We start from the raw sequence: 144,179 nt of genomic DNA on the forward strand, positions 1-144,179 counted from the left end.
AAATTACTACAGTCAGTGGTAAAATGCTACAGTCAGTGGTAAAATGCTACAGTCAGTAGTAAAATGCTAGTCAGTGGTAAAATGCTACAGTCAGTGGTAAAATGCTACAGTCAGTGGTAAAATGCTACAGTCAGTAGTAAAATGCTACAGTCAGTGGTAAAATGTTACAGTCAGTAGTAAAATACTACAGTCAGTGGTAAAATGCTACAGTCAGTGGTAAAATGCTACTGTCAGTAGTAAAATGCTACAGTCAGTAGTAAATTACTACAGTCAGTGGTAAAATGCTACAGTCAGTGGTAAAATGCTACAGTCAGTAGTAAAATGCTACAGTCAGTGGTAAAATGCTACAGTCAGTGGTAAAATGCTACAGTCAGTAATAAAATGCTACAGTCAGTAATAAAATGCTACAGTCAGTGGTAAAATGCTACAGTCAGTGGTAAAATGCTACAGTCAGTGGTAAAATGCTACAGTCAGTGGTAAAATGCTACAGTCAGTAATAAAATGCTACAGTCAGTAATAAAATGCTACAGTCAGTGGTAAAATGCTACAGTCAGTGGTAAAATGCTACAGTCAGTGGTAAAATGCTACAGTCAGTAGTAAGATGCCACAGTCAGTGGTAAAATGCTACAGTCAGTGGTAAAATGCTACAGTCAGTAGTAAAATGCTACAGTCAGTAGTAAAATGCTACAGTCAGTGGTAAAATGCTACAGTCAGTGGTAAAATGCTACAGTCAGTGGTAAAATGCTACAGTCAGTAGAAAAATGCCACAGTCAGTGGTAAAATGCTACAGTCAGTAATAAAATGCTACAGTCAGTAGTAAAATGCTACAGTCAGTAGTAAAATGCTACAGTCAGTGGTAAAATGCTACAGTCAGTAGTAAAATGCTACAGTCAGTGGTAAAATGCTACAGTCAGTAGTAAAATGCTACAGTCAGTGGTAAAATGCTACAGTCAGTAGTAAAATGCTACAGTCAGTAGTAAAATGCTACAGTCAGTGGTAAAATGCTACAGTCAGTGGGAAAATGCTACAGTCAGTGGTAAAATGCTACAGTCAGTAGAAAAATGCCACAGTCAGTGGTAAAATGCTACAGTCAGTGGTAAAATGCTACAGTCAGTAGTAAAATGCCACAGTCAGTGGTAAAATACCACAGTCAGTGGTAAAATGCTACAGTCAGTAATAAAATGCTACAGTCAGTGGTAAAATACTACAGTCAGTAGTAAAATGCTACAGTCAGTGGTAAAATGCTACAGTCAGTGGTAAAATGCTACAGTCAGTGGTAAAATGCTACAGTCAGTAATAAAATGCTTACCCTCTTCCACATAATTTGGTGTCATAACCAGTAATAATTACTCAACGATCCTAAACACAAAAAACAAAGGATACTAGTGATCATGTTCCAAGAACCATCCTTGCTCCTCAAAAGTGGCTGTGTTCCAAGAACCCTTCATGCTACTCAAAAGTGGTTGTGTTCCAAGAACCATCCATGCTCCTCAAAAGTGGCTATGTTTCAAGAACCAGACAACAGCACTGGACGGGTGTCAGCCTTTATATGTGAGGACTGTGGGGTCACAAAGTCAGGCAGAACCCAGCATTGTGAGTGCCAGCCTTCCAATCTGAACTGTGTTATTACTTCCTTTGTTATACGTATTTTGAAGAGCCAAACGGCACTCCCACTCTGCTTTCAGCTGCTTTTTGATGTCTGTCAGACAGACATGTCCTCTGTTTCCATACATTCTGCTTGATAGCCATCCAGCTCCAGCTGAAAGGGCAGTTTCAAATAGCAGAGAGAGGGAGAGAGAGAGTTGGTCATTTCACTTTTGTTTATCCATTTCACTTGCACTGGCAATGTAAACATATGTTTCCCATAACAATAAATCCGCTGGAATGTAATTGAACTGAGAGATGGGGGGGGCACACAGAGAGACAGACAGAGGTCTGTGTGAGAGAGAGTGTTCTGTGTTTTCATCCATCATCGGTTACATGTCAACTGTCGTGGCCTGTTGGAAAAAGTCAGAAAGAGACCTTAAGAAAGTCATCCAGTTGACAAATCCCCACGAGTTTTCTCCAGAAAACTCCACAACAACGTGTTATAATGCAATACCGGTGAGAATTTAGTAAAGCTTGTTTCCCGTTCGACGTGATAATTATGCAGTATGCCACAACAATGTTGAAAATGAGATGTCAATCTTCTTGCGCTAGAGGACAGTGTACTCTTGATGAATACTATGTTTTTTGACTATCAATGCATGTATGGAACCAGAGTACTGTATGGAGATAACCAAGTCAAATAGAATGTATTGAAATTGTGACTGATGAACAGCACTGCACAGTTTGCACCTATTCGATGGGCAGTGCTGTGGTTTGGTGTTGGCAGTACACTACAGAATGGTGTTTCCAAAATTGTGACTTAGTTCCAACCAATTCCTGCTGGGTCAAGGCTTAGCCTGTCTGGGCTGGGGTATACTTATAGTTTGGTTCATCTGTGTGGATACAGGGTATTTCAAAGGGCTTTAGATGTCTCAGAAAGCTTGAACTACTCCTGTAGAATACGAAGCATGGCATCCTGAAATACTCCATACAGTACTATAGCTAGAAAAAGAAGTGAGGGTATATGCATTATTGATGATAATAAACATTTCCCTCACACTCAAACAATGGAGCGACCTTCCTTTCAGATGATTAATAATGTGTCGATATTCGAGGGAAGAGGTGGATCTTTATCGCACAGAAAGAAAGTATGTATTGCACACCATGCTTCTATGCAGTTGTTGCACTTGAGAGAGAATTCCAAAGTAAACTAATCATCAAAAGGTGAAAACGCTGCTGCATTCCCTTGTTGATAAGGTTTGGGGTAGATTCATTTACTGGAAAATATAGGTCCAGAAGGTTTACTGAGTGACTATTGGTGATGATCATTGAGTAATAATCAAGTCATGTGCCAATAACACTCATACCCTTAAGCATGTGTGCATTTGTTCTGTATTGTATTGTAGAGCTTATATTCAGGCCCGATACAGCGCCTTCAGAAAGTATTCTTGCCCGCCCGTCCAGCATCACTACACTGGATGGTTCTGACTTACAATATGTGGACAACTACAAATACCTAGGTGTCTGGTTAGACTGTAAACTCTCATTCCAGACTCACATCAAACATCTCCAATCCAAAGTTAAATCTAGAATTGGCTTCCTATTTCACAACAAAGCATCCTTCACTCATGCTGCCAAACATACCCTCGTAAAACTGACCATCCTACCGATCCTCGACTTTGGCGATGTCATTTACAAAATAGCCTCCAATACCCTACTCAATAAATTAGATGCAGTCTATCACAGTGCCATCTGTTTTGTTACCAAAGCCCCATATACTACCCACCACTGCGACCTGTACGCGTGGCTGGGCCTCGTTTCAGACTCGTCGCCAAACCAACTGGCTCCAGGTCATCTACAAGACCCTGCTAGGTAAAGTTATCTCAGCTCAGTTATCTCCCTTATCTCAGCTCGCTGGTCACCATAGCAGCACCCACCAGTAGCACGCGCTCCAGCAGGTATATCTCTCTGGTCACCCCCAAAACCAATTCTTCCTTTGACCGCCTCTCCTTCCAGTTCTCTGCTGCCAATGACTGGAACAAACTACAATAAAAACTCTGAAACTGGAAACACTTATCTCCCTCACTAGCTTTAAGCACCAGCTGTCAGAGCAGCTCACAGATTACTGCACCTGTACATAGCCCATCTATAATTTAGCCCAAACAACTACCCCTTCCCCTACTGTATTTATTTATTTATTTTGCTCCTTTGCACCCCATTATTTTTATTTCTATTTTGCACTTTATTCGACTGCAAATCTACCATTCCAGTGTTTTACATGTTATATTGTCTTTACTTCGCCACCATGGCCTTTTTTTTCTCATCTCATATGCTCACATCGTATATAGAGTTATATTTATATTGTATTATTGACTGTATGTTTGTTTTACTCCATGTGTAACTGTGTGTTGTTGTATGTGTCGAACTGCTTTGCTTTATCTTGGCCAGGTCGCAATTATAAATGAGAACTTGTTCTCAACTTGCCTACCTGGTTAAATAAAGGTGAAATAAAATAAAATAAATAAATTCACACCCTGTCACGACTCCCACCGAAGGTGGCTCCTCTTCCTGTTCAGGCGGCGCTCAGCGTTCATCGTCACCGGTCTACTAGCTGCCACCGATCCCTTTTCCCTTTTCTGTTGGTTTCGTCTTATTGGTTTACACCTGTTTCTTGTTTAGGTTTTTAATTGGGCTATTTAATACGACCATCCTCCATCGGATTGGGTCGGCGATGGACCAGATGATGGAAGAGAATGGACCGATGGGAGAGGAGTGGTCTCCCCACCTCGCCTCCTGCTCGTCCGACGATTCAACCCACTCCTCCGGCGGCGTCCGGCTCCAGTGTTCTTCGTCTTGCGTCCTCGTCTTGCACCCCTGAGGGAGTACGATGGAGCAGCAGCTGGGTGCCATGGTTTTTTGCTCCAGCTTGAGTTGTACCTGGCTACCGTGAGGCCGACTCCCTCAGGCGAAGAGAGTGTGAGCGTCCTCGTCTCCTGCCTGACGGGCCGAGCCCTGGAGTGTGCCAATGCTGTTTGGAATGGCCCAGACTCGGCTAGGGACCACTATCCAGACTTCAAATGCCGTTTCTGGGCCGTGTTCGACCACCGTCCGGAGGGCTGAGCGGCGGGTGAACGGCTATTCCACCTTAGGCAGGAGACGAGGAGCGCGCAGGACTTCGCGCTGGAGTTCTGGACCTTGGCCGCTGAGGCCGGGTGGAATGACAGGGCCCTGATGGACCACTACCGGTGCAGCCTCCGGGAGGACGTCTGCAGGGAGCTAGCTTGTCGGGATGCCACTCTCTCCCTTGACGAACTCATAAACATGTCGATCCGGCTGGACAATCTGTTAGTTGTCCGCGGGCATTCAGGAGGCTCCTCCTGCACCAGCTGTGGTTGGAGAGGACACACTTCCGACCGGTGCTGGAGAGGAGCCTGTCTGGGAGTCGATAGGGCAGGCAGAACACTTCTCGGCCACCCCAGGTGAGTCAGCATCAAACTCACCCAGAGCTCCCTGTTTGTACAAAAAAAAGGTTTTCTCCCTCCCTCTCCAGCATAAGGCGCTAGTCGATTCAGGTACAGCTGGGAACTTTATTGATCGCGGACTCGGCCATAAGCTGGGGATTCCGCTGGTGCCGATAGGTCCCCCCCTTCCCCGTGCACTTCATAGATAGCCGACCATTAGGGTCAGGGCTGGTCAGGGAGGCCACGGTTTCACTGGACATGGTAACGCAGGTGGATCATAGGGAGCGGATTAGTCTCTTCCTTATCGATTCACCTGCATTTCCAGTAGTCCTGGGGATTCCCTGGCTAGCCAGTCACAATCCCAGGATTACATGGAAACCGGTGTCTCTCCAGGGGTGGTCAGAGGAGTGTTCGGTTAGGTGTATGGGAGTTTCCATCAGTGCCACGTCGGTGGAGAGTCCAGAACAGGTTTCCACTGTGCGCATTCCCTCTGTGTATGCCGATTTGGCTATCGCTTTCTGTAAGAAGAAGGCGACCAAATTACCACCTCATCGACAGGGGGATTGTGCGATAAACATCCAGGTAAATGCTGCACTTCCCAGGAGTCATGTGTCCCCATTATCACAGGAGGAGACATTGGCTATGGAGACATATGTCACAGAATCTCTGGGACAGGGGTACATTCGGCCCTCCACATCAGAGTTTCTTTTTTGTGAAACGAAATGAGGGAGGTCTGCATATCGAGGTCTCAATTCCATCACAGTGGGGTTTAGTTACCCACTACCTCTCATCGCTATGGCGGTGGAATAATTTCACAGAGCGCGTTTTTTCACGAAACTGGACCTCAGGAGCGCTTATAATCTGGTGCGTATTCGGGATGGAGACAAGTGGAAAACCGCGTTTAGTACCACATCTGGCCATTATGAGTACCTCGTCATGCCGTATGGGTTAAAGAATGCTCCAGCCGTCTTTCAATCCTTTGTAGACGAGATTCTCAGGGACCTGCACGGGCAGGGTGTTGTGCTGTATATTGATGATATCCTGATCTATTCCGCCACACGCGCCTCTGGTGCGCAAGGTGCTTGGGCGACTGCTGGAGCATGACCTATACGTTAAGGCTGAGAAATGTGTGTTCTCCAAACGAGCTGTCTCCTTCCCAGGTTATCGTATTTCCACCTCGGAGGTGGTGATGGAATGTGACCGCGTTAAGGCCATGCGGAATTGGCCGACTCCAACCACAGTAAAGGAGGTGCAGCGGTTTTTAGGGTTTGCCAATTACTACCGGAGGTTTATCCGGGGTTTTGACCAGGTGGCGGCTCCCATTACCTCACTGCTGAAGGGGTGGCCGGAGTGTTTTACTGTGGTCGGCAGAGGCGGACAGAGCTTTCAATCGGTTGAAGGCGCTGTTCACTGAAGCTCCCGTGTTGAGACATCAGGACCCCTCTGTAGCGTTCATAGTGGAGGTGGACGCGTCCGAGGCTGGGGTTGGAGCCGTGCTATCACAGCGCTCGGGCACTCCACCTAAGCGCCGCCCTGCGCTTTCTTTTCGAAGAAGCTCGGTCCGGCGGAGCAAAGCTATGATGTGGGGGCCCGGGATTTGTTACCTGTGGTAAAGGCCCTGAATGTGTGGAGACACTGGCTTGAGTGGGCCAAGCACCCTTTCCTCATCTGGACTGACCACCGTAATCTGGAGTATATCCGGGCAGCGAGGAGACTGAATCCTCGTCAGGCAAGGTAGGCCATGTTTTTCACCAGATTTAGGTTTACAATCTCGTATAGACCAGAATCCCTAAACACAAAGGCCAACGCGCTGTCTTGTCTTTATAACACAGAGGATCGGCCCATCGATCCTACTCCCATCCTTCCAGCTTCTAGGTTGGTGGCACCGGTGGTATGGGAGGTGGACACGGACATTGAGCGGGCGTTACGGTTGGAACCTGCGCCTCCACAGTGTCCTACAGGTCTTAAGTACGTGTCGCTTGGTGTTCGTGATCAATTGATTCGGTGGGCTCACACGCTACCCTCTTCGGGTCATCCTGGTGTGGCGAGGACAGCACTGGTGCCCCACCTTAGTTAGGGACGTGAGGTTCTATGTCTCTTTTTGTTCGGTGTGTGCTCAGAGTAAGGCCCCTAGGCACCTGCCTAGAGGGAAGTTACAGCCCCTCCCCGTTCCACAACGGCCGTGGTCTCATCTGTCAGTGGACTTTCTTACCGATCTTCCCCCATCTCAGGGGAACACCACGATCCTGGCCGTTGTGGATCTGTTTTCTAAGTCCTGCCATCTCCTCCCATTGCCCGGTCTCCCTACGGCCCTACAGACTGCGGAGACCCTATTTACCCACGTCTTCCAGCACTATGGGGTGACTGAGGACATCGTCTCTGATCGGGGTCCCCAGTTCACGTCCCGAGTGTGGAGGACATTTATGGTGCATCTGGGGGTCTCGGTCAGCCTGACCTCTGGTTATCAGCCCCGAGAGTAATGGGCAGGTGGAGAGAGTGAACCAGGAGGTGGGTAGGTTTCTGCGGTCGTATTGCCAGGACCGGCCAGGAGAATGGGCGAGGTACGTCCTATGGGCGGAGGTGGTCCAGAACTCACTCCGCCACTTCTCCACGAACATGTCACCATTTCAAAGCGTGTTGGGCTACCAGCCAGTCCTGGCACCGTGGCATCAGAGTCAGACCGAGGCTCCTGCGTTGGAGGAGTGGGTGCAGTGCTCTAAGGAGACCTGGAGGGCCGTCCAGGAATCCCTCAAGCAAGCTGGTGGACGGCAGAAGAGGAGCGCTGACTGCCACCGCAGTGAGGCCCCCGCGTTCGCACCGGGGGACAGGGTCTGGCTCTCGACCCAAATCCTGCCCCTCCGCCTACCCTGCCGGAAGCTGGGGCCGCAGTGTGTGGGGCCCTTTAATGTCCTGAGGAGGATAAACGAGGTGTGTTATAGATTACCGCCCCCCATTATAGATTTCCGCCCCCTCTGGACATCGAGGGGTCCCCGGCGTACACAGTATGTGCTGTTCTGGACTCTAGACACCGGGTGAGGGGCCTGCAGTACCTCGTGGACTGGGAGTGATACGGTCCGGAGGAGAGGTGCTGGGTACCGGTGGGGGACATCTTGGATCTGTCACTGTTGAGGGATTTTCATTGCCTCCATCCGGAATGCCCTGCGCCTCGCCCTCCGGGTCGCCCTCGAGGTCGGTGTCGGCGCACTGCGGGAGCCACGCTCCTCTTCCTCTTCGGGCGGCGCTCGGCGGTCGTCGTCACTGGTCTACTAGCTGCCACTGATCCCTTTTCCCTTTTCTGTTGTTTTTTTCTTATTGGTTACACCTGTTTCTTGTTTAGGTTTTTAGTTGGGCTATTTAAGCTGGCAAGGCCCGCCTGCTCTTTGTGTGGGCTTATTTTACCTCTGTGTATGTTTGTGGTAGTGCGTTTCCCTTTGTTTTTAGCACATATTTATGTCAAACCACCACAAAGACACAGACGATATGCAGCCATTTTGTCGAACAAAAGATGCAATCACAAACGCAGGATTAAAAGAAAAATCATTCACTAACCTTTTGAAAATCTTCATCAGATGACAATAATATGCCATGTTACACAGTACATTTATGTTTTTTTCAATAATATGCAATTTATATCCATAAATCTCCGTTTACATTGACGCCATGTTCAAAAAATGCTCAAAAATGTCCGGAGAAATTATAGAAAGCTCCGCCAGGTAACAGAAATACACATCATAAACTTTGACTAAATATACATCTTCTACATATAGTTAGAAAGATACACTGCTTCTTAATGCAACCGCTGTGTCACATTTATTTTTAACGTTACGGAATTAGTTCACTATGCAATAATCTGAGACGGCACAGATTTCTTTTCAGTTTACTATGGGCACGCAATTCATCCAGAGGGGGCAGTATTATCCCTAACCCTAACTGGTTTAAGGACAATGGTGACATCATTGAGGACGTTTAAGGTTGCAGTGACACATTCATAACCTGAGTGGAAACCAGATTGCATACCCGAGAGAATACTATAGACATCAAGAAAGCCAGTCAGTTGATTATTGACAAGTTTTCCAACACTTTTTATAAACAGGGCAAGATATAAATAGGCCTATAACAGTTAGGATCAGCTTGATCTCCCCTTTAAATAAAGGACAAACTGTGGCTGCCTGCCAAGCAATGGGAACCTCCCCAGAAAGGAGAGACAGGCTAAAAAAGTTGTAGATAGGCTTGACGATGATAGGGGCAGCATCCTTCAAGAAGAAAGGTCTCTGCTGTTTGTTTTGTCTTTTGTCTTTCCCTTTCCCTTTCTCCCATCAGGTCAAATTAATTAAATGCTGAACTCCACGCTTCGGGAGGAGTTTCATCCAAGGGGCTATTATTATCAACAATGGTGATTCCTCCCTTCCTTCCTTCCTTCTTCCTCTTACATTTGCAAGTTGGATACTATTTGTCTAACTGTCTACTGTTTGTGTCCCTGTGTGGACTGTATTTGTGTGGACTGTGTTCCTGTGTGGACTTTGTTCCTATGTGGACTGTGTTCCTATGTGGACTGTTTTCCTGTGTGGACTGTTTTCCTGTGTGGACTGTGTTCCTGTGTGGACTGTGTTCCTGTGTGGACTGTGTTCCTATGTGGACTGTGTTCCTGTGTGGACTATTCCTGTGTGGATTGTGTTCCTGTATGGGCTGTGTTCCTATGCGGACTAACTGTCTACTGTTTGTGTCCCTGTGTGGACTGTGTTTGTGTGGACTGTGTTCCTATGTGGACTGTGTTCCTATGTGAACTGTCTTCCTGTGTGGACTGTGTTCCTGTGTGGACTGTGTTCCCTTGTGAACTGTGTTCCTGTGTGGACTGTGTTCCTGTGGGGATTGTGCTCCTGTGTGGACGGTGTCCCTGTGTGGATTGTGTGTCTATTGTGTGAGCTGTGGTAAGATGTTCCTCTTGTAGGACAATACTGTACATGTCAATCTAATCTAAAATCAAATGAACATTGTAATTTAGTCAACTGGTATTCATAAACGCCAAAATATTTATAATTCAACCAAATGAAAAATCCAAATAAAGACCGTCTCGATAATGTAACTAAATAACCTGACATTTATAAGGGCTATCCATGAGATTCATTCATTCCCTGACTTCTGACACAGAGATGCTACCTCATCTTGCTTGTTTTGTGTTGTCGGCATCTTAACAGATTCAGGTCAGGTAAGTGGGTAATCATTCAAATGCTGCTTGCTTTAAAATAAAACTATATAGCAATATAAAGAGTGAATACAGTATTGATTTGAGTACAAAGGCACAGTTTGGTTTCACAGTATGGTTATACAGTATGGTTGCATATTATGGTTTCACAGTATGGTTGAACAGTATGGTTGAACAGTAAGGTTTCACAGTATGGTTTCACAGTATGGTTTCACAGTATAAAGACAAGGATGAAAGTGAAATACGTAGCCCTCATTCACTCACAGTCAGCCTTCCACACTTCAGGCTAGCACTGCCAGTAAACTGTATACTGAACAAAGATATAAACGCAACATGCAACAATTTCAACGATTTTACTGAGTTACAGTTCATATAAGGAAATCAGTCAACTGAAGTATCAGGAGAAAAGTTTGCTATTTTCTCACCAAATAGGCTATTTAAATAGGCTAAATAAAACGGCATTGTAGAGAAGTGTAAATGAAAACAATTTGTGTGTTTTATCACCTGCTGTAAAAACCAGGCACCAGCTTTGTACCTGGTGCAATTTTTTGCTAAATCTGCCATTATGTTTTCATCTGCCAGCAAACAGCTTTCAAGGGTGCGACAAACATAAACCAATTCTTCATATGCTGCAAAGCACGACTGGGCACAATAGTGCTTGTTAATAAGAAACTTTTATTTATTTCTTCAGGGTAGGCCTACTCAAAAATGTTCCCCTTCGGTGGTAAATATTTATTTTTGGAAACTATTTTCATAATTTTACCTGCAGACACAAACTATGGTCTCTCTCTCTCTCTCTCTCTCTCTCTCTCTCTCTCTCTCTCTCTCTCTCTCTCTCTCTCTCTATGTATCCATTTCTCTCTGTCTGTCACGACTTCCGCCGAAGTTGGCTCCCCTGCGGTCGTCGTCACCGTCCTACGAGCCGCTACCGATCCCTTTTTCGTTTGTCTGTTGGTTTTGTCTTATTAGTTTCACCTGTGTGTATTTTGGTTTAATTAGCTTCCCTATATGTAGTAGTTTGACCCGCCCTAGTTTTGTGCGGGATTGTCTTTTGTTACGTGTGTACATATTAGGTTGTGGTGTATTTTGTTTTCTATACTGGACACCCTATGTTTTTGGTTTGTCTGGTATAGTGCCCTGCGCCCTGTATTTTATTGGTGTGGTGTGCAATAGTAAAGCACTTTACTCCGTTACTCTCTCTCTGCGTCTGATTCCTGCACACACACCTAGTCCCGTGTGACACTGTCTTTCTTTCTCTCTGTATTTCTTTCTCACTCTCCCTCTATAAAGTGGGGCAAAAAAGTATTTAGTCAGCCACCAATTGTGCAAGTTCTCCCACTTAAAAATATGAGAGGCCTGTAATTTTCATCATAGGTACACTTCAACTATGACAGACAAAATGAGAATGTGTGTGAATACTTATTATTTTTAAATAAATTCATTAAAAATCATACAATGTGATTTTCAGGATTTTATTCCCCTAATTTTGTCTGACATGGTTTAAGTGTACCTATGATTAAAATTACAGGCCTCATCTTTTTAAGTGGGAGAACATGCACAATTGGTGGCTGACTAAATACTTTTTTTGCACCACTGTATATATGTAGCCATCTCTCTGTCTTTCTTTCTCTATGTATCTCTCTGTCTTTCTGCCTCTCACTCTCTCTGTCTTTCTATCTATGTATCTCTTTCTCTCTCTCTATGTATCCATCTCTTTCTGTCTTTCTTTCTCTGTCTCTTTCTATGTATATCTATATCTCCATCTTTCTTTCTCTCTGTCTTAATCTCGCTGCATTTATCGCTGTGTTTCTCTCTCCCTCGCTCTCTCTATCACTCTTTCTGTATGTATCTCTCTCTCGCTCTCCCCGTTTCCCTTTCCCTCTGTTGATGACAAACGGTTCGCACGCGCTCTAGAGCGGCAGTGGAGATTTCCGCGCGCCAGTTGATGAAATAGATTCTCTGGAGCAGTTTCGAATCGGTTTCTCTACTGTTGGCACCATACAGCCGCTAACCATCTTTACAAACTTAACTACTAAGTAGTCGAGCCCATCTTGGTAACTGCAGTTCTTAGACTACAGCTTTTACGCGTTGGAAGCTTGGAAGAAAACTTAAACTTCTGTTTTCTCTTTTTTTTAAATGCCGTTACAGTTAAATATGCAAGCTTATGTCGCTTGGATTCTCATGTATGGAGTGACAGGTATGTTTAACCTAATGATATGTTGCACATCAGTTTGTTAACTCTGAAATTGACCAATATTTATTTATGCTAATGTATGGTTTAAGCCTGTATATTATCTGTTTTCCCCTCCAATTCTGGCATTGTTTGCATTTATTTTTGATACTGGTCTTCTGGAAGTTTGCTTAGCCTGAACGTCTTAGACGTTTATATTGCAATAGATGCAGCCTATACTGTAGCTTTGCTATCGAAAATACTGTGGGACACATGACAGACGAAATTACGTTTATGTGCTCTATAATGGCACGAAATGAAAATATTTTCGTTATGGTATCTAATTGCCTTCGCCGTTGTAGCCTGGTCTAATAGACTAAGCGGAACATAGACACGTATTAGTATGATATGATACGTTTTGTATGGTTACATAAGACAGAAGGTTACTTTTAGGTTGGATGAGTAGGCATACAACATTAACACCTAACAATCCAAAGGTTGCGTGTTCAAATCTCATCACGGACAACTTTAGCATTTTAGCTGATTAGCAACTTTGAAACTACCTAACCATAACCTTAACCCTTTAACCGTACTCCTAACCTTAACCCTAAACTTAATCCCTAACCCTTAGCCTAGCTAACGTTAGTGTTAACCACCTAGCAAACATTAGCCACAACAAATTGGAATTTGTAACATCATATAAGTTTTGCTAATTCGAAACTTATTAAACAAATGTCAAATTCATAACATATTGTACATATTGCAATTTATAACATATACGAATTGTAATTTGTAAGATATCACATGAAATGGAAGATGGACATGGACGCAAATTAATACATACGATACCATACAAAACATAATATATCAGACTAATTGGAATGTCCTGGATTTACATGCTTAATGTTATGTCTACCCCTGAGTCCCAACCTGGTTTCAGAGCATTTCGTATTAGTCTGTACGTAAATCCGAACACTCCATTTCCCCCTCAACTATTTCCTCAACTCTTACCCTATGAGGTCCGGAGCCTACTGGTTTTCTCTTCTACCTGATAATTAATTGCACCCACCTGGTGTCTCAGGTCTAAATCACTTCCTGTTTAGAGTGCATCAATGAAAAATGCAGTGAAACTGGCTTTGAGGTCGAGAGTTGACTTTGACGGCTCTACACTATACATTGCTTGATTTGTCAAATAACCTGAAATTAGGCAAACTAATAGAATTTAGCAACCAGGAAATTGAGTAGCGATTTCTGCACATTGCAGCTTTATTGGCTGCTAATGTTTCACATTGAGACATTACATTGCTGTAGTGCTGTTTATGCAGTTTGGAGAGACTCATTTGGGGTTGAGGAATATTATTCTCAGTCATATAAATAATGTATTTTCCCACCATTTGTTTACAAGAGAGCATTGAGGTCATGGGACCTTTTTACATAACTGTTCACCTTATTTCAATGATGTGGAATGAACGCCAGTAGAGAATGATATAGAAACCATCTCCTTTATGATGCTCATACCATAGAGATACATATTGTGGCTCATACACTAAATATAACATGTCAGGATCTTGCCCTGGGCTTTTCTGAAATTAGCATTGCAAAGAATTTGGCCATGGGAGTCATATTCTAAAATTCCATTCCCACCACTTGCAGATATCAAACAAATTTTGATTAGTAAAATCAATGATTCAAATATTGTATTAGTATTGCATATATTGTATGACACATCTGAGAACATTTGCTTTATTCAGTATTTCCATGACAATTGTAGCTTGTTTAAAAGTGATGATCAAGATCATTGAGTAACTGTTGAGCCTGCATGCATCAATTTCAATCAGTGAAATTAGTAATCCAGCTATAAGTGCTTGTCAGTCACCACATACCCTAGGCCAGGGGTCTTCAACTAGATTCAGCCACGGGCCCATTTTTTCTTGAGTGGATGGTCAGGGGCCGGAACATAATTATAAGTAATTTGTACTCTGCAAATTGACGCAAGAAACCCAAACAGATATTGTATTTGTCAAAACATAATAATTTCAAACTTTGATGACATGGGTACACAAACACATACACTGAGTGTACGAAACTTTAGGAACACCTGCTCTTTCCATGACATTGTATTATGTCCTGTATTGATGTCACTTGATAAATCCACTCCCCTTCATCGAGGGGGAGACAGGTTAAAGAAGGATTTTTAAGCCTTGAGACAATTGAAACACAGATTGTGTTTGTGCCATTCAGAGGGTGAATGGGCAAGACAAAAGATTGAAGTGCATTTGAATGCGGTATGGTAGTAGGTGCCAGGCACAACGGATTTAGTGTGTCAAGAAGTGCACCGCTGCTGTGTTATTTACGCTCAACAGTTTCTCGTGTGTATCAAGAATAGTCTACCACCCAAAGGGCATCCAGCCAACTTGACACTGTGGGAAGCACTGAAGTCATCATGGGCCAGCATCCCTGTGGAATGCTTCGACACCTTGTAGAGTCCATGCCCCGATAAATTTAGGCTTTTCGGAGGGCAAAAGGGAGTGAAACTCAATATTAGGAAGGTGTTCCTAATGTTTTGTACACCTAGTATATTTCTCTATTTACGAGTGGAAATACTTGGCAATACATTTCCTGAATTAAAATCACTTTCAGATGAATTCCTAGTAATTTTACAGTCTTTCATGTCTAGAATCGAATTCCTCAGAAGACGTTGGGTTTCACGATCCCTGCCCTAGGCTACTTACAGTCTCCCAAGTCATAGACTGTTTTCTCTGCTACCACACAGCAAGCGGTACCGGAGCGCCATGTCTCGGACCAAAAGGCTCCTTAACAGCTTCTACCCCCAAGCCATAAGAATGCTGCTACAACTCGCTGTTTATTATCTATGCATAGTCACTTCGCCCCTACCTACATGTACAAATTACCTCAACTAACCTGTACCTTCACACATTGACTCTGTACTGGTACCCCCTGTATATAGCCTCGTTATTGAAGGTAACCTGGAACCGGTTTAAAAATGAATGGAATTAGTTTTGTGCCAACAAAAAAAAGGGTTAAATATGTGTAAAAAATATATATTTCATGGGATATCCTTTATCTCCTAGATATAGGACAAACACTTCAAAACCTGATTTCTTCTTATTTATTTTTTACTGTCTGTAGCAGTAAAGGCCAAACTCATTATTTTGTGAGTTAATTTTGTATATATTTTTTATACCTACAGGGGCCCTAAAATTGTAAATAAATAGCTAAATTATCCATAGTACGGCCATCTTCAAACAATTCTGACAGGCAGGCTCTGATAGGCTAGACCACCCTGTAATGCACAGCACAACAGGTGTCACAAATTGATGAAATCAGATGAGCTCCAATGAATGAAAATGATATGCAAATATTTGGGGTGAAAAAAGGTAGACCTCCTACAGTATCCTGACTGACAAGTCAGCCATGTTAGTGACAGGTTGCTCTGTGGCTTGGTGCTGGAAAGTGTCCACATTGACAGATGGACTGAGAGACTGTCTAACATCAGTTGACCAAAAATAACTTTGCCACAGGGTTATTTGGGACACTGCAATAGCACTTTCTTCCTCAAATTGGATCTTTAATGTGCATGGATTTTGTACACAGATCAAGAGATATTCTTAGTATTGACTCAGATTAATTTGGCATGAAAAAGTAATTGAGCACACAGGCTACATTAAAGGTATATGTATTTCAAAGTGTCCCATGCAGACTAACGTAAAGTTCTACTTCATTCCCAAAACAAAATGTCCCATGCAGACAAGTGTAAAGTTCTACTTCATTCCCAAAACAAAGTGTTCCATGGAGACTAACGTAAAGTTCTACTTCATTCCCAAAACAAAATGTCCCATGCAGACTAGTGTAAAGTGCTTCTTCATTCCCAAAACAAAGTGTCCCATGCAGACTAACGTAAAGTGCTTCTTCTTTCCCAAAACAAAATGTCCCATGCAGACTAGTGTAAAGTTCTACTTCATTCCCAAAACAGTGTCCCATGCAGACTAACGTAAAGTGCTACTTCGGGGCGGCAGGGTAGCCTAGTGGTTAGAGTGTTGGACTAGTAACTGAGAGGTTGCAAGTTCAAATTCCAGAGCTGACCAGGTACATCATTTGTCGTTCTGCCCCTGAACAGGCAGTTAACCCACTGTTCCTAGGCCGTCATTGAAAATTAGAATTTGTTCTTAACTGACTTGCCTAGTAAAATAAATAAAAAATAAAAATTCCCTAAACAAAGTGTGTCAAATGTTCTTTTGCTTCAAACGTCAGATTTGATTTGGGGTTGTTCTGGAACTGCAATGCAACAGATGGAATGGGACGTTGACTCATCTCAGCATCGAACTACTTTAAATATTGGAAAATGTGGACTATGACTTCACAGGCGGATATTTGATGTCAATTTCCGTTGCTTAAAATGGAAACATTATGCACTGTAAAAATAACAATAAAAAACACCTGCAAATGTTGTTTCAACTATTTATTATTAAGTACAGTAACTGGTTCCATAGCGTTTTTTTGTTTACTCAACTTTTCGTTCCAAGTGTTTCTTGAACAAAAGAAAAATATAGCTCCAACTTAAGACAGCTGTGACAAAAATTCTGTCAATATAAAATGTGTTTGCTCAACTGCATCACCTGCCATGGTGGGAACAGATGTTAGACATAAACAGCTTTGCAAGTCTCTTTGAATGAGCTTCCTTGTTGCATCATGCATTGCTGTATCCAGAATGATGTTCCTCTAGAGACATGGATTCAAGAATTGTTAAGGAAACATACTCTTATTAGGATGGATGAGCAATGACTTCTGAAAGATAATTGATGTATCTCTTCTGAAATGATACGAGACACCAAGAGGACTGCAGTTCTCCTCAGTATGTTGGTGGCTGCAGATTACAGCCGGTAGATTGGTTTTCCTACCTGTGATTTTATTTTAGTGTATAAGCTCTGATGGATGATTGGAACCATCCTTCTCCTCTAACACCCTCCAGCATGATAACATCAAGACAACTGGGAATGGCACCATATATTTGGTTGTTATCTGGTCAGTAAACAATGATGACCATGTGTCAAGCATGCCTCACTTAATTACAACCAATTCCCGCTGAGAATATTCATTGGTTACGCTCTCTGTGTGACAAACAGGGGGAAAACCAGGTAAAATGCCCATTATGTTGTTGTAAGTGCCTCTTTTGTAAAGCAGTTAGGTGTTGGTTGGTTGTACAGCAGAAGGAGCAATAGAATCTAGGATGATCCCGCCAACTTGAATTTAAGATGGCTTTGACATAAGGAGCAACACTTCTCCTGGTCCATTGGTGGAATATGGATCAACATGGAAAAGAGTGGAAATTGAGGTTCAAGCCTGCATTGACAAATGCTTCAGTAAGCAGTCAGACCTGTGCTATTCAGAAACAAATAACGGACTACATACACAATGATGTGTGGGTATATTTCAGAAACATACACTGCATTTGGAAAGTATTCAGACCCCTTCTTTTGTTTCACACTTTATGTTACAGCCTCATTCTAAAATGTATTACTTTTTTATCAATCTACACACAATACCCCATAATGACAACACGGAAAACATTTTTTTAAATGTTTGCAAATGAAAAATAGAAATACCTTATTTACATTATTAGTCAGACCCTTTGCTATGAGACTCGAAGTTGAGCACAGGTGCATCATGTTACCATTGATTGTCCGTGAGATGATTCTACAACATGATTGGAGTCCACCTGTGGTAAATTCAGTTGATTGGACATGATTTGGAAAGGCACACATGGTCACTCTAACAGAGCTCCAGAGTTCCTCTGTGGAGAAAGGAGAACCTTCCAGAAGGACAACCATCTCTGCACCACTCCACCAATTAGGACTTTATGGTAGAGTGGCCAGACGGAAGCCACGCCTCAGTAAAAGGCACATGACAGCCCACTTGGAGTTTGCCACAAGATTCTCTGGTCCGATGAAACCAAGATTGAACTCTTTGGCCAGAAAGCCAAGCGTCACGTCTGGAGGAAATCTAGCACCATCCCCATGGTGAAACGTGGTGGTGGTGGGATGTTTTTCATCGGTAGGGACTGTGAGACTAGTCGGGATCGATAGAAAGATGAACAGATCAAAGTGCAGAGAGATCATTGATGAAAACCTGCTCCAGAGCGATCAGGATCTCAGAATGGGGCGACAGGTCACCTTCCAACAGGGCAACAACACTAAGCACTCAGCCAAGTCAACGCAGGAGTGGCTTTGGGACAATTCTCTGAATGTCCTTGAGTGGGCCAGCCAAGGCCCGGACTTGAACCCAATCGAACATCTCTGGAGAGTCCTGAAATTAGCTGTGGAGTGATGCTCCCCATCCAAACTGACAGAGCTTGAGAGGATCTGCAGAGAAGAATGGGAGAAACTGCCCAAATTCTGGTGTGCCAAGCTTGTAACGTCATACCGAAGAAGACCCAAGGCTGTAATTGCTGCCAAAGGTGCTTCAATGAAGTACTGAGTAAAGGGTCTGAATACTTTTGTAAATGTGATATTTCAACAACAACAAAAATTATACATTTGCAAATATAAAATAAAAACAGTTTGGTTCGTTATTATGGGGTATTGTGCGTAGATGGAGGGGGGACGGACGATTTAATCTATTTTAGAATATGGCTGTAACGTAACAAAATGTGGAAAAAGTCTGAATACTTTCCTGGTGCACTGTATGATGTGTGGGTATATTTCAAAAACATGTAACTGACTAAAGTATATTATGTTGGTATATTTTAGAAACATATAACTGACTAGATACAGTATGATTTGTGGGTATATATCAGGAGCAAAAAGGCAGTGGGGGGTCTTTGCATGTAAAAGTGCACCCGTTTAGTTTGATTATCATGGAAGCAGATAAAGGATGGTGGATATGTTCCCCTGTTGCATTATGCAACTAGCCTATACTCCAGAGAGCACATGAAAACTCTGAACTAAGAATAAATCATCTCTATGAACTGAACACCATGGGAGCCCTGTTAATATTTCGTATTTCATACATTTTCAGAATTGACTGCTAAATGAAACATTGATAGGAAAATGCTCAAGTGTTTTCAACAAACCCATCCAGAGCCTACTGACTGATGAGCTAGCTCCCCTTGGGTGGACGATACTGAAAGATGTTTACTTTCATCATTTTTAGAGGGCTCTTATAATATTATGTTTCCACTCAGGAAATACACCAACTTTAAAATTAGCAACCGCCCTTTAATTTTCCGTGGTGTTATAATGTGTTCCCATTCCCCACTTATAATATGTGTTCCCATTCCCCACTTATAATATGTGTTCCCATTCTCCACTTATAATATGTGTTCCCATTCTCCACTTATAATATGTGTTCCCATTCTCCACTTATAATATGTGTTCCCATTCTCCACTTATAATATGTGTTCCCATTCTCCACTTATAATATGTGTTCCCATTCTCCACTTATAATATGTGTTCCTATTCCCCACTTACACCAACTTTAAAATTAGCAACCGCCCTTTAATTTTCCGTGGTGTTATAATGTGTTCCCATTCCACACTTATGATATGTGTTCCCATTCTCCACTTATAATATGTGTTTCCCATTCCCCACTTATAATATGTGTTTCCCATTCCCCACTTATAATATGTGTTTCCCATTCCCCACTTGTAATATGTGTTCCCATTCCCCACTTGTAATATGTGTTCCCATTCCCCACTTGTAATATGTGTTCCCATTCCCCACTTATAATATGTGTTCCCATTCCCCACTTATAATATGTGTTCCAATTCTCCACTTATAATGTGTTTCCCATTCCCCACTTATAATGTGTTTCCCATTCCCCACTTATAATATGTGTTCCCATTCCCCACTTATAATTTGTTCACATTCCCCACTTATAATATGTTTCCCCATTCCCCACTTATAATATGTTTCCCCATTCCCCAATCAATGAGAAACACCGACTTTGAAATTGAAACATGGCTCTTGAATTTTCAGCAGGAACTTCGTTCAATGTCTCGGAGGAGAAGACAAACTGCCCCCTAGGATATTTTCCTTGTGGCAACCTGAGCATGTGCCTGCCCCAGCTCATGCACTGCAATGGTATCGATGACTGTGGAAATGAAGCGGACGAGGAGAACTGTGGTGAGTCGTCAGTTTATTAATTTATGTGTCAAACTCCAGTCCTGGAGGGCCGAGTGTCTGGGGATTTTACAACTCCTTTGTGGTTGATTGATCAATTAAGGTCACTGATTAGTTGGGAACTCCCATAACCTGTTTGTATAGGTCTTAACAAGACTCCGATAGAAATGAAATAATAAAAACCAGCAGACACACGGCCCTCCAGGACCAGGAGACACACGGCCCTCCAGGACCAGCAGACACACGGCCCTCCAGGACCAGCAGACACACGGCCCTCCAGGACCAGCAGACACACGGCCCTCCAGGACCAGCAGACACACGGCCCTCCTGGACCAGCAGACACACACCCCTCCTGGACCAGCAGACACACACCCCTCCTGGACCAGCAGACACACACCCCTCCTGGACCAGCAGACACACACCCCTCCTGGACCAGCAGACACACGGCCCTCCACGAATTGAGTTTGACACCCCTGATTTATTGACTCATTTATTATAAGTAATTGTATTCTGACTGCTCACTTTGATCCTTGCTCTCCAGACTTTGATATTTGGATATTTGATCATGAAGTGTGGCGGTGCATCAGATGTAAATTTTTCCATCAAGGAAAGTTCAGGATTATTACATTAAAAAATATATATATATATATATTTCACCTTTATTTAACCGGGTAGGCTAGTTGAGAACTGCAACCTGGCCAAGATGAAGCAAAGCAGTTCAACACATACAAAAACCCAGAGTTGCACATGGAATAAACAAACATACAGTCAATAATACAGTAGGAAAAAAAGTGTATATATACAGTGTGTGCAAATGAGGTAAGATAACTGTCACACCCTGACCTTAGTTATCTTTGTTTTCTTTATTATTTTGGTTAGATCAGGGTGTGATGAGGGTGGTATGTGTGTTTTTCTAGTTTTTTTTTGTACATCTGGGATTTTGGTTTGTCTAGGTATATATAGGTCTATGGTGGCCTGAATTGGTTCCCAATCAGAGGCTTCTGTTTGTCATTCTCTCTGATTGGGGATCCTATTTAGGTTGCCATTTTACATGTTGGTTTTGTGGGTTATATTATATGTTTAGTTGCCTGTTCTGCACTAGCCATATTCGGTTCGGTTTGTTGTTTCGTTTAGTTCTGTTCAGTGTTCTCTCTTATATTAAAGAGTTATGTTCACTTACCAAGCTCACCTTGGTCTCCTCTTTATGATGACTGTGACAATAAGGGGGAAGTAAGGCAGTAAAATAGGCCATAGTGGCGAGGTAATTGCGATACAGAAATTAAACACTGGAGTGATAGATGTGCAGAAGATGAATGTCCAAGTAGAGATTCTGGGGTGCAAAGGGGCAAAATAAATGAATACAGTATGGGGATGAGGTAGTTGGATGGGGTATTTACAGATGGGCTATGTACAGGTGCAATGATCTGTGAGCTGCTCTGACAGCTGGTGCTTGAAGTTAGTGAGGGAGATAAGAGTCTCCAGCTTCAGCGATTTTTGCAGTTCGTTCCAGTCATTGGCAGTAGAGAACTGGAAGGAAAGGCGGCCACATGCCTTTCGGGGGTGACCAGTGAAAAATACCTGCTGGAACGCATGCTGCTATGGTGACCAGTGAACAGAGATAATGCGGGGCTTTACCTAGCAAAGACTTGTAGATGACCTGGAGCCAGTGGGTTTGGCGACGAGTATGAAGCGAGGGCCAGCCAACGAGAGCATACAGGTTGCAGTGGTGGGTAGTATATGGGGATTTGGTGACAAAACGGATGGCACTGTGATAGACTGCATCCAATTTGTTGATCTTGCGGCAGTCATAAAACATATCACATCAAAAATGTAAAATAAATAGCAAAGGATATTTACAAACAAATAGGCAGGGTAAGTGCAGTTTCATAATGCAAGTGCTAAGTGCAATTTGTCCAACATTTTGTTGATTAAAAGTACTTGGCAGTATTGTTTTTCATCATAGGTAGTCTGTACCTGTGGCCAGAAGGAAGATGCTGGAATTCAGGGTGGAGTGGATGGGAAGAGTCAACCGCTATTTTATTCGACTTATGGAGGGCTCTGCCCAGGTAGAGAGATAGATGACAGTTCTTGCTGTTGCTGCCCCATGATTTTTCTGAAAGTCCTGACCAACTTGCCCAACCTATTTTTCTGTGCAACCTTGAAATTCCCAAACCAGCAGGTCAAGCAGTAGGACAGAATGCTCTCAATGAAAGATTTATAAAATAGAACCATGATGGTTAGATCAGCATTAAAAAAGTGCAGTTTCCATAGGAAATACATTCTCTGTTGGCCTATCTTCACCTCTAGTGTCGAGCAATCCCGTATCCGGGAGCGTAATCATAGCCTCAAGCTCATTAGCATAACACAACGTTAACCTGTTGCGACGAGCAATCCCGTATCCGGGAGCGTAATTATAGCCTCAAGCTCATTACCATAACGCAACGTTAAACCTCTTGATACTCCCCATCCCGGATCCGGGATCGTGAATAAAGCCTCAGGCTCATTAGCATAACGCAACGTTAACGATTTCTGAAAATCGCAAATAAAATGAAAATAATGTGCCTGCTCTCAAGCTTAGCCTTTTCTTAACAACACTGTCATCTCAGATTTTCAAAATATGCTTTTGAACCATAGCAATTCACTAATTTGTGTAAGAGTATGCTAAGCTAGCTTAGCATTTTGAGTAGCATTTAGCACGCAACATTTTCACAAAAACCAGATAACCAAATAAATAAAATCATTTACCTTTGAAGAGCTTCGGATGTTTTCAATGAGGAGACTCTCAGTTACATAGCAAATGTTCAGTTTTTCCTGAAAGAGTCTTTGTGTAGGAGAAATCGCTCCGTTTTGTACATCACATTTGGCTACCGAAACGAACCGAAAATTCAATCACCAACAACGTCAAACTTTTTCTGAATTAACTCCATAATATCGACCGAAACATGGCAAACGTTGTTTGGAATCAATCCTCAAGGTGTTTTTTTACATATCTCTTCATTGATATATCGTTCGTGGAAGCTTGCTTTCTTCCATGGAAAAATACTTGCAGCTGAGGTTTGCGCACCAATTTCGGCGCAGGACACCGGGCGGACACCTGGTAAATGTGGTCTCTTATGGTCAATCTTCCAATGATATGCCTACAAATACGTCACAATGCTGCAGACACCTTGGGGAAACGACAGAAAGGGCAGGCTCATTCCTCTCGCATTCACAGCCATATAAGGAGACAATGGAAAACAGAGCCTCAAAAATCCTGCTGATTTCCTGGATGCCGTTTCATCTTGGTTTTGCCTGTAGCTCACGTTCTAGGGCACGCACAGAGAATATCTTTGCAGTTCTGGAAACGTCAGAGTGTTTTCTTTCCAAAGCTATCAATTATATGCATAGTCGAGCATCTTTTTGTGACAAAATATCTTGTTTAAAACGGGAACGTTTTTCATCCAAAAATGAAATAGCGCCCCCAGAGTTTCAAGAGGTTAACTATTCATGAAAATCGCAATTTAAATGAAATAAATATATTGGCTCACAAGCTTAGCCTTTTGTTAACAACACTGTCATCTCAGATTTTCAAAAAATGCTTTTCAACCATAGCTACACAAGCATTTGTGTAAGAGTATTGATAGCTAGCATAGCATTAAGCCTAGCATTCAGCAGGCAACATTTTCACAAAAACAAGAAAAGCATTCAAATAAAATCATTTACCTTTGAAGAACTTCGGATGTTTTCAATGAGGAGACTCAGTTAGATAGCAAATGTTCAGTTTTTCCAAAAATATTATTTGTGTAGGAGCAATTGCTCTGTTTTGTTCATCACATTTGGCTAAGAAAAACCCCCGAAAATTCAGTCATTACAACGCAAACTTTTTACAAAATTAACTCCATAATATCGACAGAAACATGGCAAACGTTGTTTAGAATCAATCCTCAAGGTGTTTTTCACATATCTTTCAATGATAAATCATTCGGGGCAGTTGACTTTCTCTTCTGAACCAAATGGAAACGTGCATGCACCTGGAGATTACGCAATAGTTTCGACGGAGGACACCGAGCGGACACCTGGTAAATATAGTCTCTTATGGTCAATTTTCCAATGATATGCCTACAAATACGTCACAATGCTGCAAACACCTTGGGGAAACGACAGAAAGTGCAGGCTCATTCCTTGCGCATTCACAGCCATATAAGGAGACATTGGAACACAGCGCCTCCAAAATCTGGCTCACTTCCTGTATGAAATTTCATCTTGGTTTTGCCTGTAGCATTAGTTCAGGGGCACTCACAGACAATATCTTTGCAGTTTTGGAACGGTCAGAGTGTTTTCTTTCCAAAGTTGTCAATTATATGCATAGTCGAGCATCTTTTCGTGACAAAATATCTTGTTTAAAACGGGAATGTTTTTTTATCCAAAAATTAAAAGAGCGCCCCCTATATCGAAGAAGTTAAAAATAGCGGACAGCTTGTTGTCAATGACTAGCCCATGGTATTTGTTGTCATGACGTTGCCCTCTTTGGGTACAGCGAGCACCCCTCCCTCTGCACCAACCCTTTTCTATGCACCATCCCCCTACCCCCCTTGTCTCCTACACCCAGACTGCTGTGGTCAGAGAGAGGTCGTAAATTCCTGGACGAGATTATCTCCTCATGTCCACAGTATAGAGAGCGAGTAAAGTTTCATAGAGAGTACAAAGGAATTTCTTCCACCTCACAGAACTGGAGAACTGAACAACATTTATGTTCTAGAGAAGGTGGTGATAAAAGATCGGTGAAGAATCCAGCTACGAACTGGTCCGTTTGGTACAATTTTGTGAAACTCATGGGAGACAATACGGCCACATTACCATAACGCTGTTTATATAATAGCCTCAGATATGAGGCTTACATCTAATTGTTGTACAAGATTAATGATTGAGGATGATATTGTTTGTGTTATTGTGAAATGTGATTTTGGGCTGTTTAATGAAGGACACTCCAATTCCCTTTAACTAAATCAGAGGACCGCCCATGAGCACAGTTGTGGTCGGGCATCCTGGGACAGGCTCTTTTCTACTCTTTTGAATAAAACCCCCACCCGGGTTTTCACCAGACCATGTTTCTCTCAATTACGAGAGGACAAAGGTTGCAGACCAGCTTACCTCGATAGCGAGAGGGCCAAGGTTTGAGACGATTGCTGAATCTTTTAACCATCTCACGTGGTTAAACTCTTAGACTATCGATACCGACAGAATAAGAACAAGTCTTTGATATTAATTACTAGTCTGCAGCTAGGAATTCTGTATCATTGAACGCGAAGACCGACAACCGCCGAAACATGTATTCTGTAATGACATGAATGAATGTCACTCTGAACTATCCATTCTAACCATGAGAGAGAAGGCTCTCCAACAGAAGCAAACTTTTCAACAGAGATCCCGACGACACACTGAGCGTAAATATATACAGTATATTGATTGCAATTGTTCCCGAATGAGTGAGCATTCATGTGCAAAGGATTAGCATTTCAATTGTTATAATTATCATCTTTGTAGTGTCTCATCGCAGTTGACCCCCACTTCCCTTTTTGTACACCAAGCCGCGATGCCGGTTTAGCCCACTAAAGCATATCCGCTATCATTTCCTTGTAACTATCTACTGTTTGTTTATGCATTTCTGTGAATTACTTAGTTAGTAAATAAAGGATTTAAGACAATTGATGTATGGATGACTCATAGTGAAGACTGGTTTCGTGCAGATACCCAACAATTTACGACGTTTGGAATGAGACTAACATGAGGTAAAATAAAGAATAAGTCATTAATCAGAAGGCTAATTGATCAGATATTAAAATATCTGAATAGTTATATCAGGAAAATTATAACTTTCTATTCTGAATATTTTCCTTGGTGCCCCGACTTCCTAGTTAATTACAGTTACATGACTAGTCAGTTTGATCGCGTAATAATAATTAGAGTTATTTGACAAATAAGTCTTCAGTTTAATGATGCCAAAGACACGACTATTTCAATGGGCTCACCTTTTATCAGTGATGGTGTGTGCATAGTAATGTTCCTTCGAAAGTCAATCACCTTGTCCTTAGTTTTTGATGTATTTAATATTAGATGGGATGACTCACATCAGACAGTAAAATCCTTTAGGGCTGGTCCATGCTCCGTCTCATCCCCTTCGGGAAGAATGACCAAAGCAGTATCGTCAGCATATTTGATCAGGTGGCGCCCTGGGAACCGGCTCCGGCAGTAGTATACAGTATGTATAGTACTGGTGAAAGAACACTTCCCTGTGGGGTTCCAACTGAAGTAGTGCGCATCTCAGAGAGTGTGTTGCCAACTTGTACCTGCTAAGAGATATTAGTTAAAAAGTTGGTGATCCATGTGATAAGCATAGCATCAAGTCCGAAGTCTCCTCTGTCTGTCCAAGAGGACAAACGATTGTGTTACATGCAGAGGAGAAAACTGTGAACATGATACACACATGGATTTTACTGCCCTCCAAATGCATGTACACCAGATGTAAGAGCGAGAGGATGGCAAGAAGCCAGTAGTTGTGCCTGCAAGACATAATTAAGTGTCACAATCAATCGGAAGCAAAGTAGAAACGTGTCAGCAAATGTTACTAGGTAGGGAAATATGAATAGCCTAACTATAAATTTGGCCATTGTTTAGAATGACTTGTATCCTGGCTCTATGTCAGTATATGGTAAGTAATATACTGAAGTCAGTGATTCCCCAAGATACATTTTTTTGCAGCGGTGGTAAGGGGAGGGGTCCGAGGGGAATGCCCCACCAGGATAAATGTTTTGTAGGACTGTGAGACAGTCAGTTCTTTAAAAAAAAGTATTATATGTTCGAGCAATAGGCAGAATAAATCATTGAACAAATAACATTAATATCGTCAGTGTAGAGAAGGTCAGTTCTGTTGACTTTTAAAACCACGCCCTTTTCTCTGGATAAATAACCGTAGGAAACCGGTAAATTATAATTAATTATTCATATGGTGTCAGCGCCGTGTGTATAGGTGGCAGGGAAGTCAGGCGCAGGGGAGTCAAAATTGAGTGTAAATGGAGTCTATTAACTTTATGCGACGAGCAATCCCGTATCCGGGATCCTATTTATAGCCTCAAGCTCATTAGCATAACGCAACGTTAACTATTCATGAAAATCGCAAATGAAATGAAATAAATATATTTGCTCTCAAGCTTAGACTTTTGTTAACAACACTGTCATCTCAGATTTTCAAAATATGCTATTGAACTAAAGCTAAACAAGCATTTGTGTAAGAGTATTGATAGCTAGCATAGCTATAAGCCTAGAATTCAGCCGGCAACATTTTCACAAAAAAAAGAAAAGCATTCAAATAAAATAATTTACCTTTGAAGAACTTCATATGTTTTCAATGAGGAGACTCTCAGTTAGATAGCAAATGTTCAGTTTTTCAAAGAAGATTATTTGTGTAGGACAAATCGCTCCGTTTTGTTCATCACGTTTGGGTAAAAAAAAGAAGAAAATTAAGTCATTACAACGCGAACTTTTCCCAAATTAACTCCATAATATCAACAGAAACATGGCAAACGTTGTTTAGAATCAATCCTCAAGGTGTTTTTCACATATATATCGATGATTAATCATTCGTGGCAGTTGGCTTTCTCCTCTGAAGCAAATGCAAACACGCATGGAGCTGGAGATTACGCAATAATTTCGGAGGAGGACACCGGGCAGACACCTGGTTAATGTAGTCTCTTACGGTCAATCTTCCAATGATATGCCTACAAATAAGTCACAATGCTGCAGACACCTTGGGGAAACGACAGAAAGTGCAGGCTCATTCCTTGTGCAATCACAGCCATATAAGGAGACATTGGAACACAGCGCATTCAAAATCTGGACCATTTCCTGTATGAAATTTCATCTTGGTTTCGTCTGTAGCATTAGTTCTGGGGCACTCACAGATAATATCTTTGCAGTTTTGGAAACGTCAGAGTGTTTTCTTTCCAAAGCTGTCAATTACATGCATAGTCGAGCTTCTTTTCGTGACAAAATATCTTGTTTAAAACGGGAACGTTTTTTATCCAAAAATTAAAAGAGCGCCCACTATCTCTAAAAAGTTTATAAATGTCCACGGAACATGCTCTATAACACTAAAAGTGCAGACATGAACAAACATGGGTACAAGGACCCGTCGCGCACCAACACAACAAATACACAACACTGACAATAAAACAATCTCTGTCAAAGATATGAGGGGAAACAGAGGGTTAAATACACAACAGGTAATGAATGGGAATGAAACCAGGAGTGCAGGAAGAAAACACAAAACCAATGGAAAATGAAAAATGGATCAATGATGGCTAGAAGACCGGTGACGTCGAACGCCGAGCACCGCCCGAACAAGGAGAGGCAACGACTTCGGCAGAAGTCGTGACATATGGACAGCATGGCGTGAAATGGAACAGTTAAATTACTGTTAAATTAAATTACTATGGCTTCTGCATGATGAATCAAAGCTCAGGGTGGGGACAGAGCCTATCTCAGTATGGAGCGCAGTTCACAATTTTTAATTTTGTTAAAAAAATGTACCTTTATTTAACTAGGCAAGTCAGTTAAGAACAAATTCTTATTTTCAATGATGGCCTAGGAACAGTGGGTTAACTGCCTGTTCAGGGGCAGAACGACAGATTTGTACCTTGTCAGCTCGGGGGTTTGAACTTGCAACCTTCCGGTTACTTGTGACAGGTAGGCCTATATTTGCTGCAGCATAGCTTAAGCTACAGTAATATAAAGACCGAATGTGTGTCTAATTTACCCATCTCCATCTGGCTTTCGGAGGTCACCTTGTTTTTTCATTGTAAGTATATATATACTTTTTATTGCAGCTGCAGAGTTTTGAAACAGCCTATCACTCGAATATCGTTGCTTTAAATCAGTGCACATGCGAGCATTCTATCGCAGTCTTTCTCTCTCCATCAAAATAGATAATCCTGTTCTAGATTGATATATAGATGTCCTAGCCTACCTCTTTCAGGTAAGACATTCAATGTAATATTAGACTTACACTGCTGTTCAGAAGTTTGGGGTCACTTAGAAATGTCCTTGTTTTTGAAGAAACAAAAAGTACATTAAAATAACATCAAATTGATCAGAGATACAGTGTAGATATTGTTAATGTTGTAAATGACTTGTCACTGGAAATGGCAGATTTTTAATGGAATGTCTGCATAGGTGTAACGGCTGTTTGAAGAAGAGGACCAAGGTGCAGCGTGGTACATGTTGATGATTTTTTATAAAACTGAACACTAGAACAAATAATAACAAAGCGGAACAAACTAAACAGTTCTGTCTGGTGCAGACACACAAAACAGAAAATAACTAACCACAAAACACAGGTGGGAAAAGGCTACCTAAGTATGGTTCTCAATCAGAGACAACGGTAGACAGCTGCCTCTGAGAACCACACCCGGCCAAACACACAGAAATAGAAAGCACAGAATCCCCACCCTAACTCACGCCCTGACCAAACCAAAATAGAGACATAAAAAGGATCTCTAAGATCAGTGCGTGACAATAGGCATACAGAGGCCCATTATCAGCAACCATCACTCCTATGTTCCAATGCCACATTGTGTTAGCTAATCCAAGTTTATAATTTTGAAAGGCTAATTGATCACTAGAAAACCCATTCGCAATTATGTTAGCACAGCTGAAAACTGTTGTTCTGATTAAAGAAGCAATAAAACGGACCTTCGTTAGACTAGTTGAGTATCTGGAGCATCAGCGTTTGTGGGTTCAATTACAGGTTCAAAATGATCAGTTTCATTTCAGTACTTCAGAAACTCATCAGTCTATTCTTGTTCTGAGCAAGAAGACAAGTATATTAGTGTCTAGTTTGAGAAACAGACGCCTCACAAGTCCTCAACTGGCAGAGCTTCATTAAATAGTACCCGCAAAACACTAGTCGCAACGTCAACAGTGAAGAGGCGCCTCCGGGATGCTGGCCTTCTAGGCACAGTTGCAAAGAAAAAGCCATATCTCAGACTGGCCAATAAAAAAAAATATTAAGATGGGCAAAAGAACACAGACAATGGACAAAGGAGTGGCCACCACACTCAACCCTATTGAGCTGTTGTGGGAGCAGCTTGACCGTCAAGCCAATCCTACTTGTGGGAGGTGCTTCAGGAAGCATGGGGTGAAATCTCTTCAGATTACCTCAAGTTGACAACTAGAATGCCAAAGTTCTGCAAGGCTGTAATTGCTGCAAATGGAGGATTCTTTGACGAAGGCAAAGTTTGAAGGACACAATTATTTCAATTAAAAATCATTATTTATTACCTTGTCAACATCTTGACTATATTTCCTATTCATTTTGCAACTCATTTCATGGAAAACAACATTTCTAAGTGACTCCAAACTTTTGAACAGTAGGGTATATTTAGCTAATTAATGATGGGTTGTGCATAATAAGCTTCTAACTTGTAGCCTATATCTCTTGCGCAATACCCACGCACCTGTGCTCCGCTGGCCTCTCCTTAAAAAACGCATGGAGACCCATGCAGGAAAAGCTAGACTAGAATATCTTGCTGGACATCAATTTTGTAATGTTTCTTATACCAATAAACTATTCGAAGAGGGACTCAAGCTCTTTTTTGCTGAATGTTAAATAGAGCAGTCAAGAGCAGTCAATAGAACGGGTAGTTTGAAAGTTGAGTGAACAAGTGATGGCTATAGCAGTTATTTATTCAGACCATTAACCATTCAATCTTTATGAATAGAAGTGTCACGGCCGTCGTTCAAGGAAGACCAAGGTGCAGTGTGGTGTCACGACTCCCACCGAAGTTGGCTCCCTTGCCTGTCCGGGCGGCGCTCGGCGCTCGTCGTCGCCGGTCTACTAACTGCCACCGATCCCCTTTTCTTTTTCTGTTTGTTTGGTCTTATTGTTGCACCTGTCTCTTATTTTGGTTGTTGATTCAGTCTATTTAAGCCTGTTAGGCCCGCCTGTTTTTGTGCGGACTTGTTTTTCTGTTAGTCAGGTTGTGCGTGTTGTGTTCCTGTCCGTTTGTGCCCTGTGTTGGGTTGGACAATTTTGTGTCGTATTTTGCCTGTTGTTTTGGGCGTTCGCTTTGAAAACCTAATAAAGTCGGTTCCCCCAGTATCCTCTGCTCTCTGCATTTGACTCCGCACACACCACTCCAGGCGTTGTGTCACGTGGTGAGCATACATTTTCTTTTATTTGTAAAAATGTCGCCAACAAAACAAGAAATAACAAAAACACCCGTGAAGCTTACAAAGGCTACAGTGACCCTAAAAAAGACAACTTCCCACAATGACAGAGGGGAAAAAGGATGCCTAAGTATGATTCCCAATCAGAGACAACGATAGACAGCTGTCCCTGATTGAGAACCATACCCGGCCAAAACATAGAAATACAAAAACATAGAAAACAAAACATAGAATGCCCACCCAAATCACACCCTGACCAAACCAAATAGAGACATAAAAAGTATCTCTACGGTCAGGGCATGACAGTACTCCCCCCCCTCCCCCCAAAGGTGCGGACTCCGGCCGCAAAACCTGAACCTATAGGGGAGGGTCCGGGTGGGCATCTATCCGCGGTGGCGGCTCTGGTGCGGGACGTAGACCAAGCTCCACCTCTGGCTCACCCCACTTTGGTGGTGCCTCTGGTGCGGGGACCCTCGTTGCCGACCCCGTACTGGGGACCTTCATTGCAGGCCCTGGACTGGGGACCCTCGTCACCGACCCCGTACTGGGGACCTTCGTTGCGGGCCCAGGACTAGGGACCCTTGTTGTTGGCCCTGGACTGGAGACTGTCGCTGGAGGCTCCGGACTGGAGGCCGTCGTTAGAGGCTTCGTGCCATGGATCATCACTGGAGGCTTCGTTCCATGGATCATCACTGGAGGCTTCTTGCCATGGATCATGCCTGGAGTGAGTAGACGTATGAGGAGACATAATGGAGGCTTGGTTCTGGGCTCAGGCACAGGACTCACCCGGCTGGGGAGACATACTGGAGGTTTGGTTCGTGGCGGAGGCACCGGGCTGGGCCGTGGGCCGTACACTGGGCCGTGGAGGCGCACTGGAGGTTTCGAGCATAGAGCCTGCACAACCTGTCCTGGCTGGATGGTAATCTTCGCCCTGCAAATGCGGGGCGCTGGCACAGGATGCACTGGGCTGTGCAGACACACCAGAGACACAGTGCGCAGAGCCGGCGCAGGATATCCTGGGCCGAAGAGACGCACTGGAGACCAGGCGCGCTGAGCTGGCACCATCCTTCCTGGCTGGATGCTGACCCTTGCCCGGCAGATGCGGGGAGCTGGGATGTAGCACACCGGGCTGTGAACGCGCACTGGAGACACCGTGCTCTCCACCGCATAACACGGTGCCTGACCAGTACCACGCTTCTCCCCATGGTAAACACGAGGAGTTGGCTCAGGTCTCCCACCTGCCTCAGCCAATCTCCTCGTGTGCCTCCCCCTCCCCCATTTTTTGGGGGGGGCTGCCTCTCGGGCTTCCGTGCTAGCCGTGTTCCCTCGTAACGCTGGGCCCCTTTACTTGCTGCCTCCGCCTTCCTCGATGCTTCCATCGAGGAAGGTGATGTCGGCAGTCACTAGATGGTCATCGCTGGCGACATCTGCCCCCCTTCATGCGAGCTTCTACACTTGGTGTCGATCATCAGGTGGTCAAGCTGGTTCTTGTCTCTTCCATTAGGAGAGAACGAATTTTAGCTTGTGGATATTCTTGTGGGGAAACAGGCTGCCACCTATCACCAGGTTATTTGTGATGCAGAATGTTAACAGTATCTCACTGTTGTCAAACCTCTCTTCACAGACGTGCTTCCCCATTGTCCTCTCGTAGTTGGTGTTCTTGGTACCAACCTCTGCATTCAGGTCTACAATGACGAGGAGCAGGTCTTGATCAGGCGTCTTCTCTACTCCAGATTAGAGGGTGTTATAGAACAGTTATTTTTATTCATCTTTGGCATTGTTTGTGGGAGCATAACATTGGATTATTGTTAATTTGGTATGTTGTCCATTGAGTCTGGCTTTTGTCATTCTGCTGCTGATTGGTTTCCATTCCATCGGAGTTTTCTGTACACCATTCTGTAGGATGATGGTGACACCTTCACTATTTTGTCTATCCTCCTGGCTATTCCACCTGGCTTCACTCACCTCATTTAACATTTAAGGATCTATAGGATCATCACCTCCAGGATCTATAGCTTGTATCTCCTCATTTTGCTGGTAACCTGTACCAGCTTTCTGGACTCAAACATTGTTTGAACATTCCATAAGCCAACGCACAGTTTTTCTTTTGTGTTCAGTGCTCCCATCTTAACGTTACCAGTTCCCCCATAGGCTTTTACTGATGGCGGTCAGCCAAGTCTGGGACTCTGGAAGATCTTCACATCCAGTTGTAGAATTGTCACTTTTTGCTGTTTCTGTAGCACAAGGGTTTTATGGGATGGCGTTGCTAGCCCCATGCCCAGCCGTCCACAATTTCTGATTTCGGGAGATTTTGGAGTTGATTTTTTTAGTCCTTTACGATAGCATTTTGTCTTCCTGATGATGGATTACAGTCTCATACCACGTGAGATCAGACAGGCTTTGGGTCATGTACAAGCTGCCCCTGTGCATCAAGCTCAATCAACTCCTGCTGCTGTGTAGTGAAAGCTATAACTGAAAGCCAACATACAATGTTTTTTGTTTTTGCTGTTCATACCAACAGCGTGAAACCGGAGGTAAGGCTCATAGTCTTTGTTTATCTTTGTAATGAGTGATTTTCAAGGCGGGAACACCTATGAGTAACAGTATAACTTTAGACCGTCCCCTCGCCCATACCCGGGCGCGAACCAGGGACCCTCTGCACATATCAACAACAGTCAACCACGAAGCATCGTTACCCATCGCTCCACAAAAGCCGCAGCCCTCGCAGAGCAAGGGGAACCACTACTTCAAGGTCTTAAAGCAAGTGACGTCACCGATTGAAACGCTATTTAGTGCGCACCGCTAACTAAGCTAGCCGTTTCACATCCGTTCACATCCGTTTACATGGCATAAAACAGAGGGACAGACATAGTAATGTAATAGTGTAAGGTAGTGTGTACACTATGACATTATTAATGGGACACCAGTTCAGTTACTGAAAAAAATAGTATTGTAAGAAGACCTGAATTATTTGAGTAATAACTCTATAACAGGGTTTCCTGAACCCAGCCCCCCCGTTATTGTTAGTGTTGTTGGGAAACCCTGCCCTAGAAGACTACAAGTAGTAATGGACTTCTCTGAAGGTATTAATTCTTTGAAAATCAATTAGAGTTAATTACCAGAATAATAAGACAAACACAGTTTCTTCATACAATCAACATTTAATAACACTAATCAAAATATTTACAAACATAATGAGAGTTAGGAAATAGAATGAACGGCAAGAAGTGAAGACATGGAGATCCTGTTGTCTGTTGTGGCTTCTTGGTTGTTCAAGCTGCACAGAAGAGAACAAAGGAAGAAGATGGCTGTGTGTCCTTCCTGGTTGAGTTGAGGTTCCTTCTTCAAGTTGCTCCTTTGGTCCTGAGTTGGTGTCCTTATGCTTGTTGTTTTTCTCTGTTGTCTCTTTGCTTGAGTTGCAGAAGCTGTAATCTCATTCTTTCATTGAATGTTAGCTTATTAAGTGCACTGTTCAGGCTACAATAGCTCTTCTTCTGAGATTAAGTCTTCTTCTTAGCCTGTTTCGTGTGTGGGCATAGGGCTGTTGTGGTGACGGTGTTACTGCCAGACCTGCAGTCATGGTAATCTCCTCTTATGCACTCTGGACATGCACTGGTAGTACCCAACCACTCTGTTGGCACTCTAATATCAATGCAAAATGCAATCAAAAATCACTTCAAACGTTTATCATCAAAACAGTATCATGCTTTTAAAACTCACCTCACTGTGATCATTCAAGTTCAACAACAGGTTGAGACTGAGTAGATGTTTTTTCAAACACAACGAAATGGACAGCGCTTTCTATGGTGATGATTAATTCAAAATGCCCATACACAGATTAGAGCTTCAGCAGACAAATAGGCCTGCCTATATATATAAGTCCAAGCCCCCCCAAAAATTCGGAATTAAAATCATTATTGTTTCGTTATACAATATATAGCTGAATAGTCTACCGCATATAAAAAATACATGTAAAAAATAAACAGATTTAAGATATCTTTGGTACATAAATTGGACTAGCCTATACTGCAAAATTAAAAAGTAATCCCTCGTTGAGTGTGGACTGTATTGTTATGCATGCAGGATGGACTGGTTTCTTTATGCTACACTCCAAACTTTCAAAGCATGAGTCTGGGAGAGAACATACAGCCCTAGGCGATGCTGTTTGTTCCTTGATTGTGCAGGGTGGCTTACAGTTAGCCTACAATTACTAATAGGGCATTTTTTATATATTTTCATAATTAATAGGCTGACACATTACCTTTAGCTACAGAATATCCGTGCTTTTCCATCTCTTTCTCTCCTTCATTCCTTTCTCGAGAGCGCAGACAGAGGGGCTGTCAACAGTCTACTGAAATATGTTTAATTGTGAAAGCATGTTACTATCGATGTTCCCGAACAGATTTCACTTGGTTTCCCAAATGAAGCACTGGGTAGCTGCAGGAACAGGGTTGGAGGGCCCATGGCATACAGCATTTGGTGGAATATCACGTCACACAGCGAGAGGCTGCATACTTCTCAAACAGTGGTTGATGCCTGGAGTGAATTACAGTGGGGCCAAAAAGTATTTAGTCAGCCACCAATTGTGCAAGTTCTCCCACTTAAAAAGATGAGAGGCCTGTCATTTTCATCATAGGTACACTTCAACTATGACAGACGAAATGAGAAGAAAAAAATCAAGAAAATCACATTGTAGGATTTTTAATTAATTTATTTACAAATTATGGTGGAAAATAAGTATTTGGTCAATAACAAAAGTTTATCTCAATACTTTGTTATATACCCTTTGTTGGCAATGACAGAGGTCAAACGTTTTCTGTAAGTCTTCACAAGGTTTTCACACACTGTTGCTGGTATTTTGTCCCATTCCTCCATGCATATCTCCTCTAGAGCAGTGATGTTTTGGGGCTGTTGCTAGGCAACACGGACTTTTAACTCCCTCTAAAGATTTTCTATGGTGTTGAGATCTGGAGACTGGCTAGGCCACACCAGGACCTTGAAATGTGGTGTGTTTGGGATCATTGTCATGCTGAAAGACCCAGCCACGTTTCATCTTCAATGCCCTTGCTGATGGAAGGAGGTTTTCACTCAAAATCTCACGATACATGGTCCCATTCGTTCTTTCCTTTACACGGATCAGTCGTCCTGGTCCCTTTGCAGAAAAACAGCCCCAAAGCATGATGTTTCCACCCCGATGCTTCACAGTAGGTATGGTGTTCTTTGGATGCAACTCAGCATTCTTTGTCTTCCAAACACGACGAGTTGAGTTTTTACCAAAAAGTTCTATTTTGGTTTCATCTGACCATATGACATTCTCCCAATCTTCTTCTGGATCATCCAAATGCTCTCTAGCAAACTTCAGACGGGCCTGGACATGTACTGGCTTAAGCAGGGGGACACGACTGGCACTGCGGAATTTGAGTCCCTGACAGCATAATGTGTTACTGATGGTAGGCATGATGGTAGATCTCACCCCGTGGGGTCAAAATGATCACAAGAACGGTGAGCAAAGATCCCACAACCACACGGGGTCACCTAGTGAATGACCTGCACCAGGCTGTCTTCCATTTCCTAATAATTGCTGACTAAATACTTTTTTGCCCAACTGTAAGAGATCTAGGTCCCCCCGTGTGGTTCTGGGATTTTTGCTCACCGTTCTTGTGATCATTCTGACCCCAAGGGGTGAGATCTTGCGTGGAGACCCAGGTCGAGGTAGATTATTAGTGGTCTTGTACGTCTTCCATTTCCTAATAATTGCACCCACAGTTGATTTCTTCAAACCAAGCTGCTTACCTATTGCAGATTCAGTCTTCCCAGCCTGGTGCAGGTCTACAATTTTGTTTCTGGTGTCCTTTGACAGCTCTTTGGTCTTTGCCATAGTGGAGTTTGGAGTGTGACTGTTTGCGGTTGTGGACAGGTGTCTTTTATACTGATAACAAGTTCAAACAGGTGCCATTAATACAGGTAACGAGTGGAGTACAGAGGACCTCTAAAAGAAGAATTTACAGGTCTGTGAGAGCCAGAAATCTTGCTTGTTTGTAGGTGACCAAATTCTTATTTTCCACCATAATTTTCAAATAAATCATTAAAAATCCTGCAATTTGATTTTCTTCTCATTTTGTCCGTCATAGTTGAAGTGTAGGTATGATGGAAATTACAGGCCTCTCTCATCTTTTTAAGTGGGAGAACTTGCACAATTGGTGGCTGACTAAATACTTTTTTGCCCCACTGTAAGTATTTTTGTAAGCCCAGCAGAATTTTGATGGTTGCCTGGTATGTTTCAGTAGGTGTCAATTGGTCTTTATTGTTTCTGGCTGTGCTTTTGCTTTCTCAGCTTGGTTGATAAGGGTGCTGTTGGTGACATGGGACTCCTTATCTGGAGCTGGACCAAGAGTTTGGGGCTGGGAGGGTGACTGAGGTGTCAAACAACGCCCCCTGTTCCCTTATCTCTAAGTGTGTTTCCATCCTGATGTGTTTGACCTCGTTCAACTTTTCTAGCTGATTAGATAGAGCCTTGGGACAGCTTTGATTTGAAGGTTAACAATAGAGCTTTATTTTTCCTCCATTTCTGAACACATGACTTCGTACAGTGCTGATTTGTAATTTTGTAATTGGCAAGTTTTTAGCATTGCTGCTTGGTCAGTTAAATTAGTGGAATCTAATTCCACAGGTTTAGTCTTATGGTTGTGGTCTTAAGTTAATGTTGTGGTCTTTAGTTAAGGTTGCCGTGCTTTGCACTTTTCATAAACAGCAGCCCGCTTTGTGGTAATGATTACCCAGTATTTTCTGGTAATGATTGCCCAGTATTTTCTGGTAATGATTGCCCAGTATTTTATGGTAATGATTGCCCAGTATTTTATGGTAATGATTGCCCAGTATTTTATGGTAATGATTGCCCAGTATTTTATGGTAATGATTGCCCAGTATTTTATGGTAATGATTGCCCAGTATTTTCCGGTAATGATTGCCCAGTATTTTCCAGTAATGATTGCCCAGTATTTTCCGGTAATGATTACCCAGTATTTTATGGTAATGATTGCCCAGTATTTTATGGTAATGATTGCCCAGTAATTTATGGTAATGATTGCCCAGTATTTTCCGGTAATGATTGCCCAGTATTTTCTGGTAATGATTGCCCAGTATTTAATGGTAATGATTGCCCAGTATTTTATGGTAATGATTGCCCAGTATTTTCTGGTAATGATTGCCCAGTATTTTCTGGTGATGATTACCCAGTATTTTCTGGCATGTTAAGAAATGCTTGGAATAATTCCATCCTCTAATTTCATTGTCCCCTCATATAGAGCATGTTGGTCACAGCTCTGTATGGAAAATATTGTTGAAGTAGCTTTTTGAGTCCTGGCAAGGCAGATTAATATGATCCAAATGCTGGAACTAAGTATGCCCATTTTCAGAGTCACAAAACAATCTAGATGAATTTACTAATGAGTTACTAATGCTATTGAGTTGAAGAAAGCCATGCCTAAGTCCCCATGTCAGCAAGTGTCTTAAAAACCCTGCAGACTTATATGTGACATTAAGATAATGTTCAAAGTTGCGAGCGACAAATTTAGCATGTGTGTGTGTGATGGACTTTTCAGTGATTGCGTGTCAAGGTAAAAACTATACTACCGTGCAAAAGTTTGGGGTCACTTAGAAATGTCCTTCTGTTTAAAGAAAAGCAAATGTTTTGGCATTAAAATAACATCAAATTGATCAGAAATACAGTGTAGACATTTGTTAATGTTGTATCCATTTTTAATGGAATATCTAAATAGGCGTACAGAGGCCCATTAGCAAGCATCACTCCTGTGTTCCAATGGCACGTTGTGTTAGCTAATCCAAATGTAGCATTTTAAATGGCTAATTGATCATTAGAAAACCTGTTTGAATTTGTTACCACAGCTGAAAACTGTTGTTATAATTAAAGCAATAAAACAGTCCTTCTTTAGACTAGTTGAGTATCTGGAGCATCAGCATTTGTCGGTTCGATTACAGGCTCAAAATGGCCAGAAACAAAGAACTTTCTTCTGAAACTCTTCTTGTTTTGAAAAATGAAGGCTATTCAATGCAAATGTGTTAACACTGAAGGCCCAGAGTGAATTTAGTGTTTAGAATGTATTATGAATGTGTTGTGATTGACAGCTACACAGCTTCGTAGTGTGTAATACGGAGATCAATAGCAGGTGATCTGGTGAACATCCATGGGCCGTGCTGAGAGGAATCATGCAGAAATGCATCATGCTGCCTCCTTTTGACTTTGTAATTAAACTTTCAAGCTAATGCTCAAAATCCACAGGCCCTGGCCCAGTCCAGCAGAGAAAATGTGATTGTTAACTGTGTGTCCAATACCAATGTTAACACTGAATTGACAGCCACATTTTAAATGATTAAGGGGTATTCTGTTTTTCAAAATGGGTTTGCATACACAATGTTATAGTGAACAAAAGCTGTGACATACTGTAATTATATCTTTACATGTAAAAACAAACAAAAACAAGTATGTACTCGTTTACTGTTTCTCCATGGCTCTTGTTATTCAAGGACACCCAATTGTGTATTTATCTTTTTTTGTTATTCAAGGACACCCAATTGTCAGAGATATGTGTATAGGTGGCAGGGAAGTCAGGCGCAGGAGAGTCAAACGGAGTGTAACATGGAGTCTTTTAATAATGTCCTAGTAACATGCTCCATAACACTAAATAGAAAAATGAATATAAACAAATATGGGTACGAAGACCCATCGCGCACCTATACAAAAAACACTACACTGACAATAAACAATCTCTGACAAAGACATGAGGGGAAACAGAGGGTTAAATACAGGTAATGAATGGGATTGAAAACAGGTGTGTGGGAAGACAAGACAAAACCAATGGAAAATGAAAAATGGATCATTGATGGCTAGAAGACCGGTGACGTCGAACGCCGAGCACCGCCCGAACAAGGAGAGGCAACGACTTCGGTAGAAGTCGTGACACTAATAAAATTCATACATGCAAGAAAACAGTCCAACTGAATTTATTTCAGAATTTCAATTGCATCATAGAATTTTAAAAAATATATTAACATTCAAATCACTTTTAATATTGCAATAAACAGCATTTGTATTTTAATATCCTCTCTCCAGACATTCAGAAATTACCCTGGTGCTGGATAAATGTGCTAGCAAGTTAGTTTTGAAAGAAACTGCAACAAATCATAAAGATTCATGAAACATTTATGTTAAATGTTATGAACGCAATCCCAATATTAATTTATATGCATGGCTACCAATTTTATATTTGTGGTATTTGAATTGTCAGCGAACTGGAGTGCTCTGTCATGGTTTAGCAAATACCTTCTACTGAGATGTACTATTTTTAGCAGATTAAGTTTTGGTGTCTGCTGTCAGATCATTAGGACTTATGGTATTTATTTTTTGTTGTTTGTGTATTGAATGCTTCTGTCTCTTGGCCAGGTCTCCTTTGAAAAAAAATATTCATATCACAATCAGACCAAGATTCAGACCAAGATAAGAAAGAGAAAAATAAAGAGGGTTTTGGTTAGAGGGGATCTATCTGTGTGGAATGTACAATGTCTTAGTTGGCGAGTCACGCAGTAAATCAAGAGTTTGACAGGTGACAAGAATACAATCGTACATTCTAGAGAAATATCTTTTGATGGCACAAAAAGATATATGGAGTCTAAAAACTACCCTTTCCCTCACCTGGAAAAGATCACAAATAAAATACTTTTGATCAGAAATGTCCGAAAGTACATAATTAGTTGAAAGTTACTCAACCATTTTGAAGTGAAAATGAGTATAACATGGAAGCCAAAACGACTGCATGCGTGCGCCATCGTGTGCCATCGTGTGCCATCGTGTGCCATCGTGTGCCAACGTGTGCCATCATGCATAAAAGTATTTTGTCCCCCCACACCAAATGAGATCACGACACGCAGGTTAAAATATCAAAACGAACTCTGAACCAATTAAATTAATTTGGGGACAGGTCAAAAAGCATTAAACATTTATGGCAATTTAGCTAGCTAGCTTGCACTTGCTAGTACTGCGCCAACAGTACTGTGCAGCCGTCTTCATCAACCTGGCCAAGGCTTTTGACTCTGTCAATCACCGTATTGTTATCGGCAGACTCAATAGTCTTGGTTTCTCAAATGACTGACTCGCCTGGTTCACCAACTACTTCGCAGACAGAGTTCAGTGTGTCAAATCGAAGGGCCTGTTGTCCGGACCTCTGGCAGTCTCTATGGGGGTACCACAGGGTTCAATTCTCAGACCGACTCTTTTCTCTGTATATATCAATGATGTCGCTCTTGCTGCGGGTGATTCCCTGATCCACCTCTACGCAGACGACACCCTTCTGTATACATCTGGCACTTCTTTGGACACTGTGTTTTCTAACCTCCAAACGAGCTTCAATACCATACAACACTCCTTCCGTGGCCTCCAACTGCTCTTAAACACTAGTAAAACCAAATGCATGCTTTTCAACCGTTCGATGCCCGCACCCGCCTGCCCGACAAGCATCACTACCCCGAATGGTTCTGACCTAGAATGTGTGGCCAACTACAAATACCTGGGTGTCTGGCTAATCCAAAATCAAATCTAGAACACGTTTTCTATTTTGCAACAAAGCCTCCTTCACTCACGCCACCAAACTTATCCTAGTAAAACTAACCTACCGTATCCTACCGATCCTCAACTTCGGCGATGTCATCTACAAAATAGCTTCTGAGATTCTACTCAGCAAACTGGATTTAGTCTATCACAGTGCCCTCCGTTTTGTTACCAAAGCCCCTAATACCACCCGCCACTGCGACCTGTATGCTCTAGTCGGCTGGCCCTTGATGCATATTCGTCGCCAGACCCATTGGCTCCAGGTCATCTATAAGTCAATGCTAGGTCAAGCTCCGCCTTATCTCAGCTCACTGGCCATGATAACAACACCCACCCGTAGCATGTGCTCCAGCAGGTATATCTCACTGGTCATCCCCAAAGCCAACACCGCCTTTGGCCGCCTTTCCTTCCAGTTCTCTGCTGCCAGTGTCTGGAACGAATTGCAAAAATCTGTGAAGCTGGAGACTTATATTTCCCTCACTAACTTCAAACATCTGCTATCTGAGCAGCTAACCAATTGCTGCAGCTGTACATAGTCCATCTGTAAATAGCCCCCCCCAATCCACCTACCTCATCCCCATATTGTTTTTATTTACTTTTCTGCTCTTTTGCACACCAGTATCTCTACTTGCACATCATCATCTGCTCATTTATCACTCCAGTGTTAATCTGCTAAATTGTAATTATTTCGCTACTATGGCCTATTTATTGCCTACCTCCTCACACCATTTGCACACACTGTATATAGACTTTCTTTTTTCTATTGTGTTATTTACTGTACGCATGTTTATTCCATGTGTAACTCTGTGTTGTTGTTTGTGTCGCACTGCTTTGCTTTATCTTGGCCAGGTCGCAGTTGTAAATGAGAACCTGTTCTAGCCTACCTTGTTAAATAAAGGTGAAATAAAAAAAATTAAAAAATATGCATGCTCAGATGCTTGCTCTCTATCAGGACAGAAAAACCATTGCTCACATGGAGAACTAAAAAAAAGGACAATGAAAAATGATGGTTATGAAATAAACCAAAAGTGTGAACTCTGCAAACAACATTTCCACTCCGAGAATGAGAAGTCTAAATTGCTGTAATTAAAACATGCATTAACAGAAATGAATGTAACCAAATGACAGTGATTAACGATGCATTTACTACTGGTGACATATGTAATGGGGAATTGATCAAAGAAAAAAAGCAAAGGGGAAAACAATTCACACAATGAAACCATGAATGCCCAAGAATTGACAGGAGACAGCTGAGCCATTCTGGAGAGAGACTCGCCTATATCTTTGCCACACCTACCCTTCTTCTTGTCTCAACATTTTTAATTATACTAAAGACACATTATCTTCACACATATTTGAGATGCTTTTCACTGATAGCCACAACTCAATAATCAGCTAGGCCTATTGCCACAAGTGCAGCCCAAATTGCAGGCTTCCCAAATTGGCATCGGCCTAATTTTGAAACAATCCACAGCTATTTTTTTTTAAATAAGCTAATATCCTCGATTCCTCTGTCTTGCTTTCTGGGAAGTATTTTGAATTATTTTATTTATTTCTGTATAGACAGGAGTAACTATTTAATTTTTACAAATATATTTCCATTTACATCGGTATTGGACTCAACGCTATACCATTTCTCTCCTGTACTATTGGTTTTCATATCAACTTTCGTTCGTTTTCAGAAGCCAAAGGCACAATCCTAATCATATTAGAAACCCTTCCTAGTTGTTGCATGTTTACATTTCCCCCCTTTATAAGTTTCTAACAGAGATTTTCATCTCTGTCAGATATGGATCCGCTCATATCAGGTGCGCTGTTTAGAATGGATTTTCCCCGTGAATTGCACTTTGATAAATTACGTTGTATTGGCTGCTTCAATACAGGAGTTGCATGTTCTGTTTAATATGCATTGATTAACATAATCTAAATTGGATTTCTGTCATTCTGAGCACCGTGGGTTTACGCCCTAATGGGTTAATCACCCTGGGTCTGGAAAATTTCTCAAATGGCCGGTAAATTAAAATCTTCCTGGTCATGTTGTCCGGCACCACATTTTCAGATTGGAAACCCTGACACACACATGAATGCACATGCACACAAACACATTTGTTTGTTAGATTGATTATGACAGGGATTTATACATACCACATTGAAATGTCCTGGCGTTCAGATGGCACAGTTGTTTGCAGCAGTCTTGTTCATTGTGCACCAATCTGAAAAGAGCAGGCTGAAACAGGGATAGACTACCTGGACTTATAAGAACCAATAAGAAATACTTTCTAATGCAAAACATCTTAAAATATGCCATATTGAACACAACCCACGGTTGTGAGGGTTTGAATCCCAGAAGGGCCACAGAGCATCGCAGCAGTTTTGTTGTTAATTATATTTCCCTTAATTAACATGCCAGACATCCATTCCAACCTTGTCCTCAGTGGAAAATTGCTAAGCTCCACGATCCCTGCTCATCTGTGTGAACGTGCCTTAGGCATGCTGCAAGGAGGCATGAGGGCTGCAGATGTGGCCAGGGCAATATATTGCAATGTCCGTACTGTGAGACACCTAAGACAGCGCTACAGGGAGACAAACCCACTGTCGCTGGACCAGACAGGACTGGCAAAAAGTGCTATTCACTAACAACTCACGGTTTTGTCTCACCAGGGGGGATGGTCGGATTCGCGTTTATCGTCAAAGGAATGAGCGTTACACCGAGGCCTGTACTCTGAAGCGGGATCGATTTGGAGGTGGAGGGTCTACCATGGTCTGGGGTGGTGTGTCAGAGCATCATCGGACTGAGCTTGTTGTCATTGCAGGCAATCTCAACACTGTGCTTTACAGGGAAGACATCCTCCACCCTCATGTGGTACACTTCCTGCAGGTTCATCCTGACATGACCCTCCAGCATGACAATGCCACGAGCCATACTGCTCGTTCTGTGCGTGATTTCCTGCAAGACAGGGATGTCAGTGTTCTGCCATGGCCAGCGAAGAGCCCGGATCTCAATCCCATTGAGCACGACTGGGACCTGTTGGATCGGAGGGTGAGGGCTAGGGCCATTCCATAAATGTCTGGGAACTTGCAGGTGCCTTGGTGGAAGAGTGGGGTAACACCTCACAGCAAGAACTGGCAAATCTGGTGCAGTCCATAAGGAGGAGATGCACTGCAGTACTTAATGCAGCTGGTGGCCACAGCAAATACTGACTGATACTTTTGATTTTGACCCCCCCTTTGTTCAGGGACACATTATTCCATTTCTGTTAGTCAAATGTCTGTTCAGTTTATGTCTCAGTTGTTGAATCTTGCAATGTTCATACAAATATTTGCACATTAAGATTTAAGATGTTAAGATTGCTGAAAATAAAACGCAGTTGACAGTGAGAGGACGTTTCTTTTTTTGATGAGTTTATATTGCCTCAGGAAGATTTGATGAATCATAACAACCTTAACTAAACACCTGTGGGGGGATCACATGAAGATTGTTGGCATGTGTGAAACAGTAAAGCCATCTGAACTTTGTCTGCCAAATCGTCTTAATCAACGTCTCAGAAGAATCACTTTGGCTGCGATTACACATGCAGCCCAAGTATTATCTTATGCCAAATGATTGACAAAGAGCTGAATTATCAAAACACAAATTAGTGAAACAAATATCAGAATTGCCCTGCCAATTGGGCTGCCTGTGTAAACATCTTGGAGGTAAGAATAAGGGCTTTGATTGAAAGGCACTGTCCAATGAATGAGGGTTTACAGAGTCCAGGACATAACACACAGTTGTGAGATGTCATGAATCAGTACAATGACTAAACCGGGTTTAGGATCTTGACAACTCTTCATCGACTTTGGCAAAGAGTTCAAGAGGTTTTACTTTTTTAACTTCAAACAGCAGGTGACACAGCTGGAGACTGATCTGTTAGTCTTTAATAAAGAATCTGAAAAGATAAAGGCCAGCTATCCCTTGGGGCTGGTGATGCAATAATTAGAGAAATAGGGGAATGTGCAAAAGTTCACAAGCTGAGCCATCCCCACTTATAATACAGTGCATCCGGAAAGTATTCAGACCCCTTGACTTTTTCCACCCCCTTTTACCAAATCGGGCTATCTTCTGTATACCACCCCTACCTTGTCACACACAACTGATTGGCTCAAACACTTTAACTTCTCTGGGGTAGGGGGCAGCATTCAGAACTTTGGATGAAAAGCATGCCCAAATTAAACAGCTGCTACTCGGGCCCAGAAGATACGATATGTGTATAGTAAATCTGGTAGATTTGGATAGAAAACACTCTAAAGTTTCCAAAACTGTTAAAATAGTGTCTGTGAGTAAAACAGAACTGATTTGGCAGGCGAAAACCTGAGAAGAATCCATTCAGGAGTTTTTTTGTTTTGTTTATTTTGTAGTTTTCTATTCAATGCCATTACAGTATCCATTGACTTAGGACTCCATTTGCAGTTCCTATGCCTTCCACTAGATGTCAACAGTCTTTAGAAATTGTTTCAGGCTTGTATTCTTATGAATGAGGGAGTAAGACCAGTCTGAATGAATGGAACCTGACGTGTCACAGAGCTTTTTCATGCGCAATCCCGAGAGAGTGCATTTCTTGTTTACCTTTTATATTAACAACGTTATTGTCTGGTTGAAATATTATAGATCATTTGGGCTAAAAACAACCTGAGGATTGAATATAAACATCGTTTGACATGTTTCTTTCCATTTGGATTTTTTGTCTGCCTGTGGATTACTGAAGAAAACGCGCAAACAAAACTGAGGTTTTTGGATATAAAGAGACTTTATCGAACAAAAGGAACATTTATTGAGTAAATTAATGTCTTCTGAGTGCAACCATATGAAGATCATCAAAGGTAAGGGATTAATTCTATCTCTATTTCTGAGTTTTGTAACGCCTCTGCTTGGCTGGTTACTGTTTGTAATAATTTGTCTACTGGGCTATGTTCTCAAATAATCGTAAGGTATGCTTTCGCCGTAAAGCATTTTTTAAATCTGACACCGTGGTTGGATTCAGAAGAAGTTAATCTTTAAACCTATGTAAAATATGTTTTGTTTTCTGAATTTTTATAATGACTATTTCTGTATTTGAATTTGGCACTCTGCAATCTCACTGGATGTTGGTCAGATGGGATGCTAGCGTCCCACATACCCTAGAGAGGTTTAAGAAGGAAAGAAATTCCCCAAATTCACTTATAACAAGGCTCACCTGTTAATTTAAATGCATTCCAGGTGACGACCTCATGAAGCTGGTTGAGAGAAGAGTGTGGAAAGCTGTCATCAAGGCTTTTTTGAAGAATCTAAAATATATTTTGATTTGTTTAACACTTTTTTGGTTACTACTTGATTCCATGTGTGTTTTTTCATAGTTTTGATCTCTTCACTATTATTCTACAATGTAGAAAATAGTAAAAATAAAGAAAAACCAGTAGATGTGTACAAACTTTTGAATGGTACTGTATATAGAGAAAAATGCATTCTTATTGTGCAATATTTCAAAATTAAATCGCTGGAAAACAAGTATCATGTTGTTAGCTGAAGAGTAAGGTCTCAGCTTCCTGGGGGTATGACATGTATTTCTCAATATTCAGTGATTGCAGTTAGCAATGTTGCTAATATGTTTTGAGTTTCCATTTACTCAGGTGGTGAATTAGCCCAAAATGAAAAGTACCTGGTTCAGTTTCTATTCAGGCTGTCCCTGTCGGAATACAATACTGTAGTTCTGACTTGAGTACACCTTTTCTGACATACGCCTACAATTAAAGTGTGTGAGAAAGTATAGACCAGATGCTCGATATCAATATCAAAACATTACACTGAACAAAATTATAAATGCAACACGTAAAGTGTTGGTCCCATGTTTCATGAACTTAAGTAAAATATCCCAGAAATGTTGTTCTCACAAAAACGTATTTTTCTAAAATGTTGTGAACAAATTTGTTTACATCCCTGTTAGTGAGCATTTATCCTTTGCCAAGATTAAACAGTGTGATAATTACACAGGTGCACCTTGTGCTTGGGACAATAAAAGGCCACTCTAAAACCTTGCGCTGGGGACAATAAAAGGCCGCTCTAAAATGCCACAGATGTCTCAAGTTTTAAGGGATTGTGCAATTGGCATGCTGACTGCAGGAATGTCCACCAGAGCTGTTGCGAGATAATTAGATGTTAATTTCTCTACCATACGCCGCCTCCAACATCATTTTTGAGAATTTGGCAGTACGTCCAACCGGCCTCACAACTGCAGACCACATGTATGGCGTCGTGTGGACAAGTAGTTTGCTGAAGTCAACGTTGTGAACAGAGTACCCCATGGTGGTGGTGAGTTTATGGTATGGGAAGGCATAAGCTACAGACAACGAACACAATTGCATTTTATCGATGGCAATTTGAATGCACAGAGATACCTGACAAGATCCTGAGGCCCATTGTCGTGCCATTCATCCGCCACCATCACGTCATGTTTCAGCATGATAATGCACAGCCCCATGTCGCAAGGATCTGTACACAATTCCTGGTAGTTGAAAATATCCCAGCTCTTCCATGGCCTGCATACTCCCCAGACATTGAGCATGTTTGGGATGCTCTGGATCGACGTGTACGACAGCGTGTTCCAGTTCCCACCAATATCCACCAACTTTGCAGGCCACATTCCACAGGCCACAATCGACAGAATATGTGTCCAGCTAAATGAGGCAACTGGTCATCACACCAGATACTGACTGGTTTTCTGATCCATGGCCCTGCTTTTTTAAAGGTAACTGTAACCAACAGATGCATATCTGTATTCCCAGTCATGCGAAGTCCTTAGATTAGGGCCTAATGAATTTATTTAAATTGATTGATGTCCTTATTTGAACTGTAACTAAGTAAAATCTTTTAAATTGTTGCATGTATCATTTATATCTTTGGAGTAGGAGGAGTAGGAAAGGTGGATTTGAGACCGAATGGGAATTGTATGGTGACAATGATCTAGGTGTGTGTTTGCAAGAATGATTGTGCTTTGAGTTTCATCAAAATAAGTATATTTTTTATCTGCACACAAGTGTGTTTACCTGCAACACCATTTTGAACACTTAGGTCTTACTCCATTGTATGGGTAAACAAACTTGTTATTTTCTCGAGAATAGAAGTGCCATCATGTTTGCTTGTTTGTACGACAAACTACTATCTAGATCAGCTGTAACTGCACCATTCCCACCTGCTCTCAAATCCACCTCGCTAACTCCCCTCTTCATGTTCTAAGCCCCCTCACTCCCCACTATCTTCAATTGGATATAGAGAAGTAACGTTGTTACATCTCTACAGAATCCCAATGGGTTGTGGAAGCGGCGGCTCAATTGTTTATAACACCTGGAGATGCAGCATATACTGAACAAAAATATAAATGCAACAATTTCAAAGATTTTACTGAGTTACAGTTTATATAAGCAAATCAGTCCATTTATATAAATAAATTAGGCCCTAATCTACGGATTTCACATGACTGGTAGTACAGATATGCATCTGATATCACAGATACCTGGTAGGGGCGTGGATCAGAAAACCAATCAGTATCTGGTGTGACCACCATTTGCCTCATGCAGCTTGAAACATCGCACAAAGTTGATCAGGCTGTTGATTGTGGCCTGTGGAATGTTGTCCCACTCCTCTTCAATGGCAGGTGGGAGCTGGAACATGCTGTCCTACACGTCGATCCGGAGCATCCCAAACATGCTCAATTGGTGACATGTCTGAGTATGCAGGCCGTGGAAGAACTGGGAAATTTTCAGCTTCCAGGAATTCTGTACAGATCCTTTTAAAAATGGGGCTGTGCATTAAAGATGCTGAAACATGAGGTGATTGTGGCGGATGAAGGGCCACGACAATGGGCCTTAGGATCTCATCACGATATCTCTGTGCATTGAAATTGCCATCGATATGATGCAATTGTGTTCATTGTCCATAGCTTATGCCTGCCCATACCGTAACCCCACCACCAACGTGGAGCACTCTGTTCACAATGTTGGCATCAGCAAACCACTCGCCCACACGACGCCATACACACTGTCTGCAATCTTCCCGTTACAGTTGAAACTGGGATTCATTCATGAAGAGCACACTTCTCCAGCATGCCAGCGGCTATCAAAGGTGAACATTTGACCACTGAAGTCAATTACAACAGAGAACTGCAGTGAAGTCAAGAACCTGGTGTGGAAAACGAGCACGCAGATGAGTTTCCCTGAGACGGTTTCTGACAGTTTGTGCAGAAATTCTTTGGTTGTCCAGACCATCCTGCAGGTGAACAAGCCGGATATGGAGGTCCTGGGCTAGCGTGGTTACACATTGTCTGCGGTTGTGAGGCCATTTTGACGTTCTTCCAAATTCTCTAAAATGACGTTGGAGGTGGCTTATGGTAGAGAAATTAACATTTGATTCTCCGGCAACAGCTTTGGTGCACATTCCTGCAATCAGCATGCCTATCAAAACTTCAGACATCTGTGGTATTGTGTTGTGTGACAAAACTGCACACTTTAAAGTAACCTTTCATTGCTGTTTAATCAGATTATTGATATGTCACACCTGTCAGGTGGATGGATTATCTTGGCAAATGAGAAATGCTCACTAACAGGGCAGTAAACAAATTTGTGCACATTTTAGAGAAATAAGCTTTTTGTGCATATGGAACATTTCTGGAATTTTTAATTCAGCACATGAAACATGGAACCAACACTTTACATGTTGCGTTTATATTTTTGTTCAGTGTATATAATAAGTAAACTCAACAAACCATGTTTGTTTCAGAAGCTGACCACCTGGGCTGATCCAGCTTCTATTGTCACTCTACCACACTTATAACCATCTGGTGAGAGTGGGTTTGACCAAGTGGATGTTGCTCTGAGCCCTGCTTAAGACAAGCCTTAAGCCCTCCAGTGAGTGAAGGAAGGGATGGGAGGGGGAGAAGGAGGGTATACTGCTCTTTGGCAACTGTCTTACTTCCACCAAGACAATGAAGCTTTGTTTTTAATTTATTTTAAAATGTTTACGAGAGAGGATGAGCTATAACGTAGATGGCATTGACCTTGTCAATGTATATTTCACTCTCAATCAATCCACTGTGCTTCCTGCTGTGGCTTCCTGTAAGTGGTGAATGGAAAGGCAGGGGAGCCATCCATCTATATCTACCTCAACATACTCCTGCATAATTGTAAAGCCGAATCACACTTTTCCCTCGAACTTCATCTTCTTTCTTTAAAGTTGTTTTCATCCCCCCTTTCTTCTGTGCGGCAAACACTCATCTTAGCCACCTATGGTTCAGAGAGTCACTCAAGGAGGTGGAGTGCATATAATCATGATGATGTCAAATAGTGGTGTACATAGGCTGCAACTACTATATAATTATGATTCATGTCTCGTGGGTGTGTGCTTCGTTCTTTGCAGTTACCATACAAACAAATAGTTTTTTCTCTTTATGCATGGTGGTATTGTTTGATAGATTGGGAAACGTCTCGTCTGTGCAGAGGACCATGAGGCTTAGTAGGTGGCCATGTGTGCCACACAGATAGATGGTTTTGGTCCAAACTGTTTTGGGAAAATCGGATGAGTCATCCCCATTGTGAGGTTGGTTGTGTGTGTGTGCATGAGCGTAAGTGTTCACGAAAGTGTGTTTTGTGAGTGTGTATGATAAAGTGTGCACATGCATGTGTTTGTGTGCATGCGTGCTGTGTTTGTTTGTTTGCAAGAGACTGACACCTTGAGGGTAACAGCATTGTTTGAGCTTTTACTGACCTCAAAACAGTTAATCATGTTGGGCTTTGGCCACCACCATATCTCTTAGACTCCAGGCAACACACAGAGATGATACAGCTGTCTCACTGCACACTTAATAAAACACCATCACACCGTCGCTGTTTGTGCAGAGAGTAGACCATTGATGCAATATAAAGTTGATTAGGATAACGGCACAATTATTCCAGCGCTCTCCCTTTGACAACTGATAATGATAAACTCAACTTAATTGAATAAAGATCCAATAAACATAATCAGATTATTCTCCAACAAACATTATTTAGCATACCACGTCCGTTGGTACTTGTCCCAATGACTAGTACATCTGGTGCAGTCCATTGAGATATGAATTTCCATGACCATCTGTTTCTAATGGCTCGGTCTGAAGTCAAGCATTAATGACTACAGACAGCTATGCAATGTGAAAAAGTAGAAAACATACTACTCCCATCATCGACGGATTCATAACTAGTGGGTAACAACTACGAATATCTACTTAATAATAGATCATTTGGTCACAAATTCGTGAAGAATTGGAAAGTCTTCAAAAGGATTGGACATTGAGGTTTTTGTAGTGGATTTTTATTATGCAAATGCCTTTGCCTGGCGCCATAAAGGACAATGTCAGGGGAATAAAATGTGTTTGATTATCTTTACTATTGTCAGACTTACAGCTGGTAAAAATTCACACTGTCTTTAGACACTGTTAATTACTAACCCTGCATCTGTCATCATTCTGCCATCAGAATGTACATTTTTTATGACACTCTTCTGTAAACATTAAGATTAGAGAAACATTTTTCATCATACTCTCTTGTCATCAGTAATATTGAAGAAACATTTTATCATACTCTCTTGTCAACATTAATATTGAAGAAACATTTTTCATGATACTCTCCTGTCATCAGTAATATTGAAGAAACATTTTTTATCATACTCTCCCGTCAACATTAATATTGAAGAAACATTTTTCAAAGCAAAAACGGTTTGGAAGTGTCTTTCTGCTGTGGCCCAGATGAGCCCAACTACTGTTTTGACAAGATGAAAGACGGCCCCAAACCAAATCATTTAGGGTCGGGTTGGGTGCCTCGGTGTCTGTCTGCAGCTAATGTATTGTGTGTGTGTGTGTGTGTGTGTGTGTGTGTGTGTGTGTGTGTGTGTGTGTGTGTGTGTGTGTGTGTGTGTGTGTGTGTGTGTGTGTGTGTGTGTGTGTGTGTGTGTGTGTGTGTGTGTGTGTGTGTGTGTGTGTGTGTGTGTGTGTGTGTGTGTGTGCATTCAAGTTGTGAGTCATATTCATATTTCACCCAAAACAGAATGCAGATGAAACTTTGAAATTACAAAGAGAAATGACTCTTCAACTCTTCTGGGGACCTTGTTATGCCCTCATATATACACTACATGACCAAAAGTATGAGGACACCTGCTTGTCCAACATCTTATTCCGTAATCATGAGCAACAATATAGAGTTGGTCCCCTGTCACGAGAATTATATTCTCAACGTTCATAAACCCAATTCAATTAACTACTCAGTCTGAAACCCAGAATTTGTAAGAAACTGGTTGAAATGAATCAGACGGAGGCCCAGCTACGATAGTGAGTTTATTTACGAGAGCGCACTGCTCTGTTGTACAAGACAATTCATTTTATACTGACTTCTCACGCACACCCATTCACACTAACATACGCACACACATTCACACTAACATACGCACACACATTTCCTGCTACCCAGCCGACAAAGATTAGGGGATTCTGTGAGACTTACTCCCCCTCCTCCCTCAAGATAGGGAGACTCTTGGAAGTACTCTCAGTGGCCCCAGCCAAGGTCGGCACTGAATCTTGCTCAGACAACGTTCTGGTCTGTTTTTAAGATACTATTATAGACATATTGTACAGACTATGGTGTACATAATTCTAATCCATTTCATACGATTATATGGCTTCAGGGTGGAATATTCTAGTCATTCATATAAATTCCATCAACATCCCCCCTTTGCTCCTATAACAGCCTCCACTCTTCTGGGAAGGCTTTCCACTAGATGTTAGAACATTGCTGAAGGTAATGCTTCCATTCAGCCACAGGAGCATTAGTGAGGTTGGGAACTGATGTATGGCAATTGGGCCTGTCTCGCAGTCGGCGTTCCAATTCATCCCAAAGGTGTTCGATGGGGTTGAGGTCAGGGTTCTGTGCAGGCCAGTCAAGTTCTTCCACACCAATATCAACAAACCATTTCTGTATGGACCTCACTTTGTGCATGTGGCATTTTCATGCTGAAACAGGAAAGGGCGTTTCCAAACTATTGCCATAAAGTTGGAAGCACAATTGTCCAGAATGTCATTATATGCTGTAGAGTTAAGATTTCCCTTCACTGGAACTAAGGGGCCTAGCCCGAACCATGAAAACTGCCCCTGACCATTATTCCTCCTCCACCAAACTTTACAGTTGACACTATGCATTCATGCAAGTAGCGTTCTCCTGGCTTCCGTCAAATCCAGATTAGTCCGTCGGACTGGCAGATGGTGAAGCGTGATTCATCGCTCTAGACTCTAGAGAATGCATTTCCACTGCTACGGAGTCTAGTAGCGGCGAGCTTCACACAACTCCAGCTGACGCTTGGCAATCTTAGGTTTGTGTGCGACTGCTCGGCTATGGAAACCCATTTCATGAAGCGCCCAATGAACAGTTCTTGTTCTGACGTTGCTTCCAGAGGCAGTTTGGAACTCAGTAGTGAGTGTTGCAACTGTATGCTTCAGCACTCGACCGTCCCGTTCTGTGAGCTTGTGTCGCCTATCACTTTGCAGCTGACCTGTTGTTGCTCCTAGACGTTTCCACTTCACAATAACAGCACTTACACTTGACCGGGACAGGAATCTGACTAACTAACTTGTCATCCTATGCCAGTGCCATGTTGAAAGTCACCGAGCTCTTCAGTAAGACTATTCTACTGCCAATGTTTGTCTATGGAGATTGCATGGCGGTGTGCTCAATTTTATACACCTATCAGCAACAGGTGTGGTTGAAATAACGAAACTCCACTAATTTGAACAGGTGTCCACATACTTTTGTATATATGTATTTTCTTATTTTACCTTTATTTAACTAGGCAAGAAACTTAAGAACAAATTCTTATTTTCAATGACGGTCTAGGAACAGTGAGTTAACTGCCTTGTTCATTGGCAGAACGGCATATTTTTACCTTGTCAGCTCGGGAATTCGATCTTGCAACCTTTCAGTTTCTAGTCAAGCGCTCTAACCACTAGGCTACCTTCTGCATTTTTATCTTGCATTTTTTGTTTGTGGATACAAGCTTTTTCATCATGAATTTATAAGGAGACTGTTATCTAAAGCAATGGAATCTAATTAAGCAAGGAAAAGGGAAGAATATGCAAGGACTTTTGTTTTTGTTCTCTTTTATGTTCAAAGATCACAACAACAGAGTATCATAACAACAGATTATCAACAGCGACCATTCATTTTCAGCAATTAAGTTTTGTCCAATACAGTAATAAAAAGAAAAAATGGGGTACCCAATAAAAGTGAAGTGTGAGTTCACTCAATTATCTCGGTTCAGTTCATTCCACAATGTACCAATCAAATGTTCCTCTATAGAGATGAGGCAACAATGATGATCGTAGAATCTGTAGATGATGAGCCTCTGTAAATGGCCAAGTAGTTTGCAGAAGACGGTATGTGGCGCTGGTGCTGTCGAATCAAAAGGGGGTTACAAAATGCACATGTAGTGATAGCAAATGCTAAATGCTAAACATTCTAAAAATCTAAAATGATCATCACTCTCAAAGTCATATATGCGTATGTCAATATTGGTTTTAGATCGTAAATATAATGTACACCTTTGTTATTCATCAAGACAGGCATATAATTTAGCTAGCATAAAGCTAACTCACCTGGATTCTCTGTTCATAAGCGTCAAAGGAAAATATCCAATTACCCTCTGGTTCAGCTCACTCTGATTATCTAAGCATTTGATTTTGCTGTATTAGTAAATATATACTTTACAACTTTGTTTCCAGTAAGTTATCAACATTCAATATTTCTAGGTTTCTTTCTGCTCCAAAGTTCTCAGTTCGTGGACGCTCTCTCCAAAGGCAAGAGGGAAAAGATAGAGATCAGCAAGAATGCAAAATACGTTCAGACACCAGGGGTCGCTAAAGAAGTTCTGGATTGTCTTGTTTCGTGAAAACATTAGGGAATGTCTAAAATAACATGGGCTGCAGAAGGATACAGCATCAGTTTCTGAGATCAGTGTCTACAAACTGTCTGTGTGGGAACAACCTCAGAGATGTTAACCTTTGTTCATTGAATTACGTTTGCTATTAAAATTAGTTATAAGGAGAACGGTGGTGATTTAATATTCCACCTTAAACACCCTCAAGACTTTAATTTCTCAATGAGTTTTCATTTTAGGGTGAACTTGCAAATACGAGACTTTTTTGTGTCTCAAGGCTAGATTGTTCAGATAAAATGTGAATTTAGATGTTTTTATTTCACTACCATTAAGTAGAGACTACAATTGTCCTGTCTCACACCCATACTTTTGACATTCTACTATGTACAGTATTACACTTACAAAGGTTTTTAAAATGAGAAAATATTTAATTGCATCTGTTTAAAAAAATATTCAAATAAATGGAATCTATATACATATTAGATGTGTATAACCTCTTGAAACTCTGGGGGCGCTATTTCATTTTTGGATGAAAAACGTTCCCGTTTTAAACAAGTTATTTTGTCACAAAAAGATGCTCGACTATGCATATATATATTGATAGCTTTGGAAAGAAAACACTCTGACGTTTCCAGAACTGCAAAGATATTCTCTGTGCGTGCCCTAGAACGTGAGCTACAGGCAAAACCAAGATGAAACGGCATCCAGGAAATCAGCAGGATTTTTGAGGCTCCGTTTTCCATTGTCTCCTTATATGGCTGTGAATGCGAGAGGAATGAGCCTGCCCTTTCTGTCGTTTCCCCAAGGTGTCTGCAGCATTGTGACGTATTTGTAGGCATATCATTGGAAGATTGACCATAAGAGACCACATTTACCAGGTGTCCGCCCGGTGTCCTGCGCCGAAATTGGTGCGCAAACCTCAGCTGCAAGTATTTTTCCATGGAATTCAGAGAAGAAAGCAGGCTTCCACGAACGATATATCAATGAAGAGATATGTGAAAAAACACCTTGAGGATTGATTCCAAACAACGTTTGCCATGTTTCGGTCCATATTAATTCGGAAAAAGTTTGACGTTGGTGACTGAATTTTCGGTTCGTTTCGGTAGCCAAATGTGATGTACAAAACGGAGCGATTTCTCCTACACAAAGATTCTTTCAGGAAAAACTGAACATTTGCTATGTAACTGAGAGTCTCCTCATTGAGTCTCACATCCGAAGCTCTTCAAAGGTAAATGATTTTATTTATTTGGTTATCTGGTTTTTGTGAAAATGTTGCGTGCTAAATGCTACTCAAAATGCTAAGCTAGCTTTGCATACTCTTACACAAATTAGTGAATTGCTATGGTTCAAAAGCATATTTTGAAAATCTGAGATGACAGTGTTGTTAAGAAAAGGCTAAGCTTGAGAGCAGGCGCATTATTTTCATTTTATTTGCGATTTTCAGAAATTGTTAATGTTGCGTTATGCTAATGAGCCTGAGGCTTTATTCACGATCCCGGATCCGGGATGGGGAGTATTTAAGCCACTTGTTCATTTTTTAAAATACAAAATACAGTCGTGTCTAAGTTTTGGGTCATTACCACAACGACAAGCGGATTACATGATAATAACGTTTTTTCAAAAGTTTGTGTTCTTGGTTACCATGGATGTAAATAGTGATTTGGAGCACATGGATGTCATGGAGGAGATTCACATTTTTATGCTGGGAAAGGATAGAAAAATAAAGGTAAATACGACTTGAAGATAATATTTTATTGTACGTCATTACCAATTAGGCTATAATTTCATTAAATGATGTAAGATTTTAGAAATTATGTTTTAATTATGCGTATTTAGGATAAATTGTATGCTAGCTCTTCAACTGGAGCATGCTAGAATCCCTGCTATTTATGACCAAATACTGTAAAAATGTAATTCCCAAATGTATTAGTTCATACATTAAACATGTATAACTGTGAGAAATATTTATTTTTCATCAGTTGTTTTATATGAAATGTAATTTCCAACAGACTGTCATTACCACAATGCTCAGTTATTTCCATCAAGGTACATATTTTTAAGGAAAGTCTGTATTAAATTACAATTGTTATTGATGATTTTTCCCATATGTGAACCTTATATGCATGTTATTAAGATACATTATTTTAGGAATTAAAATATTAACATTTTGATTTGGTAAATACATGTTTCTGAGTATCATCAAGGCATATATAGACATTTAGACTTGACAATGATGAATACATATAATTAAAACTTCCAAATAGTAAAAACAAATCATGTGAAGTTATATAAAATACCTTAGTCACGATTTATGTAATTCCCTTTTCATCTAAAATCACACATTTTATGATGTGGTGGTAATGTTATTTCTGCTTAGGCATTTGGGAAAATTGATAAAAAAAATTGGTATATTCTTAATTAAGTAGGTCTCTGCCACTATTAGATCTTGTTTCCAGACAGAGTGTAGAAAATATTCAGATAGATAAAAAGCATTTTCAAGAGGTTTCATTTTCAAAACATTTAACATCCAAAAGTGCCCGTGTTTGCAAAATCAACCCTTAATTAATTTTTAGCCCTTTACAGTGCATTGATTTGCTGTTATTATGCCATGGGCCAGGAAGTCACTGATATGACTATATTGAATTAAAAGTTTGGAATGAATACGACTGAGTTTATTAACTCTTTAGATGAGGAAAAACATAACATTCTGACGACAGTCACTCATAACTTGGAAGTTATTGAACGTATAGCAGCCAAGCCAACAAACACTGGATCTTATTAAAAGCCTTAAAATAAGTTTAGCTCAACAGAACAGGGAAATAGTTTCTCACGTCGCAAATAATTTACATATGGCTTAAAAAAATGCATTTTCTGATTGATTTCGACTGTTGTTGAACAGTACACTTTCACCTGACACATGATGAGATTCAGCCTCCATGTCATTATGATATTTTAAAGGTCGACTATTGGGATTCCGTAGTGCAAACTCTACTGGGTAGCTACCATTTTAATCATGCGAAGAGCTCAGCAGTTCAGCCATGCGACGTGATATGGGTTGAGGAAGGTATTTCAGTCAGAAACTACATGGAGGGTTCTATTGGTCTAATTAATATGAGTAGGATGTAAGAGTTGTATTATCAAAGTATGTCACATCCATTTGGGCATGAAACTGGTGCGTGAAGCCAGGATACAGAGGAGGTTGTTACTCACTAAAAGACCATACTGATCCCCATAGCAAATAGCCGAAGAAAGCCCATAGCTTTAAGGCCCTAACTTGAATGTTATCACTGAAGCAGAAAATCAATGCTGAACTTTTGAAATCTGTGACACTTGTGATTGATGATGCTGCATTAGGTTGGAAGGCAGCTAAAACAGCACATCCATTTGCACTGGTAATGAGGAAGCTGTTAGAAATGACACACTTTCGTTGTAAACATAATTACTTCTTTCTGTGTCTAATTTTTTTAAACAGATCTATTGAGATGGATTGACCTAAAAGCTTGTAGTATTTATATCGGCAAACCCAAACTTCATTCCAGATTGATCTACCGAAATAGGCAATCTATTTATCTTCTCATGGTTCAACGAATGAGCCCTGGAAAGCCTGGCCCCAGATCTGTTAGTGTTCCTGCCAACTTCATTGCTGTCATTGTCAAGCCAAACATGGCAGCTCCATAAGGAGTTGGCAAGAGAGTAGAAACAGATTGACATCAAGGCTAAGCCCCAGACTTATTGAGGGAGAATCTACAGTGTCAAAACTTGAAGCCTACTGGCTGGGTTATGGATATCAAGTTGATGCCAGGCTGAAAGTAGTTTATTCCTGCTGTCTTGTAGAAGGCATTAATTGACACCTTGGCCTGCACGTCTAAATTATTAATAAAGGTATGGTACAACATTGATGTTTGCTGTAGGGTTTCACTTTGTATTATTTCTGATCAGTATAATAATGTGTTGATATTTTGTTTCCTAGGAGATAACAACGGATGGCCCCATCTTTTTGACAAGTATTTTGGGATGCCCATCATCGACATCGGGACGAAGTCTGATAAATGCTGTAAGTAAATGAAAGTTATCTTTTACTGCATTGGGATAAATCAGGTTCACACAGAGTGTTTCTTGGTAGTCTTTAACAAAATCAACATTGTTATAAAAGTATACACAAATAGAAGGCCAGAGTTAGGGACCAGAACAAGTAGACATAGAAGTTGAAGATATACTAGCAGAACACATTAGAAGACTGTTCATTTAAAAAAAGACACCTGTACCATGTCAGATAAAGATATTTAGAGTTTGCATCCCAATATTACACTTAATATACAGTATCAGTCAAAAGTTTGGACACACCTACTCATTCAAGGGTTTTTCTTTATTTTTACTATTTTCTACATTGTAGAATAATAGTGAAGACACCACAACTATGAAATAACACAGAATCATGTAGTAACCAAAAAAGTGTTAAAAAAATCAAAATATTGTATATTTTAGAGGCTTCAAAGTAGCCACCCTTCGACAGCTTTGCACACTCTTGGCATTCTCTCAACCAGCTTCACCAGGAATGCTTTTCCAACAGTCGTAAAGGAGTTCCCGCATATGCTGACCATGTGTTGGCTGCTTTTCCTTCACTCTGCGATCCAAATCCCAAACCATCTCAACTGGGTTGAGGTCATCTGATGCAGAACTCTCCTTCTTGGTCAAATAGCCCTTAAACAGCCTGGAGGTGTGTTGGGTCATTCTCCTGTTGAAAAACAAATGATAGTCCCACAAGCGCAAGCCAGATGAGATGGCGTATCGCTGCAGAATGCTGTGGTAGACATGCTGGTTAAGGGTGCCTTGAATTCTAAATAAATCACTAACAGTGTCGCCAGCAAAGCACCCCCACACCATCACACCTCCTCCTCCATGCTTCACGGTGGAAACCACACAATGCAGAGATCATCCGTTCACCTATTCTGCGTCTCACAAAGACACAGCGATTGGGACCAAATATCTGAAATTTGGACTCATCAGACCAAAGGACAGATTTCCACCGGTCTAATGTCCATTGCTCGTGTTTCTTAGCCCAAGCAAGTCTCTTCTTATTGGTGTCCATTAGTATTGGTTTCTTTTGCAGCAATTCAACAACGAAGGACTGATTCACAGTCTCCTCTGAACAGTTGATGTTATGATGTGTCTGTTACTTGAACTCTGTGAAGCATTTATTTGGGATGCAATTTCTGAGGCTGGTAATTCTAACTCTGTGGCAGAGGTAACTCTGGGTCTTCCTTTCCTGTGACGGTCGTCATGAGACCAGTTTCATCATAGCGCTTGATGGTTTTTGCAACTGCACTTAAAGAAACGTTCAAAGTTCTTGAAATTTTCCGCATTGACTGACATTCATGTCTTAAAGTAATGATGGACTGTCATTTCTCTTTGCTTATTTGAGCTGTTCTTGCCATAATATGGACTAGGTATTTTACCAAATAGGGCTATCATCTGTACACAACCCCTATCTTGTCAGAACACAACTGATTGGTTCAAACGCATTACAAAGGAATGAAATTACACAAATTAACTTTTAAACAAGGCATACATGTTAATTTAAATGCATTCCAGGTGACTACCTCATGAAGCTGGTTGAGAGAATGCCAAGGGTATGCAAAGCTGTCATCAAGGCAAAGGGTGGCTACTTTGAAGAATATTAAATATATTTTGAGTTATTTAACACTTTTTTGGTTACTACATGCTTCCATCTGTGTTATTTAATACTTTTGATGTCTTCTTCACTATTATTCTACAATGAAGAAAATAGTAAAAATAAAGAAAAACCCTTGATTGAGTAGGTGTGTCCAAACTTATGACTTGTACTGTGCATCACTGTCACATGTGCTCCCTCTTCCGGCCTCTAGATCACCAGACTGCTGATTATTGCGTACACCTGTCACCATCGTCACGTACACCTGTCACCATCATCACGTGCATCAGCGCCTCATGACAGTCATCCGGACTCCATCTCCTCCTTGATTACCTGCCCTATTTATGTCATTCCCTTTGGTTCCTTCCCCAGACGTTATTGTTTTTGTTTCTGTTTCATGTCTGTGTGCTGTTCGTGTGTCTTGTTTTGTGTTATGTTCCATTTATTTATTAGATATTCACTCCCTGTACTTGCTTCCCGACTCTCAGCGCACTCCTTACAGAATAATGCCTCACCAAAGAGAAGCATCAGGGAGTGTTTGTTTTGTTTTTGTGTTGAGGGTGATGTCGGGTCCGGGTGTCAGTACTGGAGCTACTAGGTCGGCCTCAGCCGGTTCGTCAGACTCTCACGCTTCAGCTGGCTTGACAGGTTCCCAAGCCTTAGCGGGTTCGACGGGTTCCCCTGCCTCAGCTGGCGCGACAGATTTCCATACCTCAGCAGGATTGATAGGCTCCCATGCCTCAGCTGGCTCGATAGGCTCCCATGCCTCAGCTGGCTCGACAGGTTCCCATGCCTCAGCTGGCTCGACAGATTCCCATGCCTCTGCTGGCTCGACAGGTTCCCATGCCTCTGCTGGCTCGACAGGTTCCCATGCCTCAGCTGGCTCGACAGGTTCCCATGCCTCAGCTGGCTCGACAGGTTCCCATGCCTCAGCTGGCTCGACAGGTTCCCATGCCTCAGCCGACGCACCTGGGGAGTTTTCAACCGGTTCGTTAGGCTCTCACGGCTCAACCGGTTTGCCAGGTTTCTGTCCCTCAGCGGAGGTGACCGGTCCACTCCTGATCCCCGGGATCGTCCCTTTTGTTGGCATCCTGCAGCTGGAGCTTCTTCCCGGGGAGGTGGTACTGTCACGTATGCTCTCTACGGCGCTCTAGGCCGCCATGCTCTCATGCCTCAGCCGAATCGACAGGTTTCCGCTCTTCAGCAGAGGTGACCGGTCCACTCCTGATCCCCAAGATCGTAATTTTGGTTGGCGTCCTGCGGCTGGAGCCGCGCATCAAGGAGTGGGTACTGTCACGTGTGCTCCCTCTCCGGCCTCTAGGTCAACAGGCTGCTGATTATTGTGCACACCTGTCACCATCATCACACGCATCAGTGCCTCATGACACTCACCTGGACTCCATCACATCCTTGATTACCTGCCCTATTACTGTCACTCCCTTTGGTTCCTTCCCCAGGCGTTATTGTTTCAGTTTCATGTGTGCTGTTCGTGTTTCTTGTTTTGTATTATGTTCCATTTATGTATTAATTATTCGCTCCCTGTACTTGCTTCCCAACTCGCAGTGCAGCGCACTCGTTACAATCACAGAAGACTGAAATATAACAAAACCGTTTGACATAGAAACACCAGATTTTTGTTCATTTTTTTTAAATTAATAATTGTGAAAATATTAATCACATTCCACCCATGAGGCCACTATGTCATTTGACTGCAGGAAAGGGCTAGTCAGTGTACTCTGCCTTGCCTTGTTCCAATATCCATTATGCTTATGACAGGTAAGTTGGGTAAAATGTATTCAAGAACCAATGAGCAAGTATATTAGTGCAGAATGACAACCTACCTACTGGATCAGTAGCTTTGAATAAAACAAATATCCATCCATATTTTTTGTGGCAGTTTTAGAACTTCACAATTCAGCAGTCTAGAGGAACATTTCTTGAAGACTTCCTGAGAGGAATACTACCAAGCAAATTGTTAAGGCTTTCTTCCGATGAAGGAGAGGATGACCAAAATGCAGCGTGGTTATCTTCATACGTCTTTAATAAAGATAATGACGATACAATACAAAACAATAAACGTAACGTGAAAAAACCGAAACAGCCCTATCTGGTACAAACATACACAGAGACAGGAACAATCACCCACGAAACACTCAAAGAATATATGGCTGCCTAAGTATGGTTCCCAATCAGAGACAACAATAAACACCTGCCTCTGATTGAGAACCACTCCAGGCAACCATAGACTTTTCTAGACAACCTCACTAACCACAATCCTATAACCTACAAAAAAACCTAGACAAAACACACCACATAAATAACCCATGTCACACCCTGGCCTGACCAAAATAATAAAGAAAACACAAAATACTAAGACCAGGGCGTGACACAAATACACATAGACAGTGCATTCGGAAAGTATTCAGACCCCTTCCCTTATTTCACATTTTGTTATGTTACAGCCGTATTCTAAAATGGATTAAATACATTTTTGCCTCATCAGTCTACACACAATACCCCATAATGACAAAGCAAAAACAGCTTTTTTTAAATGTTTGAACATCTATAAAAAAATAAATGCCTTAAAAGTATTCAGACCCTTTGCTATTCGAATCAAAATTGAGCTCAGGTGCATCCTGTTTCCATTGATCATCCTTGAGATGTTTCTACAACTTGATTGGTGTCCACCTGTGGTAAATTCAATTGATTGGACATTATTTTTTTGATTGGATATTATTTCTTACACTGTTACACAGTCTTAAGTCTTATTACATACAGCCGGGAGGAACAATTGGATATAAGAGCAACGTCAACTTACCAACATTACGACCAGGAATACGACTTTCCCGAAGCGGATCCTCTGTTTGGATCACCACCTAGGACAATGGATGGGTTCCAGTAGGCGACCCAAAATAACGGCGCCGTAGAAGGGGAAGACGGAGCGGTCTTCTGGTCAGGCTCCGTAGACGGGCACATCGCTCACTGCTCCCGAGTATACTACTCGCCAATGTCCAGTCTCTTGACAGCAAGGTAGACGAAATTCGAGCAAGGGTTGCCTTCCAGAGAGACATCAGAGATTGTAACATTCTCTGTTTCACGGAAACTCACTCGGGATACGTTAGAGTGAGTACAGCCACCCGGGTTTCTTCACACATTGCGGCGACAGAAACAAACATCTCTCTGGTAAGAAGAAGGGCAGGGGTGTATGTATGCCTTATGGTTAACGAGTCGTGGTGTGATCATAACAACATACAGGAACTCAAGTCCTTTTGTTCACCTGACCTAGAATTCCTTACAATCAAATGCTGCCCGGATTATCTACCAAGGGAATTTCGATTATAATCACAGCCGCATATATTCCCCCCAAGCAGACACATTGATGGCCCTGAAATAACTTCATTGGACTCTATGTAAACTGGAAATCACATATCCTGAGGCTGCATTTTTTTGTAGCTTTATCAGCATGTCTAATGCGTGACCCGGACTGGCAAAATTCTGGATCATTGCTACTCTAACTTCCGCGATGCATACAGTGAGGGAAAAAAGGTATTTGAACTACTGCTGATTTTGTACATTTGACCACTGACAAAGAAATGATCAGTCTATAATTTTAATGGTAGGTTTATTTGAACATTGAGAGACAGAATGACAACAAAGAAATCCTGAGAAACGCATGTTAAAAATGTTATAAATTGATTTGCATTTTAATGAGGGAATTAAGTATTTCCCTCACTGTACAAAGCACCCTTCACCCTCCTTTCAGAAAAGCTGACCACGACTCCATTTTGTTGCTCCCAGCCTATAGACAGAAACAAAATCGGGAAACGCCCGTGCCCAGGTCGTTCAATGCTGGTCTGACCAATCTGATTCCACATTTCAAGATTGCTTCGATCCCGTGGTCTGGGATATGTTCCGGATAGCATTGGATAACATCATTGATATATACGCTGATTCGGTGAGCAAATTTATTAGCAAATGCATCGGTGATGTTGTACCCACAGTGACTATTAAAACCTTCCCCAACCAGAAACCATGGATGGCTAGAAGCATTCACGCAAAACTGAAACTGCAAACCACTGCTTTTAATCATGGCAAGGCGACCGGAAACATGACCAAATATAAACAGTGTAGCTATTCCCTCCGCAAGGCAATCAAACAAGCCAAGCGTCAGTTTAGAGACCAAGTAGAGTCACAAGTCAATGGCACAGACACGAGATGTGGCAGGGTCTACAGTCAATCACGGATAACAAAAAGAAAACCAGCTCAGTCGTGGACACCGATGTCTTGCTCCCAGACAAACTAAACAACTTCGTTGCTCGCTTTGAGGACAATGACACGGCCCACTATCAAAACCTGTGGGCTCTCCTTTACCACAGCCAACGTGAGTAAAACATTTAAATGTGTTAACCCTCCCAAGGCTGCCGGCCCAGACGGCATCGCTCGACACGTCCTCAGACCATGCGCAGGCCAGCTGGCTGGTGTGGTTACGGACATATTCAATCAATCCCTATCCCAGTCTGCTGTTCCCACATGCTGCAAGAGGGCCACCATTGTTCCTGTTCCCAAGAAAAGTGACTGAGCTAAATGACTATTGCCCCTTAGCACTCACTTCCGTCATCATGACGTGGTTTGAGAGACTAGTCGAGGATCATGTCACCTCCACCCTACCTGACACCCTAGGCCCACTCCAATTTGCTTACCGTCCCAAAAGGTCCATAGACGACGCAATCACAATCAAACTGCCCTAACCAATCTGGACAAGAGGAATGCCTATGTAAGAATGTTGTTCATCGATTACAGCTCAGCATTTAACACCATAGTACCCTCCAAACCCGTCATTAAGAGACCCTGGGTCTCGACCCCGCCCTGTGCAACTGGGTCCTGGACAGAATGCTGTTCATCGATTACAACTCAGCATTTAACACCATAGTACCCTCCAAACCCGTCATTAAGAGACCCTGGGTCTCGACCCCGCCCTGTGCAACTGGGTCCTGGACTTTCTGACGGGCCGCCCCCAGTTGGTGAAGGTAGGAAACAACATCTCCACACCGCTGATCCTCAACATTGGGGCCCCACAAGGGTGCGTTCTCAGCCCTCTCCTGTACTCCCTGTTCACCCAACTCAATCATCAAGTTTGCAGACAACACTACAGTGGTAGGTTTGATTACCAACAATGACGAGACGGCCTACAGGGAGGAGGTGAGGCCCTCGGTGTGTGGTGTCAGGAAAATAAATTCACACTCAACGTCAACAAAACAAAGAGATGATCATGGACATCAGGAAGCAGCAGAGTGAGCACCCCCTTATCCACATCTACGGGACAGTAGTGGAGAGGGTGGAAAGCTTTAAGTTCCTCGGCGTACACATCACGGACAAGCTGAAATGGTCCACCCACACAGACAGCGTGGTGAAGAAGGCGCAACAGCACCTCTTCAACCTCAGGAGGCTGAAGAAAGTTGTCTTGTCACCAAAAACACTCAAACTTTTACAGATGCACAATCGAGAGCATCCTGTCAAGCTGTATCACCGCCTGGTACGGCAACTGCTCTGCCCACAACCGTAAGGCTCTCTAGAGGGTAGTGAGGTCTGCACAACGCATCACCGGGGGCAAACTACCTGCCCTCCAGGACACTTACACCACCCGATGTCACAGGAAGGCCAAAAAGATCATCAAATGACAGCAACCACCCGAGCCACTGCCTGTTGACCCCGCTATCATTCAGGGATAGGGTACCAAACATTTCTGCAGAATTGAAGGTCCCCATGGGCCTCCCGGGTGGCGCAGTGGTTAAGGGCGCTGTACTGCAGCGCCAGCTGTGCCACCAGAGACTCTGGGGTCGTAACTGGCCGCGATCAGAAGGTCCGTGGGGCGACGCACAATTGGCCTAGCGTCGTCCGGGTTAGAGAGGGCTTAGCCGGTAGGGATATCCTTGTCTCATCACCGGGCGCAGTTTGCGCTAACCAAGGTTGCCAGGTGCACGGTGTTTCCTCCGACACATTGGTGCGGCTGTCTTCCGGGTTGGATGCGCGCTGTGTTAAGAAGCAGTGCGGAGGAGGCATGACTTTCAACGTTCGTCTCTCCCAAGCCCGTACGGGAGTTGTAGCGATGAGACAAGATAGTAGCTACTAAACAATTGGATACCACGAAATTGAGGAGAAAAAGGGGTCAAATTCAACAACTAGAGAAAAAAAAGAAAATAATTGAAGGTCCCCAAGAACACAGTGGCCTCCATCACTCTAAAATGGAAGTTTGGAACTACCAAGAGTCTTCCTAGAGCTTGCCGGGCCTTGGTCAGGGAGGTGACCAAGAACCCTATGGACAGAACTCCAGAGTTCCTCTGTGGAGATAGGGGAAATTCCAGAGGAACAACAATCTCTGCAGCACTCCACCAATCAGGCCTTTATGGTAGAGTGGCCAGACGGTAGCCACTCCCGCTTGGAGTTTGCCAAAAGGCACCTAAAGGACTCTCAGATCCTGAGAAACAAGATTCTCTGGTCTGATGAAACCAAGATTGAACTCTTTGGCCTGAACGCCAAGTGTCATGTCTGGCGGAAACCTGGCACCATCCCTATGGGGAAGCATGGTGGTGGCAGCATCATACTGTGGGGATGTTTTTCACGGACAGGGACTGGGATACTAGTCAGGATCGAGGGAAAGATGAACAGAGCAAAGTACAGAGAGATCATTGACCTGCTCCAGAGCGCTCAGGATGGGGTGAGGATTCACCTTCCAACAGGACAATGACCCTAATGCACACAGCCAAGACAAAGCAAAAGTGACTTCGGGACACGTCTCTGAATGTCCTTGAATGGCCCAGCCAGAGCCTGGACTTAAACCAGATCTAACATCTCTGGAGAGATTTGAAAATAGCTGCGCATCGACACTCACCATCTAACCTGACGGAGCTTGAGAGGATCTGCAGAGAAGAATGGGAGTAACTCCCCAAATACATGTGTGCCAACATTGTAGCAGCATACCCAAGAAGACTCAAGGCTGAAATCACTGCCAAAGGTATTTCAATAAAGTAATGAGTAAATGGTCTGAATACTTACAGAATACTTGCAAACTGAATACTTACAGTTGAAGTCAGAAGTTTACATACACCTTAGCCAAATACATTTAAACTCAAAATTCCTGACATTTAATCGTAGTAAAGATCACAACTTTATTTTAAGAATGTGAAATGTCAGAATAATAGTAGAGAGAATGATTTATTTCAGCTTGTATTTCTTTCATTACATTCCCAGTGGGTCAGAAGTTTACATACACTCAAGTAGTATTTGGTAGCATTGCCTTTAAATTGTTTAACTTGGGTCAAACGTTCCGGGTAGCCTTCCACAAGCTTCCCACAATAAGTTGGGTGACTTTTGGCCCATTCCTCCTGACAGAGCTGGTGTAACTAAGTCAGGTTTGTAGGCCCCCTTGCTGATACCTGCCTACAGACAAAAGCTAAAAAACGAAGCTCCCACGCTGAGGTCTGTCCAACGCTGGTCCGACCAAGCTGACTCCACACTCCAAGACTGCTTCCATCACGTGGACTGGGACATGTTTCGTATTACGTCAGATAACAACATTGACGAATACGCTGATTCGGTGTGCGAGTTCATTAGAATGTGCGTTGAAGATGTCGTTCCCATAGCAACGATTAAAACATTCCCTAACCAGAAACCTTGGATTGATGGCAGCATTCGCGTGAAACTGAAAGCGCGAACCACTGCTTTCAATCAGGGCAAGGTGTCTGGTAACATGACTGAATACAAACAATGCAGCTATTCCCTCCGTAAGGCTATCAAACAAGCTAAGCGTCAGTACAGAGACAAAGTAGAATCCCAATTCAACGGCTCAGACACAAGAGGCATGTGGCAGGGTCTACAGTCAATCACGGACTACAGGAAGAAATCCAGCCCAGTCACGGACCAGGATGTCTTGCTCCCAGGCAGACTAAATAACTTTTTGCCCGCTTTGAGGACAATACAGTGCCACTGACACTGCCTGCAACGGAAAAATGCGGTCTCTCCTTCACTGCAGCCGAGGTGAGTAAAACATTTAAACGTGTTAACCCTCGCAAGGCTGCAGGCCCAGACGGCATCCCCAGCCGCGCCCTCAGAGCATGCGCAGACCAGCTGACTGGTGTGTTTACGGACATATTCAATCAATCCCTATACCAGTCTGCTGTTCCCACATGCTTCAAGAGGGCCACCATTGTTCCTGTTCCCAAGAAAGCTAAGGTAACTGAGCTAAACGACTACCGCCCGTAGCACTCACTTCCGTCATCATGAAGTGCTTTGAGAGACTAGTCAAGGACCATATCACCTCCACCCTACCTGACACCCTAGACCCACTCCAATTTGCTTACCGCTCAAATAGGTCCACAGACGATGCAATCTCAACCACACTGCACACTGCCCTAACCCATCTGGACAAGAGGAATACCTATGTGAGAATGCTGTTCATCGACTACAGCTCGGCATTCAACACCATAGTACCCTCCAAGCTCGTCATCAAGCTCGAGACCCTGGGTCTCGACCCCGCCCTGTGCAACTGGGTACTGGACTTCCTGACGGGCCGCCCCCAGGTGGTGAGGGTAGGTAACAACATCTCCTCCCCGCTGATCCTCAACACTGGGGCCCCACAAGGGTGCGTTCTGAGCTCTCTCCTGTACTCCCTGTTCACCCATGACTGCGTGGCCACGCACGCCTCCAACTCAATCATCAAGTTTGCGGACGACACCACAGTGGTAGGCTTGATTACCAACAACGACGAGACGGCCTACAGGTAGGAGGTGAGGGCCCTCGGAGTGTGGTGTCAGGAAAATAACCTCACACTCAACGTCAACAAAACTAAGGAGATGATTGTGGACTTCAGGAAACAGCAGAGGGAACACCCCCCTATCCACATCGATGGAACAGTAGTGGAGAGAGTAGCAAGTTTTAAGTTCCTCGGCATACACATCACAGACAAACTGAATTGGTCCACTCACACAGATAGCATCGTGAAGAAGGCGCAGCAGCGCCTCTTCAACCTCAGGAGGCTGAAAAAATTTGGCTTGTCACCAAAAGCACTCACAAACTTCTACAGATGCACAATCGAGAGCATCCTGGCGGGCTGTATCACCGCCTGGTATGACAACTGCTCCGCCCTCAACCGTAAGGCTCTCCAGAGGGTAGTGAGGTCTGCACAACGCATCACCGGGGGCAAACTACCTGCCCTCCAGGACACCTACACCACCCGATGTTACAGGAAGGCCATAAAGATCATCAAGGACATCAACCACCCGAGCCACTGCCTGTTCACCCCGCTATCATCCAGAAGGCGAGGTCAGTACAGGTGCATCAAAGCTGGGACCGAGAGACTGAAAAACAGCTTCTATCTCAAGGCCATCAGACTGTTAAACAGCCACCACTAACATTGAGTGGCTGCTGCCAACACACTGACACTGACTCAACTCCAGCCACTTTAATAATGGGAATTAATGGGAAATTATGTAAATATATCACTAGCCACTTTAAACAATGCTACCTTATATAATGTTACTTACCCTACATTATTCATCTCATATGCATACGTATATACTGTACTCTATATCATCGACTGCATCCTTATGTAATACATGTATCACTAGCCACTTTAACTATGCCACTTTGTTTACATACTCATCTCATATGTATATACTGTACTCGATACCATCTACTGTATCTTGCCTATGCTGCTCTGTACCATCACTCATTCATATATACTTATGTACATATTCTTTATCCCCTTACACTGTGTATAAGACAGTAGTTTAGGAATTGTTAGTTAGATTACTTGTTGGTTATTACTGCATTGTCGGAACTAGAAGCACAAGCATTTCGCTACACTCGCATTAACATCTGCTAACCATGTGTATGTGACAAATAAAATTTGATTTGATTGATTGATTTGATTCGCACACGCTTTTTCAGTTCTGCCCACACATTTTCTTTACGATTGAAGTCAGGGCTTTGTTATGGCCACTCCAATACCTTGACTTCATTGTCCTTAAGCCAATTTGCCACAGATTTAGAAGTATGCTTGAGGTCATTGTCCATTTGGAAGACCCATTTGTGACCAAGCTTTAACTTCCTGACTGATGTCTTGAGATATTGCTTCAATATATCCACATAATTTTCCATTCTCATGATGCCATCTATTTTGTGAAGTGCACCAGTCTCTCCTGCAGCATAGCACCCCCACAACATGATGCTACCACCCCCGTGTTTCACGTTTGGGATGGTGTTCTTCGGCTTGCAAGTTTCCTCCAAACATAACGATGGCCATTATGGTCAAACAGTTATATTTTTGTTTCATCAGACCAGAGGACATTTCTCCAAAAAGTATGATCTTTGTCCCCATGTGCAGTTGCAAAACGTAGTCTGGCTTTTTTATAGCGGTTTGGAGCAGTGGCTTCTTCCTTGCTCAGCGCCTTTCAGGTTATGTCGATATAGGACTCGTTTTACTGTGGATATCGATACTTTTGTACCTGCTTTTTTTGCTGTGTTTCTGGGATTGATTTGCACTTTTCCCACCAAAGTACGTTCATCTCTAGGAGACAGAACGTGTCTCCTTCCTGAGCGGTATGACGACTGCGTGGTCCCATGGTGTTTATACTTGCTTACTATTGTTTGTACAGATGAACGTGGTACCTTCAGGCGTTTGGAAATTGCTCCCAAGGATGAACCAGACTTGTAGAGGTCTACAATAGTTTTTCTGAAGTCTTGGCTGATTTCTTTGATTTTCCCAGGATGTCAAACAAAGAGGCCCTGAGTTTGAAGGTAGGACTTGATATACATCTACAGCTACACCTGCATTTGACTCAAATGATGTGAATTAGCCTATCAGAAGCTTCTAAAGCCATGACATCATTTTCTGGAATTTACCAAGCTGTTTAAAGGCACAGTCAACTTAGTGTATGTATACTTCTGACCCACTGAAATCGTGATACAGTGAATTATAATTGAAATAATCTGTCTGTAAACAATTGTTGGAAAAATTACTTCTGTCATGCACAAAGTAGACGTTCTAACCGACTTTCCAAAACTATAGTTTGTTAACAAGAAATTTGGAGAGCGGTTGAAAAATCAGTTTTAATGACTCCAACCTAAGTGTATGTAAACTTCCGACTTCAACTGTATGTAAATTAGATATTTCAGTTTTGTATTTTCTGAAACCGCTGTACCGTGGGTCTATTTTCTGCTGATACACAGTGAATTGAATATTCATTCAGATTATTTATTGGATATCCATGTAATGTTTGTTAGTTTGGGCTGAATTATGTTCATAGACTTATGCAGACAGTGAAAGCTTTTACATTGCCAATTAAAGTAATAGTAATCTGTCCCGCATGCTCTATAATTGTTTACAGCACTCATTAATTGTTTACTGCATATATTTTAGTTTATGTAGATTCAGAAGCTGTTGAGACTCATAAAATGAATGTAATATCAGAGACCTTGGTTGCTTTTTTCCACCGAGGGTATTGTATCTCAAATCTAATTTTATTTGTCACATACTCATGGTTGGCAGATATTAATGCGAGTGTAGTGAAATGCTTGTGCTTCTAGTTCCAACCATTGAGTAATATCTAACAAGTAATCTAATAATTTCACAACTACCTTATACACACAAGTGTAAAGGAATAAGTACATAAAATATATGTATGAGCGATGGCCGAACGGCATAGGCAAGATACAGTGGATGGTATAGAGTACAGTATATACATATGAGATGAGTAATGTAGGGTATGTAACGTTATATAAAGTGGCATTGTTTAAAGAGGCTAGTGATACACTTATTACATCCAATGTTTTATTATTAAAGTGGCTAGAGATTTGTGTCAGTATGTTGGCAGCAGCCACTCAATGTTAGTGATGGCTGTTTAACAGTCTGATGGCCTTGAGATAGAAGCTGTTTTTCAGTCTCTCAGCCCCAGCTTTGATGCATCTGTAATGACCTCGCCTTCTGGATGATAGCGGGATGAACAGGCAGTGGCTCGGGTCGTTGTTGTCCTTGATGATCTCGTTGGCCTTCCTGTGACATCGGGTCAATAAGAAGCTGCTTCAAGTAAAATGTTACTGTTACTTCGTCGTTAAAGGTCGAGTCAGTGATTCACCTGATTCACAAAGTAAACCGCAATATAAAGCCGACTTTTGTAAAAGCTATGAGTGTGAAGCACACGGCTAGACTTCTCTGCTGTTTTGGTCCTGCAGTTGTTCCGTTGCAACAGAGTAAAGCACACCTGTGCATGCCTCACGGTGTTGCGGTGACCATATTACCGCCTCACCGGCAGTCACTAGTCATGAAGTAGTCCAATTCCATGTGATTGTTTAGTCATGGTAATTAGTCTTCTCCAAGCTCTGATGCTGCTGATGGTCATTAGTAGCCAACCAAACTTGCTAACTTAGCTCTCTACTGTCCCGCTAATCAATCAGACATCAATGCAAATGTTATCGAAAATCGAATCAAACTCTTCATGAGAGCCCATTAGCTCATTTTGCACAACATTTCTATAGGCTATGAAATTGCACGAGAAAACAGAGTGATGGCCTCTATTAAAAAGAGGAGGATCCCATCAGCTTTCTATATGCTAGAAAGCTATATTTGTTTCTCAAATACTTTCCTAATATTAAGGTAAAATTAAGTGCATTGCTTATCTATACAATGAGAGTATAGCCTACCTGGCTGGCATGAAAATGAACCATAGGAAAAGTGTCCTCCAAGTTCAGAGATGACATGGATTTTTTCCCCTGCCCCGGTTTTGAGACAGGTGCATGATAATGGTCCATTCTAAATCAAAACAAATTTCACACATCTATTATTTAGTATATGTGTAACGCTCGTCTGATGAAGAAGGAGTGGACCAAAGCGCAGCATGGTATGTGTTCATGATATTTATTAAAATCTGAACACTAGAACAAAAATAACAAAGCGAGAAATGAACAGTTCTGTAAGGTAACTAAAACAGAACTATACAGAAAACAACTACCCACAAACCCAGGTGGGGAAAAGGCTACCTAAAGTATGATTCTCAATCAGAGACAACGATTGAGAACCACACCCGGCCAAACACAAAGAAATAGAAAACATAGAAATAAAGAAACTAGAGTGCCGACCCTAGTCACACCCTGGCCTAACCAAAATACAGAATAAAAGCCGCTCTATGGTCAGGGCGTGACAATATGTAAAGACAAGATTCAATCAAGAATAGTCTGATGGTTAGAATATTAGCCTATCACTTGTGAATCATGCCCAGCTTAATGCAAGGAACATGCATTTTTTAAACTTTTTTGATTCATAGTCGCACACCTCATGTAGCCTAGCCCATAGGTCTATATGTTTTGATAAGGTTTGTAATCATAACTAAAGTGGCCAAATAACTTTATGCACATTAATCTGCTTTACAAGTGGTGTAGAGCCTTACTAGCATACATAAGCAGCGCATGAGTTTCAAGTTTGGGAAAGATCATTTTCACCATATAAATGCACCTTCATAACAAAAGCATTACATGGATAATCGCATTTGTGGTCACTTCTCATAATGGTGTTTTCCCGCTAATGAAACATTTGTGCTTATAGCCTACTCCCATAATATTAAGAAATAGCTTAATCGTTTATCAACATTTTAATCTAAAAGTTCTGATCTGTTGTGTCAGCCTCAATCTGTAAAAAGTTTTTTTTATGCTGGTGTTTGTTTTAATTTGGGATCTATCGCATCCCACAACTGTCCCAGACTATGTTTGTTATATTTATTTCTCGCACAGAATATAATAGGTCAACTTTTGTACTTTGGGGGATAGTAGATTGACATAGGCTAGTGCTTTTGCTGTTCCTTCCTTAGGCCTACTCATCTTGTTGGCTGACATAAGCAACTAAATGTGGACAGTTCTTCAAATATCTTCAATATGCACCTCGGAATTTGAAACAACGTGCACAGTTGCGTCCCCGATGTGTCTGTTCTTCACTTGTAGCCTGTGAGAAAGACCAGACGTGATGGAGAGATGTGTGAGTGGCTTTGGAGCAAGCAGCACTCAGGAAGAAGGGCTGCAAAAGGCATGGATTTTTTTAGGTTGCATCATGGCCACACAAAGGGGTTGTCGCCGGCAAATTCGAAGCATTATCAAGTGCTTCTCAAATTATGAATGAGAGACTGTCGAATTGTGTACAGCCTGCGCAAAAAAAAACAAAGCAGAGCTCATGCCTTTCAAGCAACTTTTTTCAAATCATCATTAGAGTCACATCATGCAGCCTTATAATGTATTAAAAATCAAAACATGTAGCCAGCATTTGGAGAACAACTAAAATTACCTTAATAACTCTAAATGAAGCATATAGGAGTACCTATTTCTTTGTTAACCACAAATCATTTGGAGAAAATATCCTTTCTATTTTATATTCAGCTTTGTTCAATTGTATTCTTCATACTAAAATAATATAAAATAATGCCATGGAATTCTAAGCAAATATTGTCTGCTAAATGAGCTAGTGTAGCCCACAGACATATATATGGCAAACCAGATCAGGACCTAACATAAGGACAACTCAGAATATGCTTTTCTGTTCTTCTGAAATTCACTATATTTTCTTCATATCATGTTTCTTTACACCTGTCTAAAATAAATAATGAATTTATTGTGAAGGTGTAGGGTAAATTACATGGATTTATTATACTTTTTAAAATGTAGATGTTCCAAAGGACCGCATCAGTGACTTTCATGCTATGTGTGAAAGCCAGGAGATGCTAAATGTGTTTTATGTTAATAAACGGTCAATTACCATGAGACCGACAGTTATTTGCTTGACAATCACCGGCTGATGAAATTTTGTGACCGCCACAGTCCTATATGTGATTGCATCGACTTATATCACACTTTAATTTAAATTTACTTTTTGTCCAGACTCAAGTCATGTCATGTACCACTGACTCCAAATCCAATTCCCTGCAAACAAGAATACAAGTTCTGCAATTTTGCAACCCAACTATTTTATATTTAACCAGGCAAGTTAATTAAGAACAAATTATTATTTACAGAGACGGCTTGGCAAGAGGCAAAAGGCCTCCTGTGTTTTACGGGCTCCAATGTAAGACAAAACTGACAGCACAGACAGAAGACTGGCAACAGCACAAACACAACAGCAAACACACTCTGTGTGGGTGTGTGTGTGTGTGTGTGTGTGTGTGTGTGTGTGTGTGTGTGTGTGTGTGTGTGTGTGTGTGTGTGTGTGTGTGTGTGTGTGTGTGTGTGTGTGTGTGTGTGTGTGTGTGTGTGTGTGTTTGCAGGCATGTGTGTGGTGTGTGAGAAGGAAAACAACATGCTTCCTTAAGGCAAAACAAACTAGTGACATTCGGTGACAACTAGAAACACCTACGTCTCAACAACCTGTTCATCTATTTGCCCTTTGAACTCCTCCAGGGAAACCAGGTCCTGGAGGTGTAGGTTGGCTTAGAGGGAATTCCAAGACCAGTGGTATGAATAATGAAAGGACCTTTTTCCATGCTTTGTTCAAATTTTCAGGACTGTTAGAATAAAACAAGATTGATCTTATGTGTTTTCATTTTCGAGGTAGAAGAGAGGATTCCTGTCCTTTTGTCACAGACTGAAGACCCAAGTAGGAAGCTTGTATCATTGAGGGTTTATCCCATTGATTTGGCCTGAACAGCCTTGCAATCTCAACCCACTTGTATGAATTTCCACTCGGTGGTTATAGCTGTAGTGACAAATGCATTTTTTACTCAAAATAGATGTTGAGCCTTCCCTATAAACTGCTATTTCAAACATCTCATGGCAACCATTTCAATTGAAATGACATAACACATACATTCCCATGTATACTGAAAATTATATAAAGATAACATGCAAAATTTCAAAGATCTTACTGAATTACAGTTCATATAAGGAATTACATTAACTGAGATTAATTCATTAGGCCCTAATCTATGGATTTCACATGGCTGGGAATACAGATATGCATATGTTGGTCACACAGGGGCGAGGATCCTAAAACCAGTCAGTATCTGGTGTGACCACCATTTGCCTCATGTAGCACGACACATCTCCTTCGCATAGAGTTGATCAGGCTGTTGATTGTGGGCTGTCGAATGTCCCACTCCTCTTCAATGGCTGTGCAAAGTTGCTGGATATTAGCTAGAACTGGAACATGCTGTCGTACACGTCAATCCAGAGCATTCTAAACATGCTCAGTAGCTGACATGTCTGTTTAGTATGCAGGTCATAGAAGAACTGGGACATTTTTAGCAACCAGAAATTGTGTACAGATCTTTGTGACATATTGCTGTGTATTATCATGCTGAAACATGAGGTGATGGTGGTGGATGAATGGCACAACAATTACATCACAGTATCTTTGTGCATTCAAATTGCCATCGATAAAATGCAGTTGTGTTTGTTGTCCATAGTTTATGGCTGCCCATACAATAGCCCCATCGCCACCAAGGTGTAAATTCTCTAAAACAACGTTGGAGGCGACATATAGAAGAGAAATTGACATTCTAAATTCTCTGGCAACAGCTCTGATGGACACACCCGCAATCAGCATGTCAATTGCACCCTCCCTCAAAACTTGAGACATCAGTGGCATTGTGTTGTGTGGAAAAATTGCACATTCTAGAGTGGCCTTTTATTGTCCCCAGCAAAAGGTGCACCTGTATAATGATCATGCTGCTCAAACAGCTTCTTGATATACCACACCTGTTAGGTGGATGGATTATCTTGGCAAAGGAAAAATGCTCATTAATGATGTCAACAAATGTGTGCACAAAATTTGAGACAAATAAGATTTTTGTGCATATGGAACATTTCTGGGATCTTTTATTTCAGTAGCTTTTCTATTGGACCCCTCCTTGGGGTCCACATTAAATGAATTCATATTATTAAATCAAATCAAATGTATTTTATATAGCCCTTCTTACATCAGCTGATATATCAAAGTGCTGTACAGAAACCCAGCCTAAAACCCCAAACAGCAAGCAATGCAGGTGTAGAAGCACAGTGGCTAGGAAAAACTCCCTAGAAAAACCTAGGAAGAAACCTAGAGAGGAACCAGGCTATGAGGGGTGGCCAGTTGTCTTCTGGCTGTACCAGGTGGAGATTATAACAACAATAATCACAGTAGCAACAGGTCAGCACCTTGGGAGTAAATGTCAGTTGGCTTTTCATAGCCGATCATTGAGAGTATCTCTACCGCTCCTGCTGTCTCTAGAGAGTTGAAAACAGCAGGTCTTGGACAGGTTGCATGTGAACAGGTCAGGGTTCCATAGCCGCAGGCAGAAGAGTTGAAACTGGAGCAGCAGCACAGCCAGGTAGTCATCATGCCAGGTAGTCCTGAGGCATCGTCCTCGGGCTCAGGTCCTCCGAGAGAGAGAAAGAAAGAGATAATTAGAGAGAGCATACTTAAGTTCACACAGGACACCGGATAAGACAGGAGAAATACACCAGATATAACAGACTGACCCTAGCCCCCCTACATAAACAACTGCAGCATAAATACTGGAGGCTGAGACAGGAGAGGTCAGGAGACACTGTGGCCCCATCCGATGATATCCCCGGACAGAGCCAAACAGGCAGGATATAACCCCACCCATTTTGACAAAGCACAGCCCCCACACCACTAGAGGGATATCTTCAACAACCAACTTACCATCCTGAGACAAGGCCGAGTAAAGCCCACAAAGATCTCCGCCACGGCACAACCCAAGGGGGGGCGCCAAACCAGACAGGAAGACCACGTCAGCGACTTAACCCACTCAAGTGACGCACCCCTCCTCGGGAAGGCATGCAAGAGCACCAGTAAGCCAGTGGCTCGGCCCCTGTAATAGGGTTAGAGGCAGAGAATCCCAGTGGAGAGAGGGGAACCGGTCAGGCAGAGACAGCAAGGGCGGTTCGTTGCTCCTTTCCGTTCACCTTCACACTCATGGGCCAGACTACACTCAATCATATGACCTACTGAAGAGATGATTCTTCAGTAAAGCCTTAAAGGTCGAGACCGAGTCTGCGTCTCACATGGGTATGCAGACCATTCCATAAAAATTTAGCTTTTTAGGAGAAAGCCCTGCCTTCAGCTGTTTGCTTAGAAATTCCAGGGATAATTAGGAGGCCTGGGTATTGTGACCGTATGTCACGCCCTGATCTTTGTCATCTTTGTTTTCTTTATTTATTTGGTTAGGTCAGAGTGTGACTAGGGTGGGTATGGTAGTTTTTGTATTGTCTAGGGGGTTTTGTAAGTCTAGGTATTTGTATGTCTATGGTGACCTGAATTGGTTCCCAATCAGAAGCAGCTGTTTATCGTTGTCTTTGATTGGGGATCATGTTTAGGTAGCCATATTCCCTTGGGTATTTTGTGGGTTCTTGTCTATATGTAGTTGCCTGTTAGCACTCATGTGTATAGCATCACGGTTCGTTCGGTTGTTTGTTATTTTGTTAGTTTGTTTCAGTGTTCATTTGTTTAATAAATTAAGAATGTACGCTTACCATGCTGGGCCTTGGTCTCCTCCTTAAGACGGATGTGACACCGTAGCGTACATGTAGATCTGTACGGCAGGACCAAATTGGAAAGATAGGTAGGAGCAAACCCATGTAGTGCTTTGTAGGTTAGCAGTAAAACCTTGAAATCCGCCCTTGCCTTAACAGGAAGCCAGTGTAGGGAGGCTAGCACTGGAGTAATATGATCAAATTTTGGGGTTCTAGTCAGGATTCTAGCAGCCGTATTTAGCAGTAACTGAAGTTTATTTAGTGCTTTATCCGGGTAGCCGGAAAGTAGAGCATTGCCGTAGTGTAACCTAGAAGTAACAAAAGCATGGATTCATTTTTCTGAAACTTTTTTGGACAGAAAGTTTCTGATTTTTGCAATTTTACGTAGATGGAAAAATTCTGTCATAAAATATGATATGATAATATTTTTCTCAAACTAACCATGTTCATTACTTTTGGGCATGGATATGAAGATGGATATTACTTCTCTGGATGTTTCAAAGTGAAAGTATTTATAGGGACATAATTATGTCTTTAGTTGTTGCCAATCAGTGCACAATGCAAAATGTCACGGCATCGTAAATGAGTTTTCATTATTAATAGACGATAAGAGAATCACATTTATGAGGCCTTTCATCAGATGTCCATATAACAGTCGGTGTATGATATGGGGTGTGCTCATCTACAATTAGTGCTCTTCAAAAGTATTTGACAGAAAAACACAATCCTAGTCCATTTGCTCTCTCCACATCCATTTCATTCACATTTCATTGTTATTTAAAAGCATGTTCTTTAATATAGTTTGATCAATCTGCCTACACTGATAGACTTTCCCTTCTGCAAATTTTCTCCGTAATCTGTTGTCAGTGGTGATTTTAGTATGTAAATCTTGGTGTGGCAAATTTTCTCCGGAATCTGTTGTCAGTGGTGATTTTAGTATGTACATCTTGGTGTGGCAAATTCAACATATTTTTTTATGCATTCCAGCAAAGCAACTATACAACACACAAAACTAAACAATACATAATAGTTGCACTATAATGGGAACAAACGGTGCCCACACACTGTTAGGACCTACATAAAGCTGTCCCAACAGCAGAGCTTTCCTTCAGCACCATGGAGTGAACTCAAACAAATCCTTGTGGATTTGTGTAAGTCGATAAGAGCTGCATTCTCCTTCAATAATAACAAACGCCAAAATGAGTTTTGACTTTTGAACCATACACAAACATTATTACATTTATGTTAAATTGAATTCATGATGTTTATTCTTATATCATTAACAATTAGCTCTAAGTATAAGCAAATGCAAGCAAAAGAGCTACAACGAGGTAGGCCTATTTGTTCAGCACTTTAAAAATGGACACCGACAGAAATTCAAATAGATTCCTCCTGAGTGGTGCAGAGTTCTAAGTCACTACAGACCCGGGTTCGATCCCAGGCTGTGTCCCAGCCAGCCGCGACAGGACAGACTAGAGGCCTCACACATTTGGCCCACCCTCTTCCTGGTTAGGGGAGGGTTTGGCTGGCCTGGATGTCCTTGTTCCATTGCTCTCTAGCGCCTCCCTGTGGAGGGCCGGGTGCATGCCCTCTGACTTCGGTAGCCAGTTGTACGGTGTTTCCTCCGACACATTGGTACGGCTTGGCAGGGTCGTGTTTCGGAGGACGCATGGCTCTCAATGTTCGCCTCTCCTGAGTCCGTACGGGAGTTGCAGTGATGGGACAAGACTGTAACTACCAATTGGATATCACAAAACTGGGGAGAAAAAGTACATTATTTTACAAACTAAATCAATTTAAAGAGATGTTAGTTCAGCTAAATTCAGCAAGATGTCGAGGCCTCAACTTTACTCTTCTTTAAGTCACCACATAAATACACCACACCGATAGAGACAGAGAGAGAGATTCGGCTAGCTTACCATTTAAATTATTTTATTAGGCCTATGTGGTCTAAAAAGGAAGGAAAATACAATCATGAGAATCCACTTGTATATACAATACACTGACACACAGACAGCGCATTGCGCAAACATAACAAACATCACAATATCAACTGGAATTACATGTGTCTATTACTGAACTTTTTGTTGAAAACAAATATTTGAATGAGAAGAGATTGTCACTGGCAAACATGGTTACAGACCAAACAACATTATATAGTATCTCCTCCTCGTCAGAAAAGCACATGCGCTAATTATAATACACAAAGTAAGCAAAAGAATGAAATCCTTACAACATTGCCTAAAATTATGAATAAGATACTAATGAGATATAGGCCTATAACAATTGACATGTACAAACTATGGCATAAGGGAATGATGAGCGCATAAGAGGCAATCCGTAATTTCGAGGAAGACATTAATTAGCAAGCTAAGATGGACATAGTCAATATTACTATTTGTTCCGCACTTTTGAAATGTACAGTGACAGAATTCAAAACATGGTTTAGCAATCCCTAATCTCCCGTGGGCAGATTATGTGTGTAGACCGAAGAATCTGTCGGTACTGAATGGGATACATGAGATAATGAGATGCATTAGTTCTGGTTTGTGGGTTTTCGTCACTGGTTATTTGAACATATCAGGATTGGGCGAAAGGCGGTGCTTAAACGGATTCACCTGGAGTTCTTTGCATCTGCCCACACAGAAGGGGGAGGAGGGGCCTTTAGCTGAGATTTTCCTTTTGGAGGGTGGAGACTTAGTTTTTGCAGGAACTCTCGATTTCTAACACATATGAACACAGATTTTAATCATGCAGGTTAACAAATTACACACAATTTGTGGAAAACTTGGTAATTTGGGGAATGGTAACACTGCACAGCCATTTTTGTTTGGGGAGGGATACTTTTTACTCCTTTTTCTCCCCAATATCCAATTGGTAGTTACAGTGTGCAAAGCTGTCATCTAGGCAAAGGGTGGCTACTTTGATTAATCTCAAATATAAAATATATTTTGATTTGTTTAACATTTTTTTAGTTCCTACATGATTCCATATGTGTTATTTCATAGTTTTGATGTCTTCACTATTATTCTACAATGTAGAAAAAAGTAAAAAATAAAGAAAAATCCTTGAATGAGTAGGTGTGTCCAAACTTTTGACTGGTACTGTACATCAGAAATTCATCCAAGAGAATACTGTAAATCTCCTTTAGTCATTTACATAAACCATGAGTATATAAAGTATTCATTACACAGTGATGGTAAAAGTATTTATTACACAGCCATGATACAAGTATTAATTACACAGCCATGATAAAAGTATTAATTACACAGCCATGAGTAAAGTATTTATTACACAGCCATGAGTAAAGTATTTATTACACAGCCATGAGTAAAGTATTTATTACACAGCCATGATAAAAGTATTTATTACACAACCATGATAAAACTATTTATTACACAGCCATGATAAAAGTATTTATTACACAGCCATGATAAAAGTATTTATTACACAGCCATGAGTAAAGTATTTATTACACAGCCATGATAAAAGTATTTATTACACAGCCATGATAAAAGTATTTATAACACAACCATGATAAAAATATTTATTACACAGCCATTATAAAAGTATTCATAATACATCCATGATACGCATTAATTAATGATGAGCTACTTAGAATATTACTATACTTTATGATGTATTTGACATAGCATATTTTAGTGAATGGTTAGACAGCCATGGGTGAGCAATGCCTTCGGGTTATATTTAGCTAATTCAAGGAAATCACTCTGTATGGCTGGGGTAAGCCAGTAAAACATGAGGGTGTTGAACTGGCATGTAGATGGCAGGGCAGTAAAACATGAGGGGGTTGAACTGGCATGTAGATGGCAGGGCAGTAAAACATGAGGGGGTTGAACTGGCAAGGAGATGGCAGGGAAGTAAAACATGTGGGGATTGAACGGGCAAGTGGATGGTAGGGCAGTAAAACATGTGGGGATTGAACGGGCAAGTGGATGGTAGGGCAGTAAAACATGAGGGGGTTGAACTGGCAATTAGATGGCCAGGTTTCAGATCCAAGGTACATGCTCTTAGTATCTCCAGAGCCGCAGCACTGCAGCTGACCCTTCAACTGACCCTGTGCTCCTCCCACATGTGTGAGTTAGTTGTTTGAAACCCTGTTGTGTACTGTAAGGTCAAAGGTAGAACAGCTATACTAACTTTACATGTTGACGAAAACTTACTGAACTATACTAACTTTGAACGTAGACAAAACGTACCGACTGAAGCAAAGTTTTGATATAGCAACTGCTTCACTCCAATTCGCCTGATGTCCCTAATATCCAATTCTAACATTCAAATGTCTTTATTTATTTAAGTTTGTGGTTCTGGAACTGAATAATACAGGCCAGATGGAAGTCTAGCGGTTTCGAATGGTCCATTTGTGCTGCCTCCCCGAGGCATTAAGACAGTGCTTTAAACATATGAGGATTAGTCAGACATCTCCTCGCTAGAACGTTCCTAAAATGTCCTTATTTAGTTTCTGAATAATGCAATTTAATTTTAACCACGACTGACATGCTATCAGATAACAAGCAATTAGCGTTTCGTGATTGAATAAACAGGTTTGTATTCTTCCAAGACTGTGCATATAATCCTTTGATTATATCCAATGTACTCTGAAATGTCTTTGTTACAGAGTTACAGGGTTTCAATCCATCAGTAACTTTATTGTTAGTAGGACAGAGGTCACTGATAAGAACATTTTAAAATTGCAAATTTCCCGTCTTTCAAAAATACTTTTGAAATGAGTGAGGAATATGAGATTTCACACTTCAGGTCAAATGCAAACCTCCTCTTCATTTTAGTCATTAGATATGCATTGCATTGGATGTCATTGTTCCTACAGATGTTTCTTTCTTTGAACATCAGAACATGATTCAAATGTGTCCTCAACAGTACATCAATATTAGACTGCTGATTTTCATTCTTCCCATAATTTAGTCATGACACAATATAAGTGTACTCTATGACACTGATCAAAAAAACAACTAGTAATGAAAAAGGAAATCAACACTACAGAACTTGAAGACGTGATTTGAATACCCTTGATATTTTAATATTCCCATTCCTTTATGTCTGATTATAATTCCCCTCAAATATATAGGATTTTTTCTGATGATATCCACTTTACTGTATCCTATATCAAACATGGTCCCTTATCCATTTAAAAATGTCCTGCCGGAACCTGGACTTCTTGTCTTTGGCAAATAATACCTAAACTACTCACATAATCACTGTCATCCTCTCTATTCCTGGAACCTCCGAGTCAGCCTCTGACATGAGGCCCCAATTCAATCGATTGCAGCTTCGCATTGTATCTCTGTGGCCGTTTGTAACTGTGTTGAGATTGTGCCGTAACCTCATTCCACATCTTGAAATGTCTCCGCTAGTGCTATCAAATTTGTACCTTTTCGGTGGAGTAATGGGCAAATACGTTGTCTTGCAGGGGGTCACGCGTTTGCGATGCAGAAGGTCTCTGATTTTAGCCTTTGTAAGAACAGTGTGACCCCCTGTAAGCAAAACTGCAAAGCAAGCACAAGTCACGTGTCTCTAACGTACATAGGCAGTGATTAAGACTGGTCCCTGATGCTCTCCTATGTCTCTCGGATCGTATTTTTTTTATTAGTTCACTGTTGATACAATCCCAAAATGTTTTTTATGTCAGCAGTCAAAAACTTGAAAGTCTAATGTCTTGCCTATGCATTTTGAGACTGTATCAACAGTGGGTGGACTAATTAAGAAAATACACAAAGATAGTTTGTGAGTGGATTTTCCCTTTAACGCTAGTCCTATAACAACAATGTTGACCAAATTCCTTGTTGTAATTTATTTTCATTGCTATCTTTTTTTGGTCCAGTATGACTCGTGGATGTGCATCAGACACAGGAGGCTGCTGAGGGGAGGACAACTCATAATAATGGCTGGAACTGAGCGAATGGAATGTCATCAAACACATGGAAACCATGTGTTGGATGTATTTGATACAATTCCACAAATTTTGGGTCCAGCCATTACTACGAGCCAGTCCTCCCCAATTAAGGTGCCACCAACCTCCTCTGGCGTTAGACAATAATATATTCTTCCTCTGTCTTCTCTCTTCCTCCTCCAGTGCTGGGGGCTGTTCCAGAGCCGTGCCAGTGCAGAGACCTGGAGCTGGACTGTGACGGCGCCCAGTTTCACCATGTCCCAGTAGTGTCCATTAACGTCACCATGATGTGAGTTGACACACACACACCTTTGAGGAGTTCATAAATAATATGCACGTAATGACACTCACTCACATACACACACACACCTGATAGCCTTCTTCGTTGAGACATTTGCATCTGACTCGAAGTGTGCATACTTTCTTCTGTTTCTCCTGTGAATTGGAAGAGAAAAAGGATTTAAACGAAGTGTCTCGCTCAGTTAGCTAACGAGTGTCTTGATGGAAGTTTGTTTGTGGAGGTTGGTTTAAGTCCTAGGGCTGTTCTCTGCTGTACTGGAACAGTCTTTTTGACAGAGGAAAATGAGACTTGAATCTCTTTACTGAAGCCTGCTGAAGCTTACTGAAGGCTACTGGAATATCTCTACTGAAGCCTACTGAAGCCTACTGGAATCTCTTTACTGAAGCCGTCTAAAGCCCACTGAAGCCTACTCGAATATCTTTACTGAAGCCGACTAAAGCCTACTGGAATCTCTTTACTGAAGACTACTAAATCCCACTGAAGCCTACTCGAATATCTTTACTGAAGCCTACTGAAGTCTACTGGAATCTCTTTACTGAAGCCTAATAAAGCCTACTGGAATCTCTTTACTGAAGCTGAATGAAGGCCACTGGAATCTCTTTACTGAAGCCTAATAAAGCCTATTGGAATCTCTTTACTGAAGCCTACTAAAGCATACTGAAGCCTACCGAAACCTACTGGAACCTCTTTATTTAAGCCTACTGAAGCATAGTAAAGCCTACTGGAATATCTTTTACTGAAACCTACTGAAGCCTACTAAAGCCTACTGGAATCTCTTTGTTGAAGCCCACTAAAGCCTAGTGGAATCTCTATACTGAAGCCTACTAAAACCTACTGGAATGTGAGACAAACTGAAGGTAAGGATATGATTATTACAAAATGTATTTATAACAAGATGATGTATAATATACATCATCATTTCAATTCATGCATTATGCAAAATAATGACAACAATGACTATACATTATCACATAGAGCTCGCCCTTTCTCAGTCTCACAATAGTATGTCTCCCTATCAAATTGGCCCTACATTGTTTAGATAATGGCCCATTTGGGCCCCATGTTTCTCATCCTTCCATATTGGGGACATCCAGTTCCACTTGACTATTCATCAACAAAACAATGTGTTGTTTGTTTGCTTGATGGGTAAACCTCGAAGGCCCAATTTGCATGCAGAATAATTAAATTATGTCAATTGCTTATCATCGCCGACTATTCCTTCTCCAATTGGCTCAGCTTTCATCAAGGTGCTGTAGACTACTGCAGCATCCTTCACATTGTTCATTTTCAATTAAAATGCTTTCTTCACTAATTCAAAGTGTATCTCTGTAAACTCGGGTAAACGTGGCCATAGTGCTAATCGAGGTGGAATGAGCTTAGATAACGATTCAACTACAAATGTCAACATTATGCATTATCTCTGTCACTCCATAAAGAAAGATGTTCCTCTTCTGTTTGGAATGATGATTTGTTTTATCAACAGTCCCATTTGAAACATAATTAGAAGATTGTTTGCATTTGGGACAACGTGTGATCACATAGAAACCTTAAACAGACACTGGACCGAGAACAAAGTAATAAAAATGGATCAAATGTTTTGGCCTTTTTTAATTGACCCAGTATTGCTTGGTGGCACAATGTTATGTTTATGACATTTTTTATTTTACCTAGTCGACCTTATGAACTATTCACATCTCACAGGTCACTGCAAAGGAACCGATTCCGGATATTGAATGGTGACATATTCTATAAGTACCAGAGTCTTCAGAAATTGTAAGTTGTCATTATATTTATTCTAAAAAATGTATTCAGGCAAGAGAAGTCACTTGGTTGAGTTGTAGACTGCTAGTGAAGCATTCAGTCGTTCAGAAATAATTTTGTTAGCACTTCAAAAACACACACTGATAGACCAACCTGTCAAGTCCACTGTGACAGACATGGACATAATTCTAAGCATTGTTTGTCCCCTTTTGATGCTTTTGATGGCCAAAACAAGCTTACAAAGGATGTTTTATCAAGACTCACCTTTGGATGATGGTTGTGAGGAAAGTGGACTTTCACGATTGTTCACCACATCATTCAGTCTATCTTGTGGTGCCTGAAACATATTGGCATCATTGAAGTAGTAGAGCGATGAGAAGACTGAACACATGCCTCATAGACTGCCAAGAACTATCTATCGAATAAAGTCAGCTTTGTAGTATTGTTTGGGTAATCTTTCATTCAAGCGTTGCTTGCAATTTTCTTTTTCTTATAAAAAAAATGTTATCAAACAAAATATCATGAAAGTATGTACCACTTGGTATTTTTATTTTGTTGTTCTAATCTACAGCGAGCCATTTTTATTTAGTTTTTATGTATAAAATAGCAGGACAGTTGATGCTATGGTTCAACTGTAAGTTCTATTGAAAAGCACTTCAATGGAGGAAATCTTCTGTCAGCTGCTTTCACAACCATGCCAAAATCCTCATCTCGCTTGACAGCTTGCCAAAAAGATTCCTCATACGGTAAACATTGCCTGTCTGTTCTATTTAGCAGTATTGCAAGCTAAATTGGAAAGGCTAAATATGACACCTGACAGAAAACACAATTTTGGGTGGGTTAATCAACCTGTGATCTAAACTTCGTCTGAAGTGCAGTTCATGTTAGAAATGTGAGGCTTCTGTACTTGTTGTAACTTGTTGTAACATGTTGTAACATGTTGTAACATGTTGTAACTTGTTACAACATACTGTAACTTGTTGTAACTTGTTGTAACATGCTGTAACTTGTTGTAACATGTTGTAACATGTTGTAACATGCTGTAACATGCTGTAACTTGTTGTAACTTGTTGTAACATGTTGTAACATGTTGTAACATGCTGTAACTTGTTGTGACTTGTTGTAACATGTTGTAACATGTTGTAACTTGTTACAACATACTGTAACTTGTTGTAACTTGTTGTAACATGCTGTAACTTGTTGTAACATGTTGTAACATGTTGTAACATGCTGTAACATGCTGTAACTTGTTGTAACTTGTTGTAACATGTTGTAACTTGTTGTAACATGCTGTAACTTGTTGTGACTTGTTGTAACATGTTGTAACTTGTGGTAACATGTTGTAACTTGTTGTAACATTGTTGTTACTTGTTGTAACTATTTGTAACATGTTGTAACATGTTAGCCATTGTGGCAGTTGTTCTCCTCAGCACACAAATTCTATGAATGTTTGTAACATACTTCTGACATACTACTTCAGATATCTACAACATAACAGAATCCGAGCTGTGAGCCCTAATGCATTCAGAGGACTGTACAATCTAACAAGACTGTGAGTTTATTATATTCATCCATCCGTGCAATTGACAGTGTTATGTTGAACTTTGTTCTTGATCAAACAACTAAGTCCTTCATAATGAACGTTGTTGATTTAAGTTTCTCTCATCAAAGTTCCTTATGTTTGAAATAAAGGGTAAATAATTCCTATGAATTGTTTCAGAGAACCGTGCGTATTTAAAATCAGTATTCTCTGCCTCAGATATTTAAGCTACAACAAGATATCCATCCTGATGCCTGGGGTGTTCCAAGATCTACACAAACTGGAGTGGTTGTAGGTTTTCCTTACTGGCGCATTCTGTATATCCTGTGTGCCAATATAGACATACTGCTAACATAAATGGAACAAAGACATCACATTTTTAGACAGCCTTCAGCAAAAAAGCTTGTATTGCTGCAGTTTCCTCTGAACCAATGCTCAGCCAAATACTTCACTTAATAAAAGAGCTGAAAATAAACTTTACCCTCTGGTTGTAGGATCCTTGAAAACAACAGTATCCATCAGATATCCCCCACAACCTTTTCAGGCTTGCGCTCCTTGGTACTCCTGTGAGTTTCATTTCTACCTCTACCTTCTTGAGTTGGTCTTGTTTTGCTTTTACCCTCTAACAAGTTATTTCATATGCACTTAATTGAAGTGCCCCAGTATTTTTAAGGGCCTATTTGATATGCTTACGTATATTGGCGGAGTGTCGTTTTCTTTGATCGGCACAAAAATCAGACCGCTCTTGTTTTGTTGTATTGGTTCACAGGGTTTTGTTGAACAACGCTCTGACAATGCTGGATGACATCTGCCTGGAAATGCCAAGACTTAACTGGCTGTAAGTTTGGAAGTCAGCAAATCAAAGAGCTTTGTTATCGGCATGATATTAATTTTAAATATGTTTTTGTGCACTTGTGTGTCTCCAGGGACATGGAGGGGAATCAAATCGAAAGTGTCGGAAACGTAACATTCTGGTCATGCAACATGATGACTGTGCTGTAAGTGTGACTTAATACATTTCAATCTTCAGAATAGATTTTGTTTTTCCCCCATCTGTGTCCTTGGCTTTCTCAGTAGGCGGTAACCCATTACAATCCCAAATATCAACAGCAATTTGTTTCCACAAGGGGTTCTAAATATTAGACCCAACAGCAACACTCTTGTTTAATTGCTTTTAGAACCAACAGAGAAGATGAGGGGAATAAAGTAAGAAAATTGCTTTCTCTGTTTTATAATTCTTGTTTTGACCGTCTTTCTTCAACTCTTTCTAGCGTCCTACAGAGTAACAGAATCAGTTACATACATGAACAGGCTTTTTCATTTCTGCAAAAACTTGGGGAATTGTAAGTTATTATGTTTTGTTTGCCTCAGACATGAAATTGCATGACATCTTCCTTTATCATCCCCAGACACGCAGTGGTACTGCTCATCTTCATCTATTCCACTGACTTTTTGAAGAATTTAGACACTACCATATTATTAGTAAAGACTGTACTATAAATATACAGTGCAGTACAGGGCTGAAATGTATTGCAACCCAAAATGTGCCCGAATAGGAAAACAACATGTTCCCAAGCCAAGAAGATGTTCATTATGATTTATATTTTATGCGTTTTGGTTAATCCTAGTATTTATCCTAACATGCTTTTCCACTGGTATCCGGATTTGCAGAACAGTGGGGAGTCTTGGAGTGTCTCCAATATACGCATACACATAACCATGTTAGTCATGGTGAACACAAATATGTGGTGCATCTAGCTTAACGCAATGCTTATCAAGTAGACTAATGGATTCCAGGAATCTATCATTAACATGAATGGGAACACAGCATGCATGTGTGATTAGGTGGTCATGTAAGCCATGTAAACCTTATGTAAGTTTCATATGTTGTTTCCAATAAATAGCTTTGTCTCCACAGAGATCTGTCCAGCAACAGACTCCTGGCAATCCCTCCCAATCTCTTTGTTCATCTGGGAGATTTACTACAGCTGTGAGTCAGAACCACACTCAAATCTATGCACAAACGTTATTTTAATATTTTAAATGTTTTTCTTGCACTAACGTTGAAAGACATACACATACAGCTATGGTGCTATAGTTATTGTTGGATATTATGTCTAATGATTGATGCTCTTACAGAAACATCTCGTATAACCCTATCGCGGATCTGCAAATTGACCACTTTGATAACTTGCATAAATTGAAATCATTGTAAGTAGCCTGTATGTTTTTCACTGCTCACTTTGTGAATGAATGTCACACATGAGAGGGGATCCATTAGTAGTAATATCAGGTGTAGAAAAAATATATAGTTCTTGTAAATATGCAAGAGGCCATTTAAATGAAATCTACATAACATTTTTTTTTAAATAACATTTTTCCAACCACAAGAACATTTGTGTACAGTTAGTACATCCTCCCTCTACATCCCTTTCTGTGGCTCTTTCAGACTAACTAAAGAGCCATCCATATATTTAACTAATTTCAATTACATACACTATATAATCATATCCCCTGATGATGCACTTTTTCAATTTGCACCCAATCATACAAGAGAATTATGTGGCACTTAACATGTAATTTGTGTATTATGTGTTCAATGTATTATCGTATTGGAACAGAGTGCACTTACTGGCCCACACATCAGGAATTCCCTCATTCACATGTATCAAGAAAGAAAACAAATAGCATTGTAGGTAATATATCAAAGCTTATCATCAAAAGCACTTTGTGAAAGACCAACAATTTTGTGGAAAGAGTGCTGCAAAGAGGGCCTCTGAAATATTTGGTTTTGTTTGTTTTTCTATGCAAGCTCCTAAGGGGAACAACTTTTGTTTGTGTTTTTTAGGAGCATAGAGGGAATTGAGATAGGGAACATACAGCGAAGGATGTTTGAACCACTCAAACACTTGACCCATATGTGAGTAATTCGTTCATTTTGTTTCATCGTAAAGATTTGGGATGTGTATTTGAAGATCAATCCCAAATTAAACTTTGGACACTTTTTTATGGCAGATTTGTGATGAATGTTGTGGTAAGTTGTTTAAAAAGCATTATTTCTGGAATAAAATACAAAATGCATACAAATCAAATCAAACGTTTGGACACCTACTCATTCAAGGGTTTTTCTTCACTTTTACTATTTTCTACATTGTAGAATAATAGTGAAGACATCAAAACTATGAAATAATATGGAAGCATGTAGTAACCCAAAAAGTGTTTAAACAAATCTAAATCTATTTTAGATTTTAGATTCTTCAAAGTAGCCACCCTTAACCTTGATGACAGCTTTGCACACTCTTAGCATTCTCTCAACCAGCTTCATGAGGTAGGCACCTGTAATGCATTTCAATTAACAGGTGTGCTTTGTTAAAAGTTCATTTAAAGGAATTTCTTTCCTTCTTAATGCATTTGAGCCAATCAGTTGTGTTGTGACAAGGTAGGGGTGGTATACAGAAGTTAGCTCTATTTGGTTAATTCCATATTATGGCAAGAACAGCTCAAATAAGCAAAGAGAAACGACAGTCAATCCATTACTTTAAGACATGAAGGTCAGTCAATCTGGAAAATGTCAAGAACTTTAAATGTTTCTTCAAATGCAGTCGCAAAAACTATCAAGCGCTATGATGAAACTGGCTCTCGTGAGGACCGCCACAGGAAAGGAAGACCCAGAGTTACCTCTGCTGCAGAAGATAAGTTAATAACCTCTTGAAACTCCCCATCCCGGATCCGGGATTGTGACTAAGCCTCAGGCTCATTAGCATAACGCAACGTTAACGATTTCTGAAAATCGCAAATAATAAATAAATAATGCGCCTACTCTCAAGCTTAGCCTTTTCTTAACAACACTGTCATCTCAGATTTTCAAAATATGCTTTTGAACCATAGAAATTGACTAATTTGTGTAAGAGTATGCAAAGCTAGCATAGCATTTTGTGTAGCATGTAGCACGCAACATTTTCACAAAAGCCAGATAACCAAATAAATAAAATCATTTACCTTTGAAGAGCTTCTGATGTTTTCAATGAGGAGACTCCCAGCCACATACCAAATGCGCAGTGTTTCCTGAAAGCGTCTGTGTGTAGGAGAAATCGTTCCGTTTTCTACATTGCGCCTGGCTACCGAAACGAACCGAAAATGCAGTCACCTACAACGTGAAACTTTTTCCGGATTAACTACATAATATCGACCGAAACATGGCAAACGTTGTTTGGAATCAATCCTCAAGGTGTTTTTTCACATATCTCTTCATTGACATGCAGTTCGTGGAAGCTTGCTTCTCTCTCTGTGCCCCATGGAAAAATACTGGCAGGTGACTTTTGCGCACCAATTTCGGCGCAGGACACCGGGCGGACACGTGGTAAATGTGGTCTCTTATGGTCAATCTTCCAACGATCTGCCTACAAATACGTCACAATGCTGCAGACACCTTGGGGAAACGGCCATATAAGGAGATCATGAAAGACAGAGCCTCAAAAATCCTTGTCATTTCCTGGATGCCAAGTCATCTTGGTTTTGCCTGAAGCTCACGTTAAAGGGCACGCACAGAGAAGATATTTGTATTTCTGGACACGTCAGAGTGTTTTCTTTCGAACAGTAGCAATTATATGCATAGTCGAGCATCTTTTTGTGACAAAATATCTTGTTTAAAACGGGAACGTTTTTCTTCCAAAAATGAAATAGCGCCACCATAAGTGTAAGAGGTTTTAATTAGAGTTACCAGCCTCAGATTGCAACCCAAATAAATGCTTCACAGAGTCCAATTAAAAGACACATCTCAACATTAATTGTTCAGAGTAGACTGTGTGAATCAGGCCTTCATGGTCGAATTGCTGAAAATAAACCACGACTAAAGGACATCAATAAGAAGAAGACTTGACTGGGCCAAGAAACATGAGCAATGGACGTTAGACTGGTGGAAATCTGTCCTTTGGTCTGATGAGTCCAAATTTGCATTTTTTTGGTTTCAACCGGTGTTTCTTTGTGAGATGCAGAGTAGGTGAACGGATGATCTCCACATGTGTGGTTCCCACCGTGAAGCATGGAGGAGCAGGTGTGATGTTTTGGAAGTGCTTTGCTGGTGACACTGTCAGTGACTTATTACAATTCAAGGCACACTTAACCAGAATGGCTACCACAGCATCCTGGAGCGATCTGGTTTGCACTTAGTGGGACTGTCATTTATTTTTCAACAGCACAATGACCCAACCCACCTCGAGGCTGTGTAAGGGCTATTTGACCAGGAAGGAGAGTGATAGAGTGCTGCATCAGATGACCTGGGCGCCATAATCACCTAACCTGAACACAATTGAGATGGTTTGGGATGAGTTGGACATGAGAGTGAAGGAAAAACAGCAAACAAGTGCTCAGTATATGTGGGAACTCCTGCAAGACTGTTGGAAAAACATTCCAGGTGAAGCTGGTTGGGAGAATGCCAAGCGTGTGCAAAGTTGTCATCAAGGCAAAGGGTGGCTACTTTGAAGAATCTCAAATATTAAATATTTTTGGATTTGTTTAACACATTTTTGGTTGTTACATGATTCCATATGTGTTATTTAATAGTTTTGATGTTTTCACTATTATTCTACAATGTAGAAATTAAAGAAAGAAAACCCCTTGAATGAGTAGGTGTGTCCAAACATTTGACTGGTACTGTACTTTCCCATACGTACTTTCTATTGCAAACATTTCTTTGTCAATCTGGCCCCTTATCTGAGCTTGAATGTCCACTCCCAACTGTATGATTCCAACTGTGCATTACATCACATACAGTGCTTTCAGAAAGTATTCACACCCATTGACTTTCAGGATTTTGTTTATACACCCTGAATTTAAAATGATATTTTTTTTATGTAATGAAAGCTGAAATGTATTCAACCCCTTAGTTACTGTATGTCAAGCATAAATAAGTTCAGAAGTAAAAATGTGCTTAACAAGTCACATAATAAGATTCATGGACTCACTCTGTGTGCAATAATAGTGTTTAACATGACTACCTCATCTCTGTACACCACACACACAATTATCTGTGAAGTCCATCAGTCGAGCAGTGAATTTCAAACACAGATTCAACCACAAAGACCAGGGAGGTTTTCCAATGCCTCGTAAGGAAGGACACCTATTGGATTTAAAAAAAATCAGACATTAAATATTCCTATGAGCATGGTAAATGTATTAATTCCACTTTGAATGGTGTATTAATAAACCCAGTCACAACAAAGATACAGGTGTCCTTCCTAACTCAGTTGCTGGAGAGGAGGGAAAAATGAGGCCAATGGTAACTTTAAAAAAGTTCCAGAGTTTAATGCCTGTGATAGCAGAAAACTGAGGATGGATCAACAACATTGTAGTTACTCAACAATACTAACCTAATTGACAGAGTGAAAACAAGGAAGCCTGTACAGACTAAAAATATTTCCAAAGCATGCATCCTGTTTGCATCACAAGGCACTAAAGTAATACTGCAAATAATGTGGCAAACAGTGGATGCAGAGGGAAAAATTTACCAAGTACAATTTTTTAAAACATATAAAATAATAATGATGTATATTTTGTCTCTATGTGTATCATAATTTTCCTTCATTTCACAAGAGGCTGATTGTATCTCACCGGAGAAAGCATCCGAGTGCTCCGTCTCTGTATGTGTAGGCCATCTATCTGATGCTGTCTGGTCAAAAACAGTATGACATTGTTGCCGCCCATAGTATTGAATGCAAGGGAGGCCAACTAGCATTTGGCCTCCCTTGATAAAAAAGTATAAAATAATAGCCAATCAGCTTTTTTAAAACTGATTGAGCTCAACTGTGGGGTGTGATTACTTTCTGAAGGCACTGTATATACTTGTGAGTAAGGTCATCCCAAAACACAAAATACAGGTCCATTCTGAGATTCACTGAAAACCAAATACTCCTGCCATATGCAGCACAACTTTGTATCACATACTTTTTTGGCCAGCTTCTGTGCAACCTTTGGATGGGCACTATCCCCTATCCTGATAGGGGCCCTGAAACCATCCCTAATCGCTACACTCTATACATGTGTAGATCACAAAGGACATGCTACAGATGTAGGATCTTAATTTGATCACTCTGAGAACTTACCTGCAATGCAGGAAATGTCAAACTTGTAGTGCATTTCGGGTTTAAAAAGGCTTCTGAAGTTTATAATTTCCACTTTGACATTTCAGTCTTGATTTTCCGTTATGGAAAATGTATCAACCCCTTCAAAAATGTCCAATAATCCACATAATAATTTACATTTCCTGTTGCTGCAGGATGATTTTTCTGCTGTAGCAAACTGTCTCAAATTAAGATTCTACATGTGTGGTTGTCAGTAATGTGGCAGAAATGCCACCTAGCATATTAAAGCTCGAAGTAGAGATAACTCCCATGTTGCTTATACCTGTCAATTTATTAAAGATCATGAACTGCCTAGAGGCTAGGGGTTGAGGCAAAAGACTAGGGGCTAGAGAGTGGCCTAGAGGCTATAGGCTAGGGTAAGAGACTAGGGGCTGGAGGCTAGAGGGTAGAGCTCAGGGGCTAGGGATTGTTTTTGGACAGTCTCCCTCTTTCATCCTGTTCATTGATTTCTCTCCTGTTGTGTTTAGTTACTTTAAGAAGTTCCAGTACTGTGGGTACGCCCCTCATGTGCGCAGCTGCAAGCCCAACACGGACGGTATCTCCTCCTTCGAGGACCTCTTGGCCAACATTGTCCTGAGGGTCTTCGTCTGGGTGGTGTCGGCCACCACGTGCTTCGGCAACATCTTTGTCATCTGCATGCGCTCCTACATCCGATCGGAGAACAAGCTCCATGCCATGTGTATAATCTCCTTGTGTTGTAAGAAACAGCTTTCAGATCTTTCAACTCAGGCCTCCATTCAATTGATTTCAGATAAAGGAAAACCTTACTGCAACTTCATTCAGAATGTTTACTCTGTATCGTAAGGGAAGGTGAGGTTTCACCTTCATTCAGAATGTTTACTCTGTATCATAAGGGAAGGTGAGGTTTCAGCTTCATTCAGAATGTTTACTTTGTATCGTAAGGGAAGGTTTGAGCTTCATTCAGAATGTTTACTGTTTACTCTGTATCATAAGGGAAGGTGAGGTTTCAATTTCATTTAGAATGTTTACTCTGTATCCTAAGGGTAGGTGAGGTTTCGCTCCAATATCCAATGACAATGTCCAAGAGAGGGACAACTTCCGGGGTGTGTCGATTAAAATGTGAACATCACAGATACAGAGTGAGCATTCTTAGTGAACCCTCAGTGCAGGTTTTCTTGATCCGTAAACGATTGAATTGGGGTCTTTAGCTTTAATATGCAGGTTTATTTATTTATTGAACTGTCGACAATCGCAGTGACCACCACTGAACCATTAGTACATAGTATGTTAATGTTGTACTACCCTAGGAGTCAGAGGGAGTCAACATTACATAGCTACATTTCATGTCTTTATGCCTTTGCTACAAGTCAGGCCCACATTTTTGCTCAATTAAACTAGATTTGTCACAGATACCGTGATGCAGGGAATGAGAGACATATTCATGTCTTAGTCCCTTGGAAGTCAGTGGGAGAGCTAGATTACCTGACTTGCCCCTGTCTCTGTGCCCTGCAATGTAAGACACACCTTTCTGTTCAATTTAGACTAGATAGACAGTATATGTTTAGGACTTATCCTTGTGAAGATCAGAATGGGTTTGGAAATACGCCACGCTTCACACTGTAATGTGTCAGATGAAAAATGCTTTTTGACATGCGCATTTGCTACCTTTTCATATCAAAGGATGTGCAATTACATGGTCTAGCGCTATGTTATGCAATGAGTCACTAAATGTTGTAATAGACAGAGCCTAGTGTCATTTACTGAGGGGAAGTGTGAGCGGTAAATATGTTGTCTGTTTTGGCATCACTGTGGCCAAAGTTAAACACCAGCCAGATAAATTCATCTTGGACCAAAATTATTATTTCAGTTTGATTCAAATTTTTGTTTGATTTTGTTGCACAAATATTTCATCTCTATGTTAATGAATGGCTTACTGAAAAAAGGGACATCTCAGCCGAGTCAAATAGACTTCAAAGTTTGTGTACGATAAAGTTAATATATTACCAGAAAAGTTTGTCATTGCTGATTATAACATATCTGTTTGAACATGACACTGCTATTAATCCTGAACAGATTCACTCTGAAATCAATTTGTCCATCAAATTCATACCTCAGAAGTGTCTTGAAGTTGAGCTGTGCCTATATTCCACTTGTAGATGCTCTGAAGGCATACTACCGTGACTAAAAGCTTGGCCCATTAAATTACGGAAGTTTGCATTGATGTAACTCTACAGTAACTCTTTTCTGCACTTTATGGCTCCCAAATGACAGTAGAATTGATTGACTATGGAGTGAGATGTCCCTTTAATCAAGGAGATAGATTGAATGGTAGTGCACAGGTAACCAAACTACGACATTAGAGATCTGTTTCACTGTAAAAAGTCCAGCAGTATCAATCCATACACTGAGTTCAATTGGATCATAGTATTTACTGTTGCAACCCACTTCCACCATCCAGGTGCCGATGGCCTGATGGGTGTCTACCTCTTCATGATCGGCGCCTATGACCTCAAGTTCCGCGGCGAGTACAACCGCCACGCCCAGGCCTGGATGGACAGCGTCCAGTGTCAGGTGATCGGCTCCCTCGCCATGCTCTCTACTGAGGTCTCCGTCTTGCTGCTCACCTACCTCACCCTGGAGAAGTACATCTGTATCGTCTACCCCTTCCGGTATCTAACCCCGGGCCGCCGGCGCACCGTCTCCATTCTCCTCAGCATCTGGTTTATTGGCTTCGTCATCGCCTTCCTCCCCCTGGTCTTCAAAGGATTGTTCCGGAACTTCTATGGTACCAACGGTGTGTGTTTTCCATTACACTCGGAGCAGCCCGAGACGACAGGGGCGCAGGTGTACTCCATCGTCATTTTCCTGGGTGGGTGTCTTATCTAACTTAATGTCACTGTCAAGGTCAAAATGTAAATGTCATTCTGAAATGAGTATTGTCTATTTCCAATTTCAGTTTGAAATTAGAATTGTTCCAATGTCACTGACATGAGCATTGTTCCAATGTCACTGACAGGAAGATGGCCTATTTCTATATATTTCCAAGTGCTGCTTATTAATTTTAGCTTCCATTTTAAAATCATGAGGCTCACTTATTAGCCCAAAGCTTAAAGAGGCATGCTAGTAGCCAGAGGGTTGCTGCCTGGTTCAAATCCCACGTCTGGTAAATGAACTGGCAACAAGAAGATTGCTGTTGTAAGAATCCCAACTACCATGTTTACATCCATTGTTCCCTTGAGCGAATTGCTCTCGGGTTGCTACACTGTGGGTGGTACTGTTGCGCTTTCAGCCTCTCAATGAGGGGTACATACTCTCATGGGGTTGAGAACAGAAGACATATTTCCATAATCACTGAAGGTTTCTATATATGTGCTTTTCTACAATGTATCTCGTTATCTGTTACAAAGGCAGTACCACATTGGGCCCCTAAAACAAATTGATTTTGGCTCATGAAAGTTGTCACACAGGTCTTTGTCCCATGTGTGTCGAAATGTAATAATTGTTTTATTTATTTATTTTTTAAATGTAGGGGGTATTTCAGCTTTAATATGTCAGATAGATTGTAGTATCCATCAATGTAATTGTCTGCATCACTTCCAATCCCCCAAATATAAACATTCCTGAAACGGCTCTCGTCGAAAGGAGTGGACCAAAGCGCAGCGTGGAAATTATTAATTATTTTTCTTTTTTTAAAACCTTAAACAAAATAACAAAAGTGAAAACGAAAGCTTACAGTTCTGTCAGGCACAGACACAAAACAGAAAACAAGATCCCACAAAACCCAAAAGGGAAATGACAACTTATATATGATCCCCAATCAGAGACAACGACAGACAACTGCCTCTGATTGGGAACCACACTCGGCCAAAAACAAAGAAATAGAAAACATAGACTTTCCCACCCGAGTCACACCCTGACCTAACCAAGCATAGAGAATAATAAGGATCTCTAATGTCAGGGGGTGACAATTCTGAGACAAAAGTTTGGACACACCTACTCATTCAAAAGTTTTTCTTTATTTTTACTATTTTGAATTACTATCAGGGCAAAGGGTGGATACTTTGAAGAATATCAGATATAAAAAATATTTTGATTTGTTTAACACTTTTTTGGTTACGACGTGATTCCATATGTGTTATTTCATAATTTTGATGTCTTTGCTAATATTCTACAATGTAGAAAATAGTAAAAATATAGAATAATTCTTGAATGAGTAGGTGTGTCCAAACTTTTGACTTTTGACTGGTTCTGGACACAAATATTAATTTCCACAAAGTTTGCTGTTTCAGTGTCTTTAGATATTTTTGTCAGATGTAACTATGTAATACTGAAGTATAATTAAAAGTATTTCATAAGTGTCAAAGGCTTTTTATTGACAATTACATGAATTTGATGCAAAGAGTCAATATTTGCAGGGTTGACCCTTCTTTTTCAAGACCTCCGCAATCCGCCCTGGCATGCTGTCAATTAACATCCTGACTGATGGCAGGCCAATCTTGCATAATCAATGCTTGGAGTAGGTTAGAATTTGTGGGATTTTGTTTGTCCGCCCGCCTCTTGAGGATTGACCACGAGTTCTCAATGGGATTAAGGTCTGGTGAGTTTCCTGGCCATGGACACAAAATATCAATGTTTTGTTCCCCGAGCCACTTAGTTATCATGTTTGCCTTATGGCAAGGTGCTCCATCATGCTGGAAAAGGCATTGTTCATCACCAAACTGTTCTTGGATGATTGGGAGAAGTTGCTCTCGGAGGATGTGTTGGTACCATTCTTTATTCATGGCTGTGTTCTTAGGCACAATTGTGAGTGAGCCCACTCCCTTGGCTGAGAAGCAACCCCACACATGAATGGTCTCAGGATGCTTTACTGTTGGCATGACACAGGACTGATGGTAGCGCTCACCTTGTCTTCTCCGGACAATAATTTTTCCAGATGCCCCAAAAAGGGGATTCATCAGAGAAAATGACTTTACCCCAGTCCTCAGCAGTCCAATCCCTGTACCTTTTACAGAATATCAGTCTGTCCCTGATGTTTTTCCAGGAGATAAGTGGCTTCTTTGCTGCCCTTCTTAACACCAGGCCATCCTCCAAAAGTCTTCTCCTCACTGTGCGTGCAGATGCACTCACACCTGCCTGCTGCCATTCCTGAGCAAGCTCTGCACTGGCTCCAGGTCATCTACAAGACCCTGCTAGGTAAAGTCCCCCCTTATCTACGCTCGCTGGTCACCATAGCATCTCCCACCTGTAGCACACGCTCCAGCAGGTATATATCTTTTGTCACCCCCAAAACCAATTTTTTCTTTGGCCGCCTCTCCTTACAGTTCTCTGCTGCCAATGACTGGAACGAACTACAAAAAGCACTGAAACTGGAAACACTTATCTCACTCACTAGCTTTAAGCACCAACTGCAGCTCACAGATTACTGCACCTGTACATAGCCCACCTATATTTTAGCCCAAACAACTACCTCTTTCCCTACTGTATTTAATGAATTAATTAATTTTGCTCCTTTGCACCCCATTATTTTTATTTCTACTTTGCACATTCTTCCATTGCAAATCTACCATTCCAGTGTTTTACTTGCTATATTGTATTTACTTTGCCACCATGTCCTTTTTTTGCCTTTCCCTCCCTTATCTCGCCTCATTTTCTCACATCGTATATAGACTTGTTTATACTGTATTATTGACTGTATGTTTGTTTTACTCCATGTGTAACTCTGTGTCGTTGTATGTGTCGAACTGCTTTGCTTTATCCTGGCCAGGTCGCAATTGTAAATGAGAACTTGTTCTCAACTTGCCTACCTGGTTAAATAAAGGTGAAATAAATAAAATAAAAAATAAAAAAATCGGGGTAATTTTTCCACAAATAGACAGGTATTTTCCTTTCCATGGTAGCAAGATCTTGTCTATTTTTGCCAACTTTCTATAAACATTTATTGGAGTGAGATCGTTTACTTATTTCGGGATATTTATACCGAGTATGTCCACATCAACATCAGACCATTTTATTGGTAAACTACTGTCACGACTTCCTCCGAGGTCGGTCCCTCTCCTTGTTCGGGCAACGTTCGGGCGACGTCACCGGTCTTCTAGCCATCGCTGATCCATCTTTCATTTTCCATTGGTTTTGTCTTTATTTTCTACACACCTGGTTTTCATTATCCAATTCCATGTTCAGGTATTTAACCCTCTGTTTCCCCCATGTTTGTTGTGCGTGATTATTTTTATGTTCAGTTCGGTTTATGATGGCTGGTTTTTCAACGGGTGCTGTGTTCACCCGTGCGTAATATTTACAGTTGGTTATTGGTCAAGTGTATTGGTTTACCTTGTGCCATTATTTTTTGAGTAAAGTACGTTGCTCACTCATTCTGCTCTCCTGCACCTGACTTCATGCACCAGCTACACTCGCTTTCTGACAACTACACGGTAATGTAAAAGTTGCATTTTTTAGTGATCCAAAATGTAATATAGTACATTTATCATAATTTGGTTGTAACATCCAGGGAGGTTAGAAAAAGTATTTAGATTCTCTATGAGGCTGGAGGGATCCAAAGTGTGTATTTAAAAGAACATGCATCATCAGTGTACATTGTTACCTATGTTTAATTAATATTTTTTATATAAAAAAAGCACCTCTTTTTCTCTCCGATTTTGTCGTATCCAATTGGTAGTTAGTCTTGTCTCATTGCTGTAGCTCCCGTACGGACTCGGGAGAGTCGATGGTTGAGAGCCGTGCGTCCTCCGAAACACGACCCAACCAAGCCGCACTGTTTCTTGACACAATACCTGCTTAAGCCAGAAGCTAGCCACACCAATGTGTCGGAGGAAACACCTGGCGACTGTGTCAGCATGCATGAACCCGGCCCGCCACAGGAGTCGCTAGAGCGCGATAGGACAAGGACATCCCTGCTGGCCAAACCCTCCCCTAACCCGGACGACACGGTGCCAATTGTTCGCCGCCCCATGGGTCTCCCAGTCATGGCCGGCTGCAACAGAGCCTGAACTCAAAACATGATCTCTTGTGGCACAGCTAGTTAGATCACTGTGCCACTTGGGAGCTCTCTACACCTTTGTTTTTAAGCCCTGGATTTCTAACCCGTTGATATTATTGTTGGATCTGATTTTAATAGCTAACATTTCGATGGCCATAATAAATAGATATGCCGATAGTGGACAACCTTGTTTAACTCCGCTTGACAGTTTAAAACTTTCTGAGAAGTAGCCAATATTTACTATTTTATACCTAGGGTTACTCTACATGACTTTCACCCATTTTAAAAGAAATTAGCAATTGTTTTTATTTAACCTTTATTAAATAAAATAAATAAAAGTTCCAGGCATTTATATATGAACTCCAGTCGTACTTTATCAAAAGCCTTTTCAAAGTCAGCCATGAATAGCAGGCCTGGTTTCCCAGATTTTTCATACTATTCTATTGTGTCCAGTACTTGTCTTATATTATCTCCAATGTATCGTCCATGTAAAAAACCTGTCTGATTAGAATGAATAATATCTGACAATACCTTAATTCTTGTGCTATATATTTTTGCATCACAAAAGTGTAAGGGGCCTCCAATATTTTTAAATGGACAGCATGATTATATTCACTTGTATCCTGTTCCGTAATAATGAAATCAGACCTTCTTGTTGAGTGTCCGATAATCTACCATTCACATAGGAGTGGTTAAAACATGCTAATAACAGTCCTCTGAGTATATATAAAAAAACGTTTGGTATACCTTAACTGGTATGCCATCCAGCCCTGGAGTTTTCCCGGACTTTTCACCTTCACATGAGTCTTTCTGTACAGCTGTTAATTTTAAAAATCCATACAATTTGCTTCGGTTAGAGGAGATGGAGGAGACTGAAATGAAAACATATGCTAAAGGACTTTGTTTCCTCTTTCAAAATATAATTTGGTGACTCCATAATTTGTAACAAGTTTCTGAAAATTATTTTTGTTAGCATTTCTATGTTGAAAATTTTTTTTAAAGTTGGTGCCTTTTTCCCCATATTCCATCCAGTGTGCTTAATTTTTATAATACATTACACTTCACCTTGATAAGTTCCTCCATTTATTTTAGTTTTTCCTCTGACTTATTGGGAGCCTTTATGGTAGTTTGTATTGCTATTGAATGTATCTGTTCTGTTAGACCTTCTACATCATTTGTTAAAATTGACTCCTTTTTTACCTAAATTGCTTTTGCTTTTAGAGCTGAGTACTGAATTGCGTGGCCTCTAAAGGCACATTTAAGTATCCCAAACAATAATGGGATCCTCTTTACTTATGTTATGTCAGGAATTCAGTTAACATTCCTCTGTCATAGTTAAATACGTTATCATCCAATAGGCTTTGATTAAATTTCCAATATCCTCGCCCATGTGAAAATTCAGTAAGAGTAATGTACAGTGGGGCAAAAAAGTATTTAGTCAGCCACCAATTGTGCAAGTTCTCCCACTTAAAAAGATGAGAGAGGCCTGTAATTGTCATCATATGTACACTTCAACTATGACAGACAAAATTAGAAAAAAATCCAGAAAATCACATTGTAGGATTTTTAATGAATTTATTTGCAAATTATGGTGGAAAATAAGTATTTGGTCCCCTACAAACAAGCAAGATTTCTGGCTCTCACAGACCTATAACTTCTTCTTTAAGAGGCTCATCTGTCCTCCACTCGTTACCTGTATTAATGACACCTGTTTGAACTTGTTATCAGTATAAAATACACCTGTCCACAACCTCAAACAGTCACACTCCAAACTCCACTATGGCCAAGACCAAAGAGCTGTCAAAGGACACCAGAAACAAAATTGTAGACCTGCACCAGGCTGGGAATACTGAATCTGCAATAGGTAAGCAGCTTGGTTTGAAGAAATCAACTGTGGGAGCAATTATTAGGAAATGGAAGACATACAAGACTACTGATAATCTCCCTCGATCTGGGGCTCCACGCAAGATCTCACCCCGTGAGCAAAAATCCCAGAACCACACGGGGGGACCTAGTGAATGACCTGCAGAGAGCTGGGACCGAAGTAACAAAGCCTACCATCAGTAACACACTACGCCGCCAGGGACTCAAATCCTGCAGTGCCAGATGTGTCCCCTGCTTAAGCCAGTACATGTCCAGGCCCGTCTGAAATTTGCTAGAGAGCATTTGGATGATCCAGAAGAAGATTGGGAGAATGTCATATGGTCAGATGAAACCAAAATATAACTTTTTGGTAAAACCTCACCTCATTGTGTTTGGAGGACAAAGAATGCTGAGTTGCATCCAAAGAACACCATACCTACTGTGAAGCATGGGGGTGAAAACATCATGCTTTGGGGCTGTTTTCTGCAAAGGGACCAGGACGACTGATCCGTGTAAAGGAAAGAATGAATGGGGCCATGTATCGTGAGATTTTGAGTTAAAACCTCCTTCCATCAGCAAGGGCATTGAAGATGAAACATGGCTGGGTCTTTCAGCATGACAATGATCCCAAACACACCGCCCGGGCAATGAAGGAGAAGCATTTCAAGGTCCTGGAGTGGCCTAGCCAGTCTCCAGATCTCAACCCCATAGAAAATCTTTGGAGGGAGTTGAAAGTCCGTGTTGCCCAGCAGCAGCCCCAAAACATCACTACATAAAAAAGTAGTCAGGACCACTAGCTTGATTGAGCTTTGGCCATGTATATCTCACTAGGTGAGGATATTTAAACCTCCATATATCCACTACGTCCAATATATCCATGACATTTGGGATTTCCATGAAGATGATTGTAGTGTGATTTCCTTAGAGGTATTTAAAACAGTATTATAATCTTCCAACATATTAATAGTATTGTATTGCTTGTAGGGTTGATCATTTATTACATATATTTTCAAAGACACGTGGATCATTATTTGGTCCGTAAAGATTAATGAGCCATATCTGTTTATTGTCCAATAACATATTTAAAATCATCCATCTAACTTGCAGATCTGTTTGGACAATTTCTACATTCAGATCAAAATTACTGTTAATTAATATCATCAACCCTTTTTAGTTTTTCTTTGCCCATGGTAGAAGTATTTCAACCCCACACACTCCTTTTTTTCACACAACTTCCTCTAAAATTGTTGAATGAGTTTCCTGAATACAATATACAGTATATTCCTTCTCTTTAAGCCAGGTAAATATTGTCTGTATTTTTTAATTATCTGCTAACTGTAATAATTGTTTGAATTGTTCTGAAGGTTGAAGTATTTTAATAATTTTACTTTGTATGAGTACAAGGAGCTCACAATGAATGTTATTTCCTCTACAGGCCTGAACCTGGTAGCATTCCTTATAATCATATTGTCTTATGGGAGTATGTTCTACAACATCCAGAGGACAGGGACACAGACGACTAAATATAGTAACCATATCAAGAACGAAGTGACCATAGCCAAGAGGTTCTTTTCCATCGTCATCACAGACTCCCTTTGCTGGATACCCATCTTTGTCCTCAAGATTCTATCGCTGTTGCAGGTGGAGATTCCAGGTAGGAGTTTCAGTACTGTCATAATCTGTGACTACTTTTATCATTTCAAACATTTTATTTGGAAACCCTAACATTGTATCAAACTGACTAGGTCAATTTGTAGGCTATAAAACATAAAATATGTAGGCTACTGTGCAGTGCCATCTTACATCAAAGATAAGTATTTCAATCGGTCTCTTTTACAGATATTATACTTGCATGAAAGAGAGCAACTTTCCATTTGGGACCATCTGTGACCTGCTAGCACCTACCCCGGTCAGAGTGGAAAAAGGCAACCTCAGAGTTACACACACGGATACTTTATTGACACACACAGGAATGAAATGGACATGTAGAATGGTAGTGGTTCTGTAATAGGAGAAACAGAGGCAATGAATATACACATACCGAATGAACACACCAGGGCAAGAATGCACAGATACAGAATATTAAAGTATAAAGCAGTAATAAATTATAAAGTACTGTAATATAAGCTGATATAGTGTTGAACAACTAGCAGTAATATACACAAATACACAACTTTAAACACGCATGCAATCCCACATGCCCTGAGGAATGCCTCATGTCCAGAGATATGAATGAGTCCAGTTGTTGTGCAGGACAGAGATGAACTTGTTGCCTTCTCTGTGATGGCTTGAAAGAGTCTGAAAAGTGTGTGACCTGGAGAGTCAGAAAGAGGAGCAGATGTGTGGCCCCCTAGCAATTGCCCAAGCAACTGCCCTGTCAACCAGTCAGTGGCCAAGGCCCTAGGTGTGAAAGGACAGTTTGTGACATTATAAATCATAGCCTGGCCTGCTAGGTTCCAGTGGTGAGGGGTGCCTACTGCAAAGGTTAGAAAGTTTGTGTTTGTGTCTCTGAGAGGACTCTGAGATGGTTTGCTGTGAGTCTCCAGCAGGGAGTTTGTAACATTACATCATTCAGATTAGTTCCATAATAAATCCTATTTTCTGGTTGTAAATTGAATAGCACACTTCCAGACTGATGGGTACTCAAAATGGAAATGTGTGGTTGTACTAAAAGCATGTTTACAAATGGGACCAGCATCACAGAACATCCTCGAACCATCATTCTCTTCTCTTTCACCCCACCAACTCACCAAACCTCACCCTACTTCCCATGCATGAACTTTATACACAGGAATGGAACTTAAGGATTTAGGGCACAAGTCAGCCTGGCTTGTAAAACATAATTTCAACTAGCCTGGGTAACTTTCAGGTAAAAAAATGTGTGCCTTGTGAAATTTGGCAAGACTGGCTAGTTTAGTTTGGCAAATTTTCTACCATCCGTGACTGAATGTAGGCTCTATGTGTATGTCTACCGAGGAGAATGTGATTGCAGAATATCCATTTCCGTTGCTCATGTATTATTAAATGGATAATCATGTAATCTTCTTCCCAAATAGGAACCATCAGCTCCTGGGTGGTGATCTTCATCCTGCCCATCAACAGTGCCCTCAACCCCATCCTGTACACCTTGACCACACGGCCATTCAAAGAGACCATCCTCCAGGTGTGGGCCAACTACAGGCAGAGGAGACCACTAATGAGCAGCCACCCAGCCCACCACCCCTCATTGACGTTGCAGGAGATGTGGCCACTCCAAGAGAACAGCCAGACTCTGACTTCGCCCATCGACAACCTGACGCATCCCTTGGAAATGTCCTGCACAATATCGTGCACATCAGACACGTCTCAGCCACTGCCTGTGGAAAGTACAAACCCCAAATAATGCCCTTCAGGTTCAACAATTTGCCCAGCAGAGAGGGAGGAACGGCTTGAATCCCACGCAGGTCTTTTTTTTTATGCCGACGTTTCATGTGCAATGGTATGTTTACAGCATGTTGATTGTTGTAGAGTATATCACATTTTTCCTCTGTGATTTATACAGACATCAAAGGAGCTCATTGGTACACTTTGGACTATGTGCCATTCTATTCTGTTGAGGATTAGACCTTGACTTTGTTCATGCTTTCAGTTCCATGTGATTATTGACACACTTCTATGATTTATGGTTATAAGAAAAAACATCAATCATTCCCATAAGCATCCATTTCTGTAAAGTCCATCACTCTTCATGTACAGACTAGACTGTACACAGTATTGTATATAATAAATCAATCACTGCCATTCTCTGTTCTGGAATGCGATGTTTTGTCATGTACAGCACCAGTCAAAAGTTTGGACACACATACTCATTCCAGGGGTTTTCTTTATTTCTACTATTTTCTACATTGTAGAATAATAGTGTGAACATCAAAACTATGAAATAACACAATTGGAATCATGTAGTACCCAAAAAAGTGTTAAACAAATCAACATATATTTGAAATTCTTCAAAGTAGCCACCCTTTGCCTTGATGAAAGCTTTTCACACTCTTGGCATTCTCTGAACCATCTTCATGAGGTAGTCACCTGGAAAACGTGTTCCTTGTTAATTTGTGGAATTTCTTTCTTAATGCGTTTGAGCCAATCAGTTGTGTTGTGACAAGGCAGGGTGGTAAACAGAAGATGGTCTTTTAACAGATAGGGCTAAGTCCATATTATGGCAAGAACAGCTCAAATAAGCAAAGAGAAATGACAGTCCATCATTACTTTAAGACATGAAGGTCAGTCAATCTGGAAAACTTTGAAAGTTCAAGTGCTGTCACAAACCCATCAAGCACTATGATGAAACTGGTTCTCATGAGGACTGCCACAGGAAATGAAGATCCAGAGTTACTACTGCTGCAGAGGATACGTTCATTAGAGTTACCAGCCACAGAAATTACATCCCAAATATATTATTCACGGAGTTCAAGTAACAGACATCTCGACGTCAACTATTCAGAGGATTCTGCATGAATCAGGCCTTCATGATCAAATTGCTGCAAAGAATCCACTACTAAAGGACACCAATAAGAAGAGACTTGCTTGGGCCAAGAAACATGAGCAATGGACATTAGACTGGTGGAAATCTGTCCTTTGGTCTGATGAGTCCAAATTTGAGATTTATGGTTCCAATCGCTGTCTTTTTGAGACGCAGCATAGGTGAACGGATAATCTCCGCATGTGTAGTTCCCATCGTGAAGCATGGAGGAGGTGTGGGGGTGCTTTGCTGGTAACACTGTCAGTGATTTATTTAGAATTCAAGGAACACTTAAACAGCATCGCTACCACAACATTCTGCAGCCATATGCCATCCCATCTGGTTTGTGCTTAGTGAGACTATCATTTGTTTTTCAACAGGACAATGACCTAACACCTCCAGGCTGTATAAGGGCTATTTGACCAAGAAGGAGAGTGATGGAGTGCGGCATCAGATGACCTGGCCTCCACAACCCCCCGATCTCAACCAAATTGAGACGGTTTGGGGATAAGTCGGACCGCAGAGTAAAGGAAAAGCAGCCAACAAGTGCTCAGCATATGTTGGAACTCCTTCAAGACTGTTGAAAAATCATTCCAGGTGAAGCTGATTGAGAGAATGCCTAGAGTATGCAAAGCTGTCATCAAGGCAAAGGGTGGCTACTATAATATAAAATCTATTTTGATTTGTTTAACACTTTTTTCGTTACATAGTCCCATATGTGTTATTTCATAGTTCCGATATCTTCACTATTATTCTAAAAAGTAGAAAATAGTAAAAATAAAGAAAAATCCTTGAATGAGTAGGTGTGTCCAAACCTTTGACTGGTACTGTATGTGCATCTTTGATGGCCAGCTATTATCCAGAAGGCGAGGACAGTACAGGTGCATCAAAACTGGGACCGAGAGACTGAAAAACAGTTTCTCTCTCAAGGCCATCAGACTGCTAAATAGCCATCATTAGCTGGCTATCACCCAGTTACTCAACTCTGTACCTTAGAGGCTGCTGCTCTATGTACGTAGACATGGAATCACTGGTCACTTTAATAATGGAACACTAGTCACTTTAATAATGTTTACATACCGTTTTACTCATTTCATATGTATATACTGTATTCTATTGTATTCTAGTCGATGCTACTCCGACATTGCTCGTCCTAATATTTGTATATTTCTTAAATCCATTCTTTTACTTTTAGATTTGTGTGTATTGTTGTGAATTGTTAGACACTACTGCGCTGTTGGAGTTAGGAACATAAGCATTTCGCTACACCCGCAATGGCATCTGCTAAATATGTGTATATGACAAATACAATTTGATTTGATTTTGATTTGATGACCGCAGGAGGCATTTTCTCAAAGGCATGATAGAATGTTTGTTCAAAGGTCTCAATTTACAGTTGCTGATAACAGTGGTAATGTGCCATTCCGTTGGAAGGAAGTAATCATAACATTATTTGCACTCAGTCACTCCCACACATTACAATATGTGTGTTATCATTTGTTATTTTATTTGTTGTAATCGTATTTAATAAAATCAAGAGCCAAAAAGTTTTGATTGGTCTTAAAATATTTTATATTCAATGATTTTGTGGATATTATTTTGTGGACATATTGTTTGATTCTTGCTATTTTTCATGAACTGAATCACATGATGACCAAAATATTTACAAAGGCTTATCTGCTGAATTGAAACTTGCTTTCATATGATAAACCCATATGTGCTCAGACTTCAATAATGGAAAGGACAAGGAGAACTGCAAAAGTGATGTAATCTATAGTTTGGATGTGAGCGCTGGCTTTGTAGCCTACATTATGTCACTACTATTGAATGTGTTTTTAGTGGAGAGTTATGTGTATCGTGCATTTGACCCTGGTGGTGGTTTCAAGACACTGTTGGTTACATAAGATGTTTTTAAGATTTGCACAGCATCAACCTTGGAAATAAAAACATATATGCATGATTTGTTTGCTTTCTAGGTGTAACTTGATCATTTTAATATTTTACAGATGTATTGTTCTTTTATCCTATTTGGCTTCTAGAAGAGTAAAAACAAAGAAACTTGCATAACATTTGCCGATGACACAACAGTGGTAGGCCTGATCACAGACAACAACGAGACAGCCTATAGTGAGAAAGTCAGAGACCTGTCTGTGTGGTGCCAGGACAACAACCTCTCCCTCAAAGTGATCAAGACAAAGGAGATGATTAAAGACTACAGGAAAAAGAGGACCGAGCATGCCCCCATTCTCATAAACAGTGTTGCAATGGAGCAGGTTGAGAGCTTCAAGCTTCAAGATCACCAACAAACTAACATGGTACAAGCACACTATGACAGTAGTGATGCATGCACGACAAAACCTATTCACCCTCAGGATACGGAAAAGATTTGGCAAGGGTCCTCAGATCCACAAAAGGTTCTACAGCTGCACCATCGAGAGCATCCTGACTGGTTGCATCACTGCCTGGTATGGCAACTGTTCGGGCTCCGAACGCAAGGCACTACAGAGGGTAGTGCGAACGGCCCAGTACATCACTGGGGCCAAGATTCCTGCAATTCAGGACATCTATACCAGGCGGTGTCAGAGGAAGGCCTTAAAAATTGTCAAAGACTCCAGCCATCCTGGTCATAGACTGTTCTCTCTGCTACTACATGGAAAGCGGTACCGGAGCGCCAAGTCTAGGTCCAAGAGGCTTCTAAACAGCTTCTTCCCCCAAGCCATAAGACTCCTGAACATCTAGTCAAATGGCTACCCAGACTATTCACATTGTCCCCCTCCCCTCCCCACACCACTGCCTCTCTCTGTTGTCATCTACACATAGTAACTTTAATTAACTCTACCTACATGAAGATACTACCTCAACTAGCCAGTGCCCCCACACATTGACTCTGTACTGGCACCCCCCTGTATATATATATATATTTTTTGTTTAATTACTTGTTATTTTTATATCTTATTCTTATAGGTAATTTTTGAAACTGCACTGCTGGTTAGGGGCTTGTAAGTAATTTCACTGTAAGGTCGACACCTGTTGTATTCGGTGCATGTGGCTAATACAATTTGATTTGATTATGAAACGGATACTACTTACAGTGTACATGTCTCTGAGTCAATCCAGTCAGTGTGAGATCTACATTTACGCGGGTACCGCCTCTTTTCACTCACGTGAACGTGCCAGAACATTGCAGCTTCTGCGCACTTACTGATCATTTCAATGGTATGTTATGTATGTGTTATGAGACGAATTTTATAACGTGTCTCTGGAAGACTGGTGAGCTAGATAGTACTAGCTGACTAATGTTTATTCATACGATGTTTCCAGCTAGCAGATATTCAATTCAAGGTAAGTTAGCTAGCTATGCACACGTCGTGTCAATTTCCATGTTCTCTCTCTTGCCTTATGACACATATTGGTCCCCCTAACTTGTCAATAATAGTTATCGAAACTACCTAGCTATAATCTGAGAGTGGCATGCACTAAGATTTTCATAGTAAGATGGGTGACATTAGCTTTGAAATATTTTAACGCTAGCTAGTTAACGTTAGCTATCTCCACACTGGCACTGTAGCTAACTAGCTACACCAAATGTAGGGCAAAGTTGAAATCAGATGTGCACATGAACGACTGTCCTTGGGTCAGAATATAGGTCAGAATATTATTTTAGTAGGTGTATAACAAAAATAAATTGGTAGCTACGTTTCCTCTTACATTGTGTGTTTTGAAACCACTCTTATAATAATATAAGTATATGCACTTTTGAAAGTAACTTGGCTGGCTAGCTAGCTAGCTAACTTTGTAGCTTGCTACAGTTATTGTAACCAATAGAGGCCAAGACTTTGAGGGCATGGATCCTCCAAAGATTCAGAGGGACAGTTTATGGCTTGATCAGAGGAAGGTGGTCAGGGAGATGATTGACGAAGAGTCTGTTGAGGATCATGTAGAGGGCTAGGTCTTTTTTTTTTCGTACTGATTTGTTACTACTATATGTGATAAGTTATCTGGCTGATACCAATACTCTGCTGACAATCTCAGAAAAGAGTGCCTATTGACAAATGCACATGCCCATACAAATATATCACAAGCTGCGAGGCAGAAGAATAGTGACACATTCAGTTGCTTTGTATTATACAGTTCTGCTGTATAGCCCAATAAACACTCACATGATGACTTCATGATAATTTGTTACTTCTCCTTCAGTTGTGTGATCCATCATAACCAGTGACATGACTTGCCAAGGCCACCATGAGTGTACTTTGTGATTGGTAGTACAGTGCATAGGATAACTTGTGTAAAGTACGATCTAACTTAATCAGCTTCCTTGCCAGTCCCTGTCGGCACTGAAAGGATCTGCCTTGTTCTTTGCAGCCCAGAGGTGTATAAGAGCGTTGAAAACAGTGAAAGCAGATCATGCACCTCCACAGCTCTACACATGGAGATGGAAATGCTCGTCCGCAGTAACGCCTCGCATAACATCACACTACACAATCTGCCCCAGGGACAAAGACCCACGATGGGAAGGTACATAACATCACACTACACAATCTGCCCCAGGGACAAAGACCAGCTACGTGAAGGTACATAACATCACATTACACAATCTGCCACAGGGACAAAGACCTGTATGGGGGTAATCCTCCTCATCTATGGTTCACCTCATCTATGGCACACTATCTGAAATGGAATTTATTGCATTATGCAACACCCAAACACCTTTGTTTTTCTCACCTAATCACATGTTAACTTTTAAATAATCTCATATGTGAGTGACTGGGGAATATATTTGGCTTATGTCTTCCTAAAACAAACATTTGTCCTTCAGTGTATACTATTGTAAGTTATTGTTATCAGTGTATACTATTTGTAAGTTAAGTTATTGTAACTCTTGATGTCAGCGCTACACATTTCCACTTTTGACATTAGATAGTACTACATACTGCTATTCATTCCAGTTTGTCTTACAGAGGCTTGTGTAACCTTGCCTGAGACCTGAAGACTTTTGTGAACTCTCCCAAGCTAATGACTGTCGCTGTAGCTCAGTGAGCTAACACAGTTCCAAACCCAGTTGGTGACACATCTATTTGTGTGTGGTGTCCAGGTGTGGAGATGGAGCGGTTTGCCGACGAGGCTGATGTGGTGATAGTGGGCGGGGGTCCCGCAGGGCTGTCGGCAGCCATCCGGCTAAAGCAGCTGGCCAATGAGCAGGAGAAGGAGCTGCGTGTCTGCCTGGTGGAGAAGGCCTCTCAGATCGGCGCACACACTCTCTCGGGGGCCTGCCTGGAGCCCAGCGCCCTCAACGAGCTCTTCTCAGACTGGAAGGAGAGAGGGGTATGTTAGTGTGCAGGGCTTAAGACTTTTTCCACTGGTGACACTGTTGCGACCAACTTTTTTAAGTTGATGGCACAAACACATGATTTGGTCGCACCAAGTCTTCAGGTATTAAATGCTCAATATATATATATTTTTTTATTTTATTTATTTAACCAGGTTGGCTAGTTGAGAACAAGTTCTCACTTACAACTGCGACCTGGCCAAGATAAAGCAAAGCAGTGCGACACAAACAACAACACAGAGTTACACATGGAATAAGCAAACATACAGTCAATAACACAATAGAAAAGTCTATATACAGTGTGTGCAAATTAGGTAAGATAAGGAAGGTAAGGCAATAAATTGGCCATAGTGGTGAAATAATTACAATTTAGCAATTAAACACTGGAGTGATAGATGTACAGAAGTTGAATGTGCAAGTAGAGACACTGTGGTGCAAAGGATAGAAGAAAAAAAACGAGCGTTTGCAGTCTAACCGGACACCTAGGTATTTGTAGTTGTCCACATATTCAAATTCAGAACCGTCCAGAGTAGTGATGCTGGATGGGCGGGCAGCGATCGGTTGCAGAGCATGCATTTTGTTTTACTTGCATTTAAGAGCAGTTGGAGGCCACAGAAGGAGAGTTGTATGGCATTGAAGCTTGCCTGGAGGGTTGTTAACACAGTGTCCAAAGAAGGGCCAGAAGTATACAGAATGGTGTCGTCTGCATGGAGGTGGATCAGAGAATCACCAGCAGCAAGAGCGACATCATTGATGTATACAGAGAAGAGTCGGCCCGAGAATTGAACCCTGTGGCACCTCCATAGAGACTGCCAGAGGTTCGGACAACAGGCTCTCCAATTTGACACACTGAACTCTGTCTGAGAAGTAGTTGGTGAACCAGGTGAGGCAATCATTTGAGAAACCAAGGTTGTTGAGTCTTCCCGATAAGAATGCGATGATTGACAGAGTCGAAAGCCTTGGCCAGGTCGATGAATACAGTATGGTCTCTTATCAATGGCGGTTATGATATCGTTTAGGACCTTGAGCGTGGCTGAGGTGCACCCATGGCCAGCTCGGGAACCAGATTGCATAGCGGAGAAGGTACGGTGGGATTTGAAATGTTTGTTAACTTGGTTTTCAAATACCTTAGAAAGGCAGGGTAGGATAGATATAGGTCTGTAACAGTTTGGGTCTAGAGTGTCTCACCCTTTGAAGAGGGGGATGACCGTGGCAGCTTTCCAATCTTTGGGGATCTCAGACGATACGAAAGAGAGGTTGAACAGGCTAGTGATAGGGGTTGCAACAATTGCGGTGGATCATTTCAGAAAGAGAGGGTCCAGATTGTCTAGCCCGTCTGATTTGTAGGGGTCCAGATTTTGCAGCTCTTTCAGAACATCAGCTATCTGGATTTGGGTGAAGGAGAAATGGGGAGGCTTGGGAAAGTTTCTGTGGGGGTGCAGGGCTGTTGACCGGGGTAGGGGTAGCCAGGTGGAAAGCATGGCCAGCCGTAGGAAAATACTTATTGAAATTCTCAATCATCGTGGATTTATCAGTTGTGACAGTTTTTTTTATAGCCTCAGTGCAGTGGGCAACTGGGAGGAGGTGCTCTTATTCTCCGTGGACTTTACAGTGTCCCAGATAATGACCTGTGTCCCATAATGTACCTGCATTCCACATAGAACCAGGCTAATAATGACTAGCCATCTTTAAATTAGCATGCCCTTGCAGGGCTTGACATTTTGGTAAATTTGTTAGTGGCACACTGGGCCAGTGCCAGCTGAAAGCCTGGGAAAGTGGATGATGCGCATCATTTAAATATTATCTGTAATTTGCATGCTAACCAAGTAGCCTATTATTAATTTGCATGCTGACCAAGTCGCCTATAATACTTACCCTCCATACACAATTTCATTTTAACTTGAGAATATCATATTTACATTGATTGTTTGTGCAAAGGCTGTTATTGTTAGCAATTTTATTTTGAACAGTCACTCTACAGTTGTTGTTTTTTTCCCGGTTTCGGAGATTTCCACATTTTTGTTTTTAGGTTATCACTCACAAAAAAAGAAAAAAGAAAAAGGATGTTCTAAGTCCACAACAATGCTTAAACCACATCAGGAGACTACTTTTGAGGTCTGGGAACAATCAAACAATCTTAGTTAGAGGGTGTAGTTACCCTTTACGCCTTGCAAGAGACCATTGTTTGGCTAGCAGCTTTTTTTTTTTGTACTGTACTTTGTAGGCTCCATGAGATTGCAAAACAAATGTCCCCCAATTGATACAAATCATCATGATATCATTCTGTCAGGTAGGCTTACTTTTTAGTCAACATTTCATTGGGAAGGTGTTTTGGGAAAGCCTTTAGAAATGTCCATTCAAACAGTGCCTGGTGACTGAATTGGGCATCGCAAAGATTCAACCATGACTTCGAACCTAACTTTTTGAGTACCTGGTCTGCATATCCATTGCTGTTTTAATAAATCTTGAAAAAAATGTATAGATTTACAAGCAAATTGTGAACCAAAAACTAACGTGACCAGCTAAAAATAAAATCGCTGCTGCCCTAGCAACTAGTTAGATGTAGTTTTGAGCCCTGGTTGTGTCATCTCATCTGTCTCTGTTTGGAGTCAAATGTGTGTGTGTGTGTAGGACCTGTATGCTATCTGTCTCTAGCTTTAACTGTTACATATAAATGGGTCTCTAACTCTCCCCTCTCATCTTCATTCTTGTCCTTAATTCCACTCGCTTTTCTTTCTTGTGTGTGTGTGTATTCCTTACTTCAGGTAATGGAGACAGGCAATGATATCATTCATTAGGTCTAACTGGCAAGCTTATTTGATTGGTGACATCTACTCTGGGTAAATGAGAATTTTTGAGCAAAAACTTCTAATATTTGGATTTTCCTTATTTTATTCTATTAGATATTGCAGAGTTGGTGTCAGTTCACCATACACATTCATGAATTGAATTAAGCTCCAAGTTCCACTGAGAGAATGAGATTTATAAATGAAATGCAGTGTTTCCCCTAGAATTCTTTTCAGCAGAGTTGCTGGGGGGAATGTGTTCTGGGGGGGTTCTTCCCTGGCGGAGCACTGCTGCTAAATGCATTTAGGGGAAAAACTGAAATGCCCTCACAAATCAAATTTTATTTGTCACATGCGCTGAATACAACAGGTTTAGACCTTACTGTGAAATGCTTACTTACAAGCCCTTAATCAACAATGCAGTTCAAGAAATGGAGTTAAGAAAATATTTACTGAAGAAACTAAAGTAAAATTTTTTATTGGAGGCTGCTTCAGTCGGTCTGTTGGAAATGTTACAATATTACAACGTCATTCAGAGGTAAGAAGCATCTTCTCACTGAGTTTACTCTGCAGGAGTTTCTTTCCACTGAAATTGAAATTGTCCACATCTCTGCTCTTTATTAGAACGACTGTGAGGCATATGCAGCATATGCTCAATTCACAGACATCTTGTGTTCGACGGATACACACAGGATATGGACCTGGCATTTTCTTGGTCTTTTTTTTCATTCGTAGAGAACTATGAAAGTACATCACAGTCCCAGACAACACTGTGATACTTCCCACTGGAATGTCTTCAAGCAACACAGACTAAAGATAAAGTGCTAACGTTATTTTTGTACTCTTCCCTTAGGCACCATTGAACACACCAGTGACAGAGGATGTGTTTAGCCTTCTAACCAAGAAATACAGGATCCCTGTCCCAATGTTGCCAGGTAAAGTCACATGCATGTTTACATGAAATGTCACCTCAAGCTTGTCACATGTAAGCTCTGTTATAAACATACAGAAATTATGGTATTAGCTTTGACTCTTCAGTCTGTTTTTGTACAATTGTTTGATTTTTCTATAGGTCTGCCCATGAACAACCATGGGAACTACATTGTGCGGCTGGGCCACTTTGTGCGTTGGTTGGGAGAGCAGGCTGAGGAGCTCGGAGTGGAGATATACCCCGGCTACGCTGCTGCTGAGGTGAGTGAGCCCTGCCCACTCTCTACCTCTCTCAAATTTTAAGAAAACACAGGCCATCTTACTAGTGTAGGGTTGACAATTACTGTTGACAAGCTACATTGATCTTTTCTCGAACGTCAGATTTTTCTCTGTAAACATTTACATAATTGGATGCCGTTGTCCAAATATTGGCCGTGATATTTTGAGGCGTTTTCATGCCTGAGATCGATAACTGATTTCACTGCGATATGTTGACTGGACATGACTGGCTTTCATTGATTGTGTTCGCTTGTATTCTACTTTCAAAAGTGTTTAATTTCTGATTGTGTTTTTTAGGTTTTGTTTCATGAAGATGGAAGTGTGAAAGGAATTGCCACCAATGACGTGGGCATCGCTAAGGATGGTTCGCCAAAGGTAAACTTCTGAAGTACAGTCACTTATTCACCAATGTGAAGCATACAGTATGACTTTGGGAGTTTAGAGTTGGGCTGTGAAAATGGCAAGTTTGAAAAACAAGGGAGAATTAGCAGTGAATAGAGTATTTATGACAAGTAGCCTCATCCCTGGTGTATCAGAATAACATGCTCCTCTACATTGCCTCTGCAGGACGTGTTTGAGAGGGGAATGGAACTCCATGCTAAAGTGACACTGTTCGGAGAGGGCTGCCATGGCCACTTGGCCAAGCAGCTCTACAGGCAGTTCAACCTCAGAGAGAACTGTGAACCACAGACCTACGCCATTGGCCTGAAAGAGGTAACTCTCCCTGCCCCCTCAAATCCCAAAGTGTCTTTCTCAAAGTGTTTTTTTATTTGGGCAGAATTAAACAAATACTCTATAATTGGTTTTCTGTTTTCAACCAGTCATCCATTACAGATTGAAAGGGTCCATTCATTTATTATAATTTGTAGTAGCTATTATTTCTAAGTGGATCCAAATTAGAATGGCATATTGATTACATTTTACATTGAAGTCATTTAACAGATGCTTTTATGCAGAACGACTTCCATGAATGGTGTTATTTTTCTGTTTGACCAGGTGTGGCTGATTGATGAGAAGAAGTGGAGACCGGGCAGAGTGGAGCATTCGGTGGGATGGCCCCTGAACAGGAACACGTACGGTGGCTCCTTCCTCTACCACCTGAACGAGGGTGAGCCACTGGTGGCCTTGGGCGTTGTGGTGAGTCCCTTTTGGTTCCTTGATGCCATTTAATGGCAACAGTCAAACTACTCGACATGCTAACACTTTCAAACGGTCTGAACTCTAAATGAAGTAATCTTTTTACCACTGAGATCAGTGTATGTCAATGTACTATACCCGTTTATCTTATTGGCCTTTTTAAGGGGATGCTTGTCAGCTTATGTGAATCTTAATTCGACCTAAAACAACAACTTAGGGCTGTTATGGTGACCGTATTACCACCACACCGGCAGTCATGAGACACGACCGCAGTGACCGCTGAGTCACGGTAATCTCCTTTTATGCACTCTGGACATGCATTGTTATGGTACCCAACTTGCTAACCATCAAGTCGCTAATGGTCTGTTACTCAGCGTTCTATTGTCCCTCTAACCACTCTAACATCATGCAAATGCCTTCGAAATTCATTTTAAACACATAATCAAAATAGTATCATGGTTTTAAAACCCACCGTTAGGCAACATTGTTTGACCTCACTGTGATCGATCAATTTGAAGAAGGATGTTCAACAGCAGCTTGAAACTGAGTGGAAAACATGGTCGTTGAGGATGTTTAAAAAACTAAAAGGACAGCGCTTTCTAAGGTGACGATTATTTCAAAGTTTTTAATACGTAGCATGTAGAACATTCAAGCTTATGCAGACTCATAGGCCTATGCAGTGCCTTCAGAAAGCATTCACAATTTATATAAATCAGAATTAAACAACAGTTGGATGGATCCTATATCCTTCTTAGACTCAACAACTCTGAAGCAACTATCAGCAAACCAAAAATAATCACTAAAAACACCCAAGAATAAATATTAGATACTGTTAAACATTAACACGGAGGTAAGCAGCAGGAATGGATGGCTTTCCCATGGAATTATATTCAACATTTTGGGACAAAGTAGGCCCCCCCTATTTACACAAAGGACAACACACATCATTCAATTCAGTGCTTCCTAGTTCCATGTATCAAATAGTTATTTCAGTTATATTAAAACCAGGAAAATCTGTAGTCACCTGCTGATTTATAGACTCGAAAGTTTAATAAATTGTGACAAATAATAACAAAACTTATAATCAATAGAATGGCAAGTCTTACCAGACTTGATACATATCAATCAAACAGGGTTTATTAAAAATTGACACTTACAAACAAATACAAGAACAAATTTAATACAATACGCAAAAAAAACAAGAATGGCCTTTTCTAGTTAACTTCGGAAGCTTTAAACTTTCCAGCTGAAATAATACATTTTAATAAAAATATTGTACTGACCAATGTAGATTCGTTCAAAAAACATGCAACTTACATACTACAACATTTGATTTGAAATCTTTTGGATATCAGAGCAACCTTGAGGGAATCGTATTTGAGTAAAATGATGTTCATGTAATAGGGAAGATATGCAAAACCTTGCAGAGAGCATATCCAACTGAAAATCTCTTAGAAAAATATATATGAATTATTGGAACCAAGACTTGGAGGAAAGTGGGGGCGGCAGCGTAGCCTAGTGGTTAGAGCGTTGGATTTGTAACCGAAAGGTTGCAAGTTCAAATTCCCGAGCTGAAAAGGTACAAATCTGTCGTTCTGCCCCTGAACAAGGCAGTTAACCCACTGTTCCTAGGCCGTCATTGAGAATAAGAATTTGTTCTTGCCTAGTTAACTTGACTTGCCTAGTTAAATAAAGGTAAAATAAAATGTAAAAAGTTGTAGCATAACTAATGAAATTACAGTTAATGAAAATGTACTCTTTATCCAGTATATTCCTAATGTATAGAATTTACTATACAAGAGACAAAATTCACAAATTCTACAGCACAACGGCAGAGTCATGACTTAATAATGACTCAATAACCCACGCTTTCTAGGAATGTTATAAAGTCTGGAAGTTGTTGGTGGAGATGTGGGTGGAGCTAGAAAGCTGGCTGTATTACAATGTGATCTTACCTTTGTCTGCATATTTGAAGACATGAGATACATGAGTATCTTTTTTTGGTAAGACTAGCCTCTGGTATTATTTATAATTTATTTAATTTTTACACTGTTCCAAATTGTCTAAAATTATATTTCTTATAATAATAACCCTCCTTTTTCATTGAGCTACTTATTGTTATTATTATGATCATTATAAGTAATGTCATTATCATTAGTAGGCTTAGTATAGCAGCCTTGTATAACCACCATCTAGCTGTAGGCCTAAGAGTGCGTACTGTTTAGTCTTAATACCGTAGCGTACTCTGGCTTATATTTCAATACATATAGGCTACTGTATCAATCAATAATGTGTTCGTTCATGTGACATTGTTTGAAAATAAAATAACAAAGCGACCATTGAATAATTAGCATAAACAATAAATAAGCCTAAACCGAATGAATGCAACAGTTTTTAGTCTTTGCTGTGATAAAGGCTTTACAATTTTTTTTCAACAGACTCTGTGGTACGCTTATCATTTATTTAGTGTTTACATTGTTCCAAATGGTCAGAAATTATATAGTAATCTAACAGCACCTTTTTCTTGGTCTCCAGTATTTTCCACAACTAATCAATTTTATTCCACACATCTGACTTCCCCTTTACCTCCTCAGCAACCAGTAAACATTCCCCCGTTTCGAGTTTATTTGTCACATCCTCTGCATCCATATTGCAGTTACATGTATTATGGTGTTATCACCTTTTTATAAATGTGATTATGATAAGCTATAGGTCAGGTCCTATTGGTCACGTGCATGCGATGTTACATGTCACGTAAAGAGAGCAAGGGTTGTATAGGGAATTATTTTTTTTTTCAAAACAATTAAGTGATTTCGGTAAACAACTTTTCAGTCAAATTGCTATAATTATGTTGCAGCTTCAGCAACACGGAAGGTGCGATACACTGATGTTCTGTGGTAGTTGCTGCAGCAGGGAGGAGAGTAAGACATCGGGTGCTTGTCACACTGTCACTAGCTGTCTTTTCTTTTCTTTTTTTACACGTCACAGCAAGTCTGAGCCAGGCCCGGCACAATCAAATCAGTTGCAGTTGGAATCCCTCTAGTCATTTATGTGTCTTAATTATTTAATCAAACAGTTCGCTAAAGGCATCAGACAAGCTCACAATTTTCACAATTGGTGGCTGACTAAATACTTTTTTGCCCCACTGTAGCTACAGAATATCTCCATCTCTCCTCGCTCTCCTTCATTCCTTTCTCGAGTGCGCAGAAAGAGGGGCTGTCAACAGTTTAATGAAATGTGTTTCGTTGTCAAAACGTGTTACTATCGATGTTTCTGAACATATTTCACTTGGTTACCTGGCATGATTAAAAAACTAACCGTGGGAAAGCGGCCTCCATTCGCTATTTGGGTACATACGGATGTATTTTGGCCCCTGCACCTGTTCCTATCCATTTGATAATGGGCCATTCTAAATCGAAACTTATCTTACATATAAGTAAAGACAAAATTACATTGAGAATAGTCTGGAGGGTGAAAATATGATCACTTGATGAGAGAACAGCATGTGCGACCTGAGGCAAGGAACAGGGGGCAAGCTTTTTTGCGACTTTCTCAAATCATCAATAGCCTATAGTCACAACATGCAGCCCATATGTTTTGATTTCTTAAGGTTTGTATAATTCACAACTAGAGCTGCTAAATAACTTTAAATCTAGCGTATAGGACCTGTTTAAAGTTATCACTGTTACGCACAACATAGCCACTTTATATGCACAGCCCACTTGAGATATGTATAGTTAACTTTTATGTAGATCATACATTGAGCTCAAAAATGAATGTTGTGTATTACCCCACTCCCAGGTTGGGCTTGACTACACCAACCCATACCTCAGCCCTTTCAGGGAGTTCCAGCGATGGAAGCACCACCCCTTCATTGCCAAGACCCTGGAGGGAGGGAACAGAATCGCTTACGGAGCCAGGGCGCTCAATGAGGGAGGCTATCAGGTGTGTGTGTCGTGAATATTATTTATGAACTACTCAAAGGTGTGTGAGTGTGTGGCACTGTGCATGCTTCAGTGACGATAGCTGTTTCCATTAACATGTCCATTTTCTTTTCTATGTTTTTTTTTAGAGAGTTTGCATAGAGAATAGATGTGACAATTGCCTGCTACGGTGCTTTTCCATTGGACTGTCTTGTGTCAATAAAAACAGCTGGACTTAATGATGTAATGAAGTCGCAAAAAAACAATCTTGTGTTGCATAAAAGTGATTGAAGTGTTTCCATTATTAATTTAGATGTTGTGCATTAATAAATTGGGGACAGCCTGTTTGCCCTCTTACCTATATGTCTCAGGTATTGCCCCCAAAAGTCAGCATGGAAGAATGCAAGAATGAACTAATATCATCCATATTTTAATAATTATCATGGGCAAACTTGCACTCCTTCAGATCTGAAATAATTGGATGGTGAAACTTGCCAGCCAGCCAGAAATGCAAGGTGAAGCAATACAGGCATTCTCTAAAGTCAGGACAATCCTTATCCTGCAAATAAACACTTTTTATAGTTTGATTTTAGCAAGCAGTAGCATTTACAATTCAATGTGGAGTGGAGCTTTATAGTTATGTGATGACATCATGTGCCCCATGTACCTTGAAATTATTAATCAGTCATCAGTTTCCATTATAAAATCCATCCCTGTCAAAGAGATAAATGTTTTTGATTAAAAAAACTAAACATTTTAGCGACATTGCTTGTTTAATAAACTTGGGTCAATGGAAACCTGGCTACTGTGAGTCTTGGCAGCAAAAATGGGAAATGCATCAATCTGATGTCAGGTTTTCCACTGGTTCTGAGGGTTCATTCAAGATTATAATCTTACCTGTCTGTTCTTCTATCCAGTGCCTACCTAAAGTGACATTCCCTGGGGGTATGCTTATCGGATGCAGTCCAGGCTTCATGAACGTACCAAAGATTAAAGGCACCCACACGGCCATGAAGAGTGGCATGCTGGCCGCAGAGGCCATCTTCCCAAAAGTCACAGCCAAGGACCTAGCATCTGAAACTGCAGGTAGCCTAACTGCTGGGGGTGGGGGGGGGACCATTGTGAGAGTCTCATATTTCCATGGTGATCATATTATTTTGTAGGCCAAAGCAATTGGACTCCGCAAACTTTTTCATGAGAAGACCGATTTTCGGGATATGTCCTGGTCTGACAAACACCACTGTAGCTCAGCCACCTTCCACCTCAGATGCGGAAGGCCCACATAAGCGGATGCGGTGGATTAAGATGCAGCCCATACCAAAAAAACACATCTAGCTTAAACAGACAGATTCTGATGGGGATTTTGTTATTGTGGTAATTAAATTGACGCACGGGGACTCTTAAGGATTAAGCCAGACCAAAACCCTTTCCTTTGATTAAATGCACACACACCTCTCGTTACTTGAGGTGAAACATAAGGCACATTTTGATACAATAAAATATGCACTTAATACACTATTAAAGAGTGTAATTTGTTGACGAGACTCTTATCACTAATGCCAATAGTAGAACAATGATGTTAATTGCTTATTTCCAGTTACATTTTTTGTATGTACATGAATGGGATTTTTACACAAAAAGTAAATGAGCAGTTTGATTTGTGGGTGATATTCTAACATATTCTGCTTTACAATGAGTTTATCTGATGTCCTCTAGGTCTTCATGTACCTGAATATGAGGACAATTTAAAGAAGTCTTGGATCTGGAAAGAGCTGTACTCAGTGAGGAACATCAGGCCCTCATTCCACAACTACTTTGGGCTGTATGGTGGCATGGTCTACACCGGTGTCTTCTATTGGATACTCAGAGGGAAGGAGCCATGGACACTGAAACATGCAGGTACAACATATTGAGGTTGTTTTGTATGATACGTTCATCAGATGGTTATATAGCAACTCTTTAACTTCTTATGGCTGGGGGCAGTATTGAGTAGCTTGGATGAATAAGGTGCCCAGAGTAAACTGCCTGCTACTCAGTCACAGAAGCTAAGATATGCTAGATAATGAATCTAGTACTGAAAGCATAAGCTACAGCTAGCTAGCACTGCAGTGCATAAAATGTGGTGAGTAGTTGACAAAAGAGAAAGAGTATAGTACAGTCTTGAACAAATTTTCCCCAAAAATTGAGAAGCAAAGAGATATTTAAATGTGAGAATAAAAAGTAGCCCTCTCCTGGATGCTAGTCTTTCTGTTTAAGCCAATTTGTCTTTGGACAAGGCAACAGCAAAATCATGCTCACAGGCTGAGTGAAACAAACCAAGGTTATTTTATCTGGTCTGCCCTGTAAGGTTTGATAACTTCCAACTCTTTTACCCTAGGCCTGGACTCGGCCCAGCTGAGACCGGCTAAGGAGTGCACGGCCATCGAGTACCCCAAGCCCGACGGCAAGCTGAGCTTCGACCTGCTCTCCTCGGTGGCTCTAAGTGGCACCAACCACGAGGGGGACCAGCCCCCCCACCTTACCCTGAAGGACGACAGTGTCCCCGTGGCCAACAACCTGGCCATCTACGATGGGCCTGAGCAGCGCTTCTGTCCAGCAGGTACCACTGATGCACAATTACACATCCATCCTTCGCCCATACACCATAGGAACATCACTTAGATCTTAAAGGATTGGATAGGTATGAGAAATATGTTAAGGGTTGTGTTCCAGGTTGCAGTAGTGTAAAAATTCTTCAAAGTACTACTTATGTTTTTTGGGGTATCTGCACTTTACTATTTATATTTTTGGCAACTTTTACTTCACTACATTCCTAAATAAAATATTGTACTTTTTACTCCATAAATTTCCCTGACACCTTAAAGAACTCTACATTTTGAATGCTTGAAAATTGTCAAATTCATGCACTTATCAAGAGAACATGTGGTTATCCCTACTGCCTTATGTTCTGGCAGACTCAAAAAACACACATACATCTTTTGTAAATAATGTCTGAGTGTTGGAGCGTGACCCTGGCTATCCATGCATTTTAAAAACAAGAAAATGGTGCCGTCTGGTTTGCTTAATATAAGGAATTTGAAATAATTTATACTTTTACTTTTGATACGTAAGTATATTTTAGTAATTAAATGTACTTTTCATATTTAAGTATATTTAAAACCAAATACTTTCAGACTTTTAATCGAGTAGTATTTTACTGGGTGACTTTCACTTTTACTTCAGTAATTTTCTATTAATCGACCTCTGCCAGATTGTCTTCTATTGCAGTCGTGCTTCGCATCTCTGAAGATTGCTGTGTAATATTACTGTGGTGCCTCCAGGCGTTTTGAGATACAAATGAGTGGATTTGGCTATTTCAGTCACACCCGTTGCCGACGGGTGTATATGACAGATGTATAGAATCAAGCACACAGCCATGCAATCTACATAGACAAACATTGGCGTAGAATGGCCTTACTGAAGAGCTCAGTGACTTTCAACGTGGGACAGTTGTAGGATGTTACAAGTTTGTTTGTCAAATTTCTGCCCTGCTACAGCTGCACCGGTCAACTGTAAGTGCTGTTATTGTGAAGTGGAAACGTCCAGGAGCAACAACGGCTCTGCCGTGAAGTGGTAGGCCACACAAACTCACTGAACAGGACCACCGAGTGCTGAAGCGCGTAAAAATTGCCTGTCTCCGGTTGCAACACTCCCTACCGAGTTCGTCGGGAGCGTCATAAAATTGATTTCCATGGCCGAGCAGCCGCACGCAAGCCTAAGATCACCATGCGCAATGCCAAGCGTTGGCTGGAGTGGTGTAAAGCTCGCTGCCATTGGACTCTGGGGCAGTGGAAACGCGTTCTCTGGAGTGAAGAATCACGCTTCACCATCTGGCAGTGTGACGGACGAATCTGGGTTTGGTGGATGCCAGGAGAACGCTACCTGCCCGAATACATAGTGCCAACTGTAAAGTTTGGTGGATGAGTAATAATGCCCTGGGGCTGTTTTTATGGTTTGGGCCAGGTCCCTTAGTTCCAGTGAAGGGATATCGTAACGCTACAGCATACAATTACATTCTAGACGGTTCTGTTCTTCCAACTTTGTAGCAACAGTTTGGAGAAGCCAGGTCTAATCGCCCCATATTAATGCCCATGATTTTGGAATGAGATGTTTGACGAGCAGGTGTCCACATACTTTTGTAGTGTATGATCATCTGTGCAGTATGACTGCAATGAGGACGGCCTGGAACATACCCAATAACTCCAAGTAGGAGGTATGGGGCTAGGCCAGGGGTATAATTGGGTATTACCAGAGATTGATTATTACATTGACAAGATAGACGTGACCGCTCTAACAATGGTAATACATGTCCACAAACATCGAATGCAGGCGGGAGGAGGCAAGATCAGGTGGGACCATTCTAGCCAATGAGAGGGCTAGAACGTGTGTGAACAATGGACCATGGTGATGAAGGACTCCTCTTTGGATCTGTGCCATTATGCAGGGCAGCCCAACCCTCTTCCTGGAGATCTACTGTCCTGTAGGTTTTCAGTCCAAACCTAATTTTGCGTATCTGACTCAGCTAGTTAAGGTCTTGTTGAGCAGCTAATTAGTAGAATCAGGTATGTTATGTTACGGTAGATCTCCAGGAAGAGGGTTGGGCATCCCTGCATTATAGTGTCTGTGGCAGCATAGTAGTCAATTTTCTTCTTCATTGGCTGATTGCTCATAGGAATCCCCACCCAGTTGACTACTTTAAGTTGGCTACTTTAAAATGGTGGAAGCACTCTATGGCATGAAGCACTCTATGTCCATGCTAAAAAGGGTTATATCCATGAGTCCTCGATCTCTATTACAACAGGCAAAACTCTGATATAAAGTAGTATTTGTATTTTCCAAAGTTGCCGAAATGCCACGTGTGTCCACTTATCAGTGCATTCATTACAACCTAACCATTATGAAACTTATGTTAGATAAAAAAAAAAAACTCACGTTATTTGTTAACCAAATTCGTCACTCTCATTGACCTCCATACAAAAATGTCTCACTTGGTGGTAGGGTTGCAAAGGAACGAAAACTTTCCGGGAAATTTCTGAAATTTTCCATGGCAGGTTAAGCCTGGGAATTTGGGGGAATCTTGCTTAAATTCATTAAAAAAGGTAGCTTTTTTTGTGGGATACACAAGGCAATTCTTAGTATAGTGGCATATTTTGGTTAAACTATCCCCAATTCAATGGAATTGCAACCTTTGCATGCACAGTGCATTCTTCCATCACATGTACAGCGCACTCTTCCATCACATGTACAGCTGATTCTCAAGATCTTGCACACTACTGAGATGCTTTGAGCCCACACTACTACACTGTCTGAGCCAAGGACTACATCCTTTCTGGTATTTTTTTTTGTTAGCTAGTAAATAGTAGCCTACAGCAAAATGTGTTTAAATAATTTCTAACTTGTTAATAATTTCTGCTAGTTCATTTTTGCTACCATGTGGGTTTTAGCTTGCTTGAGCCTGCTAACTGAGTGTTAATTCACCTGTTTCCATGTTTAATTTTAAAACATTTATCTTACAAAGGAGTTGTTTAATTTAACTATTTATCTGTGATTGGAATTGTATTTAGTTGATTTTTTAAAATCATTTTCCCCCCAATCTTTACAGGAAAATGCCACGGGCACTATCTGATGTGTGGAGACATTTCACCGCAGCTAATGTAGAATGAAAAGCTCTGTATATTTGAAAATGCTGTGCCAAATCATATGTGAAGAATGCAACAAAGATGCAGAATAATCTGGCCAAGTGCATAAAGTTCCCTTAGTGCTCACAACAAGCAACCTCTGACAAGTCATTCTACTTGGATTCGAGGTGAAAATTATGAATCAGACACCTTATTGGTATCAACAGCTCATGGTCCTCCTGGAATCCGATGTTTTTTTTTACTCAATGGGGGAATATAGTCAGAGAGATGCTGATGAATGTCTTGCTCAAGCTGTGTATGCAACTGGTTCACCTCTGCTGCTCACAGGCAATGTGTATTGGAAGAGATTTCTGAATGTTCTTCGCCCAGCATACACCCTTCCAACCAGACATTGTTTATATACTCATTTGCTGAATGCAGAATTCAAGAGTTCAAGTGAAGGTCAAGCAAACCATAGACTGTATTGCAATCATCTCTAATGGGTGGTCGAATGTTCGTGGACAAGAAATAATTAACTACACCGCCACCCCTCAACCAGTATTCTACAAGAGAACAGACACAAGGAACAACAGACACACCAGTCTCTACATTTCAGATGAGCTGAAGGCAGTCATCAATGACCATGGACCACAGAAGGTATTTGCACTGGTGACTATGCTGCGAACATGAAGGATGCTTGGTCTAAAGTGGAGGAGTCCTAACCTCACAACACACCCATTGGCTGTGCTGCTCATGCATTCAATCTGCTCCTCAAGGACATCATGGCGCTGAAAACAATGGATACACTCTACAAGAGAGCCAAGGAAATGGTTAGGTATAGCAGCAATCTACCTCACCAAGCAAAGTGAGAAGAATAAGAGGACCACATTGAAGCTGCCCAGCAACACATGTTGTTGTGGTGTTGTCATCATGTTTGACAGTTTCCTGGAGGGGAAGGAGTATCTTCAAGAAATGGCCATATCACAGTCTGCCGATATAGACAGCCCCATCAAGAAGCCTGAAACTCCTGAAACCTATAGTAGTAGCCATTGCACGGATCGAGGGAGACGATGCCATCCTGTCTGATGTTCAGACGCTGCTTGCAGATGTAAGAGAAGAAATCCATACTGCCCTGCCCACTTCACTGTTGCTCCAAGCAGAGGAAACTGCAGTTCTGAAATACATCAAAAAGCGTGTGGACTTCTGCCTGAAGCCCATACACTCCGCAGCGTACATGCTGGACCGCAAGTATGCTGGCAAGAGCATCCTGTCTGGTGCAGAGATCAACAAGGCCTATGGTGTCATCACTACGGTGTATCGCCACCTTGGCCTGGATGAGGGTAAGATTCTTGGCAGACTGGCAAAGTACACTTTCAAGCAAGAGCTTTGGGATGGAGATGCAATATGGCAGTCGTGTCAACATATCTCATCAGCTACCTGGTGGAAGGGACTTGTGGATCTGAGGCTCTTTCCCAAGTTGCCTCCATCATCCTCCAAATCCCACCAACATCAGCCGCCTCAGAGCGCAACTGGTCCTTGTTTGGGAACACGCACACCAAAGCACGCAACAGGCTGACCAATACGAGGGTTGGTGGCCATCCGGGCAAATTTGAGGCTTTTTGAGCCTGATAACGAGTCATCCTCAACAAGGTTGGAAAGTGACAGTGAAGATGAGGCCTCAGAGTCTGATGTTCAAGAGGTGGACATTGAGGCGGTCCAGGAAGAAGACCTGGAAGCCTAAGAGGAAGACAACCAAAGCTTTAGTTTCTAGACTATTATTTTACAGATGTATGCTGAAAAATGTTTTTGGGAGATACGATGGATCATTGGGGATCATTCAATATTCCCTTTGTTTTGTTGCTCAGTGATATCATCCCATATGAAGAGTCAACTCATTTAATTAAAGTTCAATTTGTAACTAAATAGTTTTTTTTCTATTGGAAGGATTTAATCATTTGCAATTATGTCTACTTAAGATAAGGTAAACATTTATGTTTGTCTCCATATGGTAAATATATCCAATGCAAAAAACATCTACATTTAAATGGTATTAATTTGCATATATTCCCGTCAATTCCCACAAAGTTTCCACTTTTTTGAATATTCCCCAAAATGTGCAACCTTACTTGGTGGGCTTATTTTTCTGGACAGATTTAAAACCTCTCGCATTGCCTCTTCCTCTCTGTTATGACTGTCCACTGAAAGACCTGACCCTCTATCAATAAAGTAAACCTAAGCAGAGTGCACACCATTGCTGCTTCCAAGTGCTGTCATTGCCTGCACAACCAATATGACTCGACATTGATATTGTTCGGCACAGCCAGGTTTATTCTCTGTGAAATTAATATCAAACCCAATACTGCTACAGAGGCAGAGCTGTAATAAATACAGTATGATTGATTTGATATGCAGACAACACTGTTAGAAATCAGTCTTCTTCAGATGTCTGGCCAAAATTACTGACCCAGAACCTGGGATTTATATTTCTGCATCTCTTTCATGGTTTCCCATCCATAAAGAATGTAACTATTACAAACTTTTTAGTACCACCCATTAAATACACTGAACAAAAATATAAACGCAACATGTAAAGTGTTGGTCCCATGTTTCATGATCTGAAATAAGACCCCCAAAAATTGTCATACGCACAAAAAGCTTATTTCTCTCAAATTTTGTCCACAAATTTGTTTACATCCCTGTTAGTGAGCATTTCTCCTTTGCCAAGATGATCCATCCCCCTGACGGGTGTGGAATATCAAGAAGGGGATTAAACAGCAAGATCATTACACAGGTGCACCTTGTGCTGGGATCAATAAAAGGCTACTCTAAAATGTGCAGTTTGGTCACACAACACAATGCCCGAGATGTCTCAAGTTTTCAGGGAGCGTGCAATTGGCATGCTGACTGCAGGAAAGTCTACCAGAGATGTTTCCAGAAAATGTAATGTTAATTTCTCCCACCATAAGCTGCCTCCCATGTCGTTTTAGAGAATATGGCAGTGCATACAACCGGTCTCACAACTGCAAACTACGTGTAACTTCGCCAGCCCAGGACCTCCACATCCGGTTCCTCCACCTACAGGATGGTCTGAGACCGGTCAGCGGATGAAACTTTTGGTTTGCTCAACCAAAGAATTTCTGCACAAACTGTCAGAAACCGTCTCGGGGAAGTTAATTTGCTTGCTCGTTGTCCTCACCAGGATCATGACCTGACTGCAATTTGGCGTCGTAACCGACTTTATTGGGAAAATGCTCACCTTCGATGGCCCCTGGCACACTGGAGAAGTGTGCTCTTTGTGTATGAGCCCCAGTATGGGGCAGATGGCAGACGTGTGGGAAAACTGCTTGCCTATGTCAATGTTGTCGACAGAGTGCCCAGTGGTGGTGGGGTTATGGTATGGGCAGGCATAAGAGCTATCGTGATGAGAACCTGAGGCCCATTGTTGTGCTATTCATCTCTGCCATCACCTCATGTTGCAACATAATGCACGGCCCCATGTCGCAAGAATCTGCACACAATTCCTGTAAGCTGAAAATGTCCCAGTTCTTCCATGGCCTGCATACTCACCAGATATGTCACCCATTGATCACGTTTGGAATGCTCTGGATCAACAAGTATGACAGCGTATTCTAGTCTGCCCCCCCCCCCCCCAATATTCAGCAACTTCGCACAGCCATTGAAGAGAAGTGGGACAACATTCCACAGGCCACAATCAACAGCCTGATCAACTCAATGCGAAGATGTCACGCTGCATGAGGCAAATGGTTGTCACCAGATAATGACTGGTTTTGATCCATGGCCCTACTAAAAAAAAAAAAGGTATCTGTGATCAACAGATGCATATCTGTATTCCCAGTCATGTGAAAGCCACAGTTTAGGGCCTCCCGAGTGGTGCCGCGGGCTAAGGCACAGCATTTCCGTGCTAGAGGCGTCACTACATACCCTGGTTTGATTCCAGGCTGTGTCACAATCGGTCATGTTTGGGAGTCCCATAGGGCGGCGCACAATTGGCCCAGCATCGACCGGGTTAGGCCGTCAATGTAAGTAAGAATTTGTTCTTAATTGACTTGCCTCGTTAAATTCATTTTATTTAACCTTTATTACAAATGACTGATTTCCTAAAATCGTTGCATTTTTGTTCTGTGCCGTACCATGCATTTACACTGAACAAAATTGAACATTTCTGGGATCTTTTATTTCAGGTCATGAAACATGGGACCAACACACTTTACATGTTACGTTTATATTTTTGTTCATTGTAAGTAGTACCATCATTGAAATGTAATTTCATTATCTAATGGATAATGAATAGTGACAAACATATTGACCGTCTGGGAGGACTGCACTGCACACGCCTGCGGTAATTCTGGCTGCATAGCTATCATTTCTCACATCAGTCATTAACCTATGTAGTGGCCTGCAAACCTGTTTCCTGATAACAATCAAATATCAAATATGAGTCACCACAAGAGTAGACTTACAGTATGTTAGATTTGTCTTACCTCCCTTCATTCCCCCTTTCACTAGGTGTATATGAGTACGTTCCACTCGAAACTGGAGAAGGTATGAGGTTGCAGATCAACGCTCAGAACTGCGTGCACTGCAAGACGTGCGACATCAAGGACCCCAGCCAGAACATCAACTGGGTGGTGCCCGAAGGCAGCGGAGGACCAGCCTACAATGGAATGTGATTTCCCTTTTCATTCAGACATATCACGAGACACCAATTGTAGCAGTGAGGTCAGAAACCTCAAGTGTGGTGTCTACAAAAACACATTCAGGGCTTGCTGCCAAGACAGCTTTTAGAATCTACTGTACCGTGTGCATAGATATGGAACTGAATGTCAACATTGTAAAGTACGGGCATTAAACAGTGACTTTGGTTCATGTACGGTTTTCAGAATGCAACTAAAGTATTTTATATATTTGTATGCCATAAGCAGAAGAAGCTGCATTGACATGGATCGAACTATCTTCGAATCAGTGCCAAAATTGAGGGTTATTTCATTAGCTAGTTGCAGGTGCCATTAGCAATAACAGCATATGATCTATGAGATACAGTACATAATGTCATTAGTGGGTAGGATGTATGCGGGTGAATACTCTTATTGAACATACAGGTAGTATTTAATTGCATTGTATACAGGTGGAGTATGGAAATTTCTAGAAAGAGTCAACTAACCAACCACATTTCATCTTTATGGCTTATATTAAACATTCAGAAAAATAAATAAAGGGATATTACAGTAGTTATTCAGAGTAAATATGAAATTAATAGTGAAATACTCTTGACAAAATGCTGACAGGTTTACGCTTCCTCAAAAAAAAATGCTTACATTTTGTTACATATGTATACTTCATTTTCATCTGCCCTTGTGTGCCACTCATTAAACAGACAATATGATTATATGGTCCTGGTTTTCAATTTGCACCTGTATTGTAGCTAGCTGCCTAAACGAAATAACTATTGGCAAGTGGACTTTAAGGATAGGCCTATATCAAATTATTGTCTGATACCTTCACACAAACATTTTGGAATAGATTTGCTTCTCTTTCTCCTTTTCCTCCTTCACTTTTATCTGGACTCTCTTCATCTCGTTTCCGATTGCTGTTAAAGGATGCAAAAAGTAAATTCACTTGGTCAGGCAAGGAAAACAACCGATCATGATGAAACGAAAAATATAATGTTGCACATCTGTTAAAGGGGGTTTCTAAACAAGTTTAATTTGATAAATATACTGCTCTCACTATTGACCATGTATTCTATAGTTAGCCTTTGGGTTATGGAAAGGAACACGTGAGGACATGATCCCCTGGATTGATTGTCACAATAAAAAAGCAGTAAAAACCTTTATCCTCCGGTGCAATTTCTTGAGCTTTCTTCAGATCACTCTAATGGAACAAGTTAAAAACATTTCAGTGAGTCAACAGACACTGATTTATGAAACGAGTCGGCCCAACTTGACGGCATCCTTTAGTGCAAATAAATAGTTCTGTGGCAGGGGTTCCAGTCCAGAAAGAGCACATTTTAGTTAGGCTGGCACCAAGGCTACACATTTTGAAGACAGAAATGTCTGGTATGATAAGTTTCTCTTTACCATGGCTTTACTGTACTCCTTCAGTCCTTGCCAGGCCTGGGCCCTCCTGAACAGAGCCTTAGTGTTTTTCTGGTTCAACTCCAGTGCCTGAAAACAAACACACAAAATCAGACTAAATAGTAACTGCACTTCAGTGTTTATTTTAAATGTTTATCTACAAATTGACCTAAGAATATACATATCCTAAGTTGCACTCAATCAGTTCCATAGAGACTTACAGTACTGACCACCAATGGCCTTTGAATCTTTGCCATTAATAAACAATCGTACTGTAGCCTAGTGATGGTAGCGTGATAGGGCTTGCTTCTAGGATTTTGGCTGGCCTAAAATACTTACCTCGTCACAACTGTCCATGGCTTCCTGCCAGAGCTGCAACTTCAGTTTACAGGCAGCTGTGTTGAGAATGCAGCTCAACACTGTGGGCTCCAGCTTCGTTTGGGCCTTCTCAATCTCCTGCTCGTCTCCGCCAAGCGCCAGATACCTGGCAAGAGACACATTTCACCATTTAGTCCACACTTTGCTAGCCTGGTCCCAGGTCTGTGTGCGCCATTTGGCCAACTTCTATGGTCATCGCACATTCAAAACCATGTCAAGCAGACAGGCCTAGTTCACAAGCAGACCTAGTACACACACAAATCACAGCAAGAGAAGAGTGAGCCTGGGACCATGTTTCACCTGAGAGCTTTGGAGTACTTCTTGATTGCAGATTGCCAGTCTTGGTTCTTGAAGAAGTTGTTCCCAATATTCTTAATATCTTCAGCAGCAGACAGGATTTTGTCAACCTAACCAAAAAGACAAGTGTGAAACTTTTATGCCATTTTCACAATCACAGCAATTCATAGTTCATGATACACTTTTAATTTGACAGACTAAATCAATACACATATGCTGATTGAGGGTGAATAAAGGTTAAGACAATATTCTTTGCTTATTAATACTTAGTAGTAAGAACTACTAATATTCTCTGAATATTTTAAGAGAAGCATTCAGAGAAAAAAAGGCAGGCCTACTAACATCTTTTAAGTCGACATCGGAGTCCTCTGGGTAGTCTGGATGGGTGTCCCCTGAGCAGTCATTCGGTGCTACTCCCCAGTTGTCGCCATCTTTATGCTCACCACACTCAGCAATTACACATGGCTATGTGGAAAGAAACATCAGAGCAAAACTGTTAATACATGATGAGCATTTCACAAGTGTCACACACCTTACAGAAAAATACTAGGTAATCTACCTGCTGGCTACAAAACACACAGCTTGCTGCAGTTTTAATATGCCCCAAAACAACCTCTGATGACAATGTCATCACACACATTACACCAAGCTCCTACTTAATGTGGCACTTGTTTTCACTGATTTACCTTGACGGGCATGTCCTCGTTGGTCTCTATGGCCTCCAGTGTTTTCACCAGCCCCATCCCCTTCAAGACTTGTCCAAAGACCACATGTTTGCCGTCTAGATGAGCAGTAGGCACAGTGGTGATGAAAAACTGGGAGCCATTGGTGGCGGGTCCAGAATTGGCCATACTCAGCAAGCCCCCTTTGTCGTGCTGGAGAGGAGACCGACACCCACATGTTAATTTAGAGTTGACAAAGAAAACTAAAAGTATATGTTATGATTAGGGTCAGGTATTTATACTAGCCCCAGCTATATGTTATGCCGTTATGAAAATCCTTACCTTGTAATAGAAGTTCTCATCTTCAAACTTCTCCCCATAGATGCTCTCTCCTCCAGTGCCATTCTGGTTGGAGAAATCACCTCCCTGGATCATGAATTGCTTGATGACTAAAATTGATTGACAGCGTAAAATACATGTAAGAGGTCATTAACTTTCTGAAGTTGCTAAAAAATTGATTTACTACTGAATTATAGATGTGATCTATAATAGCTATGCATCGGTAAAAGAGGTTTCAAAGTAGTAATTTGGAACAAAATGAGAGGGGAAATGTAGCAACATGGCTACTGCAGATAAAGCCTCAGTTACATAGCTATAAACCACTTATGAATTTGAAACTGTGGGTGTTTGGGGCAGAGTTCCACACAAACAGTGGAAAGACATATTTACTTACTCCTGTGGAAAGGACATCCTTTGAAATGGAGTGGTTTCCCTGTGGTTTTGCCAGTTCCCTTCTCACCAGTACAGAGTGCTCGAAAGTTTTCAGCAGTTTTGGGGACAACATCAGCAAACAGTTCGAACACGATTCGGCCAACTGGTGACAACAAACAAAATAAGTCACGACTGTGTGGATAGCTGGCCTTGATAAATGCAATTTTCTACGTAGTTGTAACTAACTCATAAAAATAAGCTGTTTAGTCCTGAACTGGATACTCGGGTAGATACTGGTGTGTTGACTATTCATGCCAGACATAACAGCACGTGCTTCAAATGCAATGTACTGGTAAGTTATAATTGCGAATGAACGATAACAAAGTTACTAGGCTAAGTAACGTACATTCACACAGTAAAATGAGATAACAAGACAAGCATCTATTTGTTTAAAACAGCATGCACATGGCAGATTTGTTATTTAACATGGCTATATTGGTCGCTGCAGTTTTTCTGTGGCGTAACATTAACAATTTAAGAACACGATAACGTTAGCTAGCTAGCTTGAATGAATGTGCTTTTTCTAGAAACTAATATTACCCGGTTCGGCTAGCTAGCCATTAGCCTATCGAGTCCAGTTGTTCGACTAAACGCATTTATTGAAACTATCCTAACCTCTTTCACCACCGATGTCTACATCAAGGAAGACACGTGGATTTTCTTTGTTTGAAGGCTTGGTCACTGGTGTTGCGTTAGACATTTCTAAAAATTACACAATTCTAAATGTTATCTACTTTCACAGTACTACTGGTTGACTGGGGGCTTCAATCTCGGAGATTTTACTTCCTCTAAATTCGATGCGTTGATTCAAACGTTGCAAAACATGGACCACTGCCATCTACTGAGTTGGATGTGCAACTACAAGAACCTGTGTGAATTTTGAAGACGGGAAACTACCCCAAAAAAGTAACTATAGCTTTTCCAAAATGTTTATGTTTAACTAAAATATTTTATATTCCCAGTGTTCTGTCCCCAATCCTAAAATAGTGAACCCTTTGCCTAATCCCATTCAACCACTGCTATAACCTACCTGAATGTCCCAGAGATGTGCATGTGAATATGTTGGCCATATTGATTGAAAATACTATACTATAATAGATAAAATCATGTTTTTCGTAAGGTATGAGAAAGGGTCAGCCATTAACTGGAGGCAAGATTACCACCAAATTGATGTTGAGCTAACAACACAGTGGAATTCTCTAGTGCGATAAAGGCTCCTCTCCCAATCTATTTCTGTTAGCAGCACAGCTATCTGAGCTAGACTTTGGGGATTGTAATGGCTTTTGCTCAGGGGATGGATTATCTTCTTCACACTTGTTATCAAAAGTTTGAATCTATGTCATAAGATAGGAAATACCTGGATCCCAGACCTGTGGTATCCAATACTGGTGTCCGAGTCATCCTTGGTGAATTCACTTTTTTATTCTCTTAGTTCCCCATGTACAGCTATCAATATTTGAGTACTTTTAGATAAGATATCTCCAAATAGTTTGTCAAAACTTTGGAGATTTTATAGTGGAGCCAATGGGTTTAACCAAATATTAATGATTTACTTAAGCGGGTTTACATAAACTATACTTTAACTCTTAATTGTAAGTCACCCTGGATAAGAGTGTCTGCTATATGACTAAAATGTCAAATGTAACTCTTCAGACAAAACTTGGGGATGTTTTCATCCATCTAATCAAATCCTTGTTTTAAGGACTGCTAATTCACTGTCAATGTTGCTGTATAAACTACATGTAAAATACACCAGTGTAGGTGTGATAGAGTAGCTTACTTGCAGTGATCCTAAACCATTTCAGTAAATTGAACATGCAAATGATTCATGAGACTGTTGGATGAGTACTGACGGGAGAGTAAAATAGTTTGATTCATGTTTATATACAGTAGATAACAATGTGGTGTATATCAGAAAGTAGGTCAGGTCTTCAGGACAACACAGCCGATTGAATCATCTTCCGTACTTTAAAGGATTTAAAGGAAACTCAATTGTGAGGCACCTGCAGATTTTCTCTGAACGAGTAGATCTCCCTCGGAAGGGAAAAACAAAGTAGCATTTTTGAGTTGTAGGTATTTGTCAGTCAAAAATATCATAGCAATCCTTAAATAATGTTGTCTCTATTGAATACTGTTCACTTAAACGACCACATACAGAAATGGTCTAGCATGTGTGGTTTGAATGGGTTCCTTCACAGGCAAGATCATGTCCTTTCATATATCATGCATGGCCCATTTGAACTTTAAATGCATTTGCATCGAATTCCTCAAATGCTGTGGATATAGTTTCATAATAGTTCTAAGAAGTGATATAACAAATGAGAGGTCAGTTATGACCTGAGAACAGGGCCTGTGCAGAAATAGGAGTGTGTGCACAATTGAGTTTAGTGGGTCAAATAAACACTATATGACCAAAAGTATGTGGACACCTGCTCATCTAACATCTCCTTTCAAAATCATGGGCATTAATATGGAGTTGGTCCCCCCTTTGCTGCTGTAACAGCTTCCATGTTTATGTTAAGGCTTTCTACTAAATGTTGGAACATTGCTGCTGGGACTTGCTTACATTCAACCACGAGAGCATTAGTCAGGTCGGCACTGATGTTGGGCGATTAGGCCAGGCTCGCAGTAGGCGTTCCAATTCATTCTAAAGGTGTTCTATGGGGCTGATGTCAGGGCTCTGTGTAGGCCAGTCAAGTTCTTCCACACCGATTTCATCAAACCATTTCTGTATGGACCTCGCTTTGTGCACGGGGGCATTGCCATTCTGTGTCAGGGAAGGACCTTCCCAAACTGTTGCCACAAAGTTGCAAGCACAGGCCTGGGCAATTATTTTCCATGGAGGGCTACATTAGAATATATTTCTGCCATCGTGGGTCAGAATCATATTACATGATTATACATCATATGTATGACTATTGACAGATATATCTACTGTAAATCACCTCCAGATATGCTACTTATTTTACTTTTTTAACATGCACAAAAATGAACCACATCCATGTTCTCCTTTTAGTAGGTATTTTAATTATTAAACATGCAATGAACTACACAGAGGGAAAAGTACACTGTGCATTCAGCACCACGGACAGAACTCTTGTTAATGGGCACAAAAAGACAGGAAATAGAGAGAGCTCAACATTACATTTAAACTACTCAGTCAGTGTGAGGAGTGAAGTCTCTGATGGACATTGACTAGAGCATTGAAGTCAGGTATAGTTTCTGACGTCACTATGCGCAGGATTGCTGAGAGGTGAGAGTCAGTAAGATATGATCTCTGCCTTGACTTGTTGTATTTCATCACTGAAAATGTCTGTTCACAAAGGACAAACATTCTGAGCATGACTAGTTATCTTTGGAAAGTTTTGACCATGGAGAGATGCATAGAACCTCGTCAGTGACATTGTTTTGAATAGTTCTCCAATCACTGCATCAGACTGAAGATCGATGAGCTCAAGTTGCAGGTCAGTGGAAGCGTTATTCACATTGAAGGTGAAAGTAGAGGAAACCAACAACATGTCATTTTCCAACACTTTGAAATCCTCAAAACGAGAAGAAAACTCACCGTTCAAAGCACGCAGCAGCGATGTATACTCCCGCTGGTCATCTGAGAGGGAACAGACTAGTATTGTCGCCAGGTGGGTGAGATTGTTGGCTTCTACTTGGCAGGTCTGGAGGAGTAATTTTCCCTTGATGTCGGCCTTTGACAAGGCTGTACATCTGATGTGCAAAAAGGCACTTTCCTTGTAGTTTGGAATTCAGTTAATTCATGAGGGCCATGATGTCCACTGGGAAAGCAAAATCAGCCAACTATACTTTATCTTGCAGTTGAGTGAAATCCCATATATTTTCCTTTCATTTGCAAAAACTCAGCCATCTCTGACTTCAGGTCCCACACCCTTTTAAGCACATTCCCTAAACTCAGCCATCTCACATTTGTGTGGTCGGGGAGATCTGCATGACTTGACTCTGGCTCTTCCAACAGTGAGACAAACTGCCTGTGGTTTAAAGACTTTGTTCTTATGAAGTGTACCACTTTAGTGACTGTATCCACAGCATTGCTCATTTTCAGAACACATTTACAGAGCACACATCCTGATGAATTATGCAACGCAGGAAAATAATTTTCTGATCTGGGTTCAGCTCAGCTACTTGGATCTTGTATCCTTTTAAAAAGGCCAACGTTTTTTCCTGTCAAGTTTGGGCACCCATTCATCAGTGGACTTTTTCTGGTGTTATTGGAGACTTTTGGAGACTCTGATGTGAAAGCACGTATCGTTATTACTCTTCTCAACGAGCAGCGGGTGCTGCCGTGGGCCCCACCGCTGTCCCAACGGACTCACAGGCGGCCCAGTCCTCGCTCAGCAGTCCCTCCCAGCTGCAGTCAGAGCAGGAGATGTTCACCCCTCCGCGTCCAGAATGTAACTGATTCGCTCATGCAGGAAGCCGCCGCTGGCTGATCCCGCACTGATTTACATTTTTTTTTTTTTTTGACCTGAATTAGGGAAAGACTAGTCACCATAAATTTCTCAAATTGCCATTGACAGTTTTTTCTAGTGTCTCTTTTTGGTCCATTTAGATTGTTAATTTAGATTGTATACATTTTTTTTATTTTATGTTATGGTTAAACATTTTCATGTTTTACTGCTGATCCCGCACTGATTTACATTTTTTTTTTTTTGACCTGAATTAGGAAAAGACTAGTCACCATAAATTTCTCAAATTGCCATTGACAGTTTTTTCTAGTGTCTCTTTTTGGTCCATTTAGATTGTTAATTTAGATTGTATACATTTTTTTTATTTTCTGTTATGGTTAAACATTTTCATGTTTTACTGTGACTTGTTGTAGGCTCGTAAGTGGACCATAAGGTTAAAACCCAAACCAAATTAAGAAATATAAAAATAAAATAAAAAACTAAGTAACTCCGTCAGAGTGTCTCTTTTGGGTCACTTTTGCCGGCCCCAAGCCCGGATAAAGGAGGAGGGTTGGAATTGTGACATTAAAAAAAAACAAGAATCGACAGAAGAAAGTTCATTTGGAGTTTACTCACTTTTTTGTTTTTTACTCACTTTTGTCCTCTCCCATGTTATTCCTTTCTCCTATAGCGTCCATCACAATTACATGCACATGACAAATTATGCAAATTAGGTGATGACGTCATTTAGCAACTTTTAGGACAGCCAATGGCTACTTTCCTTACTGAGGAGTTGGCAACACTGGACCTAAGACGACAACATAGCATGGCAGCAACACATGACAACACAGTATGGTAGCAACACAATATGACAACAACATGGTAGCAACACAACATGGCAGCAGCACAACATGGTAACAGCACAAAACGGTACAGTCGTTGTTGCTCCTAGATGTTTCCACTTCACAATAAAAGCACTTACAGTTGACTGTGGAAGCTCTAGCGGGGCAGAAATTT

General features: G+C 41.2%; 3 protein-coding genes across 7 annotated transcripts; 2 read left to right on the forward strand and 1 right to left on the reverse strand.

Moving 5' to 3' along the window:
• The first annotated feature begins 12,070 nt into the window (after positions 1 to 12,070).
• Positions 12,071 to 109,814, forward strand: LOC135526504 (relaxin receptor 1-like). Of its 4 annotated transcripts, XM_064954930.1 has the most exons (19): positions 12,071 to 12,305; positions 12,400 to 12,448; positions 20,416 to 20,562; positions 60,313 to 60,396; positions 86,630 to 86,735; positions 88,449 to 88,520; positions 89,989 to 90,060; positions 90,268 to 90,339; positions 90,543 to 90,614; positions 90,818 to 90,886; positions 90,975 to 91,046; positions 91,320 to 91,391; positions 91,967 to 92,038; positions 92,188 to 92,259; positions 92,897 to 92,968; positions 97,655 to 97,884; positions 99,607 to 100,017; positions 107,441 to 107,659; positions 109,062 to 109,814. In XM_064954930.1, exons 2-19 carry the CDS (start codon positions 12,406 to 12,408, stop codon positions 109,385 to 109,387), a joined length of 2,283 nt encoding a protein of 760 aa, XP_064811002.1. In that variant the 5' UTR covers positions 12,071 to 12,305; positions 12,400 to 12,405; the 3' UTR covers positions 109,388 to 109,814. The 4 variants fall into 4 exon arrangements, with proteins under 4 accessions (XP_064811002.1, XP_064811000.1, XP_064811001.1 ...); XM_064954928.1 differs by having other exon boundaries at positions 12,071 to 12,448; XM_064954929.1 differs by having other exon boundaries at positions 12,071 to 12,448; positions 20,419 to 20,562.
• A 3,847-nt stretch (positions 109,815 to 113,661) lies between these two features.
• LOC135526506 (electron transfer flavoprotein-ubiquinone oxidoreductase, mitochondrial-like) lies at positions 113,662 to 135,948 on the forward strand. The gene is made up of 13 exons (XM_064954933.1): positions 113,662 to 113,845; positions 114,869 to 115,021; positions 115,599 to 115,828; positions 119,472 to 119,553; positions 119,691 to 119,809; positions 120,125 to 120,202; positions 120,395 to 120,541; positions 120,824 to 120,964; positions 124,766 to 124,909; positions 125,805 to 125,973; positions 126,604 to 126,786; positions 127,265 to 127,486; positions 135,072 to 135,948. Exons 1-13 carry the CDS (start codon positions 113,800 to 113,802, stop codon positions 135,233 to 135,235), a joined length of 1,878 nt encoding a protein of 625 aa, XP_064811005.1. The 5' UTR covers positions 113,662 to 113,799; the 3' UTR covers positions 135,236 to 135,948.
• Positions 135,725 to 139,528, reverse strand: LOC135526507 (peptidyl-prolyl cis-trans isomerase D-like). Of its 2 annotated transcripts, XM_064954934.1 has the most exons (10): positions 139,363 to 139,528; positions 138,710 to 138,850; positions 138,319 to 138,425; positions 138,001 to 138,189; positions 137,657 to 137,779; positions 137,318 to 137,424; positions 136,979 to 137,123; positions 136,643 to 136,729; positions 136,394 to 136,436; positions 135,725 to 136,152 (listed from the first exon to the last, which is right to left on the reverse strand). In XM_064954934.1, exons 1-10 carry the CDS (start codon positions 139,445 to 139,447, stop codon positions 136,064 to 136,066), a joined length of 1,116 nt encoding a protein of 371 aa, XP_064811006.1. In that variant the 5' UTR covers positions 139,448 to 139,528; the 3' UTR covers positions 135,725 to 136,063. The 2 variants fall into 2 exon arrangements, with proteins under 2 accessions (XP_064811006.1, XP_064811007.1); XM_064954935.1 differs by lacking the exon at positions 136,394 to 136,436.
• Between the last annotated feature and the right edge of the window lie 4,651 nt (positions 139,529 to 144,179).

This window comes from Oncorhynchus masou, chromosome 32 (genome assembly GCF_036934945.1).
Source record: "Oncorhynchus masou masou isolate Uvic2021 chromosome 32, UVic_Omas_1.1, whole genome shotgun sequence".
NCBI lineage: Eukaryota > Metazoa > Chordata > Actinopteri > Salmoniformes > Salmonidae > Oncorhynchus > Oncorhynchus masou.

Coding starts and splice junctions, on each gene's coding strand:
- LOC135526506 (XM_064954933.1), top strand. CDS start 113,800: ATGTTTATTCATACGATGTTTCCAGCTAGCAGATATTCAATTCAAG. Junction 113,846..114,868: donor TAGCAGATATTCAATTCAAG/GTAAGTTAGCTA, acceptor TGTTCTTTGCAG/CCCAGAGGTGTATAAGAGCG. Junction 120,965..124,765: donor TGGTGGCCTTGGGCGTTGTG/GTGAGTCCCTTT, acceptor CCCCACTCCCAG/GTTGGGCTTGACTACACCAA.
- LOC135526507 (XM_064954934.1), bottom strand. CDS start 139,447: ATGTCTAACGCAACACCAGTGACCAAGCCTTCAAACAAAGAAAATCCA. Junction 137,780..138,000: donor ACGAGGACATGCCCGTCAAG/GTAAATCAGTGA, acceptor CTTTCCACATAG/CCATGTGTAATTGCTGAGTG. Junction 136,730..136,978: donor CCATGGACAGTTGTGACGAG/GTAAGTATTTTA, acceptor GTTTGTTTTCAG/GCACTGGAGTTGAACCAGAA.
- LOC135526504 (XM_064954928.1), top strand. CDS start 12,388: ATGCCGTTACAGTTAAATATGCAAGCTTATGTCGCTTGGATTCTCATG. Junction 88,521..89,988: donor TACCAGAGTCTTCAGAAATT/GTAAGTTGTCAT, acceptor ATACTACTTCAG/ATATCTACAACATAACAGAA. Junction 100,018..107,440: donor CTCCATCGTCATTTTCCTGG/GTGGGTGTCTTA, acceptor TTTCCTCTACAG/GCCTGAACCTGGTAGCATTC.